The sequence below is a fragment of the Oryctolagus cuniculus genome, chromosome 21 (assembly GCF_964237555.1).
Source record: "Oryctolagus cuniculus chromosome 21, mOryCun1.1, whole genome shotgun sequence".
NCBI lineage: Eukaryota > Metazoa > Chordata > Mammalia > Lagomorpha > Leporidae > Oryctolagus > Oryctolagus cuniculus.
The window spans coordinates 24,359,363-24,498,935 of record NC_091452.1 but is presented as its reverse complement, the minus strand read 5'-3'; the positions used below and the strand labels follow the sequence as shown (position 1 = coordinate 24,498,935).

The 139,573-nt window shown below is 53.3% G+C and overlaps 3 protein-coding genes and 2 long non-coding RNA genes across 8 annotated transcripts in view; 2 read left to right on the top strand and 3 right to left on the bottom strand.

The window, feature by feature from the left end:
• PATZ1 (POZ/BTB and AT hook containing zinc finger 1) overlaps positions 1-13,927 on the top strand; it is a 17,228-nt gene extending 3,301 nt beyond the window's left edge. Inside the window, exons 3-5 of one of the 4 annotated variants that reach the window (XM_051826466.2) lie at positions 4,954-5,125; positions 10,881-10,953; positions 12,432-13,927. In XM_051826466.2, the coding sequence (XP_051682426.1) occupies positions 4,954-5,125; positions 10,881-10,953; positions 12,432-12,465 (279 nt within the window). In that variant the 3' untranslated portion in view covers positions 12,466-13,927. Of the gene's footprint in view, positions 1-489; positions 1,499-4,953; positions 5,126-10,815; positions 10,954-12,431 lie in introns of those variants that run through there. The other 3 variants (NM_001171351.1, XM_051826465.2, XM_051826467.2) reach the window with 3 other exon arrangements.
• Positions 13,928-50,735: 36,808 nt separating this feature from the next.
• LOC138847382 (uncharacterized) lies at positions 50,736-53,186 on the bottom strand. Its single transcript, XR_011385156.1, has 2 exons — positions 52,820-53,186; positions 50,736-51,037 (listed from the first exon to the last, which is right to left on the bottom strand). It is a non-coding gene; the product is annotated as an uncharacterized lncRNA (long non-coding RNA).
• PIK3IP1 (phosphoinositide-3-kinase interacting protein 1) lies at positions 53,130-65,369 on the top strand. The gene is made up of 6 exons (XM_002719702.5): positions 53,130-53,262; positions 54,205-54,321; positions 54,447-54,566; positions 55,351-55,542; positions 55,634-55,712; positions 63,638-65,369. Exons 1-6 carry the CDS (start codon positions 53,178-53,180, stop codon positions 63,840-63,842), a joined length of 798 nt encoding a protein of 265 aa, XP_002719748.2. The 5' UTR covers positions 53,130-53,177; the 3' UTR covers positions 63,843-65,369.
• Positions 55,913-63,315, bottom strand: LOC108178658 (uncharacterized). The gene is made up of 2 exons (XR_001795395.3): positions 59,446-63,315; positions 55,913-59,304 (listed from the first exon to the last, which is right to left on the bottom strand). It is a non-coding gene; the product is annotated as an uncharacterized lncRNA (long non-coding RNA).
• Positions 65,370-66,397: 1,028 nt separating the features above from the next.
• On the bottom strand, positions 66,398-134,449 carry LIMK2 (LIM domain kinase 2). Its single transcript, XM_008272149.4, has 16 exons — positions 134,235-134,449; positions 120,549-120,648; positions 84,903-85,038; positions 84,380-84,489; positions 83,248-83,436; positions 81,616-81,721; positions 81,097-81,293; positions 78,300-78,486; positions 77,416-77,502; positions 76,717-76,848; positions 76,430-76,486; positions 74,146-74,211; positions 73,207-73,381; positions 72,528-72,583; positions 71,495-71,652; positions 66,398-68,087 (listed from the first exon to the last, which is right to left on the bottom strand). Exons 1-16 carry the CDS (start codon positions 134,248-134,250, stop codon positions 67,943-67,945), a joined length of 1,917 nt encoding a protein of 638 aa, XP_008270371.1. The 5' UTR covers positions 134,251-134,449; the 3' UTR covers positions 66,398-67,942.
• Positions 134,450-139,573: the final 5,124 nt, after the last annotated feature.

The following is a 139,573-nucleotide window of genomic DNA, read 5'->3' as shown; positions in this document are numbered from 1 at the left end:
TCCGGGTACCTTGCCGGCCACCCAGAAATTTAAGTTTCCTCCCCTGGCTACTGGGCATTCCTTTTGGCGATCGATGGGAAACAGGCTTCTCTCTTCTCAATCTTTCCCTTCTTTCGTGCCAGGTTCTTGCCAGCTGAGGCCAAGACAGGGTTGTGGGGCGCTCACTACCGCTTCTGGTAGGGCAACGCCTGCTTCTCCTGACCCTGTTGACGGCAGGAGGGGAGGGTTGGGGCGAGCCTGTATGTGCTGGAGCCCCAGGGGTCGGGCTTGGACGCTGTTCACAGACTCCGGGCCAGGTGGCCTCCAGGGAGGGCCTGCTGGGCTCTGGCTTGCCTCGCTGCCTCTATCTGATTCTCTCATCACAGGGCTCGTTGTGACCCTCCCAGGTAGTTGCTGAGCAGTCCGGGCAGGCTAGGCGGAGCCCAGAGGGCAGTGGGGGCGCGCCCGGTGGCCTGGGAGGGTAACCTGCACTCTCTGCCCTTTTTCCAGGTGTGGGTTGGGAGCAGCAGCGGCCTGCCGCCCCTGGAACCTCTTCCTAGCGACCTGCCAGCATGGGACTTTGCCCAGCCAGCTTTGTGGAGGTCGTCCCATTCGGTTCCTGACACCGCCTTTCCCCTTTCTCTAAAAAAGTCATTCCCAGCCCTTGAAAACCTGGGCCCAGCACACTCCAGCAACGCCCTCTTCTGCCCAGCCCCGCCGGGATATCTGAGGCAGGGCTGGACCGCCCCAGAGGGCAACAGGGCCTTTGCTCAGTGGCCTGTAGGCTAGTCTGGGTCTCCTTGGAGAGGGTTTCTGGTGGCAGGGAACGGGACTGGGGCGTGGCCTGAGACCCCTGCTTTTGGGAGAGGCCAGCCATTAGGGTGGTTCCTGCCCACCATGCCCAGGTCCTCCTTGGGTGACTTGGGGTCTCCCCCAGCGCAGGGCCCCAGGATGGAAGGACCAAGAAGCTCTGTCTAGGTCCCACCCCCCAAAGCCTCCAAGTGTCTTTCTAGGCTCTCTGCCTCCCTCTGCCACTGCACCCCTTAACAGACCGTACCCCCGGGACGCCTGTCCTTGCCTGGGTGATCTGCGAGGTTGGTGCTTTCCTGGAGCTAAGCCACCAGCCTGTGTGCTCGCCTTCCCTCGCATGACTCCCCATAAAGCGTGGGGTGTCTGGAGTGGGGCCTGGCCACCCTTCCCCCGCTCTGCGTGTGACTTTGCCTCCAGAGAGCTCCCTGGCGCAGCCCCAGCTGGGGTCAGCCCGTGCTGCCCGCTCCCTTTCCCGCTCAGAACAGGTCTTGCTGTCCTTTCTGCCTAGTGAGTTACACTCCGGTGATTTGCAAGTTTTTATTGTTAGCAGGTGCGCTCAGGAACTAACCTACCCGGTAGCTTTGTACTGGGCTTTGGGGGCTGGTAAAACAGTTGTAGACCCCCTCCTCGGATCCCACTGGTGTGCCCCTTAGTCCCCACAGGCTCTGCGGGGAGAACAGGAGTGATGATAAAAGTTTTCATTCTAACATTTGAGGCTTTGTGTGTTTTGTCCTTGGTCTGTGTCATAACACTGACATTGTCCCCAGTGTCCAAGCCCACTCCTGTTCTGCCCTTCCCCACACTCTCACAGACTCTCTGGCCCGTAGCCGGAACACCCTCCTAACGGGCCCGGCGGGTGAAGGCGTGCCGGCGCTCAGGTTCCTGGTGGGCCAGCCAGGTGTGCTGAGCTGGGTTCCACAGCAGGGTGGCTGTCTGGCATGGTGTGGCGTGCGGAAAGCATCTGGGGTTGGCCAGATGGTGGCGAGCTCTGGAAGTGGGTTCCTTGGGCCCCTGGCTGGCTGGGCACGAGCCATCCTCGCAGCCGCTCCAGAGGGGCTGGTTCCCGAGACGGGTGCCACAACTGGGGTGCAGAGGCCTCCCCGAGTGTGGGGGAAGGAAGCATCAGGCTTGGCAGAGACGACTCTTCCTGGGGCTTGGCTTGAGTGCCCTGCACGGGCCCTGGACATGTCTGGATTTACCAGCTCCGTGGGCCGGGACATGGTCTCACGTGGGGCTCAGCCTGAGCCCAAGGGGCCGGAGCAGCTCAGGCCTCTCCCGGGGCCCTCCCTCTCTGGGGCTGTTAGACAAAGAGTTGAGGTGTGCAAAGGCTTAAGAAGCAGGGGGCCAGCCCGACTCCTGGGGCTGGACTTGCACACCCTGTCCATTTTCTTCTCCAGGGCTGTGGGAGGAGGCTGCCTGACTTCAAAGGCCCGAGGGTGGGGGTGTGGACTCGTGTCCTTGGTGCCCTCTGGGCCTCGTTCCCAAGTTGCTCAAGCCTTGGAAGGAAAAGCTGCAGGAAGTGTGGGGGGGAGGGTGCCTGGGTGCAGTGCTGAGTGAGGATGACCCAGGCTCGGGCAGCAGACCCTCTGCAGGCAGGGCAGCCGTTCTGAGCACCGTGGGCAGCCAGGGGGTCCTGCTGCTGGCTCCCCCTCTGTTTTCTCCAAGTGCGTTTCTCCCGTGTGGCCCCAGCCTGGGGGTTCTGGGTGTCCCCTTCTCTGAGATCGGGCTTTCCCTCTGGGCCCTTCCCTCTCTCATCGGGCGTGGGGCCAGGCTCTTTCCCGCTCTGTGCTGTCTGAATCTCCGGTTAGGCCGAGACTCCAACACAGTTTCCCCAGAAAGTCTGGGGGCCGCCGGCCACTGCGGGCCACTCCTGGCACGGGGAACTTAATAATCCCCACAGCCGGGCTTTGCAGCACAGCGAAGGAGCTGGTTGTGTTTGTGGCTTCTTCCCCCGCCCAGCGACAGGTTTCCAGCCCTGATTACTTTTGCTCAGGCTGAAGTCAGCTTTCATTCCTGGGGTGGTGATCCGCGGAGGGCGGGGCGGGGAGACCTGCCTGGTCTGGGATTTTCGTTTTGCTTAGCTAATCCCCAAATGGGTAATCCGCTCGGGGATCCTCGGGGGGCTGGCTGGCTGTCATCTCCACGTAGCAAAGTGTGACGGGCCAAGCCTCCAGGGGGCAGATCCCAAAAGGAGGCTGGCACGGGGAACAGGCGCCCCTTACACAGCCCCCTGGGGACTCTGCTGGGCCGCCTCGGGAGACCGGATCCTGAACGCGCGGGGGCCAAGTTGCTTCCTTTTCTGCAGCTTAGGGGACGCTCCCTCTCACCACTGGAGGGGTGGTCCGCGGGTCGCTGCCCGGCAGGCCAGCTCTCGCTCCGGGATCAGCCGGCAGGTATACCCCCCTCCCTCAGCCCTTGCTCTAGTTTACAGGTTGCTGGGCTGTGGGGGCAGATTCTGAGTGTTCCTCCTGTGGCCTCTCTTGGGTCCTGGGGGTCTGACCAACAGCCCCCACCCCTTGGCCGTGAGACCATGTATCTGTGAGCTTTAGGAATCCCCTAGCTGGTGGATTTTCCCTGTACAAAGCTTGCTGCCTGACAGGGGAGTCCTGGCTAACAAGTACACGGTGTTCCACAGTCAGCACCTGGATCTGGAAAGAGCCCAGGCTCAGGGCAGCCTCCTGTGTCCCGTCAGGGCCTCTGTTTGCCTAGCTGTAAATTGGGAAAGCTAAGAATACCTCCAGAAAGCGGGGAGATGGGTAGAAGACTTGGCCATACTGGCCGCGGCAGAGGGGCCTGTGTGTTCGGGTGTGGCTCTCCCTGGTAGCTGAGTCTGTTGTGCTCTGGGCCAGTTCACTTTCTAAAGTGAGCTTCCTCGTTTGGCAGGGAAATAAACCGCACATTGAGAACAGAAGCGGCGTTGCCATAGCGTAAGTGGCTCTGTTCGGCACTGTAGTGTTTACTTCAGAGGACAGTGAGTGGGAACAGCAAGGCCCGTGCTAACGCCTGGGTATCTGGGGTGGGCGCGGCCGGCAGTGGCTGGCCTACCTCCACCGCTTGCGTGTGTGTGATCCTCGCTGTGGCTGTGAAGTCAGGAGACGAGTGGGAGATGGCAGGTGGGCGACAGCAGGCAGACGCTCTCGGGATCTGCTCTGTGAGGTCGCAGGGGCGCAGGGCAGCTCCACGCGGCACATTTCTGGGGGGGGGGGTCCGCTTCATCGCAACACGCTTCAAGGTGAACGTTGCTTTCTCTTATGTTCTGAAAACAGTAAAAACGCATTCACATGCACAGAGAGAGAAAAGCAATGGGTCAAAGTTGACTAGACTGGTCAAAAACAGCTCGAGAGACGCCAGGTTCAACACGTCTCAGAGCTTTTCCAACATTCTGTGTCCCCCAGGCTGGGGGCCTTTGCCAGCCCCAGCGGAGATGTTGAGAGATACAGTCAGGTCCTCAGGTGACAGGAAACACCTGGGCACCTGGGGCCTCCCTCCCCGAGTCATCTGACTGCCTGAGAAGAGCCGCTGACGGGCCACGCGGGGTGGTGCCGTCATCCCGCTTAGTGCCAGCAGTTCCCCAGCCTCACATCTCACAGCTGCTCTCGGAGCCTCTGGCCCTTGCTCTCTGAATTCTCACATGAGCAGCATCGACCTGTCGTCGTGTGGAATACTTCTTAGATTCAAACTCGCAAAAATACAAAGAAGCGCTCTCTCGCTGCTTTCTTCTGTCATCTTTCCTTTCTGCTTTGCGTGGTCAAGACCAATGTCACTTTTGAATGAAACGAATAAACCGAGTTAGTGGGATGAAGCAACTAGAGGAAGCCCAGGGATGGAGAACAGGGAGACTCATGTACGTGCCAACAGCCCATCTGTAGATTCACTGGAAGCCGGTGCACCTCAAGCCGGTTCCTGACGTTCCCGGATGAATTAACATCTGGCTCTTTGTTTCATATAGGAGCACAGAACTAAGCTTGCTGTGTCCTGGACATGTCTTTGGTAGCCACCTAGAGCCAGTCATTCCAACTCAGATGTAGGAGCAGACTGAGCCACACTCACGTGGCCTTTACGCGGGTGGTGCACGCGGTGGCCAGGAACGCGGTGCCCTTGGTGGGGGGTCGGCGCGGGGTGCTGCCGACTTTCGCCTCACCCTGTTTTCCTTTCTGCCCTCAGACCTGCAATGCTTCTTTCGCCACCCGAGACCGTCTGCGCTCCCACCTGGCCTGCCACGAGGACAAGGTGCCCTGCCAGGTGTGTGGGAAGTACCTGCGGGCGGCCTACATGGCAGACCACCTGAAGAAGCACAGCGAGGGGCCCGGCAGCTTCTGCAGTATCTGTAACCGAGGTAATCCGCCCGCAGAGGACGGGCCTGGGCTTGCATGGGAGGCCCGGGGAGTCCGACCGCCCTGCCTCAGCCTCCACTCATCGCACGGCCCTGTCTTCCCACTGAGTGCAGCCAGCTGTTTGTCAGCCCTGCCTTCCCGAGGAGCTTGAGGTGCCCGGAATAGGAGGTCCCAGGAGACCCGCAGGCGGCAACACGAGGAGAGGCTGTTCCCGCGCTTGGTCCCGTAACACACCTGTTGCCCAGGTGGCAGGATGCGCGTGTTCTGCAGACACCTCTGAGCTCCGCGGTTGGTGAGGGGCTCAGTCGCTCCCGGCGTGGGGGTCGAGGGGACCTGCTTGGCAGCTTTTGCTGGCTGATTCACTGGCGCATGAAGTTCAGCCGAGGAAGGAGGTCAGGCCTGGAGATGAACAAGGGACAGGCACTGCTTAGCACAGTTGGAACTCAGGTGGATGGCGGCCTTGTGAGAGAGGAAGTGGACGGTGCTCGGAGCGAGGCAGTGTGCCTGAGGGCGAGGTCAGCCTGGCCGGTTGTCTTAGCTGTGGCAGTGGTGACGCGTTGGATGAACGCCAGGCCTGTCACCGACGTTCGGCCGGGCCTGGCTGGCTGTTGGAAGTGTTGGAGGTGTGTTGTTTTGCGAACGCAGCACCAGGGAAGGAGGCTCGTGTTGTGTCTGTGCGGAAGGAGGTCGGGGCAGCTGTGTGGCCGGGGGCGAGGACGCTTGTGCACGCCGCGCTTGCTTTGGCCAGCCGGGGACACTGCCGCGTTTCCTTATCTGCTGGGGCCCTCTTGGCCCGGTGCTTCTGGAAATCTCGGGTATGGCCCAGTGGGTCAGGAGACCCAGGGTTTAGTCTCTCTGTGACTCTGAGCTCTTCCTTTTCTAAGTCTCCATTTCTCCATCCCCCTTTCCCATCTCACAAGGTTGTCACAAAGATCCCCAGAGACACGGTGGGGGAATTCTTGGAACCGTGAGGCGCTGCACACTTCGGGGGTGGCATCCTTGCAATCTGTACCAACATTAGGAAGGAACCCATCTCTGGCACTCCTGTTCGGACCAGGCATAACACCCTTGCAGAGCGTGGCTGGAATTCTTGGGTGCCTGTGCGGTCTCCATGTCCCCGGCGGAGGGACACTGCTGAGGCGCTCAGAGTCCTTGGCGTTCTGGCCCCGGGTCTCTCTAGGATCGCACACCTGGGTTTCAGCTTGAAGGCCACTGGATGTCAATGTTTGTTCCGCCAGGAAATCCGTGAAAATGGCAAGGTGATGAATAGAACGGGTTAAGCCACGTGTCCCATGTCCCGTGTTGTGGCCACTCAGAGCTCCGCCGGGTGGCAAGCAGTGGGTGGGCTTTGGTGCAGGGGGAGTTAGCAGGACCATCTCGAGCAGCAGTGCCTCAGCCCTAGAAAAAGCTGGCTTCTAGCCTCGCTTCCCCCTGACCTGGCTTCCTGACAGCACCCCCAGCTGACGCCAGCTCGGCCGTGACCGTGCCACCAGGTCAAGTTTTCAGTGTTGGCGTTCAGGGATCCAGTTAGGAGACCACTGACGGGATGAAGCCAGCCACCCCCACGGCAGGATTCCCTCTCAGCTGAGGGCTGATAGAGAGGACTTGAGCCACAGGCTGTGGGACGGGAGACGGGGGCGGGGGGATCCGGAAGCGTAAAACCAAAGCCTGCCTCTTCTCAGAAAAGCTGAGGCAGTCCAAATCACAGGCTGAACACCAGAGTCCAAGCAGGGGGTCCCACTCCTCCAAGAAGACCAAAGAAAGCTGTGGGCAACCAGCCCGTGCTGGGGGCTCAGAAGGAAGACAAGTGCTGTCTTCCTGAGAGGAGCAGGAGCGGGTTCGCCTCTGGACTCGGCTCTGAGGCACAAACAGAAGAGACCAAAGCAGGCAGGGCAGAGGGGCGAGGAGGACGCAGGCGAAGGCAGTTTTCTCGGAACAGAATTAAGGTTTTTTCAGGGTGCCTAAGACGTTGAGGCCTCGGCGTCAGAATGCCGAGGCTCTGTGTCATCGTCTGCCCTGCTGAACACAGGGGGAATTGTGTGAATAAATGGGTGTTCTTATCCGTGCAAGGTTTCAAGCAAATACTGAATGTCAGCCATCTGCAGAGAGTGGGACTGGCGTTGCGGCGTAGCTGGTAAAGCCACCACTGTGATGCTGGCGTCTCATATGGGCACGGGTTTGAGTCCCGGGTGCGCCACTTCCAATCCAGTTCTCTGCTCATGGTGTGGGAAAGGCAACAGAGGACGGCCCAAGTGCTTGGGCCCCTGCCCTCACGTGGGAGACCGGGAAGAACCTTCTGGCTCCTGTCTTGGGCCTGGCCCAGCCCCGTCTGTTGGCGGCCATCTGGCGAGTGAACCAGCGGATGGAAGATCTCTCTCTGTAACTCTGACTTTCAGATAAGTAAATCTTACCAACGACAGAAAATATTTAGATTGGGTGAACCTATAGGTGCCTCTGAAATCCTTCAATCCTGATAGGTTTTTTAAAATTAATTTATTTTTTTGAAAGTCAAAGTTACAGAGAGAGGAGGGGAGAGAAAGAGAGAGGTCTTCTATCTGCTGGTACACTCCCCAGATGGCTGCAACAGCTAGGGCTGGGCCAGGCCAAAGCCAGGAGCCAGGAGCTTCATCCACGTCTCCCACGTGGGTGAAGGAGCCCAAGCACTTGGGCCATTCCTCCCCAGTTTTCCCGGTGCATTAGCAGGGAGCTGGCTTGGAAGAAGAGCAACCAAGACGTGCCAGGACGTGAACTGGCACCCATATGGGGTGCTGGCACCACAGGCGGCAGCTTCACCTGCTACACCACAACGCCAGCCCCCGGTTTTAGATTCCGTAGCAGGGCCTTACATATGCACATGTGCCCTGGAATGGGGAAGAGGGACAGCTTATTGGAAATCTGCCTCTGACAGAAGCAGTGGGGCTCAAACATCAGAGCTGAAAAGGTAGGGGAAGGTCTCTCCCCAGTCAGAGTTGAGTGTGTGAGTGGGGGGACACAGGCAGCCTGTGACACTCCCCCCCCACCCCCGCCCCGGGCTGACACACACCCAGCAGGGCTGGAGGTTTGGACCAGGAGAAAGCAGATCCTGATCCCTGCACGGATGGGAAACCTTCCCGAGGAGAATCGGCTCCTGGAACGCCAACTGCAGGTGCCCCAGGCAGGAAAACACAAGTGAGGGGCAAGGGCCTTTGTCTGCGGAGGGAGAGGGAGGCAGCTTATCACGCGTGGCGGCAGTCACGTGTGTGCTCAGCAACCCCGACACATGGATGCCTGGGTCACGCTGCCTGTTTGGCCCGTGGTAATCGGTGGTGAATGGCGGGGAGGTTTAGAATTCCGGCTGAATGCGTCTGGCTTCAAAGACGTGTCCTGCTCTGAAGCTCAGCATCTGTTTCATCCCGACACTTGGCTGCTGAGTTGCTCTGTGTTTAGATACGAGCTTTAAGTGGCAGCTGTGGATCCGATCCGCTCCTGCCATCCTGCCAAGTCGTTCTGCTATAGATGGTACGTTCTGCAGCTGGGCACGGTCGAGAGCGCCCAGCCACGTGTTCCTCAGACTGTTTTGCAGGAAAACGTGGCAAGTTTTTATTAAGCATCTTCTATGTTTTCCATTGGCATAGCACTCCCCTCAAGGAGTAAATACAGTAATTCCTGGTGTTCTCCCCTCCCTCCTGCCTCCTCTGATTGCAGTGGACCTGCGATGGCATGCCATGGGGAGGGCTTCACACTACTTTAGACTCCACAAGAGGTTAAACATGAAAGAAAAAAATCCTTTCTAAAGTGGCATCATTGTTTTATCAGAAAGTTCCGCTATCTGTGCTGGTTGCCAAGGGCCAGCATCCCTGGTTCTCCTTGGTATTTGGGGTCTTACAGCCCCACCCCAAAGGAGCAGTGCTGAGAGCCTTTTTCCCGTTCACCTCGTCCACTAAGTTCCTGAAGGTAGCCTCCCTCTTAGGATTGTTTATGCGGGGTCCTCTTAGGCCTCTCTGTGCCCCCCAGTCAGCTCCAGGCAGACCACTTTGGTCACAGCACAGGACAGCTCACTGTAGCGGGCAGGGCAGGACACTGGCATGTGGTGCTAGCTGCGCTGGGAAAGGAAGGGAAGTCGGCCTGATGCCATACTTCCCTCCAGAGTCCCGGCTGCCGCCATCAGGGGAGTGTCTGTGAAATACGTTTCCCACGGGCCAGCCCTCTGTCTGCCAGCAGCTGCCTTCCTAGCCCGCCAGGTACATGACAGAGGAATACATGAGTTGATGATAATGAAATCCAGGGGATGTTTCCAGGGCCCAGGGCCAAGACATAGATGCAATGGAAGAGTCCTCACCGTGGGTAAAGGGCCAAGTTTTGGTGGCACCTGGGTCCTGGGGTTGGAGTCCAGGCCCTGCTACCCAGTAGCTGCACACGTGACTGAAGTCACTAAAGCTTCATGTTTGTTCCTTCATCTATAAAACGGGTACAGTGATTCCCAACACACAGGGTGCCGGGGCATTCTGCAGAGCAGTACGTGCAGTGTGCTGGGCCCTAGCCCCCCCCCCCCCCCCCCCGTCAGTGCTTGCTAAAAGGGCAAACCTTTATTACAGCTTCCAGCGGCCTTCCAAACACCACGCTGATTCCAGCTTCTTAAAGCAAGGCACGTGCAGACACTGCGCGCTGCTTTCCTGCCTCTGGCCCTGGGACAGTGGATCTCACTGTCACCCTGTGTCATTTCGAGGGGGGAGCGAGAGGACCTGAGACCGCATGAACTCCATCTGGAGTGGATTAGGGCACTGGCACTGCACGTGGTTCCTGCTAAAGGCGCTTTCTCTTCCTTGACGGTGGAGGGGTTCAGTGGCGCACTCCCGCCCCGGGACACCCAGGGCACCAAAATCCTTGTACTGGCCTCCGCTTCCCTCATCCGTGGACTCCATGGCTGCTATGGAAGCTGCCCCAAGATCTGCTTTTCCCAGCCTGAGATCTCATGGCTCAAACTGAAGCAACCAGGGTGTTGGGGCTGGAGCAGCTCCAGGATGGCTGGCCTGCTGCTACCCCAAAGTAAAGACCGAGATCACCCTTGCTTCTTTTTCTCTAAGTGAACCTGGTGGACGTGTTCCAAAGTGAACGAAAAAGACCACCAGGAGTGAGGAATGTGCCACAACGCTTAACTTCCTATCTTTGCTGCTATTCTTCAAAAGGTCCAAATAGTCACTAAACCCAGTTATTCTGAAGGCGACAAAGTTAGCAACACAGAGCACATCCAAACAGGTGGAAGAAGGGAGACCCTGGAGGCACTGCTTGGGGAGTTGCCTTTCCTCTACCTGGTTTCACAAGGGCTAGGCGGGCAGTGTGCTTGTCTGACCACATTCCTGAGTGGTCCTGCGGCCGACCTGGGGCTGTGGAACACCCACTCAGACCACCTGTTACTAGCCCGAGGCCTTTGGCCTTTGGCCTCTGGCTAGCAGGAGCCAGGTGGCTGGCCTGGGCCTCTCACCACAGCTGTGCAGAGTGGGCTGTTCGGAGAAGCCGATTCGTGGACAGGGCCACCCTCCATCCTGGGCCACGTGGCTCCTGTGGTTGCAGTGGTGTTTGAGCCCAGGAGAGGGTCCCTTCTAGGTGCAGCTGACCTGGGATGCTAGCCAGAACGGCCAGAGGAGAGGCGTGGGGGAAGCAGAGAGGTACCTCTTGCTGGCCGCGGGATCTCATCTCCTTTTGTCTTGTTTAGGTTTCTCCTCTGCCTCCTACTTAAAGGTCCATGTTAAAACCCACCACGGTGTTCCCCTTCCCCAGGTCTCCAGGCACCAGGAGCCCATCCCGAATGGGGGAGCAGCGTTCCACTGCGCCAGGACCTATGGCAACAAAGGCAAGCGACCCCTTGCTCTGCACTTTGCTTCTCTGCGCAGACTGTGTTGTGGGGGCGCTGGGCCGGGCGTGGGGAGGGAAGGCTGTCAGCTTTCTGGCCGCCTTGAGGAGGCTCGGAGATCTGAGTGGCAGTGGCCTCCAGGGCCAGTCACAGTGGGTGTCTCACTCCAGTAGGGCAGAGAGCGAGGCTTCCGGGCACTGCTGAGATCTAGCCCCTGCCTCCTCTTCCCCAGCCTTTCTTCCTTCCTCCTGGCCAGCCCCCAGCGTCAGGAGCCCTGCAGGGACGCCCCAGGCCCAGGGCAAGAAGAGGAGTCCTGCATGACGCGTCCCTCGGGGCTGTCCGCTGCCTGTCACCCTGTAGGACAGTGTGCAGCTGCTGCTCGATGCTTTCTTCTCCTTGGACCCCGCGAGCGGTGGAAGCCAGTGGCTGGCTTCCCCTGCCGCAGGGCTGGTTGGTTGCTGTGAGCTGCCCGATCTTAGGAGCCTCTGGCTGCGTTTGTGAGATGCATGGCAATACATGAGCTACCTGACTGCCTCTGACTCGGAGTTGGTTTGCAGAGTCCTCCCAAGGCCCACCTTCACTTGCTGATTCGGGTTGTTCTCTGGTGTGTCTTGTTGTTGTTGCTGCCGCGGGGGTGAGGCCAGGGGTCAGCAGATGGTGGAGACGGCAGAGATGGCATGCTCCATGCTCCCATCACAGACCTCCCTTCCCGGCATGGCTGGCTGGACCCAGGCAGGAGGCTGCTGGGTGGCAGAGGACTCCAGTGTGGGCTGCGCAAGGCACAGTCATGAGGGTTGTCTCAGCCCAGCTTGTCCTGGGCCCTGGGTGGGGACACCCAGCTGACGAGTTGTTCAGAGTTGCTCTTAATCTCTGTTCTTTGGCTGCATGGCCCTGGATGGGTTTTGGCAGGAGGAAGGCAGTAATGGTAGGGCTTGTGTTTGGAAAAGGACAAGGACTGACTTCTGTCTGAGCCGCCAGTGGAGCCTTCCTGGGTCAAGGGCTTCACGGCTGATTCTGCCTACCTTGGTCTGGTACAGCTTGTCCGGTGCCAGGAGATGAGGCCACTGATGGGCCTGGTTGGGGTCATCAGAATAGCTGTTTTCACAAGCAGAGGCATGCAAGAGGCACCTAGGAGCTGTTCTAGGCAGAGGCAGTTGAGGTCTCCTCTCCATACCCCCTTCCTGAAGTAGGCCGAGATGATGGTGAGCGGTACACGTACACCTGCATGAAGAGTCCACGGCGAGGGAGGCTGGTGGCCCCCGGGCCCTGCTGTGTCACCCCCTGTAGGCCCTCCAGGCTCCCAGACTGACCAGCTGAACCTCCGTGGGTTCTGCCAGGGCAGTGGCCGGCCATCGGCTGCCCCCACAGGCCTGTGAGCTGGCCCCTCATGACCCCTCCAGGAGGGGGCACCTCCAGAACCTGACCTCATTCTCTCCTCTGTGTTTTGTTTTTTTTTTTGTTCCTTTTTGTTTCTGTAGAAGGCCAGAAATGCTCACATCAGGATCCGATTGAGAGTTCCGACTCCTACGGTGACCTCTCAGATGCCAGCGACCTGAAGACGCCAGAGAAGCAGAGCGCCAACGGCTCTTTCTCCTGTGACATGGCGGTCCCCAAAAACAAGATGGAGTCCGACGGGGAGAAGAAGTACCCGTGCCCCGAATGTGGGAGCTTCTTCCGCTCCAAATCCTACTTGAACAAACACATCCAGAAGGCGCACGTCCGAGCGCTCGGGGGCCCTCTGGGGGACCTGGGCCCTGCCCTCGGGTCGCCTTTCTCTCCACAGCAGAACATGTCTCTCCTCGAGTCCTTCGGGTTCCAGATCGTTCAGTCGGCGTTTGCGTCGTCCCTGGTAGATCCTGAGGTTGACCAGCAGCCCATGGGGCCGGAAGGGAAGTGAGGCAGGCGCTGCGTCCCCATGGAGACCGCCATCGGGGCCGGCTGAGAAATGCTGTGAATGCGGAGGGAAGCGATGTCTTTGAGTTCTGTAGCTGAGAGATTTTTCTTCGTTTTTACCCACCCACCCGGCCCCAGCCCCATTCCCTCTCTACCGCCCATTCCCCCAGTGGCCTTTAGAAATAGATTCTCATCTGATACTCGGCAGAAATGTCTGCAAGATCTGGTATGGGACAAGGGTGGACAACACTACACGTGCCTCCATGGCAACACCAGTCCCGCTTCCCGCTTTCTCTTAAGAGGTGGAAGCTGGAATTCCTGGTGCTCAGTTCTTAGCGACCCCAGTCCCAAACACAAACCCCATGGTATCCTGGGACCTCGGCGGTTTTGGTCTCTGCCTTCTTCTCTGACTCCTCATTCCCCTTTCCCATATCCTCCAAAAGAAACCACAGTAGGGTCTCCACCCATTTACACCTTGATGCCCAGCTGCTTTTAAGGAAGCCGGAAGCCTGCAGCATCCCACGGACCATGGGGTGAGCATCCTCTAAGAGCCCCTCTGAGCTCAGCCCTTGGCCTTGAGGGCCCAGACCCTCCTGAGCCCTGCTTGGTGGCCAACATTTTGCTGCTAGGACAAGCTCAGCTATTGAGGACACCCCACCCCAAATTCCAGTTCTCACATGATCTTAACCATTCAACTTGCTGTTGGGTTTGAATTCTCTAATTATTATTATTATTGTTATTATTTTTTAGGACCAGTTGTAGTGAATTGCTACTGAAAGCTATCACAGGTGATACAGAGCTCTTTGTAAACCGCAGTCACACGTTAGGGTTAGTATTCAACTTTGTTTAGATGTACCATAATTAACTTGGCTAGTTGATTGTTTGAAGTCTATGGAAGAAATAGTTTTATGCAGAATTTAAAAGAATGCCAGTCTGGTCAGGGAGATAAGGAATCTAGTGCTGTTGGAAGCCAGAAAGGCACTGGAGCCAGCAGGTAGGGACGTGGTGTAGCTGGGCTGTGTCAACACAAGAGTGATGTGCATTGATCTGATCAGACTGTATTAAAAGCGTTAGTACCTTACACCACCTGCTCCCCAGAGTCCCGTTTTTCGGCTTGGGGGGGGGTGCTTTGGGACCCGGGGGGGGGCAGGATTCCAGGAGACCTCTCTGGCGCTTCACTGAGCCAGTTCCACTGGGGCTGACGGTGTTCCCCCTGAATACCTGGCTGCTGGGATTCATACATTCCTTAAGAATATCCACGTCTTGTGTGCCAGGCACGGTCTCAGGCCCTGGGGTGCAGTGATGAGCAAAGTACCCTTGTTGCATGTTAACAGGAGGGACTGATTGGGCAAGGTGAGGGGGTAGTGACAACAGGAGGATAGACCGGAAGGTGTGAGGATGAGTTTGGGGGAAGATACCTGGAATTAAAAGGGACCCAACATAGCCAGCTGGTTAGGACCTAAGGAGGGCCACAGGCAGGGAGAAAACCCTCATGTCCCACAACTCTAAGAAGCTCTGCGACGTGAATATTTCCCTGTCCCCGTGTTACCTGCCTGACATAAAGGACTTGCCTAGTAGTGGAGAATGGATGGAGAAAAGGGGGAAGGAACAGCAAGCAGGAGACAAGGAGTAAGCACGAGGGGGAATTACGGGGAGCAAGACGGGCAGACCTGAGCACCCTGGGCACCTTGAGAAACCTCGCGGGAAAAGGAAATCTCTAAATGAAAAGAAGCAGTACTTCACCATCTAACAGTAAGAAAACAAGCGAAACAGAAAAGTAGACCAGCGGGAACAAAGCACAACATTATTTAGACCTACATTAATCTCAGTAATCACATCGTTCGGGGTTTAAAAGCAAAGACTCTCAACTAGATTTGGAAAAAGAAGGAACACTTCTTATGCCAGTTACACAAAATCTTGGATAAGGTGCTGGGCTCCGTGGAGAATGCGGAATGGAGGTGGAGCCATTCGTGTCTCACAGGGAGGGGTGGCCCCAGGACGCTGAGGCCTGTGGCCATGAGGTTTTGTAAGCACTGCAGGATCTGCCAGCCGGTCCTAGCTGTTAGAGAACCTGCCTGGAAACAAGGATACTATACAAATTTTTCATTTCTTTGAAAGAGAGGCAGACAGAGCTTCCATCTGCTAGTTCACTCCCCAAATGCCCACAACGCCGGAGCTGGACCAAGCTGAAGCCAAGAGCTTGGAACTCAGTCTGGGTCTCCCACGTGAGTGGCAGAGACCGAGCAACTACTTGAGGCCCGCCCTGCTACCTCCCAGGGTGTGCATCAGCAAGAAGCTGACATCAGGAACAGAGCTGGGACCTGAACCTAGACACTCTCACAGGGGATGCTGCGCCAAACACCCACCCCGAACCGAGGATTTGACTAGGCTGGCCCAAGCGCCTTCTGAAGGCATTGTCCTGCGCTGTGGAGACCCCTGGCTTTGGCTATGGACAGCTGGGGGACCACAGTTAGAAAGTAAGTTATGCGGCAGGAGGTGAACAAAATGCAAGCAGGCCACTGCTGTTTCCAAAGTAGTGCTCCCCTACTGACCCGAGCAGTGACTGCAGGTGACTTTGCCCCCCCACCCCCACCCCTCCCCGTCTCCTGTGTACACCCGTGTCCCTCAGGCCACAGGGAGAAAGGCTGTGCAGAATACGGGTGCGTAAAGGGATAAGGCGTGCACGTGCTACGGACTAAGGAATCTGAGCTTTGGCTCTTAAGCTTTGTCTGTTAGCTGCCAGCCCTGGGCCAGTCTGGGGTCCTGTTTCCTCATCAGTAAAGCAGACTGAAGGCAGGAGAAGAGATGGCCTGTGAGGTTGGCTCCTTTGCTGTCCCTGATGAGGAAACCAGTGCCAAGAGGCAGAGCCCTTCCCCAGGGTCACACAGAGTGGCAGAGCCACAAACTCAAGTTTGTCTTCATTCCACAGCTTTTTTAAAAAAAATTTCAGTTGTAATTTTAACTTTTTTGTGAGGTCTAATTTTTTTAAAAAAATATATTTATTTATTTATTTGAAAGGCAGTTACAGAAGTAGAGGAAGAGAGAGAGAGAGATCTTCCATCTGCTGGGTTACTCCCCAAATGGCCACAACAGCTGGAGCTGGGCCTATCTGAAGCCAGGAGCCTGGAGCCTCCTCTAGGTCTCCCAGGCAGGTGCAGGGGCCCAAGGACTTGTGCCATCTTCTACTGCTTTCTCAGGCCATAGCACAGAGCCAGATCGGATGTGGAACAGTGGCGCCCACATGGGATGCTGGTTTTACCTGCTATGCCGTAGCGCCAGCCCTGACTCCACAGCTTTTAACAAGCTCCCAGTGATGGTTCCTTTATGCACATGTCAGTACCGAGGGCCACAAGGCACAGAGGAGGCTCTGCTACTCTGCACATCCCCAGGATGAGGGCCAGCATAAAGCAACAGAATAAAGCCACTGAGGATCAATGGCAGGGCCCAGAGACCACATGTGGGCCCCCAAAACCCACCTTCCACGGCAGTTTGCCTCATTGGGATTTCTCAGGCTCCACACCCATGTTTCCACAACTCCACACTGGTGTTCTTATTTTTCTTGTATCAGGCATTTTGGGGGGAGGGGGAGTGTGGGGAGAAGTAGAGAGAGCACTCTGTTTGCTGGTTCACTCCCTAAATGCCTGCAACGTCTAGAAAGAAACTGGGCACTCAATCCAGGTTTCCCACGTGGGAAGCAGAGACTCAAGTACTTGAGCCAGCACCTGTTGCCTCTCAGGGTCTACATCAGCAGGAAGCTGGAATTAGGAGTAGAGGTAGGACTTGAACCCAGGAGCTCTGATATGGAATGTGGTATCTTTTTTTTTTTTTTTCTTAATTTGACAGGCAGAGTGGACAGTGAGAGAGAGAGACAGAGAGAAAGGTCTTCCTTTGCTGTTGGTTCACCCTCCAATGGCCGCCGTGGCCGGCGCACCACGCCTATCCGAAGGCAGGAGCCAGGTGCTTCTCCTGGTCTCCCATGCAGGTGCAGGGCCCAAGCACTTGGGCCATCCTCCACTGCACTCCCCGGGCCACAGCAGAGAGCTGGCCTGGAAGAGGAGCAACCGGGACAGAATCCGGTGCCCTGACCAGGACTAGAACCCGGTGTGTCGGCGCCGCAAGGCGGAGGATTAGCCTAGTGAGCCGCGGCGCCGGCCGGGAATGTGGTATCTTTAACTAGCATGTTTACTTCTAGGCCAAATGCCCGTCACTTATTTACTTATTTAATATTTATTTATGGGGCCGGTGCTGTGGCACAGCGGGTTAATGCCCTGGGCTGAAGCACTGGCTTCCCATATGGGCACCTGTTTGAGACCCGGCTTCTCCACTTATGATCCAGCTCTCTGCTGTGGCCTGGGAACACAGTAGAAGATGGCCCAAGTCCTTGGGCCCCTGCACCTGCATGGGAGACCTGGAAGAAGCTCCTGGCTCTTGGCTTTGGACTGGTGCAGCTCTGGCCATTGCTGCCAATTGGGGAGTGAGCTAGCTGATAGAAGACCTCTCTCTCTCTCTCCCTCTCTGTGTGTGTGTGTGTGTGTGTAACTCTTTCAAATAAATAAAATAAATCTTTAAAAATATTTATTTATGTAGATTTGAGAGGCAGAGTGAAATTGAGAAAAAGACTGTCTCCAATGGCCAGGACCCTGCAACTCAGATCTGGGTCTTCCTCTCGGGTGGCAGGAACTCAGCTGCCCGCGCGGTCACTGCCGCCTCCCACGGTCTGCGTTAGCAGAAGGCAGGAGTCAGGAGCCACAAGCAGATACTTAGCCCAGGCACTCTGATGTGGGACGTGAGTGTCTTCACTGGCGTCGTCGTAAGTGCTAGGCCAATTATCTGCCCCGTATCAGGCTTTTATACCACCCTTCAGTCACATCGTATCCCTGACGACAACCGAAACAATCACGACACATGTAGTAATCACCAAGTACCGAGCATCCTTCTCAACACTGCACGTGTCAATTCCGTTTTCCCAAAGAGGTAGTTGCTGTTTTTATAATTAAGCAACTTGCCCCAAACACAGGTGTGAGTAAGACCGGGAGGACCTGAGCCTCCAGTCTCTTACCGCCACCCTGCACTGGGGACTGCCATGGTTGGAGCTCTGGCGTTCAGCTCCTCCTCCTTAGCACAGAGCATTCGATTCCCAGGCCCTGCGTCTACCCACAGAGCATCCTCCACCTGGGAGGCTCTCCCTCCACATCTCTGTGCGTCTGAATCTTTATCCTCTCCTCTGACATTTTTTTTTTTTTTTTTTTTTTTTTTGGCAGGTAGAGTTATAGACAGAGAGAGACAGAGAGAAAGGTCGTCTTTCCGTTGGTTCACTCCCCAAATGGCTGCTATGGTTGGCGCTGCGCGCGATCTGAAGCCAGGAGCCAGGTGCTTCCTCCTGGTCTCCCATGCAGGTGCAGGGCCCAAGCACTTGGGCCATCCTCCACTGCCTTCCTGGGCCACTGCAGAGAGCTGGACTGGAAGAGGAGCAACCGGGACTAGAACCCAGCACCCATATGGGATGCCGGCACCGCAGGTGGAGGATCAACCAAGTGAGCCACGGCGCCAGCCCCTCCTCTGACATTCTGCAGCGTGGCCTGCCCCTTCTCTGGGTAACCATCACTGTCCTGGTGATGAGTGGTGCTTTCTAGAGAGATCCAGTCTGGGCACCACCACTTTCTAACTTGGCATGTGCATCTGTTCCCTTACATGGGAAACAAAGATAACAGCTCTTACTCACAGGTGAGGAATAAAAAGTTGATACCTGGGGCCGGCGCTGTGGCGCAGCAGGTTACAGCCCTGGCCTGCAGTGCCAGCATCCCATATGGGTGCCGGTTTGAGTCCTGGCTGCTCCACTTCCAATCCAGCTCTCTGCTATGGCCTGGGAAGGTAGTAGAGGATGGCCCAAGTCCTTGGGCCCCTGCACCTGCGTGGGAGACCTGGAAGAAGCTCCTGGCTCCTGACTCCTGGCTCCTAGCTTTGGATCAGCGCAGCTCCGGCCGTTGCAGCCATCTGGGGAGTGAACCAGCGGATAGAAGACCCCTCTCTCTTCTTTCTCTGCCTCTGCCTCTCACTGTGACTCTTTCAGTTGATACCTGTTGAAGCACATCCGGAAACACTCAAAAGCTCCATTTTAATTTACCTTCCTTGTCTCTCTCACTAGACCACACCCTCGTTCTTAAAGAAACAGTGAACCAGGGCAGGGGTCGGCGACGTTCTGGACAGAGGGCAAAAATTGTCTGTGTCACACCCCCAAACGGGTACAGCTGGGACAGGTGTTGTGCAACAGGTTAAGACACCACTCAGGACGCCCGTAGCCCATATCAGAGTGCTGGTTCCAGGCCTGCCACCTTTGCTTCCCATTCAGCTTCTTGCTGATACATCCTGCGAAAGCGACAGATGAGGGCTCTAGTACTTGGGCCCCTGACACCCACGTGGAAGACCTGGGCGGAGTTCCTGGCTCCTGGCTTCAGCCTGGCCCAGCCCTAGATGTGGGCACCTGAGAAGTGAACCAGCAGATTGAAGATCTGTCTCTCCCTCTGTCACTCTGCCTTTCAAGTAGGGAAAAATGAATAAATACCTAACACCGCCCCCCCCCCCACATACACAAATGGGGATGGCTGTGTTCTGATAAAATTTCTTTGATGCATACTGAAATTTGAGTTTCATATAATTTTACATGTTATAAAATATTAATCTTCAACCATTTAAGAACGTAAAATCCATTCTGAGCTCACAGGTTGTTTCAATGCATTTTGGCCTAGAGGCGCCATTTGCCAACCACAAGACCAGCGTCTCTTCCTGCCTCTAGGACTTCCCCTGCTTTGATCTCGGGTTCACAGTTGATGGGAGCTGCATCGATCTGACACCTACAGCTTGTGATTTCTTGGTCTGCCGATCAATCCATTGATCCACACACAGTGCAATGCTGTGTCTCCCGACTCCAAAATCTACACGAGGACGGGTCTAGTGCGCTCGGAAACAGAGCTGCCTGCCCAGTTCGTTCTCTGCTCTGTTTTCTGGTCATTTTGCTCCCATGCATGCCTCTTGTGGAGGGAGGGGCAGAGGAAGAGGAAGGCCAGAAGGGAGGGGACAGGCAAGGCGCTGGCAGAAGTGGAGGAGGACGTGAGGGAGTCGCCAGCTGCCGCCTGTGACTGTCTGCCCAGTTAGGGTTAGGCTTAGGGTTAGGGTTAGGGTTAGGCTTAGGGTTAGGGTTAGGGTTAGGGTTAGGGTTAGGCTTAGGGTTAGGGTTAGGGTTAGGGTTCTTCCCGGGTGCTCACCCACCTCTTTCTGAAAAGCTTGTTCTCCGAGGCCCCAGAGACAAGCGGGGGCTGCCCGTTTAGCCATAAATTCAGAGCTTCCCAGTTCCCTTGAGTGCCTCTGGCAGGCCCTCTCCTGTGGTCAGCGCTCGCCCTGAAGTTATCCGCAGAGTCCTGCAGATCCCCCCGGCCCTGGCAGGATTCCCTGCAGGGTATCTAATCATGCCTGGCATCCGAGCACCTGGCAGCTTGCCAGTCCTCATCCCTCTCCTCTCCCTTCTCTGTCTCCCATGGCACCCCTCCGAGAGGGCGGAGTGACAAATGCCTGGCTAGGCCTCTCTTGCTAAACTGCTATGAAAGGAAATGCCCCATATCATCTAAGAGAGTGTCCATCCTAACAAAATAAGTTTCCTTTGAAGACAGGGCAGTGAGGAGATGGGAGCCTCCAAATAAAGCTGTTCCGTACTTCTGTGGGTGGGCACACCGGGAAAATAATTTATTTTTCTTTCAGGGCAGAGTGTGCTGCCCTCCTGAATCAGGTGCCACTTGTGGCCAGTCTGTCCCAGACGGAGGTCACAGCCTGTGGCACTGCTCAAGAGGAGGAGCCTGATTCTTGACATCTCTCTCCTCCCTCAAGGGCGTTCTCGTTTTCTCCCTCTTGAGTCCAAGTCTGCACAGAGCCTGGACTTGAACCCTGAACTGTCTGATTCTGAGCCCAAGACTCCTCACTGTGTCCTCTGCCCACCTTCCATGTCCGCACATATTTCCACTTCTGCATCCTCTTTCTATGGACCTGTCTTCCCCTGAGACAAACGGGGTTCATCACCTCCATATTCCCACTACCTAGAGTAGTGCCTGGCACCTGTCAGACACTATGGTACTCAACAGATTTACTCCCGTTCTGTTGGCTGCTGTGTGCTAGGAATGACGTGATTCCTACCCTCAAGGAGCGTCAGCATTTGGCATCATACAGGACATGGGGCATACACACAGATGAACGTCCACGATACCAGAGAGGCAGTACGTGAGAGAGGGGGAAACACGCTCTGGTGATGTGGAGGAGATGAGATGCAAGCCAGCTCTGAGAAGGTGCCATCAGAGGAGGGCCCTGGGACATGTTGGGACTTGGACATGTAGGGAGGGTGGCAGAGGTTGTGTAGGGGCTCACAGAGGGGAGGACACGGGCAACTGTGCCTTTGAAGTCCAAAACCCAGCTGACGTCCGAACTGGTAAACCCCTCGTGTCACTGAGGGGGAAAGGGCCATTTCAGAGTGAGTAGGAGCTGCTGGGGAAAGCTGCCTGTGGTCAGAAGGGCTGGCCAAGACAGACCGTGCTCTGCTGTGGGGGCCAGTTTGAGGCCGAGCACCAGAATAAACACAGGATAAAATGACGTTAGCTGCCCTCAGTCGAGGTTGCATTTCATAAAAACACAACCCCACACCTCGGAGCCTCCTGGCAAACTGGGGGCCAGGGCCCGGGAGGAAAGCCCAAGGGAGATCACAGGGTAGACAGGTGGCTATGCCTCCTGCGTGCGAATCCTCCCAGGCTCACTCCACCCCGGGTCCTGAGGACACTGCTTATTTTTTTTTTATTATTTAGATTAAAAAATTGTTAAATTTACTTATTTATTGGAAAAGCAAAGTCTCTGTCACACACACACAGAGAGACAGAAAGACACAGAGAGAGAGAGCTTCTATCTGCTAGTTCACTCCCCAAATGCCCACAACAGCCAGAGTAGGGCCAGGTCAAGGCCAGGAGCTGGGAACTCTGTCTCCCACATGGGTGACGGGAACCCAAGGTCTTGAGCCATCAATATCTGCCTCCCAGGGTGCACATGAGCAGGAAGCAGACAAAACGCCCTGCCAGATACTGCAGTGGGGAACCAGGCATCCCAAGCACTGGTTTCCCTCGCTGCTCCGCAGCACTTGGCCCAGGTGTGCGGGCGCCTCCGTCTTTGCAGCGTTTAATGTGGCCGGGGCAGCTGCCCTGCAGCCTTCCACTGTGTGGAATCACTGTCTGGTGAATGCGGAAACCAGAGTGGCTTTGGCTCCACCCCACAAAGGGTGCGCAGCGTCTCCTCCAACCTCTGCGAGGAGCCTCAGGGGCCCTGATCGCTTTAGTGGAATTCTCACTCTTACTTAAAGATGGTTCTTCTTTCTCTCCACCGGTACCAGCCCAGACGTGGAACCAGGCCTTCCCCTCACTTTTTCCCCAAAGCAGTGTGCGCTCGGGTAGTTACTCAGACTTGGGGGAAACAGAGGGGTTTAAATCACAGCCGGCAGGGGATCCCACCACCACCATCTCCAGCTGAGGGGTTCCTCTGCAGCCCCGGCTGCCCGCAGGTGCTGTCTGTCACTCCCCGCGCTGTCCCTGCTCCCTCCCGCTCCCCCCAGTCCCTGTCCTGGGCTCACTCCCACCCCTGAGGCTGGGAAATCCTCTCACTGCATTTGCAGAGTATCTAGGCTCTCTCCTTTCTAACTCTGAACTGGAGGAGGAGCAAGGATGCACCTTCCCTTGCTTGTCAAAAGGAAGATTATTAGGCGCTTCCTGAACAAAGACAATTTCCAGGAGGAATTCTGCAGCCGGCTTTTGTGGTGACAGTCTTTGTCTTCTCACATTATAACCACGTGTACCGCCTACTGAGCGTGTATGCTGCTCCTCACCTGTTTCACAGGCATGAAAACTGAGGCTCTGGGGCAGGTTAACCACGTGGTATTTAAGACTCATTTTAAATATTTCCACACATAAAAATATTCATCTGAAAATGCCCAACCCAACTTCCTCTCCAAAGCTCTCGGGGTGCTCCCTCCCAGGGAAGCTAGAACTGGCCTTGGCCTGGGTGGGTTGAGTTGGGGGGAAGGGCGGTACATTCTGCCTACCGGTCCCCACCTGTCTCCCTCTACTGGTAGAGCTGGGGAGGCAGAATTCTTCCTACCTAATAGACTGGCCTCTGCAGGTAGCTGCTTTTCTTCAAGATGATTGGCTGCGGTGGGTCTTAAGCTTCTGCTTGGAGTGCCCCATCCCATATCAGAACACCTGGGTTCACATACTGCCTCCATGTTTTTAAAAATAAATCATTTCGGCCAGCGCCACGGCTCACTAGGCTAATCCTCCACCTGCGGCGCTGGTATCCTGGGTTCTAGTCCCGGTTGGGGCACCAGATTCTGTCCTGGTTGCTCCTCTTCCAGTCCAGCTCTCTGCTGTGGCCCGGGAGTGCAGTGGAGGATGGCCCAGGTGCTTGGACCCTGCACCCGCATGGGAGACCAGGAGGAAGCACCTGGCTCCTGGTTTCAGATTGGCACAGTGCGCCGGCCGTGGCAGCCGTTTGGGGGGTGAACCAACAGAAAAAGGAAGACCTTTTTCTCTCTCTCTCTCGCTGTCTAACTCTGCCTGTCAAAAAATAAAAAATAAAATAATAAATCATTTCTACTTTTTTTTTTAAAGAATTCACTTATGTATTTGAAAGAGGCGGAGGGGAGAGGGGAAAGAGAGATTTCTTTCATCTGTTTATTCATTCCCCAAATGGCCACAACTGTCAAGGCTGGTTCAGGACAAAGACTGGAGCTCCACTTGGGTGGCAGGGACCCAAATTCTTGGGCCATCTGCCTCTGTCTTCCCAGGTGTATTAGCAGGGAGCTGGATCTGAAGCACAGCAGGTAGGACTCAACTGGCTTAGAAAGCTTAGCTCATTGGGGCAGGCGCTGTGGTGTAGCAGGTAAAGCCGCAGCCTGCAGTGCCGGCATCCCATATGGGCACTGGTTCAAGTCTCAGCTGCTCCACTTCTGATCCAGCTCTCTGCTATGGCCTGGCACTCGCGTGGGAGGCCTGGAAGAAGTGCCTGGCTCTTGACTTTGGATCAGTGCAGCTCCGGCCATTGCGGCCAACTGGGGAGTGAACCATTGGACAGAGGACTTCTCTCTCTGCCTCTCCTCTCTCTGTGCAACTCTGACTTTCAAATAAACCTTTAGAAAGAAAGAAAGCTTAGCTCACTACACCACAGTGCTGGTCCCTGTACTTGTACTCACTCCCTTCCCCCAACCCTCTTTGATCTAGTTACCTGCAAATGTGTTTGGGAGCCAGCAGGTGATGGCCTGCAGGTACTTGGGTTCCTGCCACCTACAGAGAGGACCTGGACAGGGTTCCTGGCTCCTGGCTTTGGCCTGGCCCAGACCCAGCTGTGGCAGGTATTTGAGAAAGTGAACCAGAGATGGAAGATATCTCTCTCTCCCTCCCCAGCCCCATCACTCTGCCTTTCAAATAAATAACTGTTAAACAAACAAAGACTAATTGGCCGTTGTCCTTCTCCGTGTGGCTGCATCCAGTTACTGGTTCTCTTGGACAGAACCTTTCTGAATCTCCGCTTCCTTATCTGTAAAATAGAATACACACTACCTGATGTGAGTGGCGATGAAAACAGAAAACATGTGTGGGAATATTATCGTCTGTAAACCAATGTGTAACTTTATTATTCAATTCCTCCGGAGGAGCCCATTATTTGAAATGTCTGTTATTACTTGAAATAGATACCTCTGCTGGAGATCACTGTAAAAGTCCTCAACGGAGCTGGTGATTGTTCCTAAGACCGGCTCTTCTCCCAGTCTCTCCCACCTCAGAAAAGGATAACTCCATCCTCCTATGACAAAGGCCAAGAACTTTGGAGGTGGTTTTGGCCTTCTCCTCTCACATGTAACATCTGGTTTATCAGCAGACCTTGCTGGCTGTACCTCTAAACCATACTCGTATCCCCACCTGGACCATGTCTTCCTCTTTCACCACAGTCCCATCCAAGCCATCTCATCTCTTACCAACCACTGTCCTCCAACTGGCCTCCCTTCTCCACCCACGCCTCCTCCTAATTTGTCTTCACACTGCAGCCAGCCAGAGTAAGCCTTTTTGGATCTAAGTAGGCTCACATTTTTGAAAAAGATTTATTTATTTAATTTGAAAAGCAGAGTGACAGAGAGAGAGGGAGATAGAGATCTTGTCTTTATTGGTTAATTATCCAAATGGCTACAATGGTCAAGTCTGGGCCAGACCAAAGCTAGGAGACAGGATTTTCATTGGGATTGCCTTGATTTTTTTTAAAAAAGATTTATTTTATTTATTTGAAAGGCAGAGTTAGAGAGATTGATAGGTGAAGGTGGAGAGGAGATATCTTCCATATGCTGGTTTACTCCCCAGTGGCCACAATGGCCCAGCCTGGGCTAGGCTGAAGCTAGAAGCCTGGAACTCCAGGTCTCCTATGTGGTGGCTGGGGCCCAAACACTTGGGCCATTATCCACTGCTTTCCCAGACACATTAGCAGGGAGCCAGATTAGAAGTGGAGCAACCAGGATTCGAACCAGCAGGATTACTTTGATTCTAAAGTCAAGTTGGGAAGAACTGTCATCTTATAATACTGAGTCTTCCTATCCATGAACATGGAATATCTCTGTTTATTTAGTTCTTTGATTAAGTATTTCATTTTGGGGGTGCTATTGTACACGGTGTTTTAAATTTCAAATTCCAGGGCCAGCGTTGTGGTGCAGCAGGTTAAGCTGCTGCTGCAATGCCAGTGTCCCAACATGACCTCTGGTTCCGATCCCAGCTGCTCCACTAACAATCCTGGTTTCAACCTGGCCCAGCACTGGATGTTGAAGATCTTTCACTGCATCTCCCTCTCTATAATTACACCCTTCAAATAAGTAATAAATAAACTTAAAAACTCAAATTCCATTTATTCATTGTTGGTATATAAGAAAGCAATTTTGTGTCTTGCAACCTTGCTATACAATCACTCATTTTAAAATAATATTTATCACTGTGGTGATAAATATTATCACATGGCACTGTGGTGTAGCTGGTAAAGCCACCACCTGCAGTGCTGGCATCCCATATGGGTGCCAGTTCGAGTCCTGGCTGCTCCACATCTGATCTTGCTCTCTGCTATGGCCTGGGCAAACAGCAGAGGATGACTCAAGTCTTTGGGCCCCTGCACCCATGTCAGAGACCTGGAAGAATCTCCTGGCTCCTGGCTTTGGATTGGTGCAGCTCTGGCCATTTGACCATCTGGGGAGTGAGCCAGCAGATGGAATACCTCTCTCTCTCTCTCTCTCTCTCTCTCTCTGAAACCCTGCCTTTCAGGTGAATGTGTAAATCTTTAAAAATATATATATTCATCTATATGAGAGGCAGAGACAGAGGGAGAGGGGAAATGGAAGAGGGAGGGAGGGAGGGAGGAGAAAAAGTGAGCAAGGGCACACTCCCAGCTGCTCTTTCACTCCACAGAGATGCCTGCCATGGCTCCTGTAGGGCCCAAAGCCAGGAGCCAAGAACTCAAACAAGGTCTTCCACATAGGTAGCAGGAAGACCACTGCTGCTTCTCGGGATCTACATCAGCAGGAAGCTGGAATCAGGAGTGGAGTTTGGGACTCAAGCCCACCCTAATATGCAGGCATCCCAGCTGGTAGCTTCACCACTAGGGCAATGTTGCTCCCATAATCACTTGTAAGTTCCAATTTTTTTTTATCAGTTCTTTCCAATTTTCTGTGGAGATGGCCGTAGCATCTATGAATAAAGACAGTTTGGTTTTTAGTTTCTCACCATTAAGTATCATGTTAGTTGTAGGCTTTCAGAGATATTCCCAATCAAGTTGAGGAAGTTCTCCTTTACTCCTAGCTTATGGAGGATTTATTTCAATAGTAAATGAGTATTAGACGTTTCTCCATAACTGGCCATGGCACTGCTCAAATCCAAGGGCAATATTCATGTTGTAGGGTCCCTGTGGATCCAGGTCCCTTCCTTGTGCACTGGGCAATGTCGCATGCTTACCCCTCTGCCCTGTAGGGAAACAGAATCCTGTTCTCCATGTTCAGTTTTAAGTGGGATTGCCTGGCACTGAGGGTTTGAGACTGGAGAGAAGCAAGGGGTCTGCCCTTAGTGTCCCCACATTTTACCCACTTCCTGATGCCGGCAGCTGGCTGGAGTCTGCAGAAATTAATTCTGCCACAACCCCCTTTTGTGCTGTGGAAGAGACAAGTAAATGTAAACAACTGAGAAACGTGATCCAGGGTGTGGGTGGGTGTGGGGGAATTTATTGTTTTTACTGAGGGTTGAGGAAGAAGGTCCCAGCAGAAGCTCCACCCATGGCTGCACGGTTGTTAACCGTCTTACGAGCTGGGCGGTGGGGTCATGTATCCAACGTAGGGTCATCAACTCTGGGGACACTGCCATTTACAGTCACCACCATTCTTTCTGCAGTTTTCATAGAAGCCAAAAATAGAACTCTGCACTCACTCTGCCAGGTTGCTTTGTCTTCACAGCCCAAACTCATCCTCCACTGTGACCAGCTCACCTCGGGGCTCACAGGGTCTCAGTTCTCACAGTCTTGAAGAGCTGTAGACCTTCTCTGCCCCTGTACAGAAAGCTGGACTTCCCAGAACTGTTTTCAACAAACTGCTCTCTCCCACCCCAAACCTGCCTGGACTAGCTAGGGCACTCCACACAGTGTTCCACTTTCCTTTCTCACAACTTCATGCTGGCTCCAATCCAGCCAGGGACACCTGTACACAACTGGCCAGGAGAGACCAGCAGGGGGAGCCAGAAAAATTCACTCTTCTACTTAACGAAAAAAAAAGGGCCGATAAAAACTACTTTTCAAGGGGGCCAAGGTAATTTTTCCCCCTCATTTAAGATATACAGATATTGGGGCCAGCATTGCAGCGTAGCTGGTTAAGCCACTGCCTGCGATGCTGGCATCCCATACGGGCGCCGGTTGGAGTCCCTGCTGCTCCGCTTTCGATCAAGCTCCCTGCTAATGCACCTGGGAAAGTAGCATAAGATGGCCCAAGTGCTTGGGCCCCTGCACCCACATGGGAGAACCGGAAGACGCTCCTGACTCCTTGCTTTAGCCTGGCCCAGTACTGACTGTTGTGGCCATGTGGGGAGTGAACCAGTGGATGGAAGATTCTCTTTCTTTCTCTGCCTCTAGCTCTCCCTTGGTGACTCTGACTTTCAAATAAACAAAATAAATCTTTTTTAAAAAAGAAAGAAAATGTGGGATATATACACAGTGGAATATTATCCAGTCCATAAAAAGAACAAGATTATCATATCTGCATCATCATGGATAAAACTGGAAGACATGTTAAGTGAGGTGAGACAGGCACAGAAAGACAAAGACCGCATGTTCTTGCTTAAATGTGATAACTAAAGTAGATCTCAAAGAAGTAGAAAACAGAGACTAGGAAGGGTGTGAGGGCGGGAGGTGTGGAAAGAGGATGGTACTAAGTACAGGGTGCAGCTGAATAGGAGGAGTCACTTCCAGTGTTCAATAGCACAGTAGGATAAGAAGGTTGACGATAATTGACTATTTCAAAATAAGATAGGGGATTTTGAATGTTCCCAACACTAGGAAACGATGCACATAAAGCACGACAGGGAAATTAAATGGTGGCCTGACCATTCTCCATTGTGCACATGTATTAAATGCCGCACTGTTCCACATAATTACGTACAGTTTGTAAAATATGTTTTTTAAAAAACATGGCGTTTGAGTCCAGAAAAATACTGATTGTGTCAATAAAAAATTTTCAGAAAGAATGTTGAACACAATAAAACTGCTAAAAGCAATAAAACGGAGAGCATACATCCCACTAAGAGCAATAGTATTAAGAACAAGTGGAAGGTCGGCGCCGCGGCTCACTAGGCTAATCCTCCGCCTAGCGGTGCCGGCACACCGGGTTCTAGTCCCAGTCGGGGCGCCGGATTCTGTCCCGGTTGCCCCTCTTCCAGGCCAGCTCTCTGCTGTGGCCAGGGAGTGCAGTGGAGGATGGCCCAGGTGCTTGGGCCCTGCACCATGGGAGACCAGGAGAAGCACCTGGATTAGCATGATGTGCCAGTCGCAGCGCACCGGGCGTGGCGGCCATTGGAGGGTGAACCAACGGCAAAAAGGAAGACCTTTCTCTCTGTCTCTCTCTCTCTCACTGTCCACTCTGCCTGTCAAAAAAAAAAAAAAAAGAAAGAAAAAAAGAAAAGTAAAGAACAAGTGGAACCTGAAAACCTGATCACTAGCCTGAATTTGCTTCAAAATGATCCAGTGGGGAAACTGAGTGACTAGGGGCAGTGGGGGCAGACACGAAAGAAACCTGGCCGTAAGTTGGTGGTGCCACAAGCTGGGCGACGGGTGTTTAAAGATGCATTATATTATTCTCTCTACTTGTGCATTTGTCTTAAAACTCTCACAGGCGAAGCTAATATCTATTAACAACAGCTTGGCTAATAACCACTCTGAGCAAGTTTCACAGAGGATACCTTTCTTGCCAAGTGAGAAAACTCAGCACCTCTGCTCATCCAACATTCCGAAAGAGTCCAGCACACGCTGAAGCTGTGGGCATTTTCTCTCCTGTATCCTCTTGCACACAACTGTAGCTACAGCCTGCGACCCTGATGCTTCAGCAGGGGTGTGGAATCTGAGGGTTATTTGGACATTTATAACATCATTTGCAGGCTGCACAAAATTATCAACGTAACAATTAGTCTGCTATAGATTTATTGAATTTCGAGTCTTGCCTGCTGTAGCTTTGGCAGGGCCAGACCAAATGATTTTGTGGGCCCTACATGGCCTGCGGGCCGGATGTTCCCTGCCTTGCTGGAGAGTGGATGATGCATATGAAGTGATTTCATTGGGGTGCCTTTCCTTGCTGTTCACGAGGGCAGGGACTATGCCTGTTTCACCTTTGTCCACATAAAGTGCCTGGGAAGTAGCCAAGATTTAATAGGAGTTTGTTGAATGCATAACAAATATGTTGTAAATTTTAACAAGATGTGTGTATACAAAGTATGATGTGAGGCGGGTTATATTGTTTAAAGATATATTCCCTGCACCTTTACATACACGTTAGGATGGCTACTATTGAAAGAAAGAAAATAACAAATGTTGGTGAGGATGTGGAGAAAGTGGAGCCCCGGTGAACTGCTGGTAGCAATATAAAATGATGCAGCCATATGAGAAATGATACAGCAACTCCTCAAAAAATTAAAAACAGAATTACTACATGCTCTAGTAATTCCACTCCTGGTATTTATGCCCCCAAATTGAAAGCAGTCTTAAATAGGCACACCCATGTTCACAGCAACATTATTCACAATGGTCAAAAGGTGGAAGCAATCTAGTGTCTCCTGATGGATGAATAAAGAAATTCTGCACAGGAGAAGCCATTGCTTTTTTTTTTTTTTTTTTTTGACAGGCAGAGTGGACAGTGAGAGAGAGAGACAGAGAGAAAGGTCTTCCTTTGCCGTTGGTTCACCCTCCAATGGCCGCCGCGGCCGGCGCACTGCGCTGATCCGATGGCAGGAGCCAGGAGCCAGGTGCTTTTCCTGGTCTCCCATGGGGTGCAGGGCCCAAGCACTTGGGCCATCCTCCACTGCACTCCCAGGCCATAGCAGAGAGCTGGCCTGGAAGAGGGGCAACCGGGACAGAATCTGGCGCCCCGACCGGGACTAGAACCCGGTGTGCCGGCGCCGCTAGGCGGAGGATTAGCCTAGTGAGCCGCGGCGCCGGCCCGAGAAGCCATTGCTTTTGATGCCAGCATCCCATATCAGAGTGTTGGTTCAAGTCCCGGCTGCTCCGCTTCTGATCCAGCTCTCTGTTGATGGCATGGGAAAGCAGAGGATGGCCCATTTTAAGATTTTTTAAAATTTTATTTATTTATTTAATATTTATTTATTTGAAAGTCAGAGTTACACAGAGAGAGAAGGAGAGGCAGAGAGCGAGAAAGAGGTCTTCTATCTGCTGGTTCACTCCCCAATTGACCGCAATGGCTAGAGCTGCGCCGATCCTAAGCCAGGAGCCAGGAGCTTCTGCCAAGTCTTCTCACGTAGCTGCAGGGGCCCAAGGACTTGGACCATATTCTACTGCTTTCCTAGGCCATAACAGAGTTGGATCGGAAGTGGAGCAGCCGGGACTTGAACTGGGGCCTATATGGGATGCCAGCACTGCAGGCGGTGGCTTTACCTGCTACACCACAGCGCCAGCCTCTAATTTTATTTTTTCAATTTTTATTTAAAATATATAAAAATAAAATAATCACTTAAAATAAAAGAAAGAAATTGTGACATATGCTACAACATTAAAAACAAAAACAAACAAAAAAACCTTTAGGACATTATACTAAGTGAAATAAGCTAGCTACAAAAGGACAAATACTGTGATTTCACTTATGTGAAGTGTCTAGAGTAGTCAAATCCAGAATTAGAAAGTAGGGTGGTTGCAGGGTAGGGGTAGGTGGGAAGGGGGAATACTTGTTCCATTGGTATTCAATTTCAGGTTTGTAAGATGAAGGAGACCTGGAGGTAGGCTGCATAACATGAATGGACTTGACATTACTAAACTATACACTTAAGAACAGTTAAGGGGCCCGCACTGTGGCACCGTGTGTTAAGCCACTGCCTGTGTTGGCATCCCATATGGGTGCCAGTTCGAGTCCAGGCTACTCCACTTCCAATCCAGCTCCCTGAACATGCCTGGGAAAGCAGCAGAAAATGGCCCAAGTGCTTGGGTCCTTGCCACCCACGTGGGAGGCCTGGATGGAATTCCTGGTTCCTGGCTTTGAACTAGCCCAGTCCCAGATTTAAATACATCTTTTAAAAACAGTTAAGGCCGGTGCCACGGCTCACTAGGCTAATCCTCCAGCACACCAGGTTCTAGTCCCAGTCGGGGCGCCGGATTCTGTCCCGGTTGCCCCTCTTCTAGGCCAGCTCTCTGCTGTGGCCAGGGAGTGCAGTGGAGGATGGCCCAAGTGCTTGGGCCCTGCACCCCATGGGAGACCAGGAGAAGGACCTGGCTCCTGCCATCGGATCAGTGCGGTGTGCCGGCCACAGCGCACCGGCCGCGGAAGCCATTGGAGGGTGAACCAACGGCAAAAGGAAGACCTTTCTCTCTGTCTCTCTCTCTCTCTCCCTGTCCACTCTGCCTGTAAAAAAAAAAAAAAAAAAAAAAGTTAAGACAGTAAATTTTATGCTATGTGTACTTAACAATTTTAGCAAATATTCACTGCAATATTAAGGCACCAAGCATCTAGGGCTCCCTGCCTCTCCCCTCTCTTTTTTTTTTTTTTTTTTTTTTTTTTAAAGATTTATGTATTTGAAAAACAGTGTGACAGAGAGAGAGGGAGAAACAAAAACAAAGAGAAATCTTCCATCTGCCAGTTCATTACCCAAAGTCTGCAACAGGCAGGGATGGGCCAGGCTGAACCCAGGAGCTAGAAACTCCATCTGGTCTCCCACAAAATTAGCAGGAACCCAAGTACTTGGATCATCATCATCATGCATCTCCCAGGCCCATCAGCAGGAAGCTGGATCGGAAGTGTAGAGTAGCCAGGATTCCAACTAGCACTCTGACATGGGTGCCAGCCCTGTACGTGGAAGCTTAATCCACTGGGCCGCAATGCCTACCCCTGCCTCTCCCTTTTTTCAAAGATGTACGCATAATTTTCCTTAGCTGCATATGACTTGGTAGTGGTGAACCATGGAAATCGTGCTTTTAAATGTAGATTGACATCAATCTGAAACCATTTACTTTCAAGTCTCATTCATCATTTCATCTATAGAATGCACTATCCTTGTGCGAATGTAAGTTCATTTAGTACACAACAATTCTCAATAGACACAAACCTAGAGAGCTTTGCTATAAACACAATATCTTTTTTTTTTTTTTGACAGGCAGTTAGACAGTGAGAGAGAGAGACAGAGAGAAAGGTCTTCCTTCTGTTGGTTCACCCCCAAATGGCCGCCACGGCCGGCGTGCTGCACCGATCTGTAGCCAGAAGCCATGTGCTTCCTCTTGGTCTCCCATGCAGGTATAGGGCCCAAGGACTTGGGCCATTCTCTACTGCCTTCCCGGGCCACAGCAGAGAGCTGGGCAGGAAGAGGAGCAACCGGGCCTAGAACCTGGGGTGTTGGCGCCGCAGGTGGAGGATTAGCCTAATGAGCCGCGGTGCCGGACTATAAACACAATATCTACCAACGACTTCAGTGAAATGGGTACAGGACTTAGAGTAGAAAAGAAGAAAATCAAGCTGGTTTCTCAGAAGTGAAGGAGAAGCTCACAACGTCTCTTAGGGAAAATACTGAGGTGCCCATTCTTCTTGCTGTTGCCCAAGAGGGAGGGAGTGTTTGGAGGACGAGTTCTGCTCCTGGAAGCACTGTGAGGTTACCGGGTAACCTTGAACAAAGCCCACAGCCTCTGGGAGAGCTACGGACTGCCTCTGGAGGCAGCACTGATGAATGCTTGTGTTGGCTGCATGAGAGAGGTTCAAAAAGACAGGTTCCTTCCTGCGTGTCTCCTCGTCAGCGTGACATCTCAGGACTAGTGATTTACCACAAAGCACATGGCAGGTCCTAAGACTGGTGCCCGTCCTGACCTCTGGAGAGCTCTGGTTCAAGGAAGAGATTTTCTTAGTAGGCCTTCTGCCCCAGACGTTTAATCCACAGCTGGCAGGGAATACTGGCTCGGAGCTGAGGCAGATGGCAGTCGTCTGAGTTTCTGTGAGGATGAACTAAAAACAGCAGCCACCACTCCCTGACATCCAGGGCATGCGACCTGGTAGCTGATGAGGTCTGTGTCCAGAAGAAACGGCGTAAACAAGGCTTTTCACAACAGCAAAAGCCAACTGGAAAAGGAGATGAAAGAAAAGCCTGGCAAAACCAGTCGCAGCACAGCAAGGCAAATTACACAAACATTTCTTTTCTTTTTTTTAAAATTTATTTGACAGCTAGAGTTAGACAGTGAGAGAGACAGAGACAGAGAGAAAGGTCTTCTTTCCGTTGGTTCACTCCCTAAATGGCTGCCACGGCTGGAGCTACGCCAGGAGCCAGGTACTTCTTCTTGGTCTCCGACACGGGTGCAGGGCCCAAGCACCTGGGCCATCCTCCACTGCCCTCCTGGGCCACAGCAGAGAGCTGGACTGGAAGAGGAGCAACCGGGACAGAACCCGGCGCCCCAACTGGGACTAGAACCCGGGGTACCGGCGCCACAGGCGGAGGATTAGCCAAGTGAGCTATGGCGCCGGCCCACAAACACTTCTTAATTATTAAAAATGACAAGTATACTGATGATTCACAAAATACAGGCTCCAGAAAAATTAAAAGAAGAATATAGGGGACGGTGCTGTGGAGCAGAGGGTAAGGCTGCTGCCTATAGTGCTGGCATCCATATGGGCGCCAGTTCGAGACCCAGCTGCTCCACTCCCCCCCCTTTTTTTAAGATTTATTTTATTTATTTGAAAGACAGAGTTACAAAGAGAGGTAGAGACAGAGAGAGAGGTCTCCCATCCACTGGTTAACTCCCCACATGGCTGCAACAGCTGGAGCTGCACCAATCCTAAGCGGAGACAGGAGCTTCTTCCCGGTCTCCCACATGGGCGCAGGGGCCCAAGCACTTGGGCCATCTTGTACTGCTTTCCCAGGTGCGTTAGCAGGGAGCTGGATTGGAAGTGGAGCAGCCGGGACTAGAACCAGCACCTATTTGGGATGCCGGTGCTTCAGACCAGGGCTTTAACCCGCTGCGCCACAGCACCAGCCCCACTGCTCCACTTCCCATCCAGCTCTCTGCTATGGCCTGAGAAAGCAGTAGAAGATGGCCCAAGTCCTTGGGCCCCTGCACCCATGTGGGAGACCCAGAAGGAGCTCCTGACTCCTGGCTTTGGATCGGCTCAGCTCTGGCTGTTGCAGCCATTTGGGGAGTGAACCAGCGGGTGGAAGACCTCTCTCTCTTTGCCTCTTCTTCTCTCTGTGTAACTCTGACTTTCAAATCAATAAATAAATCTTTTAAAAAGAAAGAAAGAATATAAAATACTGGTCACAATACACAACTATACTAAAAATCAGAAGCAACACTTGGAGTAATAAAAGTAGAACATTCATAAAGCTAATACAATTAGAATAAAGCTAATATAACAACAAAAAAAAGGATAATACTGGCCTGGGATACATACACACACACACACACAAACACACACAAGTAAAATTTCAGTGAATAGAATTGAGAGTTGAGAATTAATTGTCAATTAATTTTCCAGAAGAGTATTAAGATCACTCAATGGGGAAAAGATAGATATTGAGACAACTGGATATCCACATGCAAAATGAGACACTAAAAAGACAAGCAGATTTTTAAAAAACCATAAATTTGAGTTAAACAAAATTTGAAACTTTTGTATATCATAGAACTATCAAGAAAGTGAGAGGTCAGTGTTGTGGCATAGTGGGTTAAGCCACCACATGCATTCCACCCAAACACTGGTGTGAGTCCTGGCTGCTCCACTTCTGATCCAGTTCCCTCCTAATGCACCTGGGCAAGCAGGAGATACCCCAAGTGCTTGGGCCCCTGCCACCCACCTGGGAGAATCAGATGGAGTTCCAGGCTCCAGGCTTTGGTCTGGCCTAGCCCTGATCACTACAGCTTTTGAAGAGTGAACCAGTGGAGAAAGAAAGAAAGAAAGAAAGAAAGAAAGAAAGAAAGAAAGAAAGAAAGAAAGAAAGAAAGAAAGAAAGAAAGAAAGGAAGGAAGGAAGGAAGGAAGGAAGGAAGGAAGGAAGGAAGGAAGGAAGGAAGGAAGGAAGGAAGGAAGGAAGGAAGGAGAAAGAAAGAAAGGAAGGAAGGAAGGAAGAAAGGAAGGAAGAAAGGAAGGAAGGAAGGAAGGAAGGAAGGAAGGAAGGAAGGAAGGAAGAAAGGAAGGAAGGAAGGAAGGAAGGAAGGAAGGAAGGAAGGAAGGAAGGAAGGAAGGAAGGAAGGAAGAAAGAAAGAAACCCAGCCAGCACTGTGGCATAGGAGGTTAAGCTTACACCTACAGTGCCGGCATCCCATATGGGTGCCAGTTTGAGTCCTGGCTGCTCCACTTCCGATCCAGCTCTCTGCTGTGGCCTGGGAAAGCAGTAGAAGATGGCCTAAGTGCTTGGATCCCGGCACACACATGGGAGACCTGGATGAAACTCCTGGCTTCTAGCTTCAGCCTGGCCCAGCCCTGGTCACTGTGGCCATTTGGGGAGTGAATAGCAGATGGAAGATCTCTCTCTCTCTTCCCTCCTCCCTCCCTTTCTCTGTAACTCTCCATTTCAAATAAATAAATATTTTTTAAGATTTATTTAATTTTACTTGAAAGTCAGAGTTACACAGAGAGAGAAGGAGAGGCAGAGAGAGAGAGAGAGAGGGAGAGAGAGAGAAAGTCTTCCATCTGCTGGTTCACTCCCCAGTTGGCCACAACGGCTGGAGCTGTGCCAATCCGAAGCCAGGAGCCAGGAGCTTCTTCCGGATCTCCCATGTGGGTGTAGGGGCCTGAGCACTTGGGCCATCTTCTACTGCTTTCCCAGGCCACAGCAGAGAGCTGGATGGGAAGTGGAGCAGCCAGGACTTGAACTGGTGCCCACATGGGATGCCGGCACTGCAGGCAGCGGCCTTACCCACTACGCCACAGCACCAGCCCCAATAAAATAAATCTTAAAAAGAAAAAAAAAAAAGACGAAGGCCAATCCATCTGAGTTTTGATAGTGATATATTTGACCCTGTGCTGGCTCCAGTCACAGGAACTCATGTTGTGGAGAGGGACTGACCTGTTGAGGAGGCATGCACATTAGTGAGGAAATACACAGCAGAGGGTGGCTGTCAGCCCTGGGTCTTGTTGAAGTCAGTCCTTGGTTGGCCAGTTCAGAGAAAGAGGCGAAGGCTACAGTGAGTCAGAAAACGGAAGTGACTGCTTCAAGTTTTAGTCAGGCAAGGGAAGGGGGGCACATGTCTATGATCAACTCCTTACTCCCAGTTCACCGAATGAATCAGAGAATTCGGGAGAAATTTTGCACTGACATGGTTCACAATGGGCATTCCAGAGTTGTGAGATATTTGAACAGATTAAATGGTTGTCTGGGTCAATACTGCCTTAATGAAAACACTGTACATTTTCACAGTTGTAAAATTCTCCACATTTTGATGACCAATAACATTGTAAATGTATGTGGGTTTCTATGTTAGAGTACTATGTTAATTTAAAGAGTCATAAACAGCATTTCTGACCTGGGTTAAAAAAAAGTTAGGGTGAGTGTTGTAGTCAGTGGACTGCAACAGTTGGACTCAGAGGGTTAATGCAGTTTGGGATCTCTGCATTTCATATTGGAGTGCTGGCTTGAGTTCCAGCTACTCCGCTTCTGATCCAGCTCCCTGCTGATACACCCAAGAAGCAGCAGGTGTTGGCTCAATCACTCAAGTCCCTGCTATCCATGAGGGAGATCTGGATGAAGTTCCTGGCTCCTGGCTCTGGCATGGGCCAGCCCTGGCTGTTGTAGCCATTTGGGGAGAGAGCCAGTGGATGGAAGATATGGATATATATATATATATATATATATATCTGTCTCTCTTTGGCTCTTGCTATATCGCTCTGCCTTTCAAATAAATACATCTTAAAAAAAAAAAAGTTAAACAGAATAACCTGTAATTCCATACCAAGCTATGTCCCCGAAAGAACTGAAAACAAGTGTCAAACAAAAACCTGTAATGTTTATACCAGCATTAGTCATAACAGCCAGAAGGTGAAAACAACACACATGTCTACCAAATGATGACTGGATAAACAAAATGTGGCTCTCATCCATACGCACAAATATGCAGCCATAAAAAGGAATGAATAATGATACATGATAAAACTTCGCTGAATCTTGAAAATATCATGCCTGGTATAAGAAACCCAACATGAAAGGTTATGATGCTATTTGTATGAAATGTTCAGAACAGGCAAATCCATAGAGACAGAAGGTGCATCAGTGCTACCAGAGGACGGGCAAAGGGGAATGGGAGGGGCTGCTAACGGATACTAGGTCAGATGAAAATACTCTGAAACAGGGCCGGTGCTCTGGTGTAATGGGTTAAACTGCCGCCTTCAATGCTGGTATCCCATATGCGTCCTGGTTCAAGCCCCGGCTGCTCCACTTTCAATCCAGATCCCTGCTAATGGCCTGGGAAAAGCAGTGGAAGAAGGCCCAAGTGTTTGGGCCTCTGCTACCTATGTGGCAGATCCAGAAGAAGCTCCTGGCTTTGGCCTTGCTCAATCCTGGCCATTGTGGCCACCTTGGGAGTGAACCAGTGGATGGATGATCTCTCTGCCTCCTTCTCTCTCTCTGTAACTCTGACTTTCAAATAGATAAATAAATAAATAAATAAATCTTTAAAAAATGTTCTGGAATTAGCAATGATGGCTGAACAACCTGTGAATATAATAAAAACCGCTGAATTATACACTGTAAAGTTGTGCATTTTATGGTATGTGAATTTTATCTCAATAAAAAGGAATTTTCAGGGTTGGTGCTGTGGTGTAGGGGGTAAAGCCGCTGCCTGCAGTGCTGGCATCCCATATGGGTGTTGGTTCCAGCCCTGGATGCTCCACTTTCCATCCAGCTCTCTGCTATGGCCTGGCCTGGGAAAGCAGTAAAAGCCATATGGCCCAGGTCCTTGGGCCCCTGCACCCACGTGGGAGACCTGAAAGAAGCTCCTGGTTCCTGGCTTTGGATTGACCCAGCTCCAGCCCTTGCAGCTAACCGGGGAGTGAACCATCGGATGGAAGACCTCTCTCTCTCTCTCTCTCTCTGCCTCTCCTTCTCTCTCTTTTGGAACTCTGACTTTCAAATACATGAATAAGGCTTAAAAAAAAAAAGAATTCTCATAGGCTTTTAAAAATTTACTTAAATTTATTGAATTTTTAAAAAGGCCTGTGTGCCCCTAGTCTGCTTTGCAGATGCATTTGTCACTACCCAGTTACCATATCACCCTCAATCCCCAACTGTGTACCAAACCTCAAACCTCCTCCAGGCTTTGGCACCCGTGTGAGCTGTTCCTTTGAGAAGAAATTTTTGTGGGCTATACTTCATCTAATCATATACCTATTGCCTTTTTTTTTTTTTTTTTTTTTTTTTTGACAGGCAGAGTTAGATAGTGAGAGAGAGAGACAGAGAGAAAGGTCTTCCTTTCATTGGTTCACTCCCTAAATGGCTGCTACGGCTGGCGTGCTGCGCCAATCTAAAGCCAGAATCCAGGTGCTTCCTCCTGGTCTCCCATGCGGGCGCAGGGCCCAAGCACTTGGGCCATCCTCCACTGCACTCCCGGGCCACAGCAGAGAGCTGGACTGGAAGAGGAGCAACCAGGACAGACTCCGGCACCCCAGCTGGGACTAGAACCCAGAGTGCTGGCACCACAGGTGGAGGATTAGCCTAGTGAGCCGCGGCACCAGCTTGTCCTTTTTTTTTTTTTTTTTTTTTTTTTAAAGATTTATTTATTTATTTGAAAGTCAGAGTTACACACAAAGAGAGGAGGGGCAGACAGGCAGAGAGAGTCTTCCATCCGCTGGTTCACTCCCCAATTGGCCGCAACAGCCGGAGCTGGGCCCATTTGAAGCCAGGAGCCAGGAGCTTCTTCCGGGTCTCACACATGGGTGCAGGTGCCCAAGGACTTGGGCATCTTTTACTGCTTTCCCAGGCCACAGCGGAGAGCTGGATCGAAAGTGGAGCAGCCAGGGCTGGAACCAGTGCCCATATGGGATGCCGGCGCTTCAGGCCAGGGTGTTAACCCGCTGTGCCACAGTGCCGGCCCTCCTGTTGCCTTTCAACGCATAACACTAATGTCACTAGCCTCTTGAAGCTTCTCCAACTTCTCTACCCCAAACCAGAAATGTTGCTTCTTCTATCCTATGTTCCTCTGCCGCAGCAGGTTAAAGAAATTGACACATAGTACTTGTGTATACTTTTGAGGCACAGTATGGTAACTCAATAGATGAATACAAATCGGAGTAATTAGCATTTCCTTCTCCTTCAGCATTAATTTCTATGTGCTGGGAACCTTCAGGCTCTGCTTTTTCAGTTATTTAAGACAAAATCACAGATTGTTGTAGACTACAGTTATCTCATTGTGCTATGAAACAATAGAACTAATTCCTCCTATTTAACTATATTTTGGTACCTGCTAGCTAATCTCTCTCTACCTCTCCCTCCTTTTCCTCTTCCTAGTCTCTGGTGACCAATGTGCTTCTCTCTCTCTCTCTCTCTCTCTCTCTCTCTCTCTCTCTCTCAATCTCTGTACTACTCTCTCCTAAGATCTTCCCTAAGACCTGCTTTTGCAGCTTCCACAAATAAGTGCAAACACGTGGTATCTGTCACAGAGGCACTTCCTGAACTATACATGATGATTTGGCCCCAGTTCTGTCATCTTCCCTCTTCAACCCAGACCAGGATCCCAGAAAGGCAGTTCTCTTATTACATCTTAAGCACCAGTATAATCCTTACAACTGAGTAGCAGGAGAAGAAACTAACATTTACGGTATGCCTAATAAGTACAGGGCACAAAACAATCTTCAAGACCATCCTGTCAAGTATATATTAACATCTCAATCAGAATTGAACTTCTGCTCCTCAAATCCAAGGTTCTGCATGTCAAAACTGAGGTTAACTAGCACAAGCCATGAGATCAGACTGCCTGGGTATACATCCCGGTTCTTCCACTTATTTTTGTAGCTTATTTTATAAAAGGATGATACTAACAGTGCCTACATATGGGGTTTCTTTTTTCTTAAGATTTATTTTATTTATTTGAAAGACAGAGTTATAGAGAGAGGTAGAGACAGAGAAAGAAGTCTTCCATCCACTGGTTCACTCTCCAGACTTTTTAAAGATTTATTTATTTATTTGAAAGTCAGAGCTACACACAGAGAGAGGAGAGGCAGAGAGAGAGAGAGAGAGAGGTCTTCCATCCGATGGTTCACTCCCCAGTTGGCTGCAACAGCTGGAAACCAGGAGCCAGGAGCTTCCTCCGGGTCTCCCACGCAGGTGCAGGGGCCCAAGGATTTGGACCATCTTCTACTGCTTTCCTAGGCCATGGCAGAGAGCTGGATCAGAAATGGAGCAGCCGGGACTTGAACCGGTGCCCGTATGGAATGCCAGCACTTCAGGCCAGGGCATTAACCTGCTGTGCCACAGAGCTGGCCCCCATATGGGGTTTCTATGAAGAAGAGATAGGCCGGCGCCATGGCTCAATAGGCTAATCCTCTGCCTTGCGGCGACAGCACTCCAGGTTCTAGCCCCAATCGGGGAGCTGGTTCTGTCCTGGTTGCCCCTCTTCCAGGCCAGCTGTCTGCTGTGGCCCAGGAGTGCAAGGAGGATGGCCCAAGTCCTTGGGCCCTGCAACCCATGGGAGACCAGGATAAGCACCTGGCTCCTGCCTTCGGATTGGAGGGTGAACCAATGAGAAAAAATTGAAATTCATGCATGTGAGGGTGGAAACCAAATATTTACAACACTATCACCTGATAAATTGGATTTTCTTAAACTCAGCATAACAAAGGCAAAATTGGAGATTCTGCTGAGTTCTGGGTCTTGATTCTAGCTATGGCGACAACGACAGTAGTATTAGTAACAACAGCAGAAGCTCTTGGTAAACCGGAGGCCGTCTTCTAAGTGCTTCCCGTTGGTTAACCACTGATCTTCACTCTGGATCCAGGGAAGCAGACGCTCAGAGCTGACTCCAGGCTGCAGGCCGATGGCAGGGCGGCTCATCGGGGTGGGGGAGGCTTTCTCACCCGAGGGATGACCCCCGAAGGTGACAGAAGCTGAGGCCACTCGGTGCTGGAGAGGACAAGATCCTAGAAAGTGGGAGTGCTCTGCCTGGCTACCGCGGGGCAGAGTTTCTATTTCTAACGTCAAGATAATAGGGGAGCGGCCGCCAATGCCGCGTAGAGATCAAGAACACTTAGCGGGAATGGCTGACTTCCAACGGAGCCATTAATGCAAGTGCAGAAGACAGCTCCAGGCAGAGAGATCCTGGGGAGCGCAGCGAGCACACTGAGTGCTTGAAGCTGGCACTCAACCCCCAGTTACCGAACGCAGCGTCTGCCGCACTGAGGCCAGCCCGAGTCCACTTCCCAGGCCTCCCGCAGGATGCGCACCTGCGTTCCCCGGGCCTCACGGAGGGCGAGGGGCAGCGATCTGACCTGACCGACGGACTGCACAGTGAGAAGATGTTGACTTCTCTTGTCCTTGCGTTTCTTGCCAGCCACAACCGCTCTGTGATCTCATTCGGGATTCTTCCTCTTCCTCTCTCTCCCCGTTTTACGGACTGTAATGAAATAGCCGCAGAGGCTCTCAATATGTCTAAGGCATCCGTGTGAAGAATACATACTGCTTATTCGTATTTCCTGACATCCAGATTCTTCACAGGACATCTATTGAGAAGAGTTGAGATAGAACCAGCGGTGAGGGGGAAAACAACAACAACAGGCAATGGAACCCTCAAAGAGAGCAGTCCACGTGACTGTGCCGAAGGTGAGAGGACGGCACAGAGAGGATAAAAGGAAAACCAGTCCCCGACACAGGTGGTGATCCAGAGCTGTGTGCTGACTGAAAGAATGCACAGTAGGACGAAGTATCAGGATCATGAAGGAAGGCAGAGATCTTTCTCCAGCTACCTTATTGTTCCCCCACCCCGGGACACATTTAATATATTGGCTGGTGCCGCGGCTCACTAGGCTAATCCTCCGCCTTGCGGCACCAGCACACCGGGTTCTAGTCCCAGTCGGGGCGCCGGATTCTGTCCCGGTTGCCCCTCTTCCAGGCCAGCTCTCTGCTGTGGCCAGGGAGGGCAGTGGAGGATGGCCCAAGTGCTTGGGCCCTGCACCCCATGGGAGACCAGGAGAAGCACCTGGCTCCTGGCTTCCAATCAGCGCGGTGTGCCGGCCGCAGCGGCCATTGGAGGGTGAACCAACAGCAAAGGAAGACCTTTCTCTCTGTCTCTCTCTCTCACTATCCACTCTGCCTGTCAAAAAAATTTTAAAAAAAATGCACATTTAATATATTAACATCGTATCATTTTCATAAATATCAATACTATCCACAACCGAGAATGATCAAGTAATTCATGCCAAGCCCTGCGGTCAGGGCCTGTGGGCCTGAAACACACAGCCGAACATCTGGACATTCCGAAGACACAGCAAGGATGGGGGCAGAAGCCCACCGCACCAGGTGACTTGCTAGACCAGGCCTGCATCTGGGCAAGGTCAGTGTCTCCGCCTGCAGCTCCAGGACCTTCCTCTTCCTTCTCCCTGAAGATTAGGACTCTGAGACTTCATCCCTGAACCGAGGAATCCTGTAAGTAGTCTCTAGGCTATCAAGTCTGGGGCTGAGGCCTGGCTTTTGACCTCTGCTTTGAGACCCATTCCGCAGCTTCAGCTCACACGCTGTCAATATGCTCATGAATTCCAAGGCTGGCCCTAAGGCTCCTTTGGGCCTCCCTGCCAGCCCACCTTTGTTCTGGCATGTCCTAGCCCATCCCTACTCAGCCAGTACTCTCACTTCTCTGCCTGTGCGCCCCTCCACGCATCTCACATCAAATTTCTTGCTGGGCATTTCTGCACGATCCTCTGTCAAGTTCAAAACCACCAAAGCCGAATCCATTACTTGTCTCCAAGTCAGCTCCCCTTCTTAACCTCCCTGGTATAACTACTGCCCAGTTAGAACAGATGTGTGACCCCTGGGTATGCCACAAGCAGTGGGCAAGTCAGTGTGTTGGGTCCAGTGTCAGCCCTGCCCACAACCCTTCCAGCCTCTAAACTTCTCGGAGGGGTTGTTTGTTCTTAGTCTTCTTTCATCATCTCCTTTTCCTTCCCTGATCTACACATTTTAGTCCTCAATTCCCCCACCAAAATTCCCCCTGACAAGGTCACCAATGGCTTCTTTCTAACCCTTATCTTAGCTGACCTCTGTGGCAGCATTTGACAATGCTGACCATTCTCTCCTTCCTGAAACACTCTCTCCTTAGCTTCTCTGACACCATATTCTCAGGGCTGCAATGCAACCACCTGTGGCTTTACCTGCTCAGTGTTCCCCAAACTTGCTTTTCCCCGTTTCTTACCTCAGTGAATGTCACCACCTTCCCCTGTGCTCCCAATCCTGTTTACTCCTAGCAAACATGTTCTCAGTTAGGGAGTCTGTTATTCTTCCTAGTTTGTCTCTCTCCAGTTTCATGCCTACATTTTGTGTGCCAGGCTGCTGTGTTCACAACAAACATAGAAAGTAAGTTTTACTATCACCTCCAACTTTCAGATTACAAAACAGAGGCACAGAGTGGCTAAGGGGCTTGCACGAAGAAGACCACAGAGCTACTAAGTGGCAGAGCCAGATTCAAACCCAGGTGACATGACTTGGCTTGGCTTTGGGTTCTCATCATGAATCATTCTCTCTCTCTCTCTTTTTTTTTTTTTTTTACAGGCAGAGTGGACAGTGAGAGAGAGAGACAGAGAGAAAGGTCTTCCTTTCCTTGGTTCACCCTCCAATGGCCGCCGCGGCCAGAGTGCTGTGGCCGGCGCACCACGCTGATCCGAAGCCAGGAGCCAGGTGCTTCTCCTGGTCTCCCATGGGGTGCAGGGCCCAAGCACTTGGACCATCCTCCACTGCACTCCCTGGCCACAGCAGAGAGCTGGCCTGGAAGAGGGGCAACCGGGACAGAATCCGGTGCCCCGACTGGGACTAGAACCCGGTGTGCCGGCGCCGCTAGGCGGAGGAGCCTAGTGAGCTGCGGCGCCGGCCCATGAATCATTCTCTTCTCAGCTACAGCTACCTTGTGGGTCTCCTGTCATGGCTTCCTCTAATCCTCCACTGATTTTCACTGACACCTGTTTGACTCTTGTCATTTTCTTGTGTAAAACTATTTATTTCAGGATAAATCAACACTCAAGAAAACAAAAACAAAAAATCAACACAACATGGCCATTCAGGACCCTCCATAACCTGTCCAGGAATCATTTAGCTCTTTGGCGTCATTTTAACCATGATACTGAATGCCCTGCTAGCCACAGTGATGGCCCACGCTTCAGTCTTCTGCATATTGGTTGATGTGCCAAAACCACTCATTCCTTCTCACTTTCAGATTTTGTGATAAGCCTTTCCAACCTCATATGGCTATGCCATATGACCCTGCCCCTCCTGTGAATTCCCAAAGACCCAAGTAAAGGTCTGTAGTAAATCCTTACGGTGGCCTTTATTTTACTGTATTGTTTATTAGTTATCTGTACCTAGTAGTAACTTCTATAAGACTGTGAGCTTCCTGAGAACAGAGACTGCCTAGAGTTCACCGTCCATCCTCAGTACTCAGCTCTGTGTCTGCATGGTGCACAGTAGACAATAGTCATTGAATGAATAAACCTTTATTTTCCATATCCCACTTTTTTATTTGAAAGAGTTATACAGAGAGAGAAGGAGAGGCAGAGAGAGATCTTCCATCTGCTGGTTCACTCCCCAATTGGCCGCAACAGCCAGAGCTGTGCCAATCTGAAGCCAGGAGCCAGGAGCTTCCTCTGGGTCTCCCACGTGGGTGCAGGTGCCCAAGGACTTGGGCCATCTTCTACTGCTTTCCCAGGCCACAGCAGAGAGCTGGATGGGAAGTGGAGCAGCCGGGACTCGAACTGGTGCTCATATGGGATGTCGGCACTGCAGGCAGTGGCTTTACCCACTACGCCACAGCGCCGGCCCCTATATCCCACTCTTTGACACCTACTCATATGATCTTTATAACCAAACTGTAAGTTTCCTGAAGATAAAAAATATAAGCAGCGTCCCCAAGTTGGAAGTTACTCACAGACCTGTAATAATAACAATAGCTAAGGGCTCAGTGAATGTCAAAAATCCAATGAAACTGCTAACATTTTTATCTCTCTTTCCCTGAAAATGAGGAAACTGAGTCAGAGAGTTTAGCAGCTTGCTTAACATGACGTGGCATGTAAGCAACAGAGCTGAGTTTTGAATCCTGACATTCGTGCCTATACTTTTTTAAAAAAATTAATTGGGCTGGCACTGTGCAGCAAGTTAAGCCACTGCCTGCCATGCTGGCATCCCATATGAGTGCCAGTTCGAGTCCTGGCTGCTCCCCTTCTGATCCAGCTCCCTAATAACCTGGGGAAGCGGCCGGCGCCGCAGCTCACCAGGCTAATCCTCCGCCTAGCGGCGCCGGCACACCAGGTTCTAGTCCCGGTCGGGGTGCCGGATTCTGTCCCGGTTGCCTCTCTTCCAGGCCAGCTCTCTGCTGTGGCCCAGGAGTGCAGTGGAGGATGGCCCAGGTGCTTGGGCCCTGCACCCCATGGGAGACAAGGAAAAGCACCTGGCTCCTGGCTCCTGCCATCGGATCAGCGCGGTGCGCCGGCCGCAGCGCGCCGGCCGCAGCGGCCATTGGAGGGTGAACCAACGGCAAAGGAAGACCTTTCTCTCTGTCTCTCTCTCTCACTGTCCACTCTGCCTGTCAAAAAAATAAAAATTAAAAAAAAAATAACCTGGGGAAGCAGCAGATGATAACCGAAATGCCTCAGCCCCTGCCACCCACATGGGAGACCTGGTTGGACTTCCAGGCTCCTGGCTTCAGCCTAGCCCAGCCCCAGCCACTGTGGTATTTGGAGAGTGAACCAGCTGGATGGAAGATCTCTCTGCCTCTTCTCTATGTAATTTTGCCTCTTAAATAAATAGATGCTTTTAAAAAGTGACTTTATATAACAGATTTATTTACTTATTAGAAGTCAGCATCTTCTGCTTTCCAGGCACATTAGCAGGGAGCTGGATTGGAAATAGAACAACCAGGACTTGAACCAGAGCCCATATGAGATATCAGTGTCACAGGTGGTGGCTTAGCCCACTTTGCTACAATGTTGGCCCCTAAAAATGAATTTTCAAAATTGTTTCTTTTTATTTTATTTGAAAGAGAGAGGGAGAGAGAGATAGAGAGGTCTTCTACCTGCTGGTTCTCTCTCCAAATGCCATAACAACCAGGAGTCTGGAACTCCATCCGGGTCTCCCACATGGAGGCAGGCACATGGGTACTTGCCTCCCAGGATGTGCATTGGCAGGATACTGGATGGGAAGTGGAGCACCTGGGACTTGAACCAGGCAGTCCAACGTGTGATGCCAGTGTCTCAAGTGGAACTTAACTGCTATGCCAAACACCTGCCCTGGTGCCTGTAGTCTTAACCACTGTAATAAATTCTAAGGAAATTGAAGGTTTACAGATGGCAATAACTTATGTAAGGTCACAGTGTAGTGCTGAGACGAGAACTCAGGTTTTTTTTTAAAGCCTATGCTCATAAATTGATAGACCACTTCTGCTTTAAAAGTCAGTGTTAAGCTCATTCTGGGTGTTGGCACTTTAAGATTTGAAAGGCAGAGTGATGGGGGCGGTAAGTGAGAGGGGGGCAGAGAGACAGCAAGTGACCTGTATTCTATCTACTGTTTCACTACAAATGGCCACCAACAGCCAGGTCTGGGTCTGAAGCCAAGAGTTCCAACCTGGTCTCCCACTCGGTTGGCAGGGGCTCAAGCACTTGTGACATCACCTGCTGCTTTCCCAGGAGCCTAAGCAGGGAGCTGGGCACGAAATGGAACAGCTGAGACTCCAACTGGCACTCTTTGGAGAATACCAGATCCCCTTCCGAGACAGTCAGAGCTACAACTCTTTTCTGGGCTAATTCACCCTAAATATGGACATTCCAGTCTTAGCAACCAATTAAGTGAGCACACTCAAGATTGTGCTTCATTGATGTGTACACTGTGTCTTCTACGGTTGCCTCTAACAAAAGCTACTTTCAAGAATTTATTCTTCCCTTCCTCCTCAAAGCCAGTGATGTGATCTTTCCAAGTTCTCCGCTTTTGTGGCTCCCCAGTGCCTAGTGTGGAATGTCTTGTGGCTGAAAGTCAACTGTCATCGACGAGCCTACTTGATTGTCCACTATCTTCCCTTAAAAAGGGAGGGCATTTGGCACACTGGTTAAGGACTAAGCCCCGTTGGGACGCCTGCATCCCATATTGGAGTGTCTGGGTTCAAGCCTGGTTTCACTCCTTTTTTTTTGACAGGCAGAGTGGACAGTGAGAGAGAGAAAGGTCTTCCTTTTTGCCGTTGGTTCACCCTCCAATGGCCACCACGGCCGGTGCATTGCGCTGATCTGAAGCCAGGAGCCAGGTGCTTCTCCTGGTCTCCCATGGGGTGCAGGGCCCAAGCCGCAAGGTGGAGGATTAGCCTGTTGAGCCACGGCGCCAGCCCTGGCTTCACTCCTGAGTCCACCTTTATGCTAATTCACACTCTGGGAGACCGCAGCTGAGAGCTCGAGTAGATGGTCATTGCCACCTACATGGGAGACTTTGGCTGGCTTTGGATTGGTCCTGTCCTGGCTTTTGCAGGCATTTGGGGAATAAACCAGCAGACAGATCTGTCTCTATGCCTTTCGAAAAAACAAATTATAATCTTTGTAGGTTTACTAGATGCTTTTTCGTTAAATGATACTTTTCCCCTTTATTTCAAACATTTATTAAAAGCTTAATTAAGGAGCTGGTGCTATAGCACAGCGGATAAAGCTGCTGCCTGCAGTGCTGGCATCCCCTATGGGCGCCGGTTCAAGTCCCAGCTGCTCCACTTCTGATCCAGCTCTCTGCTATGGCCTGGGAAAGCAGTAGAAGATGCCCAGGTCCTTGGGCCCTTGCAACTGCGTGGGAGACAAGGGAGAAGCTCCTGGCTCCTGGCTTTGGATTGGCATAGCTCTGGCCATTGCAGCCAATTGGGGAATGAACCAGCAGATGGAAGACCTCTCTCTCTCTGTTTCTCCTTCTCTCTCTGCATAACTATATATAACAAAAACAAAAACAAAAACAAACCTAAGTGCCTCACATTCACAAAATAGAAACTCATCAAAGGCCATATTTGAAAGACATGGCCTTGGAGTTTTGTTATTTTTTTATTTTATTTATTTATATGAGAGAGTTACAGACAGTGAGAGGGAGAGACAGAAGGGTCTTCCATCTGTTGGTTCACTCCCCAGGAGGCTGCAACAGCCAGAGCTGCACCAATCTGAAGCCAGGAGCCAGGTGCTTCTTCCCAGTCTCCCAGGTGGGTGCAGGGGCCCAAGGACTTGGCCCATCTTCTACTGCTTTCCCAGGCCATAGTAGAGAGCTGGATTGGAAGAGGAGCAGCCGGGACTAGAACCGGCGCCTATATGGGATGCTGGCGCTGCAGGCGGAGGATTAACCTACTGCGCCACAGTGCCGGCCCCTGGAGTTTTGTTATTTTAACATACCTCATAAAACCATCCCATTCTTAGTTTGCAATTATACACCAAAATATTTTTTTTTTTTATTTTTTTTTTTTTTATTTTTTTTTACAGGCAGAGTGGACAGGGAGAGAGAGAGAGACAGAGAGAAAGGTCTTCCTTTGCCCTTGGTTCACCCTTCAATGGCTGCCGCGGCTGGCACACTGTGGCCAGTGCACCGCGCTGATCTGAAGGCAGTAGCCAGGTGCTTCTCCTGGTCTCCCATGGGGTGCAGGGCCCAAGCACTTGGGCCATCCTCCACTGCCCTCCCGGGCCACAGCAGAGAGCTGGCCTGGAAGAGGGGCAACCGGGACAGAATCCGGCGCCCCGACCGGGACTAGAACCTGGTGTGCCGGTGCCGCAAGGTGGAGGATTAGCCTAGTGAGCGCGGCGCCGGCCCCAAAATATCTTTAATACAGCCTCAGTGTATTTTTTTTTTTAAAGATTTACTTGAAAGGCAAAGTTAGAAAGAGAAGACAGATCTTCCATCCACTGGTTCAGTCCTCAAAAAGCCACAACGCCCAGAGCTGGGCCAGGCCAAAGCCAGGAACCAGGAGCTTCTTCTGGGTCTACCTTGTGGGTTCAGGAGCCCAAGTACTTGGGCCCATTCTTCGCTGCTTTCCCAGGCCATCAGCAGGGAGCTGGATCAGAAGTGGAGCAACTGGGACTCAAACTGGCACCCATATGGGATGCCAGTGCATTAAGCCACAGCGCTGGTCCCTCAGTGGATACTTCTACAGCCCATTATCTAAAAATAGCTGGCGCCAACTCATCAGATCTCGCTCCAAAGATTTTTACCAACACCTTGGCCCTCTTTTGCGGCTTCTTAAGCCTTTTAACAGCTTTATGACTTCCTTCCTAGATATCCCCCGCTAATATTTCCCACTAGCTAAGTGAGCTGCCCATCCTTCTCGGGGAACCCTGGAGGATATTTCCTGATAGAACTGTAGGGTTTTGTGTCTAGAGTCACACTCATTTAATGGGAAACCAAAAGTCAAAACATCCCTGAAATAGTCAGTTAAATACAAGTATTATATTTCACCATGTTGTCTTTAGGGATATAAACAACCTAAAATAAGCACTTGAGTAGTGTTACTGCATTGTATTGCTATTGCAGTAATATTTTGGAAGAAAGCTGAAGTCTGGAGGAACAACAGGCCATTAACCACGGCCATATTGAACCAATACCTGGAGCAAAGTTCAAATCTGAATCATCAGAGAAAGATCAAAACATCAGCATGACGACAGGCACATCTCCGAACTGAGTCCGATTTCTTTGAGGAAGAAAGGTACTGAATCTATTATAATAGAATATGCCTTTGAAGGATTGAGAAACAAGCCCTTTATTGCTGAAAAAAATCAAATCATGCTGATAAATGTCTTGTTACAGAGGACAAAGAACAGAGATGACTAAGCTCAAAACCATCTCCTTCTGGCCTGTCAGATCTTTCCTAGGCAGTTCTGCTTCTGCTAAGACATGTCATGAAATATGGTTTTGGTATATATCAAGGTATGTAAGTTAGAGATGACAGCTGTTTTAACATTTTTTTAAAAAGATTTATTTGAAAGTCAGAGTTACACAAAGTGAGGAAGAGACAGAGACAGACAGACAGATCTTCCATTTGCTGGTTCACTCCCCAAATGGCTGCGATGGCCAGGGTGGGGCCAGACTGCAGCCAGGAGCCAGGAGCTTCTTCCTGATCTCCCACATGGTGGCAGGGGTCCAAGCACTTGGGCCATCTTCCCTTGCTTTTCCAGGCACATTGGCAGGGAGCTGGATCAGAACTGGAGCAGTGGGGTCTATATGGGATGTCAGTGTTGCAGGCGGCAGCTTCACCTGCGACAACACAATGCAGGCCCCCAAGAAAACAGGTTTTTAAAACAGAAAAACTAGGTAACAGCAACATGTTAGGAATCTTTGTGTTTCTGAGGTAAAACTACTGTATGGGTACAGGAGGTAATCTAAAGAGGCTTGTCATATCCTTTCATTATCAGTCATAGAACAGAGTATTGCAATGTACCGAAACAGCCCTTTAGAGGAGGCGACACATTTCACCAGACATCAGTAAGGAAGCACTCACCGAACACAAAGCCAACAGATTAGGTGCTAAGAGATCAGCCCCCCAAAGCCCCCTGCTGCTCAGAAAATTAAAAATTGTGCTCTGGTTTTCTCAAGCCTACTTATTTCGAGGGATGAAACACAATGTACACCAAGTATCTCTTGCAGTGGTGTTAAGAGTAAGCATGGGACCCACAAGGCAAACTGTGAAGAGAGCTTCCCCTTCAGCCTTGTGCCCATATAGATACCCTGCTGTTCTCTGGATAAAGTACGAACTTTCTTTAGCAAATGAAATCATCCCGTTGCGTTTGCCCTTATCCTGTTTCACTTTTTTTCTTAAGGCTTAAGACTACTTGACATTTTACCTATTTGTCAGCTGTTTCCCCATGATGGCCTAGACTTCAAATATTTTGTTCACAGATATACCCCCAGCATCTAAAACTGTATCCAGCGTGTAGTAGGTTATCAAAAATATTTGTAAAATTAATAAAAATGCTAAAAGGCTACGATGTCAGACCTGTTAAATTCTAACATCTTGTCCCATCTGTATCTATGTGTGTATATGTGAATAAATTTAGATTCTGGAGTGACAGCATAAACCAAGTCACGGAGTCAGAAGTTATGTGAGAAGAAGGTAGGAGAATGGCTGCAGAAACAAAGCAACGGAGCTTATTAAATGGATTAAAGCAATCGAACACTGCCTGCAAACTGCTTTAAGAATAAACCAAATGTACCTCTGAACCCTTCCTTGTCTGAAATCTGAGTGTGATGGATTCAAATCCGCGTTAGGCTACGTGGACTCACGGGAGCTTTCTTTCCTTGAGAAAGCTTTTCAAGTTTATTTAGTACTTTCCCCCTCCCTAAAGTACTGCCTGCAAAACTGAGAGTCTCCCATTACTATTTTGAGATTTGCCTGAGTCACAAGGTAGTCCTGGCGAACCACTCTGCTCTATCTCTCAGTTTCCTGAGGCTGCCTTTGAACTTGAACCGGCAGCCAAACAAGAACAGGGCTCTTCGGCCTCTCTCCAAAAGGCCCGAGTCATATGGATGTGGTGAGGCTTTATAAATCGCTGCAAATGGATTTCCCATGGGGTGGGGGTGGAGGGAAGCAAATATTTTACTTAACTTCCTCTATAACAACTCAGGGCTGGTAGAAAGGGCAGATGTGTATTACAACATGGCTGGGCAAATTTTCCAATGTTTGCCTAACATGTATTTTCAACTATAGATACCCCTTCTGTATTCCTACTAAATATGGACACTCCAAATCGCAAATGTAAGCAAAAAAAAAATGTGTTTGATCTGACCCTGGCAAAGTTACACTTAAAAAAAAAAAAAGTGTCACAGCTCATAAACATGTGTGACCCACAGAGGCCCTTTTCCAGGAAAGATGTAAAGAGTTACTTCTGCCCAGATACTCTTAGGTGCCCCCGCCGTGGTCTCTGAAATCCTTGTGTTGTGTAGTTAACACTTCCTCCCTCAGGTGTCTGTGCCTTAGTGCTTTTACCCTCCCCCCCCCCCCCGCCATGATGCCTCTTGACAGAATAATTCTGTACTTACACAAATGGAAACAGAAGAGATGCAAAGCCCCGGGGATGCAGCCGTGCAGGTCTCAAACTGATCCGCGGCTAAGCACAGCCTGAACCTTGCCGGCTTCTCTGCGCTTGGCTGAGCGCCTCTCTTGGCTCAGGGTTAGCGATCTTGCCTGGCATAGGAGGCTTAGGACCCAGGGGGCGCTTCATAGCTGAAAAACACCTCGCGCTGCAGCAAGCTGGCTGGGAAGCTCTCAGTTCTAAAGAGAGGCTGTTTACCAGAAGAGCCGTGGCAAGGGCAGGTCTCACTGCAAGGCTGGGACGGCGAGGCGGAGCCGCTGCCAAGGGGACCCCAGCTGGACACTGGCTGTCCGGTCACCTGCAGGATGGAGGAGGGGAGGATGCAGTTGGCCTGGGTACAAACGTTCGTCCTAAGCAACATGCTCCTTGCAGAAGCCTATGGATCTGGAGGTGAGAAAACAATCTTTCCTTTCTCCAGCAACTTAAGGACGCAGACCCCGGAGACTCTGTTTCCCAAACGGAGCCGGGAAGTGAGGCTTTTAGCTGGTCTTTGTTGTCCTGTGCAAGCTTTTTTCCTTTTCTCTTCCTTGCCTGGTCAGGGGCTTGCAGCTCCATCTTTGCCATTAAGAACAAAGGCAAGTGGCCACTTTCTCTTTCCTTTTGCTTGCTCAAGAGTGGACGGAGCTTGGCAGGGGGGAGGTGGCATCTCCCCGACTCCCCAACTCCTGCCCTTTCGAAGCGCTGGGCACACTGTGGCCAGGGCACAGGCCTTCCCGCCCCAGCCTCTTCCTGGGGCTCTCTCGCCACGGGGAGTGGGAGTCTGGAGTCACATCCAGGCAGGACCCCCACCCCGCCTCCCGTAGGAAGCTCTTGAACCCTTGCCTGACTGAATCCAGGCTTTCGTAGACTTCTGTTGGGGCTGAACGTTGCCTCTTAAAAAAACTGGCAGGCGGTGGCTGTACCCCGGAGGAGGGAACACCAGTTTATGTAACACGGACATGACAACAGGGGGCTGATTATCAAGTGTGGCAGCCCCCTGCCCCCCCGATCCCAAAGCGCCACCACCTCCTCCACAAAGGGACCCGAAGTCTCTCCCCTTCCCCACCAAAGTGGTCACCAGTTCAAGAGTTGACAGTGCCCTGCACTTGACCGCTGCCCGATACCGCCTAGGGGCTTTTCAAGCTCTTTGCCATCACTTAGGGCCTCACAGCCTCCCTTCGAGGCGAAGTTTCCCACGCAAGGACCCGGAGGTCCCTGTCACGGGGCCCAGGGACCTCCAGCCGGCTAAGGGGCGCAGCCGGGGTGGCGTCCCGGCTGCCCTGCCCGTCAGGTTGGGCGCCTTCCGCGGGCTGTCCGCCACTCAGGAACCGGGGCGGGGGTCCTGCTTCACAGGCTGCTTCTGGGACAACGGTCACCTGTACCGGGAGGACCAGCCCTCGCCAGCGCCGGGCCTCCACTGCCTCAACTGGCTGGACGCGCAGGGCGCCCTGGCGTCTGGCCCCGAGTCGGGTGAGTGGCCGCTGGGCCGACGGGCGGGGCTCGCTGGCTGGCTGGAGGGCGGGCGGAGGCCGCGGGCCTGGCCGCGGTCCTGACCCCGGCCCCCCCAGGCCAATGGCGCCTTCTCTCCCCGTCAGGCGCTGGTAACCACAACTACTGCCGGAACCCCGACCACGACCCTCGCGGGCCTTGGTGCTACGTTAGCGGCCAGACGGGCGCCCCTGAGAAACGGCCGTGCGAGGATCTGCGCTGCCCAGGTAGCGGCTCTGATAGTCGCCGGGACCCGCGACCCTCCGCGCCGCCCGCCCGCTGACTGGGAGCGGCGGCTACACCCGCCGCGCACGTGTGGTCGCGAGACGCCGGCCGGCCCTGCCCCGCCCCCGCGCCGCGCGATTGGCCAGGGCTGTCTCCAGGCCGCGAGGCTCAAAGCCGATTGGCCGCCGCCGCCGCTCGGAGTGACCTCATCCTCCGCGAGCGCTTGTAAACAACCTTGCGAGGCGAGCCCGCGCGCGGCGCCGCGCAGTGCGCCAGGAGGGTGTCTCCGGGGCGAGCGTCTCTGGTGCTAGGGATGTTGGGGGGCCTCGGAGAAGTTCTGCGACTCACCGTGGGCAGTGTCAGGGTGCTTATATGAATCCGGATTTTTTAGGCTTGCTGCTCCCGCGGCAAGGGTTAAGCGTGATCATCACGGTGAAGCATTTAGCGTTGGGGTTGGCACAAAGCATGTGGTCAGTGATGAGTGTGAGAGGCTTGGAGGAGTCAAGTTAGTTTTCCTAATGGGGAGGTGGCGGAACCCGCTGGGGAAGATAACATGGATTTGAAAAGAGGAAGGCATGGGGGGCAAGAGAGAGACCCTTCCCCGCTCATTTGCTTTGCCCCCGCGATGGTGCAGCTCCGGGGAGGAGGGTTGACTTCAGGGTGTGTAGGGCGGTGGTATTCTAAGGTGGACCCTCCTTCTGCGCCCCCTGCACTTTGGTCCAGGATCAGCTGTGCAGTTCACGCAGGGCAGTCTTTGATGAGAGCTATTTCCCACCTCACCTCCAGAGACCACCTCCCTGGGCCCGCCAGCCTCCACGGTGGAAATGGCCGAGGCCCCGGATGACGACGAAGCGCAGGCGTTCCCGCCTGCCAAGGCCCTGCCGGCCCGGAGCGAGGCGGCAGCCGTGCAGCCCGCGGTGGGGATCGGCCAGCGGGTGCGGATGAACTCCAAGGAGAAGAAGGACCTGGGGACTCTGGGTATGAGTGCCCCACCCCCCGCTCGTTTTGGGAGGCGTTTGCTGACTGGCTGGTGCGTGGCTAATGGGGCCTTGTGTCCTGTCTCCCGCAGGCTACGTGCTGGGCATCACCATGATGGTGATCATCATCGCCATCGGGACTGGCATCATCTTGGGCTACACCTACAAGAGGTCAGTAGGTTCTCTCTTAGAGGAGGGGGTTAAGTCAAGTGAGCTTCCTCTGGGGCTTTCTGACCTAAAAGGCAGTGAGGTGTTGAAAGAATGGAAACCAGCTTACGATGGAGAAACTTGGCTCTGGTCTCTACCAGGTGACCCTGGGTAGACCCTTTCGTTTGGTGCTGTCACTTTGCACTCAAACACCTTGCGAGGCAGGGATTCTTTGTCAGAGAGGAGAACTGACTGCCTGAGGTCACACTGCCTGGAGTGGCAGGACCTGGATGCAAAAGTTCCGACTCCGCTCTCCCTATCCCTATCCCTATCCCTATCCCTATCCCTATCCCTATCCCTATCCCTATCCCTATCTAAAGGCAGAGAGTGAGGGAGAGGGACAGACATCTTTTATGCCTTGGTTCACTTCCCAAATGCCCACAACAGCCAGGGCTGAGCTGGGCCAGGTTGAAGCCAGGAGCCAGTCCTGGTCTCCCACCAGGTGGCAGGGACCCAACTATTTGTCACCTGCTGCCTCCCGGGGTGCACATTAGCAGGAAGCTAGAATGGAGAAAGAAGCCAGAACTTGAACTCAGGCACTTGGATATGAGATGCTGGCGTCCCGAGCAGGAGCTTAACCGCTGTGCCAGAGGTCACCCCCCCCCCCCCCCGCAACCTCTCTTTTCATACCAAATGCCCTGCTGTCTCATCCAACCTGCCTGGCATGGGGAGTGGGTGGCGCTGTAGAAATTAAGCTGGGTACTCATTGCAGGGGCCCAGAGACTGAATTATTTCTGTGGGTTATAAAATTCCGCTACAGACACAGTTTTTGTTGTTGGAATGTACATTTCCTAGTCCATATGCAGTGAGGTCTCCTCTAGGGTAGGAGGAAAAAAGTGAGCTGGCGGATAGCCTGTTAGCTGTTCCTTCTCATACGTGAAATCCAGAGAGGCTGCCTGTGGGCTGACGATGTGGTGCAGCAGGTTAAGCCACTGCCTGCAACGCTGGCATTCCATGTCAGAGTGCCTGATTCGAGTCCTGGCTACTCTATTTCTGACCCAGCTCCTTGCTAGATCAGATCAGAAAAGTGGGAAAGTGGAAGATGGTCCAAGTACCTGGGCTCCTGCCACCCATGTGGGAGACATGAATGGAGTTACTGGCTCCTGACTTCAGCTTAGCCCAGCCCCGGCTTTTGTGGCCATTTGGGGAGCGAACTAGCAGATGGAAGACACCCCCTTCTCTGGTCACTCTGCCTTTCAAATAAATAAATAGATCTTAAGAAAACAAACAATGAACAAACAGGAAAAAAAAAAAAAAAAAAAAAAAAACCCAGAGGCTAACTTAGGGACATGATTTGTGGCTGGGACAGCAGGAGGCGGAATGCTAATTTTGGAAGGTCCCCTGGGATGCCATTTGGAAAAGGTTCTCCAAGTCAGAAATGGGTGCATGATAATAAGCGGAGTTTAATTCAATTCTACAGCAGTGCCTTGCTCTGGGAAATTATTTACTGCTTTTTGGCAAAGATCAGGGGATTTGACTTCCAGCTGAGTGTCTGTGATACATCTTCTCTATGGGCTACGTCTTCCTGTAGGGAGGTGACAGTGAGACGGTGACCTGCATTTTCCAGGGTTGAGAGCCATGCCTGAGCCACAGCCCCAGTAGATTTATTATATAACCTAGGGTTCTTCAGAAATGCTGTAGCTTACCTCTTCATTAAAAAAATTTATTTGAAAGTCAAAGTCATACAGAGAGAGGAAGAGAGAGAGACACAGAGAGAGACAGATAGAGATAGCTTCCATCCACTGGTTCACTCCCCAAATGGTTGCAATGGCCAGGGCTCTGCCAGGACAAAGCCAGGGGCCAGTAGCTTCTTGCAGGTTTCCCTCATGGATACAGGGGCTCAAGCACTTGGACTGTCTTCCGCTGCTTTCCCAGGCGCATTAGCCAGGAGCTGGATCAGAAGTAGAGCAGCCAGGCCTGGAACTGGTGTCCATATGGGCCGCCGGTGTCACAGGCAGGCAGCACTGCTGTGCCACGATGCCGGCCCGTGAGCTCTTCATTTTATAGGCGAAAGGGTACCTAGGTGATAATAACAGCAGCAATAGCAAACATTGACCAGATATGTGCTTCAAGCACTTTGCCTGCTTTAATGTGCTTCTCACAATCACCCTTATAAGGGAAATGCTGTTATTATCCCTAGTCTGCAGATGAGGAGACTGAGGCGAGAGGGGAGGAGTATCCGCCTGAGGTTACATACCTAGCAGTTGGTAGAGGAAGTCCTAGCCCTGGTACTAACTGGCTGTCTGCGTGAGTCTGCGAAGGTTGTGCCCGTATCCTAGCAGCAGCATTGCTGTGGGGGCTAAGGCACGCACCTGCTTAGCTCAGTGAGGGCACAGGGTGAGTGGCAGTAAACAGCTGGTCTTTATTTTTCTGGGAAATGGGGGTAGTGCATTGATGCCCTCCAAACCCCCTTCCATCTCTTGATTTTTTTTTTTAAAGATTGATTTATTTCTTTCAAAGGAGGAGTAACAGAGAGGGAGAGATGGAGAGGGAAAGAGGTCTTCCATCCGCTGGTTCATTCCCCAGATGGCTGCAACGGCCAGGGCTGGGCCAGGCTGAAGTCAGGAGCCAGGAGCTTCATCTGAGTGGCAGGGACCCAGGCATTTGGGCCATCCTCTGCTGCTTTCCCACGCACGTTAGCAGGGAACTGGATTGGAAGTGGAGCAGCCAGGACCCTAACAGACGCCCATGTGGGATGGTGGCCTTGCGGGTGGTGGCGTAACCTGCCGTGCCACAGTGCCAACCTCTTTTCTGTGATTCAGGAACAGGTTGTGGCCCACAGTGGGATGGCAGGTGCAGGGACGCCTGCGTGTTCCTTTCGGAGAGGAACATGTCCTCACAGCCCTGGCCTCCCTGTCCACTGTCAGACCCAAAGCACGCTGGTTCACTTTAGCCCTGCTTCCTGATTCACTGGACAGCAGTTGGCTCTCCTCCAATCTGGTGACGGTTTCCAGGCCTTCCTAATCCCGAGCCCAGTTCTGGTGCCCAGTGGGGAAGCCAGGCTCTTTTTTCTGAAGATTTCTCCCCCAGGCTGTCAAGGATCCTCCCTTTACTTTTCCTGTAAACTCAGGGCAGGGCAGCACGTCACGTGACTCGCCGTCACCCACCACGTGTCCACTCTTTTCCTCAATAAAACTGCTCGGAGAACAGACTGTACAACAGGAAACCACATGTGGGCTGGAGACAAGCTCTCAGCTGCCATCTCTGCCCAAAGGCGGAGACCAGGGTGTTCTGGAAAGAGCTGTAGGCTGAGGGGGCCTCTCAGCCCCAGCATTCTGTCTGTTCAGTAGCGATGCAGCCCCTCCCCACATCCGCCCAGGCAAGCTGAGCACAGACAGGTATTGCGTGGAAGCGGGAGGCAGCCATAGGCAGTCACCGTGATAGCAGCCAGCGTTTGTTTTGTGCTTTTTCAGTAAGGAAGGCCCGTGACATGCTCTCACCCAAGCCTCAAAACACAGACGCACTTTTGACTCCACTTGCAGTGAGCAGCGGTCCAAGCGCCGCAGCTAGCGGGGTTTGTCTCACCATGAGCAGCACCTCCACCAAGGCCCAGTAGCTGCAAAGGACAGTAGGCAAAATAAACTTTCAAAAAAAAAATAAATAAAAATAAAAAGGCTGGGTTTAGAAGTCAGAAGACCCAGGGTCTAGTTCTAGAACTGGCACCCATTCAGGATGTGACATTGGGCAAGCTATTTACCTTCCCCCGGCCTCAGTCTGTAAAACAGTGCGGGGGCCGGGGTGACAGATGATAACCCTCCAGGCTCTGCTAGTTCCTCCAAAGACGGTCCTGACCCGCGGTCATACGTGGCTCGAATCCCAGCTCTGCAGCTGGCTTGAACAGATGAGTTCACCCCGTGGATCCGTCTTCCCATCTTGAAGACGGAGATCACAGGCGACACCTGTGACAGAGAGAGGTGTTGTAGGGGTGGAATCAGACGTTGTAGATGGAGGCTGCAGAATCCATAGCTTCCTGGGCCAACTTTCCCCAGCAGCGGGGTGACACAGCACTCCCTGTGTTACCCGAGGAGGTCCAGGTGTTTCCCTTAGCCCGGGAGAGGACGCCAGAGGCACCTGTGCTCTCTGACCAGCCCAGTCCTGCACGGCCGGCCCTGCAGCTCTCAGGGTCCTCCCTGCAAGCCTTGAACCCTGCCAGAGGCCATCAGGCTGGGCTAATGCGATGGCGCTTTCCCCTGGCTCGGCTGGGTCTTTGTCCTGGTTGTCCGGGCCACGGGGTTCAGGTGGCCGGTCTACTACTGAGCAGCTCCCTGTGCCTGTCCAAGTGTGCTGTCTGCACTAGGCCCCGGGGGAGCTCTTATGTTCTGATAGGGGGAAAAAAAAAAGTAAGTCAACACCGCCCCACCCGCTTAGCAGAGGAGCTGAGTCAGAGAATGAACCTTTTGTTCTTTCTTGGCTGCTAGACAGCAGCCAGGCTGGGCCTCCGCCCCTCCAGGCAGGGAGAGGGGGCTGGGCCGCCTGATGGTGAGCGCAGCAGGCCTGGTGGCCTCTCTCAACGCCTCCCGAGGGAGCAGGGGCAGCCATTGCATCTCTGAGACCTACAGGCACCATTAACAGCAGGCACGTGGGGTTGGGCGTGCTGCTGGGCTTCTAAGTGGATGAGCCGAACCCAGAGCAGTCCCGGCACCTGCCTCTTTCACCCTTGGCTGCTCTGCTAGCCCTGCCCTGCCCCCGTAATGCGCATTGATTTTTCCCTCCTGAAGACTTAAGTATGTTCGGCCTGACACTGTCAGCAGCTCAGCTGGCCACAGCTCATAAATCTCTCAGTAAAGGAGGTGGCTGAGGAGAGCAGGGCTCTGGCGTGCCTCCAACGCCTCAGTTTCTGCATCTATAAAAAGGGCTTGGAAATTAAAAGCATGGCGCGAACACAGAAGGTGTGGCACCCACGAGGCGCACGGTAGCTCAGCCTGGATAACAGAAGGCCCACTTCCTGGTCCCTTAGCAGGCACTCAGAAGTTACAAGTGCTGGCTTTCCTTTTCCCTCCAGGCCCTTGTGTTTTGAAATTCAGGCCTTGGCAAAAGACACCTGGCCGGTGCCATGGCTCACTTGGCTGGTCCTCCGCCTGCGGCGCCGGCACCCCAGGTTCTAGTCCCGGTTGCCCCTCTTCCTTTCCAGCTCTCTGCTGTGGCCCAGGAGGGCAGTGGAGGCTGGCCCAAGTGCTTGGGCCCTGTACCCGCATGGGAGACCAGGAGGAAGCAGTGCACCGGCCGTAGCGGCCACTTTGGGGGTGAACCAACAGCAAAGGAAGACCTTTCTCTCTGTCTCTCTCATTGTCTAACTCTGCCTGGAAAAAAACAAAAAACAAACAAACAAAAAAACCACCCTAGACCTTCCAGGTTTTTCCCTATATGGAAAAATCTGGCTTTTTTTTTTTTTCTTCATTATGTGTCGTGGCCGCTGTACATGATGACCGGGGCCCAAGGGCAGTGTGAATCTCAGCACAAGTGGGAGGGCAGTTGACCCAGATGACCCTAACCCCGTGAGCAGTGTCCCTTCATTGGCTCTCTGGGTGCCCTGGGAGTTTCTCTGTGGTGTCCAGTAGTGAGACTAATGAGGAAGAGGAGGCAGGCACCCGAGGCTGGGACGGTCAGACTGTCACCCCCTCGGAGCCACTCAGGGTAATGAGCTCACACCTCTGCCTCCTGTGATCTCACAGAACTAGGAAATCAGAACAGCAGGGCCCTGGAGTCTAAGTCCAACTCCTTGCTTTAGGGAAGATGGATTAAGGCCCAGAGGAGGGGATTACAGCGGTCGCACAAACAGCCTGCCTTGGCTGGTCAGCAGGAGAGATTCCTTGGGAAACTAAATTAAAATAACATTGCTGGGTGAGTCGTCCTAGTCACGTCCCAGGAGCTTTTACAGCAGCTGTACTGTGTGCAAAACGCTTTCACATTCATTGTCTTCTTCGGAGGCAGAAGAGGAAAACAAGGCTCAGAGAGGTCTTTACCAAGCATCGCACAGCTAAAGCTGAGCTGGCACAGGAACACACGCGGAAAGGACGGGATGGGGGCAGGCGTTTGGCATAGCAGGTACTGGGGACCGACTCCCAGATCCGATTTGGGATCCCTGCATCTCTCCTGACTTCCCGATTCCAGCTTCCTGCTAACGCACCCCCTGGGAGGCAGCAGGCGATGGCTCAAGTCGCTGCATCCCTACCACCCACGTGGGAGACACAGATTTGAGTTTCCAGCTCCTGGCTTCAGCCTGGCCCAACCTCACCAGCTGTGGGCATTTGGGGAGGGAACTGGCAGATGGGGACTCTTTTCCCCCCTGCTGTTCCAAAAAACAGATGCAAAACAACCACACACGTGCGCGCGCACGCAACACCCTGGATGATCTAGACAGTTCTGAGACACCATGCAAACTCTTCTTCTCTCGCCTGCCCCTCCTGCTGTCCCGTTTCCCAGTCGTCTTCTCTGGTATCTGGAAGCCTCTGTCAGTGCGCATCCCATCACTGTCCCCGAGGACGCGACACGCCAGGCAGGGCTGCAGTGCTTCACCACGTCACACGGCAGCCGCTGTCCAAGGCTCTCTCCGGGAAGATTTCCTCTGTGGCTGAGCCCAGGTGGCTAGCTGCTGGCCTCAGAGGAAGCGGACTTGGGTTCTGGGTGCTGGTTTTGGTGTGCAATGTGCCACGCACTCACCAAGCCCTCCGGTTGGCAGTGGGGACTGGGTTTGAGTCCCTGCCGCACTTTTCTTTTCTTTTCTTTTTTTAGATTTATTTATTTGAAAGTCAGAGTTACACAGAGAGGAGAGGCAGAGAGAGAGAGAGAGAGGTCTTCCGTCCGCTGGGTCACTCCCCAGATGGCCACAACGGCCGGAGCTGCACTGATCCGAAGCCAGGAGTCAGGAGCTTCTTCCGGGTCTCCCACTTGAGTGTAGGGGCCCAAGGACTTGGGCCATCTTCTACTGCTTTCCCAGGCCATAGCAGAGAGCTGGATCGGAAGTGGAGCACCTGGGACTTGAACCTGCGCCCATACGGGCTGCCAGTGCTTTAGGCCAGGGCGTTAACCGCTGTGCCACAGCGCCGGCCCTGCCACACGTTTCTTGTAGGGCAACATCACTCAGGTCAACATTTCTCTGATCATCAGCCAGAGTCCAGCAGTCTTGGGTTTGAGCCCATCACATCCTTGGGGAGTTCTTGTAACTTCTCTGGGCCCTTTCCTCGTCTTCAAAACAATTAAGACCTGATTCTTAGGACTGGGCTGAGAAGGAAGTGACGTAACATGTACCAAGTCCTTAGCACGCAGTGGGCTCTCCCCAGAAGGGAGCAGCACCGTGAGAATTCAGAGCATGTGGAAACCCTGAGAGCTCTGATGGTCACTCTCGTCTCCCGCGGACCTGAGAGTCCTTTTCGCTCCCGGCATGGGTCGGGACGGTCCATTTCCAGCCTGGGCTCACACCCTCTGGGACTTTTGAATAAGAAGGTTGTCCTGGAATGCGATGACGATGGCCAGGTCGGTCTTCTGTACAGCTTTATGGGTTAGGGCCAAAGCTGAGGTAGTTTTCTGGGTCTCATGTAGACCTGGGCTGAAAGAGCAAAATCCTACCTTGCCCACCACCACCACCACCAAAAAAAAAAAATCCTACCTTGCTTGAAGAGCCTCTTCCCCCCACGCGGTCTCCATTGAGCCCCACTGCAGAAACACGAGGCCCCACTGCTGCTGCCCCCATCACACATCTGCGGAAGCACAGACGGGAGGCGCAGGAGCTCCTGGTTAAGACCATCTTGAAGAACAGAAACCCGGTGTCTGGGACCTGGGTCCTCCTGGACCAGCCGCCGAGAGCCCCTGCTCCTGCCCGGGCCTCCCGGCTGCTACGGAGCAAAGCCACGCAGAGGCCCCACCTGAACGTCTCCCTCTCTTCTTGCCAGGGGGAAGGACCTGAAAGCCCAGCACGAGCAGAAAGCGTGCGAGAGGGAGATGCAGCGAATCACCCTGCCCCTGTCTGCCTTCACCAACCCCACCTGTGAGATTGTGGACGAGAAGACCATCGTGGTCCACGCCAGCCAGACCCCGGTGGATCTTCAGGAGGGCAGCACTCCCCTCATGGGCCAGGCCGGCACTCCTGGGGCCTGAGCCCCGCCGGAGGGCAGGAGCCCATGCAGACGCTGGCGCAGGGGAGCCCCGATTCCTACAGCTGGGAGTCTACACTCTGCGGTTCAAACCCTACCCCTACTTTTTTCTTTTTGGTGAATTCCAAAGCCAGAAGCATGTGGCGCTGTAGGCCGAGGCGAGGCTGGGTAGGGGCCTACCGATGCTCCTTCTCCATCGCTTGGAGAGGATTTGTGCCTGTGGACGGGGATCGTGGCAGCTCCCACGGCGGGGCTGCCGACAAGGGCTTCCAAACGGCCTGCACCCTGGAAGCGAGCCAGGGACGAGGCGGGGAGAGCTTCCCCAGGCTCCCTGTGCTCTCCTAAGACGGCCTCGGTCTCCGCCTTCCCATTTGTTTTCCACGGGTTCAGTGGCGTACACTGTTATTCATAGTTAAGGTCAGGCAGGCCAAGAGGCAGTGGCACTGAAAAAAATATATTTAGTCTTGAAAATATTCAGGATGGAACTCCCTGCTGACCTCTGAGAACCGGAAACGGGTCTGTACAGAAGTCAGAGCTTGTGGGCTGAGGACAGGATCTGGGCTGGGGGCTGTTGGGTGTGCTCCAGCTTGCTAGCAGTGATGTGCCTTGACAACTGTGGGCCGGGCCTGGGCCCAGGGACCCTTCCTTGTTTCCTAAGGGAAGGAAGGGAAGAATTGCACTAAACATTCCACTTAGGAAGAAGGCAGAGAAGGGTCTGCTCCTGCCATAGGCCACAGGGGCAGAGGTGGACCTGAGGTGCCCAGACAGCGTCCCGGCAGGGTTGGGCAGTGACCTCATTTTGTACGGGTAAGAGAGCAGCCAGCTAACCCATGAGAATCGCACTGTGGGCCCTGTGACCCGCTTCTGAGAAGTAAACTTGGAGAGCAAGGTTAACAAAGCATTTCCGGGCTTGCTGTGCAGTGGGCCCGAGTTTGGAGGTGGCCCTGTGGCCTCCAGGCCAGTGCCTTCCTATGGGGCAGTGGGGCTAGGGTCAGATCCCCTAACCTGCAGAACAACTGTGGAGCCATCGGAAAGGACCGTAGGGTTCTTCAAGCCTTTTGGACACAGGGAGGGAGGAGCGACTCGCCCAAGGTCAGAGAGCAGGCTCCTGGCACGGCCGAGAGGGGAGCCCGGCTGCCTGACCGAGCGCCAACATTTCTCCAATGCACTGTGCTGCACTGTGCTAGGGGCTCGGCGGGCCCTCCAAGTCCTGACGTCACACTTGGAGGCCCTGGCCGTGCTCCCTAGCCACAGGGCTTCCTTCCCAGAGCCCTTCTACTGCCCGAAGTGGAGAGGGGGGTGAGTGGAGCCCCCCCAGCAGACTGTTCCCGGGAACCATCTGCTGAGGGGGCCTAGACCTCAGGGGGTCCCCTGGTGTTCATGATGCTGGAGTAGAGAACATTACTGGTTTCTACTTTTCTATAACAGCGTTTCTCTGTACACGTTTTATATACCTCATACTGACACCTGCGTATAAAGTACGAGAAGTTGCTCTGCATCGGACTTATATTAAAAACAAACAAAAACACAACATTGTTGGGTTTTTTTTGAGTGCCACAAGCACTCCCCCTGTAAGTTAGGAAGCTTCAGGTCACCTCATCAAAGCCTGTGCGGCAAGCGCTGGCCTGCTCTTTGCTCACCCTAGACCAGAAACTGGAAGGCTCTCGAACCCGAGGGCGGCAGCCGTTGATAGACTCTGCTTCCTGGTCGCCGCTCTCAGCAGGAATCTCCCAGGTCGGAAGCACGAGTGGGTGGGCCACAGGAAGCACGAGTGGGTGGGCATCCCAAGACGGCGAGCGGTCATCGCCAAGCTCTCCCCGAGGGGGAGTGAGGTCACAGCCCGTGTCAGGGCTGGGGTCGGGGACGGTACCGCAGCAGCCAGGGGCTGAGGGAGGTCCCCGCAGGCCGATTCCCAGGGCTCCAGGACAGTTGGTTCTGAGCCGCCAGGAATCCGCAGGGTGACCTGTGCCTGTGCCCAGCCATCGCTCTATAGTTCCACCACTACCCCCAGATCATCAGGATTTTCAGGAACCAAGTTCTGCTCTTGTCCTGGATCCCTCAAGCCCCGGGAGTGCTTGAGAGGAATTACCTTTAGGTTTATGGGTTCATATTGTGCCCACGACCCCCAGCTAGGCAGACGGCATCATCCCGCCCAGTGGTCACTCCGCGTCCTGCTGTACGCAGAAGGCACGAGCAGCGGGGCTTCTCCACGCCCACCCTTGGGGTGGGCTGACCTGCATTCATTTCTCCCCACTGCAAGGGTGAACCCAGCCCTGTGGAGAGAGAGCCAGGAGGCCCGGGCTGGAGAAGTGCTCCTGTGTCAGAGGTCAGAGTGCAGGGCTGAGAGGAAGGACCCAGCCCGAGACAGAACAAGGAAGAGCAGCCTGGCCACGAGGAGGGCAGACCTGCTGCCTCAGCCGGATCCCACATTTTCTGGCGTGGGCTGGTGTGTGGCACGAGGAGGAGGGGAGGACACTGGGTGCCCGAGCACTGCCTGTGGTGGGCAGCTGTGTGGCCTGGGCCACCTCCGAGTCACCTTTTCACTCTCAGGCTCGTCACTCAGGTAACCGCTTGATTTATTTAGTCTGCTCAGCGGCCCAGCTCAGGCCCACCCGGCCCGTGCTTGCTGCCACACGAGGCCGAGCCAGGCTGCTGCTGCTGCGAGTCCCGGGCTCGACCCGCCGCGAGCTTGCGAGCTGCACACGCAAGGGCAGTCTGCATCGCCAGAGATGACACCTGATCCCACCACTCATCAGGTCTATGTACAACATTTCACATCTCACCCACCAGATGGAACGACAAGGGAATATTAACAGCAACCACTCTCCAGGGCCACACCCCCTCCCCACAGTACAACCACCCCAAACCACTCCCGATTTGTTAAATATGGTGCAAGCTCACAGCCACTTAGGAGGCAAATCCAAGTCATGCTGAAGAATGCCCGGAGCTCTGGGAGCCCAGGTGGGGGACCTCAGGCTGTCCAGTGCCCTTGGTCCTGCAGGGTGGCTCAGGGGGCTGTGGCCAGCGGCTAGTGAGTTGGGCCAGCCAACAAAGGAGGTAGAAGGCCCAGTCAGGGAGCTGTCTCCCAGCATCTCAGCTCTGGGGCTCTGCCTCTCCCTCTTCACAACTCAAGCTGCTACCTGGACCAGGCACACAGAAGGGTGACACTGCCGACGCCCACTCCCCAGCCTCAGACTCCAGGCCTGTGGCAAGCCAGGCTGTCCTCCGGAAACCATCCAGCTCCAGCCAGTGTGTCTTAGGGGTCTGCCTGAGGAGCCCACCAAGGCCTGAGTGACAGGAGCTAGGACATGGGCTTTTGAGGAGGCAGGGCCTCTTTCTTCCCGGCCCCCAGCCTCTTCCTGTGCTCGTGGGTGACTTGCTTGGTGCAGACAGAAAGGATGTCACCCAGAAACTTCTCAGCCAGCCTCCAGCAGTAGAGTTTGGTTCCTGGCCTGTGGGAGCCCCACTCTCCCCCCACTTTGATACGGTCCCAGAGCTGGCGCGAGCCACCCCCTGGCAGGTGAGCAGACACCAGCCCTCCTATCCTTGCCTCCTGGCCACTGGACTAAGGGACTCTTCAAGGCCTGCTCCCTTCCCCTCTGCCCCAGGGAGGGCAGGACCTGAAGGGCACACGGGGAGCACCACTGTCATCTCACGCTCTTCCAGTGCCACCGGCCATCAGTCTTTCGTCCACACGCCCGCTTGAAGTCCTCCTGCACCCCGGGACACTGCCCAGCAGGTCCAGGTCATGCCGATTAGTGTAAGCAGGAGCCTCCCGGGATCCCAGGGCCAGGGAGTCCCCGAGTGGTCCCAAGTAACACATTCCTCCTGGCACACGGTCCAGGCTCGTGTCTCTTCTTCACAGCTTTGAGGTGAGTGTTGGATTGAGCGACAGTGACCACCAGGCTCCGGAACCTGTGGAGGTGCACGTCCCTGGCGCTGCACCTGCTTGCCTCCTGGGGAGGTAGTAGGGATGGCTTGTTCTGCTTCTAGACAAGCCGCCAATCCACAGGAAGCCAGGACGGCCCTGCTCACCGCAGGGGTCGGGCGCAGAGGGGGCAAGGCGGGCTGGGGCACGCCCCCCTGCAGGGGGCTGGCCCGGGGCTAGGGAGGCGAGTCCCGGGTCAGGCCGTACTGCACGCTCACAGTGTGGTCCAGCTCCTCCAGCTCTGCCGGCAGCGGAATGCCCAGCTCCCCCAGGTAGAGGGAGAGGGCCTCGAAGGAGTCCTCCAGCTTTGAGAAGGCCGGCCTAGAAAGAAGGGGAGGAGATGAGAGGCAGGGCCGTGGGCTGGAGTGGGAGGGAGCCAGGCTCACGGCTCACTCACTTCCTGGTCCTATGACCTCCTGCAAACCCCGTAACTTCCTCGTGCCTCCCTGGGAAGTGGGAGTAACATAGGGCTACTGCTGACTCCCAGGGCTGCTGTGAAGACTAAAGGCAACGCTGGGAGGAGTCTGGCCTGGCTGGAGGGAGAACTTAACAAAAAGCAGGCCCCTCCCTCATCTCAGAAAACAAATGGTCCAAGGTGGGAGTGGAAGAGTCCCTTTGTGGAGGTCCCTTTCCAGGCCCCAGGCTTGTTGTTTCCACACCAGCTGAGCTGCCCCGTGTGAGGGACGTTTTATGGATGTGGCAGCTCTTTGAGAAGAGAATGAAAACACCAGGTTCCTGGGGCCGGCGCTGTGGCGTAGAGGGTAAAGCTGCCGCCTGCAGTGCATGTTTCCCATATGGGCGCCAGTTCAAGTCCCGGCTGTTCCACTTCCCATCCAGTTCTCTGCTGTGGCCTGGGAAAGCAGTAGAGGATGGCCCAAGTCCTTGGGTCCCTGCACCCGTGTGGGAGACCTGGAAGAAACTCCTGGCTCCTGGCTTCGGATCAGTGCAGCTCCAGCCGTTGTGGCCATCTGGGGAATGACCCAGCGGATGGAAGACCTCTCTCTCTGCCTCTCCTCTCTGTGTAATTCTGACTTTCAAATAAATAAAATAAATATTTTTAAAGAAAAAGAACGAAAACATCAGGTTCCTAATGCTGTGACCCTGGCATGGCTGCCCTGGAACCGAACACATCCCAGGCTTCGTCTCGCTCTTCGTTCCCTTCCTTCACATTTTCGCTTAAACATGGCGCCATCTGGGTGAGAACCACTCCGACCTCCCCAGTCACCACCTGGACCCTGAGCGAGCCTCTCTCCTCGGCTGGGCGTTCACAGCCTCGGTCGCCTTCTAGTGCTCACTACGGTTTACTTAGTCCACTGTTGATCGTGTCTGCTTGCCCCGGCGTGAGCTCGCGAAGGCAGGCACCTCTGCTTTTTGTTCACGGCTGTAACCCAAGCGCTGGGAAAAGCACCTGACACACAGCTGGCACTCAGTGCATTTTTAACAAGCGAGTTAAAGGCACACATTTCGAATGCCTGTGAAGGGATGTCAGCACACAAGTACTGTGCGGTCTCCCGATTTTTCCACTAGTGCTTACCCCGCGGTCACTGAGGGACCACAAAGCACAGAGATGGAGCTTCTTCTACCACCGAACTGCAACTCTCACGTGGGCCTTTGGAAATCACTTTTAAATAAAGATCAGGCGCCAAATGCTCACCCCAGGAGAGTGGAGTGCGCGTGAGAATATCGGGGCGCATACCGGCAGCGGAGATTATAGGAGACCTGTATTTCCTGTGCCATATGCTTTACTAATGTTTGAATTTCCCTTCTTTTTCCCTCTTTTTTTTTTAATTTAATTTAATTTTTTGACAGGCAGAGCGGACAGTGAGAGAGAGAGACAGAGAGAAAGGTCTTCCTTTGCCGTTGGTTCACCCTCCAATGGCTGCCGCGGCCGGCGCACTGCGCTGATCTGATGGCAGGAGCCAGGTACTTATCCTGGTCTCCCATGGGGTGCAGGGCCCAAGTACTTGGGCCATCCTCCACTGCACTCCCTGGCCACAGCAGAGAGCTGGCCTGGAAGAGGGGCAACAGGGACAGAATCTGGCGCCCTGACCGGGACTAGAACCCAGTGTGCCGGCGCCGCAAGGCAGAGGATTAGCCTAGTGAGCCGCAGCACCGGCCTCTTTTTCCCTCTTAAGATATTATTTATTTGAAAGGCAGAGTTAGAGAGAGAAACAGAGAGAGACAGAGAGAGAGATGTTCCATCTGCTTGTTCACTTCCCAAATAGCTAACAATGGCCACGGCTGGACCAGGCAGAAGCCAGGAGCCTGGAACTCCATCCGGGTCTCCCACGTGGGTGCAGGGGCCCAAACAGGCCATCTTCTGCTGCCTTCTTAGGCACTTCTGCATCAGAAGCGGAACAGCTGGGACCTTGAACTGCTGCGCCACAAGCCTTTTTACAAGAACTATTATTTTTCATTGTAGAAAAAAACCCACAATGATCCTATTTTTCTAATGCACAAACTTGAAAAGACCCGAGTAACTGGCGTGAATGAAAGCCACTGCCTGAGAAAAACAAAAAAACACTTTTTTAAAAGAAATGAACTCAATGCTAAAGCTGCTCAGTGCAGTTAACGCTGAAACTGTAAAACCTGATGATCCGTATCAGCTACCGCACTTGGCCAGTCTCGAGAGGACCTCACGATGTCAGCGCCGGATGATAAACCACGAGACTGGGCGGTACAGCGGGAAACGCAGGGCAGAATAAAAACCTTGGAGCTATTTCCCATGAAGAAAACCTATGTGCGTGCACACGGACGGAGGGATGTGGAAAGATGAAGACAGGCACTGTGAGAACGGTGGGTGGAGGCGCACGTTGGGTTTAGCTGACACCAGCATCTTAGCACACTGGAGGACTTGGGTTCGAGTCCCAGCTCTGCTCCTGACTCCAGCTTCCTGCCACTGCCCGTTCTGGGAGGCAGCAGGTAATGGCTCAAGGAATGGGGGCCCATGTACGAGACCCAGATTGGGTCCCCAGCTCCCAGCTTTGGCCTGCTAGCCCTGGGCACTGTGGGTATTTGGGGAGTGACTCAGTGGATGGGAGCACTGTCTCTCACCTAAGTAATTTTTAAAATAGTAGGGAGAATGCTTTGAGTGAGTCGTCTTCTTTTGAAACTTCTTTTTCTTTTTAAAATTTGAGAGGTTGAGAGGTGGTGGGGAGGAAGTGGGGGGGGAGGGAGAGGGGGGAGGGGGAGGGGGAGGGGGAGGGGGAGAGAGAGAGAGTGTGCACGAAGGAGAGCGCGAGCTTCCCTGCACTGGTTCACTCCCCCAGTGCCTGCAGGGCTGGGTCAGGCAGAAGCCTGGAACCAGGAACTTAACCCAGGTCTCCCACGTGGGTCGCAGAAACTCAACGACTTGCGCCATCACTGCTGCCTCCCAGGGTCTGCAATGCCAGAAAGCTGGAATCGGGAGCTCTAGCCAAGTATTGAACCCAGGCATCCTGATATGGGATGTGGGGGTCTTAAGCCCTAGGCCAAATGTACTGCACCCCCAACTTTCTTTCAAAGGCTGTGCCTCTGTGTCCTGTCTACCCAGCTCGCCTGCTGCTAACCCCTCATTTCCCTCCCTTAACCACCTGGCATGGCAGAGCTGTCAGATGGCCCCAGTGACTGCCAGCGACATCCCTAAGCTCAAGGCTTCTGTCACCCCCACGCCCGAGAAGGGTTCAGGGAAGGCCCGGGTGGGGCAGGCATCCCAACACTCTGAGCTAAAAGGAAGGCATGGCACCAACCTGCTCTCGGGCTCCAGTTTGCAGCAGGTGGCAGCCAGGGGGAAGAAGGCTGGGGGGCAGTCTGTGGGGACAAATTTCTCCCAGAAAAGCTTTACGTTGAGGCCGAAGTCCAGTGTGCGGGGCAGGCAGTCGGGATCCGCATACACCTGCCCGATGATCTGTAGGGCGAGAAGACGCTGGTCAGAAAAGACCCTGGCTGGATGGCACAGAAGACAGAAACAGGCAGGAAAAGGGATGTTGGTGTGTGGACAGGAAGGATGTGTGGAAGGGGGGGGGGGGGTCTGCCCTATCTGTTAAGATGCCCGCTCCAACGGGCTGGCACTGTGGTGTAGTGGGTAAAGCCGCCACCTGCAGTGCCGGCATCCCATATGGGTGCTGGTTCAAGACCTGGCTGCTCCACTTCTGATCCAGCTCTCTGCTGTGGCCTGGGAAAGCAGCAGAAGATGGCCCAAGTCCTTGGGCCCCTGTACCAGTGTGGGAGACCCAGAAGAAGCTCCTGGCTCCTGGCTTTGGATTGGCACAGCTACAGCTGTTGTGGACAATTGGGGAATGAACCAATGGAAGACTGCCCCCCCCCCCACCTCCCACCTCTGCCTCTCTGTAGCTCTTTCAAATAAATACATAAATCTTAAAAAAAAAAAAAAAAAAAAAAAGATTTATTTCAGCTGGGTCTCAAACCAGACTCCACAGGATGCCGGCACTGCAGGAGGGGGACTAACCTGTTGTGTCACATAGTTGGCCCCCTGGGAAGGGCCATCTGACCCGGGGGCTAGGTGGACAGCCACATGAACAGTCTTTCCTATTGGAATTCTGAGGCTCATCTCCGCCTGATCGGCCACGAGACTAGGAGCAAGCCACTAGCCCTTGGGCGTCTCACTTGCCTCACCTGAACAAACACACCTGCTCGTCTTTCTCAGGGGAGCAATGAGACCCGAGATGTGTCACGGATCCCAAAACTCTACAGCTGACTTCACGGCAAGCCCTTCAGCCCTGGGAGGGAGGGAGGGAGTCCCGGTGTCTGCTAGGAGCTCACCTCACAGAGAACGATTCCAAAAGAAAAGACGTCCACCGTCTCGTCGTAGCTCTTTCCTGGGGAAACAGAGGAGCGAGCAGGCTGTTACATTATGTCCCTCACCTGCCTGGAGCAGCCAGGACCAAGGCCAGGCTCGGTCCCGTGTGCATGCCCAGGTCAGGCTTCACCCGAGAACCATCCTTCCTCGGCCCTGGGTGGCCTGTCTCGGAGGGACCTTGCAAGTATAAGCCAACAGTGCCCAAGATGAAACCGCAAGGCAAAGCACTAGCGGCGACCCACAGCAGGGTCCACGCTCCTCCACGCCGTGTGCTGCAAACCAATGAACTCTGGATCGGACTCCCGAAAGGGGCCCATCAGACCGCTTCTGAGGCCTCACAACCCTGTTTCCGGAATCCAAATCAGTACCTCTGGCCTGGCTTGAGCCTTATCCACCAGGGGGCAGCACACGTCAGTTCTCAGCACGGACAGAGACGGGAAAGCTAAAGCCACAGTGAGAAACAGCCTCTGTTCTCTGGGCTGCCCCTGGGGGCTCAAGAGCCCCAGCCAGACTCACCCAGGATGGGATACTGACCAGTTCCCAGGCCTGAGCTCAGAGGGCAGAGTTTCTGAGGCCTGGTCTGGCAGAGGGTAACACCCACCCAGCCCCCAGCTCTGGGTGCCTGGCCCTCCCAGGGCTCACCGTTCAGCATCTCGGGGGCCATCCAGTAGGGGTTTCCCACCACCGTGTAGCGCTTCTTGCGGTCATTCTTGCGCAAGGTCCGTTTCTTGGAGGTGGCCTTCTCCACTGGGGGCCTTTTCCTCTCTTCCACGATCAGCCGGGACAGCCCAAAGTCTGCCACCACCACGGTCTTGTCCTGGAAGGACAAGGGCCAGGTCATGACCTGCGGGGGACTCTCAAACCCAGCTTGGGGGTGCAGGGACAGGCGAGAGAAGCACCCAGAGAAGGGGAGAAAATGTGCGTAGGGAGGCCCGTCCGGTGGGTGTGGATGCAGTGGCACGTGGATTCCTGTGTGTGTGTGTGTGTGTGTGTTCCTCCCCCTCCTGCCTTATTCCGCAAAAGACGATGCATTCGCTAGAACCAAGATAAGAGAGAAAAAGAAGGTGGAGGCGGTCAGTGGGGGTGGGTGGGGACCTGGGAGAAACTCTTTAACAGCTAGGGGGCTGTCATGGGGAAAGGGATTAAGATGTGAGGTGTGGGTCCAGAGGGCAGAGCCAGGCCCAGCTGGTGGACACCCGGGACGCAGGAGGAGACAGCATTGTTAACAAGCACTGTGGCCTTGGGCTCAGGCGACACTGCTGTGAGATGGGGTCAGCAGTGAGCTGCTCTGATCTGTGGACGTGCTCTGTGGCAGGGCACAACCAGGCAAAGCCACAGGACTCTGGAGAGTTCAGGAGTCCCTCCCCCCGGGTGATCACCGCGTGGCTGCCGACAGGTGGCCTGCGTCCGGGAAGCCACAGCAGTGAGAGAGCTATTGGAAGCAGCCGGAAGGGCAAGAGAGGAATCCCTGGGCAACACCGCTGGCCTGGAGCCAGAGGGATGGTCAGCCTTCTCTGTGACAAGGAAGTCGGAGGGCTGGCTGCAGGGAGGGTCAGGCCAGGCCCAGAGCGGGGGACATACCAACTTGATGAGGCAATTGTGCGAGTTCAGATCCCGGTGGATGATGCACATGGAATGCAAATAGGCCTGCAACACAAACACGAGCCAAGGGGGCCGGTAAGCCCACCAGACCCCGAAGCCGGAACTGGGGGCCACGGGACCTGTTCTTGCTCCAGCTTCACCCCCTCCACCCCAGTCACCGTATTTCCTCCTCCTCCCACCCCCGCCCCGCTGCCATCTCCTGCCCACCCACCATACACCCCGGGTGGCTGGTCTACACCCTCACTGCTCTCTCTCTCTCTCTGCAAGTCTCCCACTCCACTGGGTCCTGGCCCTTGCAGGCCCCCTCAGCTCTGGGCAGCTGATTTAGATCCGGGCCGTGTGCGGTGAGCATCCTCAGAGGTACTGCTCCCTCCCCCCGCCCCCGGCCCTCTGGTCTCAGCCCCCAGGAGCCGCTCCTCCTGGAACTCTGCCAACCCATTCTCTGCCTACCCTTCAGCCTTTCCCTCTTCCAACCCGAACGGTTCCGACAGGTTTCTCCTCGCTTTCCCCTCTCCAGGCCTCCACCTGGCTCCTGTCACTCTCGGGAGCCACTTCCTGTCTCCTCGCTTCCCCTCCTAGGTGCTGGTGGTGCTGCTCGCCCACCGGGAGCTCTGCCTGCAAGGCTGCAGCCCCCTCCCCCGCGGCCGTCCACGCTTCTCCCGTGTTCCCACTCCGGAGACTGCTGTGTGCTGGTTTCCCTTCTAGTCCCGGTGTCAGCCATCTCAAAGCCATCCTCTCATCACGCGCCAACCCCCTGCGCACCCCAGCCCCAGCTGCCCCTTCTCTGCGGATGACGAGGCAACCAGCAGCCTCTGCCCAAGCTTCAGCCTCGAGGGGCCAGCCTCCTACCCCGCAGATGCCGGGAAGCTATGCTAGCACTTCGGTTTCTTTCTTTTTTTCTTTCTTTCTCCCTTTCTCTCTTTCTTTCCTTTTCCTTTTCTCTTTCTTTCTTTCTTTTTTTAGATTTATTTGAAAGAGTTACAGAGAGAGGTAGAGACAGAAAAAGGTCTTTCATCCTCTGGTTCACTCCCCAGATGGCCACAATGGCTGGAGCTGGGCCGATCCAAAGCCAGGAGCCAGGGGCTTCCTCCGGGTCTCCCATGCAGGTGCAGGGGCCCAAGCACCTGGGCCATCTTCTACTGCTTTCCCACGCATTAGCAGGGAGCTGGATTGGAAGTGGAGCAGCTGGGACTCGGTGCTACAGGCTGGGGCTTTAACCTGTTGGCCCCAGCACCTCACTTTCGGCAGGCACCAAACCTGTCTCCCCAACTGTCACTGTCTCCCCCACAGTGTCTGCTAAGTGACACTGCCATTCTTCTAGGCCTCTCAAGCCACCGGACACCTCCTCAGCTCCTGTTCCCTCGCTGACAGCCGGGTTCTCCCTCTGATCCACCTACCTTGAGGAGCTGGAACTGTTCCAGCAGCCCTCTCCCCAGCACTCCCCGCCTGAGGCGCTCCCGGCTCCACCCCGACACACCTACCGTGCCAGACTCCTATGCAAACAAACCACAGCTCTGGTCACAAAGCCCTCTTGCTTAGAAATCTCCGACATCTGTCTTTCTGCTTCCTAAATACACTCCAGACTCCTTAACGTGTGACACAGGAACTAAATTTAACCCCAGTGTCCTGCAGACCAACAGTGTCTGGATGGACCCCATGTGAGAAGCAGCGCTCAGACGGCAGGCTCGGGGGTCTCAGGACCTGCCCTGGACCCCAGCCCTGTCTCTGTCCAGCCCCAGCTTCTCGCCTGGACACCAGGGCTGTTGCAGGGATTAAACAGGCTCAGCGCCTGGCATGGGGAAAGCGTTCCGCTGGCTGTTAGGTTTGAGATCATTTGTTTCCTGGGCAACACAAACTATGTCGTCCTCTCTTCTCCTAAGTCACGGCTGTTGTCAGCTCAAGCCCGGGGCCGCTCTGCCCAGGAACTTGGATCTAGTTCCCACCCATCCTCCAGAGCTCAATGGAACTCACTTCCCCTCTCTGAGGCCCGAGGCCGTGAAGTGGTCCGCTCGTGCCACGGGCCCTCAGCACCTGGACACCTTTGTGCCAGCAAGGCGAGGCTGCTCACGCTTCCAGCTGCCCTCTCCAGTCCATGCCCTGTTTAACCCTTTGAGAACAGTCAGCCGGGGGTGAGGTCACTGTCACAGGCAGCGACTCCAGCAGCAGCTGCTGAACAACCCAGCGCACGCCAGGTGAGGCACCCGGGTGGTGGGGGGGTGGGCTGTGCCCTGGAGGGGGTCTCTGCCCTGCCGGTGGGACTCACCATTCCGGAGGCGATGCCTTTGGCAAATCTGACTTTCTGCTGCCAGGGGAATGGGTCCTGCAGGGTGGAGAATGACTGTCAGAGGCGGCTGGGCCCCGTCCCACACGTGGGCCAGGCCCCACGAATCAGCGTGGTCTGACAGTGAAGCCTCCCCCCCCCCCCCCCATGCAGTCCCTCTCACCCAGCATGGTCCTGGAGGGACAAAGCAGGGTCCCTCTGGCTTACAAGGCTGCAGGGAGTGCTGGCATAGGTGTCCCACCGACCACCCCCAGGCTCTGTGGGCTCACCACGCTGCGCAGGAAGTCCTTCAGGGTGCCGCCCTCGATGTACTCCGTGAGCAGGTTCAGCTTCTTGTCCTTGTACAGCACGCCGATGAACTTGAGCACGTTGGGGTGGTCCAGGCTGCGCATCACTTTCACCTGGGGGGGAGAAGCCAAGCGGGGCCGGTCGGGGTTAACTTCTCCCCATGTCTTCCTCAGTCTCCTGCCCTGGGAAGTTGGCTTCACCAGTGGCCCTCCTAACCCTCCTAGCCATGTGATGCGGCCAACACTAAGCTCAGGGGGAGGAGAGACCACCACCCATACGGCTGGCCTTTCTAGGGACAGCACTGGGGGCCAGTGGAGAGGGAGGGCCCAGGGCAGGCAGCCCCTGGACTGCTGCTGCTCCATGGTGCAATCTGGGAGTGGCAGCACCAGGCGGTGTTCAGGCGGTGACGGTGACACCCCCGGGCTGTCTCCACAGCCACCACCCCCAGATCTGAAAGCTCCCCTGAGCCGCAGCTTGTCTGAGCGGCTCGTGCTGTCTCGAGTGTTCACTGAACAGGGTAATTAGGCTGTGACTTAGAGGGTGTGGGGATGTTCCTCCAGCACTCTCTTCTGCTTTGTCGTGCAGGCAGTGAGTCCAAACTAAGTTTTCTCCCGAAACCATTATTTGTGGGGGCCTCCCTCTTCCCACGACCACACCGGGTTCCCACCCCACCTCCCTACCTCGGTCAGGAACGTCTTCTGTGTCTCCTCATCACACCGAATCAACTCCTTCATGACCATCACTTTGCCTGTGGCTTTGTGTGTGACCTACAGGGAGGGCTGCGGTTAGCGACACAGAGACGGGAGGCGGCTCTGGAGAACTGTGACGAAGCCTATGCCATCCCCGCCCTGGGAGGACACGCTGAGCCGGAGAAGGAAGAGGACAGAGATGGTGAGTAGAGGACACAGCACAGGGCAGCAGGGGGCTCAGAGGAAGGCACACCCTCCTCCTGGAGAGCTGGGCATGCACGGGGAGGGGCGAGAACCCACGGAAGGGATGTGGGGGGAGGAGCCGGGAGGGGACACTGCCAAGCCAAGCAGGGCTCTGGTCATTTGGCACAGGAGTGAGTCCCTTGGGTGAACAGAAGTCTGGGGGCAAGGAGGGTCCGTGCCACAGACATGCACCAGGGAGCTGGGTGGGTCGGGGGTGAATTCCCCAGCCCCACTGCTTACCTGTCCCCCCCTCCCAGCTCTCAGCACAGGAGGAGGAGGAGGAGGAGAGAAAGAGAGAGAAGTTAGTCCCGGAGACTGTTCTCCAGGGAGGCAGGAGCCACTCCCCTGTGTGCTCCCAGCACTGAGGCCTGCACCTCACACCCACTGCAGGGTGGCAGGAGGGCTCACCCCAACCTGGGTCTCAAGGGCCACAAGCTCCATGTAGCAGTGCTGCTGCCCCTAGGTGGCCTGGGTGTAGGGTCGGGGAACACCCCTCACGCCATCACCCAGGAAGGAGGTCTGGGGTCCCACAGGGCATGGGGTGAGGCCATACGATGAGAGCTCTCCGAAAGAAGGTGAGAGAGGGGTGGGGGTGGGGGGCAGAAGAGGACGCAGCTGCTGCCTGAGCTCACCTTGATGGCCTGCCCAAAGAAGCCCTTCCCCAGGACCTCCCCGTGGATCAGGTCACACGGCCGGAAGATCTGCTGGGAGCAGCTGCTGGAGCAGCGGAGGGACTCGGAGCGGCTGATGTCTCGGCTGAGCAGCAGGGGCTCCTTTGGGGAGCTGGGGCCAGGGGACTTGGAGATGCTGTTACTGCGCCTGAGGAGGAAGAGAGTGACTGAGAATCGGGGGTCCTCAGAGACCATCCAGGAACCCTGAAGGCAGGTGCCTCGGGGCACCGATGCGTTCCAGCGTCTGCGGTTCAAATGCCATTACGGGGAGGGTCTTAAATCTGACCCCCGTGCTTTTGGGGTTGCAGACAACAGCAGTTTATCTACACTATATAAAAACACATTAAAATGGGAACTTGGGGTGTTTCCCACCAGGAGCAATTAACTACCTAGATGCTACCACCAGCCTACAGTGCTCAGTGCATGACAGCCCTGGTGATGGGGAACCTCCACCTCTCCATCTCTCTGTATCACACTCTAACTGGGTAACAGTGACAGCGCACAATCATCCAGAAAGGCGCAGGCGCAGGTGTTCAGCCCAGCGAAGATGCCTGCGTCTCACTGCGGCGCCTGGGTTTGAGTCCTGGCTCCAGCTTCCCGCTGACGCAGACCCTGGGGGGCAGTGGTGATGGCCCAAGTCACCAGGGTCCTGCCTCCCATGTGAGAGACCTGGATTGAGTTCCTGTTTCCCAGCTTTGGTCCTAGTCCAGACCTGGCTGTTGGAGGCTTGTCGGGGGGCATGAACCAACAGATGAAAGCTCTCTGTCTCTCTCTTTCTCTCAAATAAATAAATCAAAGGGCTGGCCCTGTGGCATAGTAGACTAAGCCTCTGCCTGTGGCACCAGTATCCCATACGGGTGCCAGTTCGTGTCCTGGCTGCTCCTCTTCCGATCCAGCTCTCTGCTGTGGCCTGGGAAAACAGTAGAAGATGGCCCAGGTCCTTGGGCCTCTGCACCCATGTGGGAGACCAGAAGGAATTTCCTGGCTCGTGGCTTCAGATCGGCTCAGCTCCAACTGTTGCGGCCATTTGGGGAGTGAACCAGCTGATGGAAGACCTTTCTTTCTGTCTCTCCTCTCTGTAACTCTACCTCTCAAACAAAATCTTTAAAAAAATAGTAAGTTAAAAGCAAATTTTTTAAAGGAGCAAAAGAGATTTTGGATAAAATTTTGCACATCTTTGTGCCTCCTCCTATTTCCTGAATTTTAAGATAAGCATTTATTATTTCTATAGCAATAAAGCCACTGCATCCACATTTTCAAAAGCAGCCAGTAACAGTAAACGGTTGATGACGTGTGACTTGGGCTTAGGGAAGACAGGAAGAGTGTGCGTGAGGACCACCATGCTGTCGGGGACGGCGACCCTGCCGGCGCCTGTCTGTGCTACGCTTCTGCTTTACTTGCGTCAGCGGAAACCAGATGGCTCTGGGTCTGACCTGCCCTGCAGGCTCTGCCACCACAGCACACAGGATGAGCTGTCCCCTCTCCTGCACGATGGGCCTGCAGATATCTGAGCAGTGCCCTGGCCACTCCCACACGGTCCCTTTCCCAGGCCATACATCTCTGGGCCTTCTCTGCTCTCTCGCATCCTGCCTCTGCTCACTGAATCCACTGACCAAGACCAAGAGGCAGCCAGCCAGGAGTGACACGACCTTCCCATGGAGAAGGCTGTTTCAAACAGACGCCAGCCAAAGGGCCCTGACTGACCCCATGTTGGGCTGGGAGGGTGGCTACGGAACTTGACTCGCGGTGATGCTAAGACACTCGCAGCTACCGAGTGTGAGCCTATCTGCGCAGGCAGGCAGAGCTTTGTCTTCCTTTCCACGTGTGATACTTAGTATCTGGTGGAAGCCACCTCGATCTTGCAACCCCACCTCACTGATGCAGAAGAAGACACTCAGAGGTGATTTGTGAAGGGCAAACATCAGCCTAGGGGCCGGCGCCGTGGCACGGTAGCTTCATCCTCCACCTGCGGCACTGGCATCCCATATGGGAGCTAGTTCTAGTCCCGGCTGCTCCTCTTCCAGTCCAGCTCTCTGCTATGGCCTGGGAAAGCAGTGGAGGATGGCCCAAGTCCTTGGGCCCTGCACCCACGTGGGAGACTGGGAAGAAGCACCTGGCTCCTGGCTTCGGACTGTTGCAGCTCGGGCTGTAGTGGCCATGTGGGGAGTGAACCAACGGAAGGAAGACCTTTCTCTCTGTCTCTCCCTCTCACCGTCTGTAACTCTACCTCTCAAATAAATAAATAAAATCTTTAAAAAAAAAAAAAAAAGTCAGCATAAAGCTCCAGAATTGGTATCTGTGCCCCCAGGGTCAGCACTCCTGGGCGTGTCCCTATTTGGGGCTTAAGCTCATGGCGACTGCTCCCTCCCTGGGCCTGGCAGACATGAAGTTTGCTGGTCTCTCAGGTCTATGATAAAATAAGAGACAAACGAAGAGCTGAACAGAGGAGTCGAAGTCCTTATGCAGACTTCCTCCATCCCATCTGGGCCCCGGCTCCTGGCTCTGAGTTCCATTCCTCCTCCCCAGGCCATCACTGCCTCCTGTCCGATCAGCAGCTCAGCGGACCCAGCCTGACTCGCCCCGCCCCCACCCCCCACCCCGGGTTTCTAAGGTGCTTGTACACAACCGGGTCTGCACAATTCTCACAGCCCGCCCTGGCCAGCCCCTTCCCTCCCGACGCTGCTGGCTTCCGAAAGCCAGCTCTGCCTCATCTGAGCCACAGACATGGGATACAACAGAGCCGGGGTAGAGCTGGCACCTCAGGGAGCGTCTCCTCAGCGTCCCCTCCAGGTTCTCCTTGGTGTCCAGGGTGCTGAGTGTGTGCGAGTGTCCAGCATTCTGCATGTGCGGGGAGAGCCGGGCATCCAGTCGCAGCTGGTCCAGGCGCTGGGAGACGGGGTCATGTTCAATCAATAGCTGAAGCGTCTGGCTCGTCTGGCTAATCGCATCCTCCACCTGCGGCCGAGAGCAGGGTAAGGCTGGCTCCCGCAGGCTGCCCTGTCCCAGGGCACTCGGTGCCACCCCGCGATCCAAGTGCAACTCGGCTCATGGTGGCATTCAGCTGCCAGCAGCCTCACAGTGCCCTCTGCCTCGCATTTGTCACCTCCCCCTCTGTCAGGCTGTCCCAGGAAGGTCACCAGCAGTCACAGGCTCAGTGCCAAGATGAAGAGATGGCAGGAGGTGGGGAGGTTGGGAAAAGGTAAAGGCCACAGACTGACTTCCCTGAGGGCCCGTTCCATGCCCTCTCCCCACAAGACAGACTGGACGTGCGTTCTACCTCGTTCACGTGCAGAGTGCGGACAGGGGTCCCGTTGATCTCCAGGATGCGGTCCCCGGGATGGATGGCGTTGCGGTTGTTGGGGCTGATGTTCATCCGGTTGACCCTGCACCAGACAAGAGTTGAGGCGTGGCAAAGGCACCCTAAAAATCGGCCTGATCAACTCTGCTTGTGCAGGGAAGGCTCACCAGGCCCCAAGCCCCCGCTGGCCCACAGAGCCCAGGCCAGCCGCACAGGGAGGCAGCCCCCTTCCCGGGATGCTCTAGGTGGAGGGCACCACCCCTTACACAGTGGTCCAAGCCAGAAACTCGGGACATCAACTGCCCCACGTGGAGTCCCCTCATTCCCCCCCTCCCCCCACCCCCACCCATCTCTGAGAACCCTGCCTTTTCTCCATCACCATAGTTACCAAGATCTTGTACCACAATTGCCTTCTAACTGGCCTCTACGCTCTAGGGCTGTCCCTTCTGCCATCGAACCCCCACACCTGTGATCCTTCCAAAACACCTGACCTGGTTGTGTTACCTCACCACCTAAACCCCTCCACGGACCTGTTGAGGTCCTCACAATCCAGGCCCTCCGTGCTTAATGGCCCCTTCTCTGGCTACTCCCAGCCACCCAACCCGTACTAGACACAACCACAGACTCCCACCTCTGGAGACGTGTTTGCTCTTTCTGCCCTGAACACAGACTCCTTACCTCTTCACCTAACCCCACCTCCTGACTTCCCGGACCCTGGGACCTGTCACCCAGGGGGCAAGCAGCAGCCCAGGACTCAGCACAAGCACTAGTCACAGGGGCGTCAGACAGACACACACTCTTTCTCCTACTACCTCTGCTGTGGACTTAGAAGGGGATCTGAGCTCCTCCTGGGCCGAGGCCCCTGTTCCTCCTTGTGTGCAGCCACAGGCAGTCACTCCCTTTGTTTACACTTAAACATATGAATGGAGACTTCCCTGGCACAGACAATTGGGCTAGGGAGATTCCGGGAAGAGGCAGGAAGAACCTAAACCTCTCACAAGAGATAATATAGATAATCAGTCACACCTGAAACCTGCATTTATCACCTAAGTGTTTCATTGTAACCTTAAAAGCCTTTTTGATATGGAAATCTTTTGTGCTCCTCCTTGTAAACAACTGGTCATGTTTAAATACTATTGGATTTATTCAATAAATGAGCCTTGATCAGGACTTGTCTTGGCTCCATTCTTTGCGTCCTTGTCCCCACATTCCCACTCTCTGTTTCAGGAGGACCCAGTTCATTGTGCCGCAGGCCGGCACACTCCTCTCTTCTCCATTCACTCAGCCAACACAACAGAACCATAACCAGTGAGGCCAACTACTGCCAGGTGCTGTGCCAGGCTCTGGGCATGCCATACCGAACAAGACAGACTAATGCACAGAATCCAGCCAGATCGTTTCAGAGAGCAAACGTGAGCTGAAGCCTGACTCCGGAGATGCAAGCGACCCTGGCCTTAAGCAGGGGGCAGCCTAGGCGGAGGGGAGGGTCAAGTGGCCAGGCCCAGGCTGGGCTCTGTGAGGAAGCCGTGAGGGAGCTCTGTGCAAGACTTCGTGGTCCCAAGCCCTCTGAGGCCCGTCTGCGGACGGCACTCCAGCCCTCTCCATACTCACTCTTTCACTTGCACCGTGGTGGCGTAGTCGGAGCAGGCACTCTCCACGGACACGGAGAAGCCCCTCTTGCCCTCGGTGGTGGCCGGCATGGAGATAAGCGTGACGGAGTAGGGCAGCTGGTCCTGCACGGATTCCGTGGACAGCCTCTCAAACATGGGGGCCAGCACCACCTCATTGTGGCACTTCCCGCTGAGGAGGGGACAGAGCGGGGCTGAGACTCTGCATTCCCCCCAGAAGGCCCCCAGCAACCATGGCACCGGGCCGCTCCCACTAACAGTACTGGCCAGCTGCTCAGAATGAGCACCAGGGTTCTCTGGGGCGGGCTGCAGCCAGCCAGGGTGAGCTGGATCTGCAGTAAGCGGTGGACTGGGAAGAACCTGTCTCTTTACTCTGCCTTAGATTCACAGGGAGAACTCTGCTGCCCCAGCCCCCATGCCCTCCCTGGGCCCCAGGCTGCCTCTGTCAGCCAGGGTAGTTGCATGGGGCAGGCTGGGTGAGCACTAAGGAGTCTTCGCCTTGAATGCTCTGGGGTCTCCTCAGAGAGAGACTTCCCAGCCAGGCCCTCCCTCTGGGAGGATCACAGGGCATGGCGAGTTATTCTCATGGTAGGTAAAGACAGAGGATGGAGGGGCCAGCGCTGTGGCATAGTGGGTAAGGCCACTGCCTGCAGTGCTGGCATCCTGTGTGGGCACCAGTTTTGGTCCTGGCTGCTCCACTTCCAATCCAGCTCTCTGCTGTGGCCTGGGAAAGCAGCAGAAGATGGCCCAAGTGCTTGGGCCCCTGTGCCCACATGGGAGACCCGGAAGAAGCTCCTGGCTTCAGATAGGCCCAGTTCCAGCCGCTGTTGCCATTTGGGGAATGAACCAGTGGATGGAAGACCTCTCTCTCTCTCTCCTGCCCCTCTGCATTTCAAATAAATAAATAAATCTTTTTGTTTTTTTTTTTTTTTAAAAAAGAGGACAGAGAAACACTAACTGTGCAGCTTATGGTTATAGAGCTGGCTAAGAGAAAGAGCATTTCTGTGACAGGAATCCAGAGCTCTGATGACGGTCTTTCCACCCAGTTCACCTGCTGCCCCCGGCCCTCTGCTGGCCGCCGCGGAGGGGAAGGACAGACACAGGACCACCCTTACCAGTAGAGGGTGGCATGCTGCACCAGAGCGTACGCGTCCCCATCCTCGATGATCACCTTGCAGCTCATGCACGCAAAGCACTCTGGGTGGTACTTGAACTCTCCGGCCACCTGTGAGCAGGAGGGGAGAAGGGTACACAGGGGCAAGGAAGTGAGTTATTGCTGTTGCTGGAGTGAGGAGAGGTGGGGGCGAACGACCTCTCGTCCAGGATCTATTTCTGTCAAGGCCCGCCCCCTTCCCCGGGGGTTCCACTCAGTCATGAGAAGGCTGACAGCTCCTCCACTGCAGGGTTGGGAACTTGTGATTATGCCTGAAGTGCTTTGTCCAGGGCGTGTACAGGAAGCAGAACCCCTCTGCAAGCCCACTCCGGGGTCTCCCTTTCAGATTCTGAACACCCCGTAAGGTCCCCTCCCAACGCTGGACTGGCAGAATGAGTAACTAAAGGGAGAGGCCTTGGCGGATGGCCGTGGGGAAGCAGAGGCGCGGTCAGTGGCCAGCACGGGCAGGTGCAGGCCTCACTCACCATGACAGGCCCTGTCATCAGCAGGGAGCACCCGTGGCAGAACTCCCCGAACTTCCCCCAGTAGTCCTTGTGGCAGTACAGCTTCCCATCCTTCTCATAGTACCAGTTGGTGAGGGGGTCTTGGCACTCGGAGCACCTGCAAGGCACGACACAGATGGGACCTTCCTGCATGCCTGAAGCCAGACCACAGGGCCGACCGCTGCCTCCCAGGTCTGACCACGAAACCAACAGCACCGCTGGGAAGGCCAGGATGGGGGCAAAGTTACAGCTTAGTGCTCTTTTGCCCACGGAAGTCGGCTCAGCATGAGTGGGGCCCCAGAAACCAGCTCTGTGCTGCTGCCTCTGTAGACACACCACTGTCTCTTAATCTCTGGGCCTTGGAGCCCTTTGAGAACCTAAGTAACAGCCTCCCCAGAAGTGCACACCTAAGGAAAAACCGCGCATCTAATTTGGGCACGGGGAACGTGTAGCATCCCAGGTCCTCTGAAACACAGTCCGAGTTCCCCCCTTAGAGGACCTCCAGGTCAGACACTTGACTCCAAGAGCCAACGCACTCAATCACATCCACCCTTCACTACTGAGGGGGCAGGGCGTTCTTGCCAAAAACAGGTTAAGCACGAAGAAACTTGTCGGGCAAATCCAGGATGTGGTCACACTCTGTGCGATAACTGTTCCAGAGTCTTCCACAAAGTTAAAGTCATGGGGGGGAGAGAGGAGCATAGATTTTAAAAGGCCTGGAGACAACTAAATGATGCATACACCTTGTAGTTTTGGGTTGAAAAAGGAAACAGCCACAAGTGGTACTATGTTTTTTGGAACTAGAAAATCTGTATTTGAATGACTTATAGGTCTTATATTTATAATAATATATTTCTTATATATTTATAATATTTTTATATATTTAAATATTACTTGAACTATATATATTTTATATATAACTATATATTATTTGAACTATATATATATTACTTTGAAATGATTGCCGATTTTCTTAAATCTGATCATGATATTTTATTTAGAATCCTTAGGAGAAACATATTAAAGTATTTCAAGATTAAAGTCAAGAGGCCTACAACTGACTTTTCTAAAGAGTTCAGCAAATATAAATAAGGGGGGGGCATAAAGTTAATGAAATGATGAATTTAGGTGAAGGGTACATGGGGGTACCTTGAGCTACTCTTGCAACTTTCCTATATACGTGTTTCAAAATGAAACATTGGGAGAGAAACCCAGGTCTCCGTTAGCACCCTGCAAGACCTACGTGTTGGATGCGCAGCCCCCTTCTAGCTCACCACCTGTCCGCACAGGTGCACCTCCCAGCCGGGCCAGCCCTGTTCTCGGGCCATCTGCGCATACCCCTCCTCCTTCCTTTGGGGCCTCCCAGCATGCAGAGCCACGGCCCCGGAGCCCTGGCTGCCATGTTCCTTCTAGTTAAGGCTCCCCCTCTTGTCGTCACAGCCTCGCGCCACTCACGTTGCCCACGTCCCCGCTTCTGAGAGGCAGGGTGGGGCTGGCCTCTTGGCTTGAATCCTGATCCTGCCACTTTGGAATTACGTCACCTTTTTGGCGAGGTCCTTCATTCCTTTGACCCCGTTTCCTCACCTGTTAAATGGTCTGTTGTGAAAATTAAATGAAATAATATGTATTAAAAGTACAGACGGCCTATATAACAGTAGAGAGTTAGTATGGTAGGAACTCAATGAATGGTAATGACAATGCTAACATAATGGTAGCTCATGTTACTGTGCAGCTTTGGACAATTTCTTTCAGTAGCTCTCCTTGACAAACTGTAACTAACAGTGTCGGACGACAAAGAACCAGTGTGAGAACTAAGTCCGTGGATGAGAAAGTCTCCTGCAGGCAAGTGTATTATTATAATAACTCGCTTTGCAATGCAGATGGAAGACAGGAACACAAGGTGCCCTACCCCATCTTTTAAGAGCTTATAAAGAGTCGAGGAAGACAAAAGTCTAAACGAAACAAGGCAAGATGAGAGGCCAGGATGAGTGTGTCACTTCTGAGCACGGCAGAGGCACAGCAGGGAGACAGGACTGAGCTGAAGCAGCTGAGCTGGAAGGTCTGGAGAGGCAGGACCCTGGGAGTCCATTTATCTTTCGGGAGCGGCTTTTCCTGCTTGTCCTACGGCCTTGAGAGCTGGGGATGGTGTGAAGGGTGTGGACCTGAAGTGCCTAGCACCGTGAGGGAGGGTGGAGGCAGAGAAGACCCTGTTCCAGGGACATGGTTCAAATCCTTCGCCATGTAAGATGCACGTTGGATGAAGCCTACGTTGAGAGACAGACGTGGCTTCAAGTTCTTGGGTGCTGCGTGTGCTTGCACAAGCCCTTTTCCCCTTCTGGGTTCAGCTGCCCCACCTGCAAAATGAGGGGGACAGACTGCACACTGCACCCCAGGATCCCTCAATTCTATCTCTGTTTTTCTCTAGTCGATCCCAGGTACAAATTACAGCACCACACTCTTACTACCGGAGTGGTCCTGGGCCAGCCACCCTCGTCTTCTCGTTCGTGACATGGCAGTAAGGGCTGTAGGGTGCCTAGCAGAGGGCCAGCACTGGAGCCAGGGGCCTGCTTCCTACCTTCTGATGCACACCTCCTGGGTGGGCACCTGCCTCCCTCACTACACTGAGAGCTCCCGGAGGACAGAGCCGGTATCCCATTTACGCCTGGTGGACTCAGCACCTAGCAAGGGACCTGGCAGAGTAGGCCCTTGACAAATGTTTCCAGATGGAAAACCAGAGAACAGGCAAGCCTGGGTGGGAAAACAAGGGTTCTGTGGCTCACGCTCACCAGACCCTGCCTTTCTCCTGTGTGCCGTGGAGGAAAGTTGGTGCAAGACGTCTGCACCCAACTGCAGGCCTGGGCTCTGTTACGCCTTCACAATGGTATGTGCGCTGCAGGGCATGGGAGCACCAGAACACACCCTCCCTTCTATTGCCAATATCCTGCTTTTGTTCACTGCAAGTAGCCCAGGCCAGGCCCATGTTGGGGAGCAGGGAGAGAAGCGAGTGCAGGCACGCAGGACACGGCCGAGCCGGCCTGCTGGGGAGCCACCCCGTCGACGCACGGATCTGTGTCAAGGAATGCCTTTGAGCGGCCCGGCCAGCTGTATGGCCAAAGCTGCAGCCATAGATGCCTTTGAGGAACAGGAGGGAGGGCTGTGGGTCCTTAAGCTCTGTTTCGTCACAGAACACAACCGGGTTCTGAGCTCACTGGAGACGTTGCCGAGGCAGACTTTGGAGTTGTAACCATATCCCCAGGTACTGTATGAGTTGCCTTAGACTATCTTTGACCCTGAATGCTAGTACGCTCATTCTGGTTTTACAGACCAGAAAGACTGAAAAGCAGAGTCGACGTTAACGTCACCCAAACCCAAGTGATGGAGACAGAATCTGAACCCAAGTGTACTTGGCGAGGGAGCCTTGTCCCCATCACTCGAGGGACACAGCACCTCTCGTGGCTTCTCATCTGTGAAGATAAGGACGCGGGGAGCCCTGATGGCTCCAGTCGAGTTCCTTCAGGTGTCACCACTGAGCAGTGTTTCTCCTTTAGCTCAAAGAGCATTAAATGGCACAATTAATGCTCCCCTTGCTCACAGTATTCTGTTCCCCCACAGTCTGTTCTTTGAAGAAAAGGACCCAGAACACACTGGATCCTTCGTGCAAGTGGAAGGGGCTATTCAACAGCATCCTGCCTCGGATTCTCCGAGCCCACGGTCACCGAATGTTCTTCCCCCCCAAGTGAAGGCACCCTCCTCCCACCCAGCTGTCAATTTTTGAAAATTTCAAGTAAAAGTCAAAATCTGCTCCATCTGCAGGCCTAAGGGCGGGCTGCTGGGAGGCAGGAGAGCCGACGCCAGGGCTGAGACACTGGCCACCGCCCTCTCCTGATGAGCCCAGGTGTACAGAGCTGAAATCTTCAAACGAGGGACGAGCATGGGGAAGCCACTGAGGCTGTGCCTAAAGACCCCCTCCCGGGTTCCTCTTCCCGAACAGTACCAAGGGCCTGGGCCGAGTGAACAGAAAGAACCCTGGTGGCCGGCGCAGATCACACGGAGAGGTCCTCTGAGTTAGCAGAGATTGGTTCATCCCCTGAGACTTTCACAGACAACTTTCATTTTCTACTTGTCCCACCTGAGTCCAGTTACCCTGTGACTCTGAGCCTCGGCTTCCTTGTCTGTACATGGACGATTGACAAAGTCTAACGGAGTTGTAAGAATTAAATTACATACACATGCTTCAGATGATGGCTGGCTCCCAGCAGGAGTCCAGTGGGAGTTCATTTGCTTTCCTCCCTAATCTGGAACACCATGGGGGAAATGTAGACAGAGCCCTTTCCCTTCCATGCCCATGCGATACAGCCCTGTTGTGTGGTGCAGAACCCAACAGCGTTCTGTAAATAGAGAAGCAAGGTCCTAAAATGATTTGTTTACCCAATCAATTAGAAGTCCATCAGTTCTAACCCATTCCTATCAATTAAGGTACAGGCTGTGCAGCTGGCATGGGTGAGAACAAGCAGGTGGCTGGGAGAAGCCAGGTGAGATAAGACACAGACCCAGCCCGACCAAAAATGTTGATGGGTAAATCTGAATCCGCCCCCTCCCCAGGCCAGGGGAAGAGGCCATTGTTACCGTGGATTTACCCACCTTAAAGAACAAGCCCCCCAGGCCCCAGGTTAGATGCTTACCCTCAACCTGGCCTGGTGAGCAGCCAGTAGTGGGGAAGCTCCTACCAGCCTCTGAGCTCTGCCTGGGCTCACGGGGAGAAGGGGCAGCTTGCTCCTCTATAGCCTGCGTGCACCGGCTCTGGGGATGCCAGCTCTCCCCGCCCTGGGCCCTGAGGGTGGCTCCGACAGGGGCGGGGAGGACTCTGGCCACCAAAGCCCAGCCTCTTACCACCAAAGGTCCCTGGAATTACTCCTTCCTGCAGCTCCTACAGACTGAAACAGTCTGTCAATCAAGCAGTAACCATTACAGAATATGTTGTTATCCTACTCAAAAAAAATTAAACACATAATGAGCCTCTGATCAGCAAGAAATAAGCGTTCCCAGAGCGTGCTGACTCGGTTCCAACCAAAAGCCAGGAAACCCTGAGTTTCAAGCAATTCGGTGCAGTCATGCTACAGTTAAAGATACGGCCTCCGTTCTTTAGGGGGAAAAAAATGGAGAAGAGCTTCAGTGCCTCTGAGGAGCCACACGAGTTGCGGGGTGGAGAATCGAGTCCTTCGTGACTCGGACGAGGAGAAAAAGCGTCCCAGGGGACGTAAGGCCGCTGCCAAGGGCCACTGCTAAGCTGGGCAGCGCTAAGAATAATTTTCCCCTTTAAACATGGGTTGTTTTAGAACACAAAGGTGCACTTGTTTTCCTCCAGAGATAATGTGTAAACCAAGCTCGTTAAATACACTGGTGGACAGGCAGGGAAACCCGAAAAAGAAAAATCCTTTAAAGACATAGGACAAAAGTCATTTTTTTGTGTGTGAATTTCAGCCTGAGGTGTTTTCTCACTTGGAAGTGCACCTGCAGCCACAACTCACCCCACGTGCTAATGGCATGGGCGGGGAAGGCGGGGCAGAGGGACCCTGTGTGGGGCCCAAAAATTACCTTCTTCACTCCCTGCTCCCTCTTCCCTCCCTCACACGGTCACGCCTGATCATGTCCCCGTGGAATCTGGTTGCGTCACTTTCCCTGCAACCACAGCCCCAGAACTCCTGTGGACTTTCCACTCTCCCAGAGGCCTGAGGGTCCAGGACTTAATTTGTTCCACAGAAATCTGGCAAGGGCCCCTGTCCAGTAGCCACCCCACCCCCCCCCATTCTCCAGAGGAGGTCCCTGGGCGGGCACCTGGTCAGCCAGGGGCACGTCCTATCCTAAAGGAGGGGCTGAGAGAGGAAGCAGCTTTCTGAGCAGGCAGGGACTCACACCCACACCTGGAGACCAGGGGTCTGGGTGGTCCCTCCCCTGAGGCACTGAGGCCCTATGGCTATCTCTTCAGAACTGGCTGCAGGAATGTGGCCTCTCACTTGGGGGAGGGGAGAAGCCCAGAGTCAGTCAGTAACCCCCCCCCCAACTCCAGGTGGGCAAGGGGAACTGGGGGGGCGTGGTGAGTTCACCAGGCTCCCCAGAGGGGCTGGGCAGAACAAGATGACAAAGGACAGCAGGGTCTGAGTGGCTGCACTGGGAGCCCAGCCCTCCGAAGCCCAGGTGGAGGCTTTCAGTCTCTGCTGTAGCTCCAGCCCCCCCACCCCCTCCAGGTCCTGTGTTCCTGAAAACTAAAAGGTGACAGTGTTCCTCCTGGCTCCTGAAGGGACAACCCTGCCCACAAGCTGCCTCTCTCAGGATTAAGAAAAAGCATTAATGAGGACCTGGGCTGGGGGCTGCTCCCACACCCAGCATCTTGACCACCTCCCTCCTATGCTCAAGGTCAATGCCCACGGGCCTTCAACATGTCCGGTCACCTGTCCCCTTTCTCTGCTCTCAGCTGGGAGAGGAGAGCAAACCTGAGAGTGGCGGGGGATGGGTGTACAGCCCCACCCCCCCAAAGGATGAGGGGAAACTCAGACAGCCAGAAAAAGCCAGCCAGGGAGACCCCACGTGTTCACTCTGTTGAAACCAGTTGCCTCATCTGTAAAACGAGAGATTAAGGGATAAAGTGCCTGGTGGAGTCAGCACCCGCCGCTCACCAGGGTGCAGCGATTCTGGGAAGCCACCCAGGGGATCCTGCTTTGCTGCCCAGGGCCCGGCCACCTGACTGGCACCCCAGCGGCGAGGCGTTGAGCGCCAGGAGCTGGGCTGGGGGAAGCCAGAAGCAGAAGTCAACCATGACCACGGGTGCGGGGGAGGCAGCCCTTGGGACAACAGACTGCTCCCGAAGAATAACAACAAGCCCCACCCCAGGCAGGAACCGGCTGGCTCCATTCCGCAAGGGACCCAGAGGGCCAGAAACCCCCTGGGGAGTTTCTACTACTGAAGGTGGGCAGTGAGCAAAGAAAGCCTGCAGAGGTGCTGGGGCCTGGGGGAGCGCCTGCCCTGGCTCTTCCCCCGCAACCAGGCTCACCTGGGAGCCCAGAAGCCCTTCAGCGCCAGGGGCAAGAGTGCCTGCCATTAAGAGAACAAACATTTACATGGGGGCCTACTGTGTCCCGGGCTACCCACACCCAGGTCTTCCACACTTTGGCAGAACCTGCCCGTCCTGCTTGTTGGGACAAATTCCTGGGCAGGCAGCATGGCCCGCAGGTAAGACAGGCAGAGCTGGGAGAGCTGCGCCTTCCTTGCGCTCGGTCCCCGGAAGCAGTGACACCAGGAACACGCTCGCTGAGCGGCGCCTTCTGGAGGGTCCCCAGCTGTGTCTAAGAAGGAAGGGGAGCCACTCACACCCCGCGCCTCACCACTGCCAGCACCCCATCGGGAAGCCTGGGCCAGGACAGCTCTGCCTGACAGCAGCGATGGCTGAGGGAGAGAGGCAGATGCACAGAGACAGCAGTGGGAGAAGGACTCAGACCCACTCACCGAAACGGGTCCCTGGAGGTGAAGTACGCTGGGACGGACAAGTAACTCCCCATCTTCTTCCCACAGCAGACAAACAGGCTCAGCTGCAAACCCGGCTGGCAGGGCCTCAGGCCGGCTGCAGCCGGCCACCATGACAGGCCCAGGGCTCTCGGCACCTCTGGCTGGCGGGGCGGGCTGCCCGGCGCTCACCTCTCCCTCCGGAGCCGGAGGGGCGAGAGGACTCCAGGCCACTCGCTCCCCGGCAGATTCCCACGGGGGCTCATGGCTGGCCCGGCTCCTCCCCGGTTCTCGGCAGCTCCGGTGGCCCCGGCAGCCCCTGGGGACTGCGGGAGACCCACCTCTCTGCCTGAGGCTACAGGCTACACACACACAGGCGTTCCTGGGCTGGGGCCGGTGACTAGCTAAGAAAGAGGCGCTGCTGTCAAGTTAGCCTTCTTCTCCAGCCCCTCCCCTGAATGAGGGAGGGAGGAGGGAGGGAGGAAGAGGAGGGGCTCCTCGGCAAACCGAGGTGTGTGGTTGGAGCAGCTGTTAGGAAACAGACCTTGCAGGCAAGGGGTGGAGCTGGGCTGGAGCGAGGCTGCAGGCAGGCGCCACAGACAATAACTGGGGCCGGCTGCATGTCCATCCCCGGGCTGGGCTCTGGGCAGGCGAGAGGGCCAGCGTGTCTGACTCCAAACGTCCCCAGCCCGAGGAGCTGCCTAAAGGACATAACTCTGCTCAGAGGTAAAGGGAAGCCCAGGATGCCAGCTCCAGGCAGAGCCCCGCCCCCCAAGGGTGGGGGCGGGGCAGGTCCAGAGATCCATCCCCAGATGCCGGTGGCATCTGCTCTGTCCAGGCACCAGGGCCTCCATTCATCCCCTCCCTCTGCCCCAAGAGTTGGCCATTAGTAGCTGCCACTACATTCTGCAGGGCAGGGCGGGGCGGGGCGGGGCAGGGCAGGGCAGGGCAGGGCAGGGCTGCAGATGATGGGAAGCTTAGAAAAATGTACCAGACGACTGACGCGTCTCCGTACTGTGCGCATGCTTGTATTTCCTCAAGACAGGAGTTACCACCACTTTATAAACAAGCAAAGTGAGGTACAGGGCGATCCCTGAAGGTCAAAAAGCTGCTCCGTGGCAGGGCCAGAGTTTGCTTAATAGTAATTAATTAAATTTCATTTTATTAGAGAAAGAGAGATCTTCCATCTGCTGGCTCACTCCCCGAATGCCAGCAATAGCTGAGGTTGGGCCAGGTTGAAGCCAGAAGCCAGGAACTCCATCTGGGTCTCCCCCATGGTGAGCAGGGACTCGATTACTCCAGCTATCACCAGCTGCCTCCTAGGACGTACATCCGCAGGAAGCCGGACTGGAAGTGGAGGTGCTGGGACTTGAACCAGGCACTCTGATATGGGATGCTGGGGTCCCAAGGACACCAGACACCTTCCCCTAGGGCTGGAGTTTAAACACAGGCTCAAGTGACTTCAGGGCTATATTTTCATTCTGCCTCTTAAGGAGAAACACCTCTTTCAAAATCCTCAGCAAAGGGGCTGGCGCTGCCGTGTAGAGGGTAAAGCTACTGCCTGCAGTGCCGGCATCCCATATGGGTGCCAGTTCGAGTCCCGGCTGCTCCACTTCCTAATCCAGCTCTGTGCTATGGCATAGGAAAGTAGAAGCAGAGGAAGATGGCCCACGTGCTTGGGCCTCTGCACCCATGCAGGAGACTGGAAAGAGGCTCCTAGCTTCAGATGGGCCCAGATCTGACCATTGCAGCCATCTGGGGAGTGAACCAGCAGATGGAGGACCTTTTCCTCTCTCTGTCTAATTCTGCTTTTCAAATAAATAAATTAAAAAAAAAAAAAAACAGAAAACAGGGTCGGCGCCATGGCTCACTTGGTTAATCCTCCGCCTGCGGTGCCAGCACCCCATATGGGCTCCGGGTTCTAGTCCCGGTTGCTCCTCTTCCAGTCCAGCTCTCTGCTGTGGCCCGGGAGGGTAGTGGAGGATGGCCCAAGTGCTTGGGCGCCTGCACCCACGTGGGAGACCAGGAGGAAGCACCTGGCTCCTGGCTTCGGATCGGTGTAGCTCCAGCTGTAGCAGCCATTTGGGTGGTGAACCAAGGGAAGGAAGACCTTTCTCTCTGTCTCTCACTGTCTGACTCTATCTGTCAAATAAATTAAAAAAAAAAAAAAAAAAACCACACACACACACACACACCCTCAGTAAGTAGACTGGAGCCCAGCCAGATCACCAGTCGCCCTCTCTCCTTCAATCACTCTTAAAAATACCATCCACTGGCCTCAGTAGGCAGCAGTGGTAACCATGCTTCTCAAACTGAAAAATGGGGCCTGGTGGAAGAGAGGGCCTGGGATGCACAGTGGGATGATGGGCCTAGGGATCTGGAACGGAAGCCCACTCACAGAGCCCCGGCGGCGAGGATGACCAAACCAGAGCCTACGATCAGGAAAAGCCCCTCACCCCATGCCTGCAGAGCTGTGAGGTTTGAAAAAGCAAGGCTGCTGCAGGAGGCTGGGGAACACCAGTGACACCGGCTCTCTCCAAACAGGCACACAACCCTCTCCCCTGCACAGAGTCCGAAGTCACCTTGCAGCTTCTGTCTCTCGCTGCGAACCACGGCAGGAATGCCTGTGACAAAGGTGGTGGCTGAGTGACAAGGGAGCCTTTTCCCAGTCTTCCACCTGGGCACAGGGACATCAGCAAATGTGCTAAGCTTGTTAATAAGCTACCATTCATTTAGTGCTTAATCCGTGCTAGGCCCTGTGCTAAGTGCTCTTTAGTATCTTTCTTTTTTCTTTATTTTCACTTTACCTGAAAGGCAGAGATCTTCCATCCGCCGGTTTGTTGTCCAAATGCCTGCTATAGCCAGGGCTGGGTCAGGCCAAAGCCAGGAGTCCAGAACTTAATCTGAGTCTCCCACATGGGTGGCAGGGACCCAAGCACCTGAGCCATCAGTGGCTGTCTCCCTGAGTGTGTGTTGGCAGGAAACTGGGTCCGAAGTGGAGAAGCCGAGTCTTAAGCCATATGGGAATGGGAGTGCCCCGACCACCGTGCCAAATGCCCACTCCTATGTGTCATATTTAAATGGCCCCTGTGTGGGGTGGAAGTCATCATCCCCATTTAACAGAGGAGGAAACTGAGGCTCTGAGCGAGTGATGTCACTAGCCTGAAGACAGGCAGCTGGCTTCCAGGGCCTGAGCAAAGCCGACTCTGGAGCAGGGGTCATGGCAATCTGCCTGTGAAGGGCCACGGAACAAAAATATTTTAGGTTCTGCAGGCCACACAGACTCTGCTGCCTGGACAGCACTGTGTCCAGCTGTGCCTGGACAGTGCAAAATCATACAACACAAACGCACGTGGCTGTGTTCTGCTAAAACTTTATTTATGGACACTGACATGTAAACGTCGTGTAACTTCCACTCGTCACCAGATGGTCTTTGGTGTCCCCCCTCCCCCTCACAATCACTGAAAAACGGAAAAATCACAAGTTGTGTAAAGATAGGCAGCGGGCCACGGCCTGCCCACCACCTCTGAGTTCTAGAGCCACAGAGCGCCGTGGCCCTGCCCACCACCTCTGAGTTCTAGAGCCACAGAGCGCCGCGGCCCTGCCCACCGAGTCTGACAGAGAAGAGCGGCGTCCCTGCAGAACTCTGCCGTCTTATCACGGGCAGCTGCGGCGGGGCCAAGCCCTGCCTTTAACCCACACTACTCACAGCTGAAGGACCACAAGCACAGAGAGGCTGATCACTTGCCCGAGGTCACCCAGCTGTGCAAGTCAGAAGTGGACTGAGGCCCTGAACCCTGACTGCACAGTGTAGACTGAGCTCTACCAGGCTGCACTAGAGCTCGGCCTGGGCCCACGGCCAGACTGTCTGGGTTTGCATGCGACACTGCGCTGCACGTAAGCCCTTGGCACAGAGTCTGGAACACATTAAGGGCTGATAAATGTTAGCTGTTAATATCATTAAGACTATTGTTACCACTACCATAGGCTGCTACGAGGTCGTTAGCAAGTCCCTGCCTCCGTCTGGGCCTTCGTTAGGTGTTTAAATAGCTTCCAGCTTCAACATTTTCCAGCCCTAGGAAGCTGCGAGGGACCCCGGTTTGCCTGGAGTCTCAAGCTGAGTTTACGCCTCTTGAAGTCAGCCTTGAGGGGGTCAGGATCCTGGCCTGGGAGCCCCAAGGAGGAGGTGGAACGGATTGGAGGGGTGGAAGAAGGGAGGAGGACAATGCACAGGACTCGGAACCGGCTGCCCAGTTGCAGACCCGTGCGCTCTCTTTCTTACAGCCACAGAGCCGACTATTTCTCACCGAAAAATCTGTTACGTTCTCCTGCAATTTGATCAGGCAAGAAGGGGCCCCCAGATGAAGACTGGAACTAGCAAATTATCTTCTAATTGCACCCTCTGATTTCCATCTGATGAACCAAGTGCAGATGGAAGAAAACGCAAGCCACAGAGCGACCAGGGCCAGGGGGCCCGTGAGCATAACTCCTCTTGACATTTCACACAGCTCTGCTGTTCCAGTGGCGGCGGCGCCGTGAGTCGGTGTCTAGGAATGCGAGCAGGAGGCTCAGGCGTTCTGCTCTCCCCCCACTCCCTTTCACAAAGGACTCGGTGGGTGGGTGGCTGCGGGGATAGTGAGAAGACATCTCAGTGCCATGAAAACTGCCTCCCCCTGGAAGAGGGGCAGCCGTCTCCCCCCACCCCCACCCCGCGGCCTGGGCTGGAGCGGAAGCCCCGCCCAGGCGGAATCCATTTGACCCCTGTAAATCCAGACTTCAGGAGGAACCTCTTGAAAGATGGATCACCAGATGTGCTAAGCCGCTGGCTGCTTAGACCCGCGCGTGTGGTTCCTCGGGGCCAACTTCAAAGGGCCCCAGCCACCCAGAACTGGGAGGTGAGAAGTCACAGGCGAGAGGGTGCGTGTCCCCCTCCTGCCCTTGGAAATGGGTCCCGGGTGGAGACCTGCTCTTCCAGGTCCCCAAGCCTCAGAGGACTCAGCAGCTACGGCTGCCAGAGGCGACCGCGGGGATCCTTGCTTAAAATGGCAGGAAAGGAGCTAATCTCCTGCACGTTTCAGGCGGGGAGCCTAGCAAACGGACTCAACCAGCAGAGACAGGGGGCTTCCAGGCGACTGCATCTGACAGGCTGCAGAACAATGGCCCCAAAGCCGGCAGTCCCCAGGGGAGGGCTCCTGCAGGGGTGAGGGGTGGCGAATGAATGAATCACCCCGCCTCTCCTCTCCTGCGACGGCGGCTCTGGTCACATCACTCAGGGAGCTGCCTGTGTTCACTGGAGGCCCTCTGTTGGCAGGGAGGACTCCAGGCAGGGAAGGGACTCTGCTGCCTAGGTGAGCCAATCTCCTGTCGCTCGCTCTCCTGCCTCTGCTGCTCCCCTCCCACTCTCCACACAGCAGCAGCACTTTCACTGCTGGGGACTTTGCCTAGGGAAATACCCCGACAAATGTGCAGACACCTGTTCAGTGTAGCATGGTTTCACACAAAAGCATCAGGAATGACCCATGTATCTGTTGATGGAGGCAGGCCAAAAATAACAACACAGCTACACAACAGAATACAATGCAGCTGTTAAAAATAATGAGGTAGGTATGGGGCTGGTGCTGTGGCGTAGCGGGTAAAGCCACCGCCTGCAGTGCCGGCATCCCATATGGGCACCGGTTCGAGTCCCGGATGCTGCACTTCTGATCCAGCTCTCTGCTGTGGCCTGGGAAAGCAGTAGAAGATGACCCAAGTCCTTGGGTCCCTGCACCCATGTGGGAGACCCGGAAGAAGCTCCTGGCTCCTGGCTTCGGATTGGTGCAGCTCCGTCCACTGAGGCCATCTGGGGAGTGAACCAGCAGATGGAAGACCGACTCTCTCTCTCTCTCTCTCTCTGCCTCTTTGTAACTCTGCCTTTCAAATACATAAATAAATAAATCTTTAAAAAAGAATGAGGTAGATCCTAGGTACCGAAACACAAACTGTCCAGGGTAAGATGTCAGGTGAAAAGTTCATGCGTCAGGGGCAGGTGCAGCAGCTGTCACTTAGGACACTTCTGTTCCATATGGCAGTGCCTGGGTTCTGGCTCTGCCTCTCTTCCAATTCGAGCCTCCTGCTAATACTGCACCGTGGAAGGCAGTAGGTGACGGTTTAAGTACTTGGGTCCCTGCCAGCAAGTGGATTGAGTTCCCAGCTACAAGCTTCAGCCTGGCCCAGCCAGAATGACTCAGTGGATAGAAGATTTCTCTGCCTTTCAAAAAACTATTATTTACTTATTTTTAAAGGTTTATTTTATTATTTGAAAGGCAGAGTGATATATAGAGAGTTCTTCCATCCACTGGTTTATGCCCCGAATGGCCTCAGTGGTTGGGGCTGGGTTAGGCCATAGCCAGGAGCCAAGAACTCCATCTGGGTCTCCTACATGGGTTCAGGGGCCCAAATACTGGGCCATCGTCTGCCGCTTTTCCAGGCATATTAGCAAGAAGTTGGATCGGAACCAGAACATGCTGGCATCTTAAGCTGTGGCTTAACCCACTGTGCCCATAGCACCAGCGCCAAACAAATAATTGTTTCAAAAAAGCAGGACTTCAATATTTGAAAAAAACATCAATAGTATCCAAATGGTAGGAAACGGGTGCTGTTTCATCCTGGCTTTATGTCTCACTGCTTTTAAGCAGCAGCTGAAAGCCACGTGGCAGTCTTCTAGGATTATATATAAGGATTATATGCAGACATTTTAGGCAAGATTATACTGTACACTCTCTGAAGCTTGGATTTTTAAAAAATATATTTTATTTTATTTTATTTTATTTATTTGAAAGGCTGAGTTACACAGAGAAAGGGTGAGACAGAGAAAGAGAGCTCTTTCATCTACTGGTTCACTCTCCAAATGGCTACAATGGCTGGGGCTGGACCAGTCCGAAGCCAGCAGCTGGGAAGTCTATCTGGGTCTCCCATAAGGGTAGCAGGGGCCCAGGTATTCAGGTCATCACCAGCTGTCTCCCAGGGTGTACATTAGCAGGAAGCTGCTGGATTCAGGGGTGGAGCTGCGACTTGAACCTGGGGTACTCCACAATGGAAAGCGAGTGTGTCAAGCAAACGTCTTAACTACACATAGCCACCGCTGAAGTGCTTTTTTTTTTTTTAATTAATTTATTTATTTGAAAGGCAAAGTTATAGAGAGGCAGAGGCAGAGAGAGAGAGAGGTCTTCCATCCGCTGGGTCACTCCCAGTTGGCAGCTGGTGCTGCGCTGATCTGAAGCCAGGAGCCAGGAGCTTCTTCCGGGTCTCTCACATGGGTGCAGGGGCCCAAGGACTTGAGCTATCTTCTACTGCTTTTCCAGGCCACAGCACAGAGCTGGATGGGAATTGGAGCAGCTGGGACTGAACCAGTGCCCATATGAGATGCTGGCACTGCAGGCATCGGCTTAACCCACCGGTCCCCTGTGGAGCTGCTTTTTAAAATGATAAACGAACAACAAAAGAAGTCCCATGTCTTAGAGTAAACAACACCTCACACTTTGTCCAACAGCAAGAACTACCAGGCGCACTGACTCAGACCCCAGGGTTGTCACTTCAGCTTCCCAAGTGCTCCGGCCACCTCCTGCCCCGCTCCATTTCCTGACTTTGCCACACAAAGTTCTCCCCAGTGGCACCCCAAACCTCTGCTCTCGTGGTTACTCCACAGCCTCCTAGGTCTCCAGTTGTGGCTTTTTTGTCATTCTTACTGCAGCCCCAGCTCCAACAGAGCACTCATTCTCAGCGGGATTCCCTTGATGTGACCCCAGGTGCACAGCACACAGCAAAGGCTCTGTGCCCACGTCTGCCTCCTGTCCAATCAAACTGTGTAGGTAGGTGCCCACGGATGCCTGGTAAATAAACACACGATTCAAGACGTCCATTATGAAGGACACTACAGTACTAGAAGAGTGATGACAACAGGTGTTTAGAAAGCATTTTCAGTTTACAAAAAGCTTTTATAGTCATCATCTGGTTTAGTGCCTGTAACAACCTCTCAAGAGTACCTACAGCACAGGCAGGGCACGGGAAGCCCCGGGATATTAATCCAAGTTGACTTGGCAGAGAGGAGCAGGATCAAGGTCAAGAGCAGGCTCTAGCCGGCGCCGCGGCTCACTAGGCTAATCCTCCGCCTTGCGGCGCCGGCACACCGGGTTCTAGTCCCAGTCGGGGTGCCGGATTCTGTCCCGGTTGCCCCTCTTCCAGGCCAGCTCTCTGCTGTGGCCCAGGAGTGCAGTGGAGGATAGCCCAAGTGCTTGGGCCCTGCACCCCATGGAAGACCAGAAGTACCTGGCTCCTGCCTTCGGATCAGCGTGGTGTGCCGGCCGCAGCACGCCGGCAGCCATTGGAGGGTTGGAGGGTGAACCAATGGCAAAGGAAGACCTTTCTCTCTCTCTCTCTCCCACTATCCACTCTGCCTGTCAAAAAAAAAAAAAAAAAAAGAGCAGGCTCTGCTGACCTCAGATCCCATGCCCTTCATGCCCTTCTTCACATGGTCCTTATCAAGGCATTCGAGAATCTTCCTGGGTATGTTGAGCTCTTGCATCTGATTTTCCTGGATTTCCTGCCTGCATTCTTGCTGTCAGGATATTATGAAAGAGCTTAGCAAATGACTTGTAGAGATACAAGAGAGGGCCTCATGATGAGTAACCTAGTGAAAACGTGGAGTCAAGTCCACTTAGCCATTACTAATTCTCTGCAGCTGGGTCCCAGTGATCACCGAGTCTTCTAAGTCCAACCGTTCCATTATCTGCCCCGAACTTTCCAAAAGGAGTCAGATCAACAGGATCAGAGGTTTACTTTTCCCAGGATCTCTTTTTCCTCCTGTTTGAAAACAGGGCTATTTCCACTTTTGTTTTACTAACAGATTCTCAGAGCCAGGTACGTGGTAGGTTTGGCACTAATAGTCATTGTACTTTTGGGGTATCGCCCCATTCTTCACAGTTTCTCCAAAGTTGCTAACAGCAGTTCCAACATGGGGATGATATTTATTTTTATTCCTTTTTTCAGTACGCTGGGATATAATCTCCCTGGTCTGAGAGTCGGAACACACTGCATGTAACTGGGAACCCTCATACATTTGGACTGCCCGTTCTCCATGCCGACTTTAAAGGTTAAAGAGCAGTAGGTGGCGCCGCGGCTCACTAGGCTAATCTTCCACCTTACGGCGCCGGCACACCAGGTTCTAGTCCCGGTCGGGGCGCCGGATTCTGTCCCGGTTGCCCCTCTTCCAGGCCAGCTCTCTGCTGTGGCCAGGGAGTGCAGTGGAGGATGGCCCAAGTGCTTGGGCCCTGCACCCCATGGGAGACCAGGAGAAGCACCTGGCTCCTGGCTCCTGCCATCGGATCAGCGCGGTGCGCCGGCCGCAGCGGCCATTGGAGTGTGAACCAACAGCGAAAGGAAGACCTTTCTCCCTGTCTCTCTCTCTCACTGTCCACTCTGCCTGTCAAAAAAAAATAAAAGGCAGTAGGGGCTGGTGCTGCGGCACGGTGAGTAAAGCTGCCAACTGCAGCGCTGGCATCCCATATAGGCACTGGTTCAAATCCTGGGTGCTCCACTTCTGATCCTGTGAATGTGCCTGGGAAAGCAGTGGAGGATGGCTCAAGTGCTCGGGCCCCTGTACCCATGTGGGAGACCTGGACGATTTTATTATTTTTTTAAATAAATCTTAAAGTAAAAGTTCATAATCTTTAAAAATGGCGGGGGGAGAGGGATTGGGCTAAATCTCTACAGTTCTATCCAATGCCAAATTCTGTTCTTTTCTCTTTCCTTTTTACCTGATTAAGATGGATACAGGGCCCAGCGCTGTGGAACAGTAGGTTAATCCTCTGCTTGTTGCACCAGCATCCCATATGGGTCCCGGTTCTACTCCTGGCTGCTCCTCTTCCAACTCAGCTCTCTGCTATTGCCTAGAAAAGCAGTAGAAGATGGCCCAAGTCCTTGGGCCCCTACACCGGTGTGGGAGACCCGGAAGAAGCTCCTGGCTCCTGGCTTCAATTGGCCCAACTCCAGCCATTGCAGCCATTTGGGGAGTGAATCAGCAGATGGAAGACCTTTCTGTCTCTCTCACTGTCTGTAACTCTACCTGTCAAATAAATAAATAAAATCATTAAAAAAAAAAGATGGATACCAAGGGGGCCGACACTGGGCATAAGGGGTAACACCACTGCCATCCCATATGGGTGCCAGTTTATATCCTGGTTATTCCACTTCCGCTCCAGGTCCCCAGCCTGAGGAGAGCAGTGGAAGATGGCCCAAGTACTTGGGTTCCTGCTACCAATGTGGGAGACCCAGGTGAAGCTCCTGGCTCCTGACTTTGGCCCTGCCCAGCCCTAGCCATTATGGCCCTCTGGGAGGTGAAGCAGCAGATGGAAGACTTCTCTCTCTTTCCCCTCCATAACTCATTGAATAAACAAATAAATCTTAAAAAAAAAAAAAAAAAAAAAAGAGAGATGGATGCCAAGTATTATCTTTAGCCTGGGACTTATTAACATGACATGATGTTCTAGAAGTAGTAGACACTTCAGCTCTCACTGAGTTCCGTGAACTAAGTACTGAGGTGGGCAGGCTTATATGTGGTCTCATTCAATTCTCATAATCCTGTGAGGCTGGGGTTGTCATCTCCTTCTAACATATGAAGGAGCCAGCCAGCGCCGCGGCTCACTAGGCTAATCCTCCACCTTGCGGCGCTGGCACACCGCGTTCTAATCCCGGTCGGGGCACCGGATTCTGTCCCGGTTGCCCCTCTTCCAGGCCAGCTCTCTGCTGTGGCCCGGGAGTGCAGTGGAGGATGGCCCAAGTGCTTGGGCCCTGCACCCCATGGGAGACCAAGATAAGTACCTGGCTCCTGCCATCAGATCAGCCGCAGCAGCCATTGGAGGGTGAACCAACAGCAAAGGAAGACCTTTCTCTCTGTCTCTCTCTCTCTCTCACTGTCCACTCTGCCTGTCAAAAAAATAAAAAATTAAAAAAAAAAGAACATATGAAGGAGCCAGGGGTTAACACAGAAGGTTATTTATCGTTCAAGGTCACAGGTCTAGGAATTGGCAGAGCTGAGATTTAACCGAAGTCTTTGGACTCGAGGTCCAGAACACTAAAACGGCCTCAAATAACTACACTTGCTATTTGATTTACTGCAGTATCTCTGAAAGTGTGGCCAAAGGAACAGAAGCACTGGACTCCTCTGGGCTGCCTGTTGAAGGGGCAGAATCCCAGACGCCACTGCTGCAGGCAGAACAGCGTCAGAGTGACTGAGAGCAGGGCTAGCAACGAGCACGCTACGGAACAGGCGTTTGGTGCAGTGGGGAAGATGCCCGCTGGGACGCAGCGTCCCAGAGCAGAGCTCCTGGCTTCAAGTCTCGGCTCTGCTTCTGCTTCCTGGGAGGCAGTGGGCAGCAGCTCAAGTGGCTGGGTCACTTGCCACCCAGGGGGAGGGGGCCCGGATTGAGTTCCTGGCCCCCAGAAAAGTGGGGAGTAAGCCAGTGGTTCAGAGCTCTGTTTGTTCATCTCCTAAGTAAAATAAATTTTAAAATATTAAAAAAAACCAATTTGCATTGTAAGCAAGCTCCAGTGTTTCTGATGCAGACTGAAGCTGCAAACCACTACTTTATTCCTTCCTAAGTGCCTCTCTACTTTATTTCATTTTACTCTCATAGTCACCCTGGGAGGTAGGCAGGGCCGATCACCAGTATGGCCTGCTATAACTGAGGAAATGAAGGCAAAGACAGGCTGTTCACCTTTTAATTTGGAAAGCAGCTTACTAAGCAGTGTTTGGTGACTGACAATTTGTGAATGAGCCTTGGCTCACTGGACGTGCGCCTCCCCATGTCATTCTTGCTTGTGGTAACTCCACAGTACCTGCCTGTCGCTCCTCAGTGACACTGGCGTGGCGTTCAAGCTGTGGTTCTAGAAGACAGGGCCGTTCTATTGAGAGACTACCTCTGGAAGGAAAAGAGTCTACAACAAACCAACGTGAGGGATGACATCAGCCAGCTTCAAGCACAGCTGCGGGTTCTGTGCTACCCAAGGGAGCAGAGCAGCTGATCAAAACCGTGGCCAGGCACCGCCAGGAGGTGTGACCAGAAGATGACTGATACACAGAAGCAAACGACCCTCACTCAAGTCTGGCACGAGGCGCTCAGGGTTCTCTGGGTCACGGTGGGCGGCGTGGAGGAAGACAACTGGTTGAATGTTCTGTCCCAGGGGAGAAGGGACTCTAGACTTTTGTAGGGGCAAGGAGAAAGAACAAGGCACAGTATTACAGAGTGGGCTCCCGCAGTTGCAGAAGGCCATTCACTGAGGCTTTGGCTTTACTGACTTAAGACTCAGGAGTTGGGGCTGGTACGGTGTCGCAGAGGGTTAATGCCCAGGCCTGAAGTGCCGGCATCCCATACGGGCGCTGGTTCTAGTCCCAGCTGCTCCACTTCCAATCCAGCACTCTGCTATGGCCTGGAAAAGTGGTAGAAGATAGCCCAAGGCCTTGGGCCCCTGCACCCATGTGGGAGACCCAGAAGAAGCTCCTGGTTCCTGGCTTCGGATTGGCGCAGCTCTGGCCGTTGCAGCCAACTATGGAGTAAACCAGTGGGTGGAAGACTCTCTCTGTGTGTAACTTTGACTTTCAAATAAATAAATAAATATTAAAAAAAAAAAGCCTCAGAAATGCTGGAGGTCTAATAAATCTTGCTTGTAAACCTTAAAAAAAAAAAAGACTCGGGGTGACAATTAGAGACTGAGATTCTACTCCACCGCTCACCTCCGAAGGAACGGTCTTGCCTGGAAGAGGACCACAGAGCAGAGAGATGGTGATGGGGCATACGGAAGGCCAGAGAGCTACATCAGCCAGCAAACACCCTGGCTGCTTGCTGTACTCCGGGCACTCTGCTAAGCTCTGGGCAACAAAGACGAACCAGATCAGGCTCTACCTTCAGAGAACTTCTGCTTGTTGGGCCCGGCGCCGTGGCTCACTAGGCTAATCCTCCGCCTGCGGCACCGGCATCCCATATGGGCACCAGGTTATAGTCCAGTTGCTCCTTTTCCAGTCCGGCTCTCTGCTGTGGCCTGGGAAGGCAGTGGCAGTAGAGGATGGCCCAAGTGCTTGGGCCCTGCACCTGCATGGGAGACCAGGAGGAGGCACCTGGCTCCTGGCTTCAGATCGGCACAGCGCCAGCCACAAAGGCCATTTGGGGGATGAACCAACGGAAGGAAGACCTTTCTCTCTGTCCCTCTCACTCACTGTCTGTAACTCTACCTGTCAAATAAATAAATAAATAAATAAAATCTTAAAAAAAAAAAAAAGAACTTCAAGCCGGCGCCGTGGCTCAATAGGCTAATCCTCCACCTTGCGGCGCCGGCACACCGGGTTCTAGTCCCGGTTGGGGCGCCGGATTCTGTCCCGGTCGCCCCTCTTCCAGGCCAGCTCTCTGCTATGGCCAGGGAAGTGCAGTGGAGGATGGCCCAGGTGCTTGGGCCCTGCACCCCATGGGAGACCAGGAAAAGCACCTGGCTCCTGGCTCCTGCCAGGATCAGCGCGGTGCGCCGGCTGCAGCGGCGGCCATTGGAGGGTGAACCAACGGCAAAGGAAGACCTTTCTCTCTCTGTCTCTCTCTCTCACTGTCCACTCTGCCTGTCAAAAAAAAAAAAAAAAAAAAAAAAAAAAAAAGAACTTCTGCTTGTAGATGTGTACCCCAAGAGTGCTGCCACATGTGCCTAACAGATACTGCCAGGTCATAACTGAGGCATGCGTGGCTGGCACTGTGGCACAGCGAGTAAAGCCGCTGCCTGCAGTGCTGGCATCCCTTATAGGCACCAGTTTAAGTCCTGGCTGCTCCACTTCCAATCCAGCTCTCTGCTATGGCCTGGGAAAGCAGTAGAAGATGGCCCAAGTCCTTGGGCCCCTGCACCCACATGGGAGACCCGGAAGAAACTCCTGGCTGCTGGCTTTGGATTGGCCCAGCTCTGGCCATTGCGGCCATTTGGGAAGTGAACCAGAGGATGGAAGACCTCTCTCTCTATGTAACTCTGACTTTCAAATAAATACATAAATCTTTAAAAACAAAATAACTGAGGCATGAGGAGAACACCACAGAGAGAGAGGTCTCCTCTGATTGCTGGGGAGGGGTGAGGGGGATCTGGAGGGGCTCGTCCACAGGGATGGGAGTGTTGGCTGACTCCAGCAGGCTGCACGCCAGGCACACAGGAGACACTCCAGCCTGAAGGAACAACATGTGCAAATGCACTGGGGCGTGAAAGAGCCCGGTGTGCTCACAGAACACTGAGCAGGTCTGTCAGCTACAGGCAGGGCACACACGGGCAGCGAGCAGAGAAGCCTGCAATGCTGGGAGCCAGCAGGTGTGACTCACAAAAGACCAAGTCTGCCAGGCCAAAGAGGTACCCATGGGCAGCAAGGAGCTACCAGAGGTGTTTAAGCAAGCAGAGGTCCCCAGAAAAAACAGAACACAAACACGAAGAACACAGAGAGGATGCTGATCCTTAGCTGCCAGTTCGGCTCCCTGGATGGGCACCTGCACCTCAAGTCTACGGCTGGCTGTTGTCTATGTTCATGTGGAGTTTGCTGGCCAAGTAATGTTTCCACCCAGCGGCTGTGCCTTTGTCCTGGGGCCACATCTCTACTGACTTGCTCATCTGACTTTGAGATTTATTATTTACGGGGCTGGCACTATGCAGTAGCGAATAAAGCCACCGCCTGCAGTGCCAGCATCCCACATGGGCACTGGTTCGAGTCCTGGCTGCTCCACTTCTGATCCAGCTCTCTGCTGTGACCTGGGAAAGCAGAAGATGGCCCAAGTCCTTGGGCCCCTGCACCCACGTGGGAGACCCAGAAGAAGCTCCTGGTTCCTGGCTTCGGATTGGCACAGCTCCAGCCATTGCGGCCATCTGGGGAGTGAACCAGCAGATGGAAGACCTCTCTCTCTCTCTCTCTCTCTCTCTGCCTCTCTGTAACTCTGCCTTTCAAATAAATAAATAAATCTTTTTTTTTTAAAGGTAGAGCAACTCAGACAGAGGGAAAGATGGAGAGCGAGCGAGAGAGAGAGAGGTCTTCCATCTGCTGGTTCACTCCCCAGATGACCCCAACAGCCAGGTCTGTGCCAAGCTAAAGTCAGGCTGAAGCCAGAAGCCACCCGGGGATGCCACTTGAGCGGCAGGGGCCAGTACTCGGGCCACCTTCTGCTGCCTTCCCAGGTGTATTAGCAAGGAAGCTGAATCAGAAGCAAAGCAGCCGACACGAACTGACACTCCAATATGGAATGTGGGCATCACAGGCAGCAGCTTGACCCACTGTGCCACCGTGCCTTGCTCTGACTTCTTCATTTTAACAGCCAAGGTTTGTATGGGCTCTGAGCAATAAGGGTGTGACTGCAACGTCTGGTGTCCAGTCATCACTACTGCTCCGTGACACCGACACAGAATGGACACCCAACTTTCAGCACCAAATGCTGCCGTCACACGGATGCTTCTCTGGCTGCTCTGGAAGAAATCCTTTGCTGTCTCTCTCCTTCAGCTGCCTAAAATGCTGGAAGACTCCTGCTGTCACGAAGCAGCAGCAGGCCCACAAGGCAGTACCTCGTGCTTGAGGAAAAGCCTAAGGACTCCGACACGGCACAGGACATCTACCCAAAGGGCCTCGCTCACTGTCAAACGGCCCTGCTGCCTCGGCTGCCGTGGGCACGGGGTACCCTCACTAAGTGGCTGAAAGTGCCTGCCACGGTTCACCAGGTCACCCAGGCCTTGTACCACCAGCCATTCAACTCTGCTTCAGTTGGCCCACAAGAACACACCAGAGAGAAGGCACGAGGAGTGGGGTTGCTTGGCTGAGAAGAGAGTTGTTGGCAAAAAGGATTTTTCTAGATCGCGTGTCTTCTGAGCAGGGGTCAATGCTGTTAGCACCTTGGTGAATAAGGCTCACTGGCTGTGACTGACATGATGTGAATCCCAGCGAGCTGGCTGGCTTCCTCCCTGCCCTGTGTCGTAAGACGGGGGCTCCCCACTGCAGTAGCTCAGGGAAAGCCAGCCTGGGACACCTAGGCTCTGGGAAGACCTGTTGCCTTCACACAGGCTAACTCGGAATACAAGGGAGCTCCGGCTAAGCTGGTGGAAGCTACCAGGGCCGACCACAGTGGCAGGTACGATGCGATCCACTGTCACTAAGGAACGAGGTCTTGGGTCCGAATTCTGGCTCTCATTGTCAAGCTGGAAAAGGCAAAGCCGAAGGAACTCACCACTGAACTGGGGTTTAAATGTACAGCATTCAGGGTTCCATACATAAAAATAGTAATTCTTCCCCAGCCAGTGTTTGTTGGGGAAAAACAAAACAAAACCCTGAAGGCAATGCCAGAAAAGAAGCCCTGGCCTGGCAGAAACCTGAAAACCTGCCCTCATCCACAATAAAGTTGCTGTGTGATCTTAGGCAGCCATTATACCTCTCTGGGCTTCTATTAAAAACAACAACAAAACCACACCTGGTAGGTCAATGCTGCAAGAAACAAGGAGGAAGAGGGTGTGGACAGAGAAAGACTCCTGGCAAACCACCCAGAGACCTCTGCAGGGCTGGCGCCAAGGTGGATGTTCCTCATCTGGGCCTGATTTTTTTGGTCTTCTCGTCCAGAAAGAGATCCTCGCGATATCTACAGAGGTACAGACACGCTGTGATGATTCTGGACTAAGCACTTACCAGCCCACACGTCTATTTATCAGCCGGCAACTGAGATCAGAAGTCCTACAGCCCATATCTAGGGATGTATTTCTTTCCTTCAGAAAGTATCTCTGGGAGCATGGACTTAAAGGAAAGGCAAACGAGCAGCCACGGAGAGAAACCTCATGCTGGCAGTGGGCAGTCAGCCAAGCTAGTCCTGCCACAACAAAGACACACACCCTCCATGACCAAAGCCAAATTCAGCCCCTCCAGGGGGACGTGCCCTTCGTTCTGCCTCACTGACATTTCACATTGTGTTTTGCTGGTGACCACTCTTTGTTTATTATGTTGGCTTTCTAACCAATTTTTAATTGAAAAGAAAAAAATTACTCCTTTAGACAAGTGGGACCATCAGCGATGCCTCCGTAACTCAGCCCCGGGAGACATGTGCCTCTCTGGCAGCTAGCAACAAGTGGCTGACACTTCGCAGGGTCCCACTCCCAGGGCTGCCCATGGCTTCACCCATTTCCCTCTCGCACAGCACTAGCAGGTGGGTGCTAAGTTGGTGCCTCCACTGTACAGAGAGGAGATAAAACACAGAAGGGATAAGTAACTCGCCCGAGGCACTCAGCCAACAACTGACAGAACCAGAACTTGAACCCAACCAGTCTGGTTTTCTTCTAGACGCTCAGCTACTGCATGGTACTCTCTCACTGCAGGTTAACCCTAATCACTTTAACCCACAGAAGACAGACTTCACTTCCAAGTTCTTGAGGGAACCCAATCTGTCCACTGCCTTTCGCACTAGAAATCACCTACAAGTCTAAGACACCAGGCAGCTATTCCACTTTGTCCACTCCAGACTTAGTGGGCATCTTTAGCTAATGCTATCTTTCAGAGATAAAATTTCTTAGTAACCCAAACAAAAATGCTAACGACAGGGACCGAGATTTTTCAATCTGCAGAACAACTGTAGATCAGCGAGGGCCAGAGGAAGAGGAGAAGCCACAGGGAGAACTTCACATCCTGGCGGGGGTGAAGTTTGTGCCATAGTGGCTGAACTCACGCTTCCCCGACTGCCTCTCTCCAGGGGTACCCAGGCCCCGGGACTTGTCCCCGCCTGGACTGTACTTACAGAGAAGTGCAGGTCAAGACCTGCTGCCAGAGAGGACTCCTGCGCCCGCTTCCCTGGCTTCTCCTTGTGGCACAGGATACAGCTCTGCCTTCTTACCTCCTGAACAACCCAACCGATGTCTGAAACTCATTCCTCTTTTCCATTTACAGTAACTGCAGCCGCGGGGGCCACTAGGGGGAGGATGTGGGAGGGGGAGGGGAAGGCAGGGAAAGGCCCTGCTTACATCATATCTCTTGGCCATCTCTGGCAATTCAATCAGCAAACGCCCCTCTGATGCTGACGATGCGCTGCTCAGTGGTGACATCATAGGGGACGGCCCTCACCAAGTTGTGTCATTCAGGAGATGGTCACATGCACAGGCTAAGATTAAAACGGCAGAAAAAGTTTCAGAGGAAAGGTCTATGAAAGCATACAACGGGGAACCTGACTTGTGCTCCGAGGGGGAGGGGTGACTGGTTTCCTGAGCCATGCCGGTCAAGATCTGCTGGGTGAGCAGGAGTTGATGAGGCAAACGGAGTGGGAGGCACGCTAGGTAGAGGGAGCAGGGTGAACAAGCAGGGTGTTCTGAAGGAAAGCGGGTGTGTTCTGAGCCCTGGGAAGAAGAGCAGGTGGCTCTAAAGACACGAGTAGAGGCCAGACGACGTGGGGCTCTCCCACAGGCCACATGAACAACCCTGGTCTTCATCCAAGGACCCTGGAAAGCCTGGGCAGTGTTTCAGTTTTTGCTTTTAAAGCTCGCTCACTCCAGCTGCTCTGCAGGTAACAGATTTGAGCAGTGCATTACGTGTGTGGGAGGCAGTGGGGAAACGCAGGTTCTTGGAGCTGTACAGGTCAGAGGTGACGGTAGTTTGGAACAGGGTGGTGGAGGGGAGAAATGGAAGGGAATGAATGTACTCGAAACATAATCCCGAGAGAAAACTGATCTGCTTGGCTCTGGAGGATGAGAAAGAAGTGGTACCAAAGACTCCTGGGTTTCAGAGTTGGGGGGGGGGGGGTGGAGGGGTATTCAACGAGATAGGTCGTGATGGAGGAGCGGCCAGCCTGGGGGGTCAGGGGATGCAGATAAAGTCCAGCTGAGTCTGAGGTGCTTGGAAGACATTCACATGGCATGCCAGACTGACGGTGGCTAGACGGAACTAGAGCTCGGGGAATGGTCAGGGCTGAGATACTGATTTTTGGGGTTATCAGTGGGTAGAAGACAATGGAAGCAGAGGTGTGCACAAATTGCCCACGGAGAAAAAAAAAAAAAAAAGAGTGTGCACCTGGAGGAAAGATAACATCTCCGAGCTGGTCAGGGGAGGATAGGCAAACCGGAAATACCAGTGACTAGGTGGGGCGCGTGGAATGTCATAGAAGCCAACAGGTGACAGACACTAATCACAAGTGCTAACATCTAAAGAGCCCTAGCCATGGCCAGTGCTCAGTACCGTGAACACGCGATCCACTTTAATCCACGTAACAGCCTTCCGAGGGGGGAGCCGCTGCCCCTTGTGTAGATGAGGTTGCGTGGCTGACTGCAGGAGACAGCTGGCCAGTGAAGCTGGGTTGTGAGCCCCCGCAGCCTGAATCCAAACTCTGATTTGCTTTACTACTCTAAGTTTCAGGGTCTCTTGTCCGAAATGCTTGAGGCCAGAGTGTTTCAGGTTTCAGATATTTGGGGATTTTAGAACATTTGCATATGAAATATATTAGGAATCAGACCCAAATCTAAACCGAAATTTGTTTCATATACATCTAATATACACAGCCTAAAGGTGATTTTTACATAATATACTTTTTCAAAATTAAAAAAAAATTTTTTACTTACTTGAAAGGCAAAGAGACAGTGGGAGAAACAGGAAGAGATTCACCACCCCTATCTGGTTCATTCCCCAAATGCCTGCAACAGCAGGCCAAAACCAGGAGTCAGAAACTCAGCCTGGATTTCCCACAGGGATGGCAGGGGCCCAACTACTTGAGCCATCACCACTGCCTCCCAGGGTGCACAGCAGCAGGAAGCTGGAACGGAGAGTGGGGCCAGGACTCAAACCCAGGCCCTCCAATATGGGACGTAGTGCCAAGTGCTCACTTGGCTTTATACAATATGCTCAATGTATCTTTCTTTTAACTGCAACTCATCTCATGAGGTTCAGTGTGAAATTTCCTATTGTGGTGTCACACTGGCACTCAAAATAATTTCAGTGTTTGGAGCATTTTGGATTTCAGATTTTTGGGGTCAGGGCTGCTCAGCCTGTATCTCTAGTGCAATTGGGGAGGTCATATAAGATGAAGGCTGACGAGTGGCTAGCGAACAGACGACATCTGGAACATCACTAAGGGAATACGTGGCTCCCAGGGAGAGACAGGGGAAGTCCGAGTGGAGGCCACTGTTAAGAACGTTTCATTTTACTGCTTGTTTCCAGCTGTCTGAAGGAGCCTAGGAGGGGACCAGGCCAGTGTGTCAGCTCTGGATCCCCAACAGTGCTTAACTCAGACGATGCCTGAAATTATGATGTGGATAGTTAGTGTGAGACGTGCAATGCCATCGTTGGCTGCTACTAATCTTTCCCATGACACCACTCTCGTGCCTTCAGAGTGCGCTCCCAACCCACTACCTTCTCAGTCCTCACACCTGTTTCCTGAGGTGGATTCCTTTGCCCCATTTTACAGATAAGAAACTGGGGCTCCCAGGAGCTGAGGAGCTTGCCCACAGGCTCAGCTAAGACTCAAGTCTGCTTTTCTGGCTCCAAGTCTACTGCTCTTCCCCGGAAGAAAGAAGACCCTCTTGGAAGCCAGAGAGATCTCAGTTCCGACGTCAGCTGTGTGGCCCTAGACAAGTCACTCTGCTTTTTTGGAACTTCTTTCTTAGTATAAAATGGGGGCTCAGGAGCCGGCACTGCGGCAAGCAGCGGGTTAAGCTATGGCTTGCAATGCCCATATCCCATATCAGATGCCACTCACGTGGGAGACCAGATTGTGGCCCATGACTGATTGTTACGACCATTTGAGGAATGAACCAGCAGATGAAAGATCTGTCTCCTTTCTCTGTTGCTCTGCCTTTCAAAAAAATAAATAGGGATTACAGGATCCTTGTAAAAATTGAATCAGATAATCTAAATGAAGCTCTTAATACAATGCTCAATGAATAGCAGTTGTCTATCCCTGGGCCTCAGCAGGTGCAGAGCTGTGGGGTCCTAGTTCTGTCTTCTCAAAGAAAAGAGCACAATTAGAATACACTGGAGGGGGCTGGCACTGTGGCATGGCGGGTAGAGCTGCTGCCTGCGGTGCTGGCATCCCATATGGGCGCCAGTTCGAGTCTCAGCTCCTCTACTTCCGATCTAGCTCTCTGCTATGGCCTGGGATAGCAGTGGATTGGGCCCCTGCACCTGCATGGGAAACCTGGAAGAAGCTCCTGGCTCCTGGCTTCAGAATGGCCCAGCTCTGGCCGTTGTGGCCAACTGGGGAGTGAACCAGTGGATGGAAGACCTCTCTCTCTCTCTCTGTGTAACTGTGACTTTCAAGTAAAATAAATAAACCTTAAAAAAAAAAAAAAAGAATATACTGGAGGTTATATGCTGCGGCCACACACCAGGGTTAGGGTCTAAGAGTCTCTGCATTAGGGCTGGAGTCCCTAGGATTCTGTCCTTCCTTCCTCTGTCTGGCAGGTCCCAGCCCTGTGTCCAAGGGCCAGCTTTAGTGACCTGCTGGCAGGCTGTTTCCTTAGAGATAAACTAGACAAACAAACAAACACCTTCCGGACAGGGCCACAGCCAGCATCACAGGCCTGGGGCCAACGCGTGCAGCAGCAACACCAACAGCAGATGGCGGGGTTGCTCTCTGATGGCTACATCGGGAGCCGGAGACCCAGCGTGCTGCTGCCGCTTCAGAGTTTGAACCGACAGCCCTCAACGTTATCTGACACCACCAGTGTGTGGGAGGCAGCAGGGGGGTTTGGACCCACATGCTATAGGAGAGGAGACAGCCTCAAGGGCATATTTGAGGATGCCTAGAAACTTGTAACCGAGGAGTCAGAATGCCTCGGTTCAACACCCGGCTATGTTGACTGACTACCTCTACGACATTAAGCAAGTAACCCCCACTTCCCTATTTTTAAAGGAGGTGAGAGCAGCACTTAATTTACTGGGTTGGTGTAAGGACGCAATGAGACGATGCGCATAAAATTCTTGCCATGCTGTCTCACCCGGGGCATTCAATAAATGGGACCTATTACTGTAATTCTGATTCTACTACACTTGTTTACACGGGGGTGATGGCGGGGAAAACGTGACTTACGGCATCACAGAAAGTACCCTATCTTCAGCCAGCCTATTACGCCACAGTCTCTGGTTGCTACGTGTGTCATTTCTTCACCGGCCTTCCTGAGGCATGAATTTAGCGGAAATCTCCGTTGCCTGACGATGTGACCACAGTCTTCTGCCTGCATTTGCCTTCTTCCAGAATACCGGTCAGAGAAAGCCTTCTCCAAAGAGAGAGCTGAGGCTCACAATCCTGAGAAGGGAAGCCCTAAGAGTGCCTTAAAGACAGTAAATGTCCCTGCAGATAATGCTGCTATGAACCAGGTCAAGCAGCAGAGATCCAAGTTGGGGCCAAAAAAATTACTAAGGGCTAAGGCAGGGGCTGCGGTGCAGTGGCTTAAGCTGCTGCTTGTAACTCCTGCATCCCCTATCAGAGGGCCCGGGTTCAAGTCCTGGCACATCTGCTTGCTACCCGATTTCCTGCTAATGCATCTCGGGAGGCAGCAGATGACGGCTCCGGTGCTTGGGCCCTTGCCACCCACGTGGGAGACCTGCTTGGAGTTCCAGGCTCCTGGCTTCAGCCTGGCTCAGCCTTGGCTGTTGCAGGTATTTGGGGAGTGAACTAGCAAAAGGATGATCTCTCTCTCACTCTCTCTCGCTCTCGCTTTCTGGCTCTCTCAATCACTCTGCCTTTCAAGTAGATGTAAATAAATAAATTAACATTTTTTAAAGCACCCTTGAGGTTTAAGTCCTTTAAAAAAATTAATAGGGGCAACTTTCCCTCCTCCTAGGATCTGTCCTCCTTGGCCAAACATCTGTGACGAGGGTGAAAGGACAATCGTTAGGAAATCTGGCAAGGTTCTTTGGTGTGCCAACATGCCAAGAGGCCAGGTCACCACTCAGAGCTCCACACCTTAACCTCAGCTACAAGGGACGTGTTCTCTGGCTGCTCGCCCGGCCTCCTCTAAGAAGAGGGGGCCGGTTCCAGAGAACATTGGAGACAGCCCCAGAACTAGAATCAATGTCACTGCTCAAGAAAAGGGGGAACCAGAGGTACCCAGAGTTTACACAGGTCTGATAGGGAGGCTGCAGAGAAGAGGCAAGGGGCCGGTCGGCCGTGGGGCTGCAGATCCGAAGGATCCTGGCCAGGTGCCCAACTGCACCCGCACAAATACAGCCAGGGCTGCTTCCAGGAGGCTTGTCAGCTGCCCTCCACGGCCCAGGCCCAGATGCCAGCCTTAATGGCTTCCTACCGTCCTGGGCACCTGAGAATCTGGTGGAAGGCTGTCAGAGGCAGGACTGCGGATGCGGCTGCAGCCAGGGGATGAGGTGGTAAGGGGGAGTTTGGGCCAAACTCCAGTCATGTCTCCATTCAATATTTAGCTCCACCCTGTGATTAGGAAAACAAAGGTGTTGGGGGCCGGGGCGGGGGTGGGAAGGGGAGAAGAAAAGTCATTTCCTTTATTGTAAGTGCAGCCAGCTGGGTAAGAGCAAACTGGAAGAGATCCAAGAACGCAATTCTAGCGCAGGCATTTAGCTTAGAGGCTAGGACACCCACTGGCACAGCTGCATCCCATGTTGCAGTGCCTGGGGTTTGGGTCTCCCAGCTCCACCCAATTCCAGTTTCCTGCTGCTGTGCACCCTGGGAGGCAGCAGCGATGGCTTAAGTAGTTGGGCCCCTGCCGCCCATGTGGGAGACCCTGATTGAGTTCCCAGCGCCTGGCTTAAAACCTAGATGACCCCTAGCCATTGTGGGATGGTGGGATATCATCTGTCGGTCTCTAAGCCTTTCAAGTAAACACAATGAACTGGGAGGAAGGAAAAAAAAAGGAATGAATTTCTCTGAGTAGAACAGAGGGAGGTCCTGCTTCAAGGGGATTATAGGTAAGCTGGGGTGAGATGATCTATTTTTTCTTAAAGATCTATTTATTTATTTGAAAGGCAGAGCTAAGGAGAGGCAGAGGCAGAGAGAGAGAGAGAGAGGTCTTCCATCCGTTGGTTCAGTCCCCAAATGGCTGCAATGGCCAGAGCTGAGCTGAAGCCAGGAACCAGGAGCTTCCTCCAGGTCTCCTATGTGGGTGCACGGGTCCAAGGACTTGGGCCATCTTCTACTGCTTTTATAGGCCATAGCAGAGAGCTGGATCTGAAGTGGAGCAGCCAGGACTTGAACTGGTGCCCATATGGGACGCTGGCACCATAGGCGGTGGCTTTACCCACTATGCTACAGCGCCGGCCCCAGGATGATCTTAAAAGACCATTAAGGAGGCTGGCGCCGCAGCTCAATAGGCTAATACTCTGCCTGCGGCACTGGCACACCAGGTTCTAGTCCCGGTCAGGGCGCTGGATTCTGTCCCGGTTGCTCCTCTTCCAGGCCAGCTCTCTGCTGTGGCCAGGGAGTGCAGTGGAGGATGGCCCAAGTGCTTGGGCCCTGCACCCACATGGGAGACCAGGAGAAGCACCTGGCTCCTGGCTACGGATCGGCGCGGTACGTTGGCCGCAGTGCGCCAGCCGCAGCGGCCACTGGGGGGGTGAACCAACGGAAAAAGGAAGACCTTTCTCTCTCTCTCTCTCTCACTGTAAAAAAAAAAAAAAAAAAAAAAAAAAAAAAAAAAAAAAAGACCATTAAGGAGGCAGGCATTGTGGTATAGTGTGTAAAGCCACCGTATGTAGTGCCTGCAGTGCTGGCATCCCATATGGGCGCCCGTTGGAGTCCCAGCTGCTCCATTTTCAATCCAGCTCCCTGATAATGCACCTGGGAAAGCAGCACAAGCTAGCCCAAATGCTTCAGGCCCTGCACCCACATGGGAGACCCGACTGAGGCTCCTGGCTTTTGGCTTTGGTCTGGCCCAGCCCTGGCTGTTGCAGCCATTTGTGGAGTGAACCAACAGATGAAAGATCTCTCTCTTTCTCTTGTTCCCCCAACCCCTGTAACTCTGCCTTTCAAAAAAATACAATAAATCTTAAAAAAAAAAAAAATTCAGCCTGATGCTCCAAGCTTCTCATAACCCAGATTACCTCTAGGGTCAGACACAGTCCTTCCCAACTCTGAAGGTCTTCCTCCAATTTGGCCAAAAGCCCAACCAGCTCCAGAAGATAGCCTATCCCTCTGGGGCAAAGACCAGGTGCCATCTGAGGGCCCCACGTCATCCAGTTCGAATTTACCATGGGAAAGCACTGGAGTCAGGAGACACGCTCCGTCACTAAAGCCGCATCAGAGGAAAGCAGCTGCAACCAGGACACAGCTCTGCTTCTCCCACAGGTACCATCGTTGGCTTGACTTGTGCCGAGAAGATCAAAGCTGCCCTTAATCCCCATGGCCAACTCCGATGACCAATGAATGTGCAATAAGGGAAATAAATGATACACGGAGTTGTGTACCGACACCGTCACAACATGAGATAAAGCGATAGCTAGTCATTATTAAGAGTTTTCTATGCACTGGGTGCTGTGCTGGGCACTTTTTATAGGCTATCACAGTTAATCCCATCTAACGACCGTGTGGGATGAATGAGACTCTTATCCCCGTTTTATAGATGAGTGCTCAGAGCTCAGGGAAGTCACATAAGGGCAGTTAATAAAGCACTGCATTTAAGACCAGACAAGTCTCATACCGCCTGTACTCCTATCCACCACGCGAACATGCCTTACTTCTCTACGTACATGTATTTGCGTGTGTGTGTGTGTGTGTGTGTACGTCTCTAACAAGACAGCAACTGACCAGACCTACAAATGACCCAAAACCTCAATTGGAAGGCCAGCTCTGGTCATCTCTGGCCTGTCTGAGTGACCCTGAGCAGGACCTCTGGGATTCAAGCCTCTCATCGGTGATGTGCAGGGTTGTACCATACACTCATTCGTTAGCTCTAGCAGAATACAGAAATTCCAAAGAGTAGCTCGTTTGATCCTGTCCTGCTTATTTTGGATAGAAAATATTTATAAAGATAGGAAAGAAGCAGGAATAAATCCAAACACATGGGTTAGACGCCAAGACAGGACCTGGGAATTCTTTAGGTTCTCTTGCTGGTCTTGGCCTCAGCTATGAAACGAAAGGGCCTGCTAAAGGCTTTGTCCATAAGGTCTCGTATAGTCTCTGTTCCTACCATACGAAACAGCACAAAAAGATACAATCAGGGGCTGGTGATGTGGTGTTGTGGGTGGGGCCACTGCCTGCGATGCCAGCATCCCATGTAGGCATGGGTTCAAGACCTGGCTGCTCCACTTCTAATCCAGCTCCGTGCTAATGAGCCTTGGAAATCAGCGGAAGATGGCCCAAGTCCTTGGGGTCCTACACCCACGTTGGAGACCCAGAGGAAGCTCCAGGAACCTGGCTTTTACAGCCATTTGGGGAGTGAACCAGTGGATGGAGGATCTCTCTCTCTCTTCCTCTCTCTCTGTAACTCTTTCAAATAAATAATTAAAAAATGCAATCAACTTCCTGAGGAGTGAAAGAGGAAGAAGAACAGAGGCAGTCAGGATCACAGAGCCCCGCGCTCTGAGTTAAGAGTTGAGAGGGCAGGAAAATGCTGGTTTCCCTCCAACTCTTCCACATCTCTCCAAGCCCGTCCCCTACATGGTTCCCACAAGTGCTTACAGGCCGACTCAGTTGCTGATATCAGCACAGGGCACGCTTCATAAGAACCGTGTGTGGGGGATATGCTGGGTGTCCACCGTTTGTCTCATTCCTGGGACACAAGCACAGACCAGGGGGACCAGAGCGTGCCCACCCAGCCTCCAGAGTGGACAGCCGCTCACGCGGCCGATGTGCGGTGACTATGGACCAAGCACTGTTTCGTGTTCTGGAGAATACGGAGACAAGCTCCCACCCTTGGAGAGTCCGACCTCCCAGGACAAAGGGATACTCATTCAGTGAGTACCAACCAGGTGCTGGGTGCTTCGCATATATTATTTCATTCAATTTCAACAACTTGATGAGGTAGATTATTAACACCCCTGTTTCCCAAATGAGGAAATGGAATCCCAGACAGAGGGAACAGATCTGACATTAAGGGCTGTATAATTTGCAAGAAACTGAGCTGCCTCCAAACAATAATAAAGCGAACAACAAAAAGCAGGAACCCAGGGAGGCATCCTGTAGGAGGAAGAGCAGGCTCTGCCAAGTGCAGTGCCGACAGCCCTTGTGGCCCCTGCAAACACCAGCAGCGGGTGAAGAGTGACTTTACTGCTCCTCTGGCCTCAGTCTCCCCATCCATTGACTGGGGGTGCCGGGAAACCCAAAGACGGCCTCCTCCCATCCCCTGAATCCAGCCGCACTGGGCTCACTTGGGGCTTCTCCACTGTAACCTGGCTTCAGGCAGCCTCACCTGAGACCTGGTCACGGCTCCTGCTTGCCACATTCCTCTCATCACCTCTCCACTGCCAATGTCTTTGGAACAGAAATGCTCAAGGGGCTGGTGCTATGGCGCAGGTTAAGCCTCCACTTGTGGTGCTGGCATCCTGTAAGGTGCCGGTTAGAGTCCTAGCTGCTCCACTTCCAATCCAGCTCCCTGCTAACGAGCCTGGGAAAACATCAGAAGATGGCCCAAGTGCCTGGGGCCCTGCACCCATGTGGGAGACCCAGAAGAAGCTCTGGGCTCCTGGTTTCAGAGCGGCCCAGCTCCATTGAGGGAGTGAACCAGCAGAAGGAAGTTTTTTTCTCTCTCTCTCTCTCTCTCTCTCTTCCCTTCTGTGTACCTCTGCCTTTTAAATAAAGAAAACCTTAAAAAAAATTCTCAAGTCAGAAGCTTGCTCCTGTTCTTCTGGAACATGAAATGGTGCTTGGTCCCTATACACTGGTCAGAACAGCACAGAGGTGGGAGTCTGGTGTAGCGGGCAAGACCCTGGCATCCCATATTGGGTTTGCTTGAGTCTCAGCTCCAGTTCCTGATCCCAGCTTCCTGGGAGGCAGCGCATACCGGCTCAAGTAGCTGAGTCCCTCACGGGACACCCAGGCTGAGTTCCCGATTACAGGCATTTGGGAAGTGAATCAGTGGATAGCAGCTCTCTCTCTCTGTCCATCTGTCTCTGCTTCCCGCCCTCTGCCCCTACCCTCTTCCCCCACAGTAAGAGAAAAGAATGAACAGGAGGACACATCCACTTACCGGAAGCAAGAGCTGTGCCAGGCTTCGTTGACGGTCCTGTACAACCTCTGGCTTGGAGCAACGTGGTCCCCACAGCCCCGGCATCTCCAGGCGTCTTCACCTGCACACAGAACAGAGAGCATCGGAAGCCTGCAGCAGCAGGGGGCCAGGGGTGGGATTCCTAGCACGCAGGAGCTGACCGAGTTAAGAGACTCTCAGATGGGCAGGGTAGGCCACCTCAAAAATGGTCCTGGCTGTTCCCCTTCTACTCAAACAAAACTGGCTTTCTCCTCGGACTTTCAGTTTTTGCTTATAGCTCTGAGTAGAAGAGATGAACAGGGTTTCCCTCTTCCTACGACTGCCCCCAGCTATAGCGCCCAGAGACTTCTCCTCTCTGGGTTAAACATGTTACTGCCTCTTCCTAGTCTTCAAAAGCCCTGTTCTGTTTCTCAGACTTTGCCCATCAACTAATTGCAAAGCTCAATCATTCAAAACACGTCACTGATGCTCTCTACACACAGCTGGGAGCTGCTGGACACTGCTGGTCATGGAGCAATTCCACTGGAAAAAGAAACACTTCTTGGAGGGCTGGCACCATGGCATAGTGGGTAAAACTGCTGCCTGCAGTGCTGGCATCCCATATGGGTGCCAGTTTGAGTCCCAGCTGCCCCTCTTCCGAAGCAGTAGAAGATGGCCCAAGTCCTTGGGCCTCTGCACCACGTGGGAGACCCAGAAGAAGCTCCTGGCTCCTGGCTCCAGAGTGATGCAGCTCCAGCCATTGCAGGCAACTGGGGAGTGAACCAGCAGATGGAAGACCTCTCTCTCTCTCTCTCTCTGCCTCTCCTTCTCTCTCTGGTAACTCTTTCAAATAAATAAAGCTTAAAAAAAAAAAAAAAAGCAAGCAACACTTCTCCACATGGTCAGTTTTCACTTGGATGTCAGTTCACAGGTAGATGCAGAGTGCTGTTACAGTTCCGAGAAAGCAGTTATGGGTCTAAAAGGGAAGAACATTTAATAAATGCCTCCTACATGCCAAGAAGTACACCAGTGCTCTCACAGACCTAATCTCATTTAACTCTCAAAGCAATCCTGTTAGACAGGTATTACTGTACTCATTCAATGGATGAGAGAACTGGAACTCGGGGCCAGAGCAGGGACAAAGGGGTCAAGTGGCCGATCTAGCATTCAAACTGACATCTGGCTTTTTTGTTTTTTAAGATTTATTTTACTTATTTGAAAGAGTGACAGAGAGAGAGAGAGAAGAAGAGACAGAGAGAGAGGTCTTCCATCGTTGTTTCACTCCCTAAATGGCTGCAATGGCCAGGGCTGGGCCAGGCCAAAGCCAGGAGCTTCTTCTGGGTCACCCACATGGGTGCAGGGGCCCAAGCACTTAGGCCATCCTCCGCTGCTTTCCCAGGCACATTTTCAGGGAGCTGGGTTGGAAGTGGAGCAGCTGGGACTCGATCTGGCACCCATATGGGATGTCTGTGTTGCAGGTGGTAGTTTTACGTGCTGTGCCACAGCGCAGGCCCAGGTCTGGCTCATTCTAAAGCCTAGACCTTCCCTATTCCTCCATGTAACATTTTTTTTTAAAACGGGATTTATTTATTTACTTGAAAGGCAGAGTTAGAGATAGGAAGAGAGGAGAGAGAGAGAGAGAGAGAACCTTTTTTTCTTTTAAAGATTTTATCTATTTATTTGAGAGGCAGAGTTAAAGACAGAGAGAGGGAGAGACAAAGAGAAAGTTCTTCCATTCGCTGGTTCATTCCCCAAATGGCTCAATGGTGGAGCTGAGCGAGCAGATCCGAAGCCAGGAGCCAGAAGCTTCTGGGTCTCCCACATGGGTGCAGGGGCCCAAGCACTTGGGCCATCTTCCACTGCTTTCCCAGACCATACAGAGAGCTAGATCAGAAGAGGAGCAGCTGGGGCAGGAACCAGCATCCATATGGGATGCCAGTGCCACAGGTGGAGGTTTAGCCTCCCATGCCAGAACGCTAGCCCTCCGATCGATCTTCCATTTGCTGGTTCACCCCCCAAATAGCTGCAATAACCGACGCTGGGTCAGGCCAAAGTCAGAAGCGTGGAACTCCATCTGGTCTCCAACATGGGTGGCGGGGACCCAAATACTAGGGCCATCTCCCACTGCCTCCCCAGGCACATTAGCAGGGAGCTGGATGGGAAGTGGGGCAGCTGGCACCCATGTGGGATGCCGGTGTCTCAGGCTGCAGCTTAACCCGCTGGGCTACATCAGCCCCAGCATGCTGACTCTCACTCATCCCAAGGAGGGTGCCGGGAATGTCTGCAGAGAAAGCTGACGTGTGGGCTGAGCCTCGAGAGATGGAAAGGACTGCCCAAAGGCTGAGAACGGATGGGGAAGGCCGTGCGGGCTGAGAGATGGGTATGGACAAAGGCCCCCGGTCGGCCCGTGTCCCTCCCAAAGGAAAGTGCCCCAAACAAACACGATACGCTCAGCTCGGTGTTAGCTCAGATGCCACCTTCTTGAAATAAAGAGGACAACTGAGGTCAAGCCGTGGTAACTGACTCGGCCCTGGAAAACGGGACAAGGCTGCTACAAGACGCCCTTGTGTGCTCCCTGCGTGCGGCTTTGTTCTCTCTGGGTAACTCCAGACTGCCACAGGCAGGGCGACAGCCACTGAGCCCCGTTTCACAGGCCCCCGCGCCGTGAATGGACAAAGCATGGCTGCTCAGCCCCATTCGAAGGCAGCCAGCGCTCTGACCACGGTCTTCCTCGCACCCCAGAGCAGAGCGGAAGACGTCAGAACACACAAGACCCACCCGCTCCTCTCCCACCACGTCCTCAGCGGCAGGACACAGAAGTGCCTGCCGCTCACTCTGCCTGGATTTAAGATTCTTAGACTCTCAACAGGCACTGCTTTGCCTTTTGGATGGCAGTGGCCACGGAGTACAACACCAGGTTCACACACTCCAAGGCAGAAGGCCTGAGCGTCTCACGGGAACCAGGTCCACGTCAGGTTCCAGACGATGGGTTAGTGAGAGGGGTGGGTTTTAATGAACACAGACATCCAGATGGATCTCCTAAACTCAGAAATACCTGTGTGAAACATTTCTGGAATTCTTACACAGAAAGGGCTTTCAGGGTCAGTTTCTGACTACTGCGCCGCTGCCCCACCCCCACTCCCCAGCAAATCTCATTATCTTCACACCACACCTTGTTTCTTGTCTGCACTTTTGAATCCAAAAGGAACAGTCTCTAACCCGACCACCCACTAACTCAACAATGACTCCAAAATGACTTCTGGCTGTTCCCCAAATTCAAAGAGGCCCAGGGCTTTCCGCTATGAGGCTGTCTGGGGTAACCTGTTACTGCCTCACTCTCAGGGCCTGTCCTGCTTTCTCCAGTCTCGAGAAACTCAAAGCCACTCAATCAACACGTATTTTTGCACCTGTTCCGTGTAAAGTTCTCATGAGAGATACAAAACCAAGAGCTCCTACTCCCTTCTCCCATATACACCTGCTTCCACCTTCCCAATGTCTCTCTAGTCCCGCCTTGTCCTCTGCACAGACCCTAGTCCAGGTCTTGAGCTTCTCTTCCCTGTCTGCTGCACGATCTTGGCTTGCTGACCCAGACTCCCAGCTATGTCAGCTGCAGGCCTGTGTCCCCAGGGCTGGGCTACAGGTTAGTGGGGCTCCTTGTTCTGCATCCTGATCTACCCCACCTCGAAGACGTGCAGTCTCAGCTGCTTCTACCCCACCCCCTTCTGCTCCTCCTCGTTATTATATGAGCTATATCAAGCCCTGCCCGACAGAAAACCTCTGGATCCGGGCTTCTCCTCCGCCACCCTTGCTCTCCTCTTCACGGCCACACGTGAACAAGTTGTCTACACATCACTGCTCTCACTTCCTCACTTCCCACTTACTGCATGACCCACTGCAATCTGGCTTCCACCCCCACCATTTCTCCGAAACTGTCTCACCAAGGTCAACAGTAACTGCTTATTGCTAAATTCAATGGGCGCGCTTCAGTCATTCTTTCAACAAATATTTACTGCATGCCAACTATGCATCCAGCACTGTGTTGGGAGAGAGCAGCAAACAAGAGAGAGACTAAACACCGAGCAAGGATTAAACAATAACAGGATTATAACTGGGGCAAGTGGTATGGAGGAGACATGAAGTTCATAACTAAGAAAACAAGGAGGCCAAAGGGATAGTTTGCAAGGAAGTCATTTCCAAGCTGGGCTCTAAAAAAAAAAAAAATCAATATAACTTAATCAGGGAAAAAAAAAGGAGGGGAGAGGGAAGGATAACACTGGAGACAAAGCTGGGGGGAACATGTGCAAAGGCCCTGAGGCTGGGACAAGACCTCCTAACACATTGCTAAACTAAGCTAAGAGAAGTAAGGCTGGCCACCAGCCTCCTACTGTCCCTCGCTAAACATTCACTAAAGCAGTGTACAGCCCTCGCAAAGTGGCCCCAAAGAACCTTTACCTCTCGCCACCCTGTGCAAGGGGATGCTCTGTCTGGTATTCCCATCACACACATTCATGTTCTTACATCCTGACATCCACACCCCAAGCTATTCTCTATATCTGGGATACTCGGTCTTTTCCCGTAGTCAAACTTCTATCTTTCCGTGATGGTCCCCTAACGTCTGGCAGTGTAGATTGTTTCATTTTGTTTACACCTGTTTTATGTCATGTATTCTTGTTTTTTTTTTTTTAGTTTTTTTTTTTTTTTATTTGAAAGGCAGATTACAGAGAGGGAGAGAGACAGAGGCAGAGAGAGAAATATCTTCCATCACTGGTTCATTCCCCGAAATGGCCACAATGGCCAGGGCTGGGTCAGGCCAAAGTCAGGAGTTTCATTTGGGTGTCCCATGCAGGTGCAGGAGCCCAAGCACTTGGGCCATCTACCACTGCTTTCCCAGGTGCATAGGCAGGGAGCTGGATTGGAAGTGGAGCAGCCAGGACTCTAACCGGCACCTGTATGGGATGCCGGTGCTGCAGGTGGTGGCTTAACCTGCTACGCCGCCACAGCGATGGCCCCTATCATTTACAATTACAATTCACTGTGTGTGTTTGTTTCCTTCAGCCCCTCTGCTTTCCCGTCTCTCCTAGCTCCACGGGGCAAAAATTGCATCGTGATCTTCTTTAAGGCCAAGCTTGGAGCAGAATAGACACTCCTTTATGAGGCGAATCCAACTCAAAAGTTGGATCCAACTGCCAGCTCTAAAGGTCATTTCCAAAGATAAGCTCCAAAGGGCAGCAGGGATGACCCCACCGGAGTCCAGAGTTCTGGTTCCCAGAGCCACCACCTGAAGGTAAACTCTCCGGTGGGTAAAGCTGACCTCAGTTTACCTGTTGTGCATGCGCACTGCTTTTCTGTTAGAAAGCACCTGGACAAAGATATCCACCCAGAGCTCTCAGCCTGCCAAGCCCAGACCCTCAAGAGAACACTTGGCCTCCTTAGCTCCCGCACAATCCTGAAAGCCAGGGATCTTGGTTCTTTTACAACCTTTATTCTAGGAAATGTAAGAGATATATAACAGTGTGAAGTCAGGGATTTCTGGGAACCCAGTGGAGGGCCAGTCCAGGTTTCAGTCTACTTAGAAGTTCTTTCTCTAGGGGCCAGCATGATAAGTGGGTTAAGCTGCTGCCTGCAGCTCCGGCATCCCATATGGATGCCAGTTCGAGTCTGGCTGCTCTACTTCTGATCCAGCTCCCTGCTAATGTGCCTGGGAAAGCAGCAGAGGATGAGCCAAGTGCTCGGGCCTCTGCATCTATGTGGAAGACCCAGAAGAAGCTCCTGGTTCCTGGCTTCAGATCGGCTCAACTCCAGCCGTTGTGGCTATTTGGGGAGTGAACCAGCAGATGGAAGATTCTCCACCCCTTAACTCTGCCTTTCAAATAAATAAATCTTTTTTTTTTTTTTTTTTTTTTTTTTTTTTTTTTTGACAGGCAGAGTGGACAGTGAGAGAGAGAGACAGAGAGAGAAAGGTCTTCCTTTCCCGTTGGTTCACCCTCCAATGGCCGCCGCTGCAGCCGGCGCACCGCGCTGATCCGATGACAGGAGCCAGGATCCAGGTGCTTTCCCTGGTCTCCCATGGGGTGCAGGGCCCAAGCACTTGGGCCATCCTCCACTGCACTCCCGGGCCACAGCAGAGAGCTGGCCTGGAAGAGGGGCAACCGGGACAGAATCTGGCGCCCTGACCGGGACTAGAACCCGGTGTGCCGGCGCCGCAAGGTGGAGGATTAGCCTAGTGAGCCGCGGCGCCGGCCCTCAAATAAATAAATCTTAAAAAAAAAAAAAAAAAGGTCCTTCCTCGAGGAAAACACCTCATTGCACCAGGCTGCTCACCTTCTCCCTCTGCAGTGTTTACCTCTCCTATCTGCAGACTTATCAACAGTGGCTACTGATTGTCACAGCCCAGGAGGGAGCTTAATTAAGTAAATGTCCACAGCAGCCTCAAACAGTAAGGAGGACTTATTAAGTCTTTAATAAATAGAAAACTGTGCCTTCAGTTGTTGGAACTTATTAAGAAGTGGTAAAACAAGCCGAGAATTGTAACAAATGGCTCATAACCCACAGGAACTTCGGAATTTTGTCACAACATATATTTTCTTTGTATATGCTTCTCCTTTCCAACTTATTAATTGCCCTTGTGACTCTCAAACAAATGGTGACTCTGCTGGGGCAGGCACCAGGAAGACAGGATGGTGAAGCTGGAAAGAGCCTTCAACACCAGCTCATCTCATCTCATCATTCTGAACGAGAACTGGGTTTGGAGGAGAGCTACCTGACCATCACAAAGCTAGTGAAAGACAGTCCTGCGTGGACTGAAGCTGCCCCAGGAGTGCTGGGCCAGTTGGGTCTGTATTGTTCCGTGTAGCCCCAGACACGCTGAGACTCGCTCAAGACCACACAGCTATTTGGTGCAAGGGCTCAGCCTGGTGCCCCCACCGGGAGCCAGCGCACTTCCCGCAACGCTCACCTTAACGTGGTCTTAAGAGCTGGCTTTTTGCAACTGAAGTCCCTTTCAGGCTTCAAAGTGCTGAGAAATGCCCTAGCACCGAGAGCTCCTGGGACCTTGACGCCCAGCCTGAACCGACATGTACAGATCCTATTCTTTCACTTGAGAAAAAAAAAAATCTTTGAAGCTTCTCGTGTTCCACTAGACAATGAGAAGCAGGAACACAACCCAGCCAATTCAGCGTAGCATAAAACAAGCATGGTAACCACTAGGCCCCCTGGGAGCTGGCAGGTCAGGCATATAAACTGGGACAAAGCAGGAGGCAGAAGGGCAGGGCAGGCGCTGGTGGGGAGCAGCCAGGAGAAAAAAAAAAACACATTTTAAAGAAGTGACTACCAACAATGATTAACGTTCCTCCTGATACACTCCCCTGGATCCCAAAGGGTTTTCTTCCTCACCAGCTTACCAAATATTACCAAAGGGAGTGTCTCAGGAAGAAAGATTACATGGTTTCTCAAGGCACTTCTGAACTTCTCTGGATTGTACATTATTCTTTTCTTTTCAAAGATTTATTTATTTATTTGAAAGGCAGAGTTACAGAGATGCAGAAATAGACAGAGAGAGGTCTCCCATCCAATGGCTCACTCCCCAGATGGCCACAATAGCCAGAGCTATGCTGATCCGAAGCCAGAAGCCAGGAGCTTCTTCCAGGTCTCCCACGTGGGTGCAGGGGCCCAAGGACTTGGGCATCTTCTACTGCTTTCCCAGGCCATAGCAGAGACTGGATCAGAAGTGGAGCAGCTGGGACTTGAACCGGCACCCAGATGGGATGCTGGCGCTGCAGGCAGCAGCTTTATGCGCTATGCCACATTGTTGGGCCTGTATGTAAATTACTCTTTTCTAAAAGTGGGGATCAAGCTCTGAGCGTCTGTGACAGCGAATCAGGGGGCTCAGGCATGGAAGCACAAGGCGTCTCAGTGAGCTCCATTCTTGCTGTTGTTCTCTGCTTTCCTTCTTTGTTTATCAGGAAGAATTTATAAGAGGTCAAGCGAAAGAACTCGAGTTAAGACCTCGGTTTGAAACCTGCTTCTGCCGGTGTTTGATTCTGTGTCCTTGGGCAAATTATTTAACCTCTCTGAGCTTGGCTCCTAATCTTTAAAAAGAGGCCAACAGCACCTACCTTACAGGATTATCACGAGGATTAAAAGAAAGAACAGCGTGGATGTGAAAATACCTCCCGCAGCGTCTGGCACTTGGCTGGACTGATGTGGGCAGTTCCTTCTCTTTCTTTCTGTGTGTGTGTGTGTTTAGGAGGTTGGCCAGAAAAAGTGGAGCTGAACAGATTTATTTCTAAAATCTGAAGGGAGCGTTTTCAAAATAAATTCAAAAACTTCTTCTATGTGCCCATGGGCGAGGCACAGACGAGGCCGGGAACTAGTGAGATCCCTGGCGAGCACTCAGGGTGTGTGTGTGAAGGACAGGGAGACGTACGGAAAGAACAGGTCAGAAGGGACAAAAACCAGGTGCCGGGGGGGCAGGAGCTCAGCGTGGTAATGGGAGATGGCCGAGAGGGAAAAATGAGACCATTCCTGCGGCTTGTGGGCTGCCCAGGTTCTCACTTCCAACTTTAAGCTGATTTCCCTGTGAGTGAGTCGGCATTTTCTTATCTGAGAGAAAGCCTGGAACAGGTTAACCAAATCATATTTTCCTATAGCACTTCTCTACTTGTCAAAGACGGAAAAACAAAACAAAACAAAACAAAATCTAAACCTCTTTTAAGTCCATATTTTATGCCAGGGAGTGTCCTGTATGAACTAGTTGAATACAAAGATTTCATAAGATAAGAATGGACACGGATGGATTATTATCATTATTGTGTATTTACTGATGAGGAAACGGAAATACTCACCTAATGTTAAGTATTGGTGCTAAGCTTAGGCCACAGGGCTGCTGGGCTCCAATGGCTGTGTCTTTAACTACATTTTAGACTTGGACACGCAAATTACAAACACAGAGGCGGGTCATCATTTGTGGTGCCGGCATCCCAAATGCACTCCGGTTCAAGTCCTGGCTGCTCCACTTCAGATCCAGCTCCCTGCTAATGTGCCCGGGAAAGCATTGGAGGATGGCCCAAGTGCTTGGGCCCCTGTACCCATGTGGAGACCTGGATGGAGCTCTGGGTTTCTGGCTTCAGCCTGGCCCAGCCCTGGTCAATGTGGCCATTTGGGGAGTGAACCAGAGGATAGAAGATCTCTCTCTCTCTGTCTCTTCTTCCTCTCTCATTGTAACTCTACCTTTCACATAAATATATAAATCTTTAAAAAAAAATTACAGACAAAACAGAGCTGACAAAATAGAACCCCAGGGCAGGTATGTGGTCTATTGGTTAAGATGCCTGCATCTGGGGCCGGCGCTGTGGCGCAGTAGTTAAGCCTCCGCCTGAGGCGCCAGCATCCCAAAGGGGCACAGGTTTGAGTCCTGGCTGCTCCACTTCTGAGCCAGCTGATGGCCTGGGAAAGCAGTGGAAGATGACTCAAGTCCCTGGGCTCCTGCATCCGGGTGGGAGATGCAGAAGAAGCTCCTGGCTCCTGGCTTCAGATCGGTGCAGCTCCAGCTATTGTGGACATTTGGGGAGTGAACCAGCGAATGGAAGACCTCTTTCTCTGTCTCTCCCTCTCAAGTAAATAAATAAATCTTAAAAAAAAAAAAAAAAGTGTTTGCATCTCATATCAGAATGCCTGGGTTCAATTCCCATCTCCAAATTCCTGCTGATGGCGACCCTGGGAGGCAGCAGGTGCCGGTTCAGGTAGTTGAGTCCCACCCTTCCCACAGGAGACCTGGATTAAATTCCCTGCTCTTGACTTCGGCCTGGTCCCGTCCTGTCCACTGTGGGTATCTGGGATTGAGTCACTGCATGAGAACTCTGTTTTTAAAAAACAAAAACAGAATCCCAAGATGAACTTTCAAGAAATACTCTTATGAACCAAGCAACAGTTTCATGTTCTAGCTACTACCGGACGGACGGCAGTTAACAGGTAAGAGTCTAATTTTTGCTACTGTGTAAAGAAAAGGTCAAGCAAGGGTGAGAAAGAAAAAGCCACAGCTTTCGGTCCTCTCACTGAAATGCCAAAGTGACACCTGCAGATGCACCCCTCCCTAGGACGCCCCTGAGCCCCAGGGCCCTCCAGGTTGCTTCCAGAACGTGCAGAAAACCCACCATGAATGTAGAAAGGCTAATACAGCTCCCTTGAATGTGACAGCTTTTATTTAGCTTTAAAACCTGCAGGCCTCTTGACTCTCTCCACTCCGCATCTACGGCCATTCAAGCCAGCCTGCCCTGCCCGCGTCAGCAGGCACCTGCTACCAGTCAGCGCCACTCCCAGCACTGACGCCTCATCTCAGGGCCGTTGGACACCCACCTCCAGATCGGGGTCCTGTGACCGCATTATGGCCCTTGCAGTCTTTAAAAGCTATGGTTCCTCTCTCAGATTGGAAATTCCACAGTCCTCATCCTCGGCCTGGCATCAGATCCTTCACAGCCTGGCCTCGCCAGCCCTCTCGGCATCACCTTCTGCTGCCTTCGGCTCCTCACCCGTCAGTCCTTGCTCCTGCCACACTCACCAATTGGCCATCCTTGATGAAGACCCTGTAAGTTGCCTACCTTTGCATTCTACTCCCAAAGTTTCTTCTCTACTAAGACGTCATTCCCCCAGTACCTTTACAAACCCTAACATTTCTGGCCGGCACCACGGCTCACTAGGCTAATCCTCCGCCTGCGGCGCCGGCACCCCGGGTTCTAGTCCCGGTTGGGGCACCTGATTCTGTCCCGGTTGCCCCTCTTCCAGGCCAGCTCTCTGCTGTGGCCCGGGAGTGCAGTGGAGGATGGCCCAAGTGCTTGGGTCCCTGCACCCACATGGGAGACCAGGAGGAAGCACCTGGCTCCTGGCTTCAGATCGGTGCAGCGTGCCAGCTGTAGGAGCCATTTGGGGAGTGAACCAACTGATGGAAGAACTTTCTCTCTGTCTCTCTCTCTCACTGTCTAACTCTGTCAAAAAAAATAAAATTAAATTAAACCCTAACATTTCTAAAATCTGACCTCCTCCAAGAAGTAGTCCCCAAAATAACAACAAAAAGGAAGAAGCCGCTGGCCAAAACTGGCAGCTCGCTGGGCATCTTGATAGTCTTCAAGGACACCAAGCACATTCCTTGCCTCCCCTTTAATCTACTTCATTTCTCATCCATGTCTTTGTCCCTGACTATGGCATTCATATATTTACTTACTATTTATTTCTCCCCACCAGAGCATACAGCCCTTGAGGGAAAGGATTTGGTCCACTCTGTTTCCTACTATCCCCTTAGGACTGAAAGTGCTTGGCACATAATATGAAGTTAAGATGCATTTGTGGAATAAATCTGTGAACAGAATTCACCCATGGAGCTCTGAGATTCCATAGTGTTACTACACACAAGCCTCACAACACCTTGTCTTGATGGTTCTGTATTTTTTTTTTAAATTACCCCAATTAGTCAATTTCCCAAAGGCACAAACCACGCAAGATTTATTCCCACAAACATTTATTGAGGGCTTATTATGTGCCAGACTCTGCTACTCTCTGAGTGACCCTGACAGCCCAATTTTCCCTCCCCAAGCTTCAGTTTCTTCATCCGTGAACCAAGGAAACTGCACGTTATCTCAAGTCTCTCTGGGCTCCGGCGTCTGTTAACATTTTATTGTGAGAGGTAGAACCCGGCCCCGCCCAGCGCCACAGACATCACGGGCACTCAGTAAATATTTGATCGCGTGGTGGCTGATTCTCCTGTTACACGGTGGAATCTGAGGTGTCTTGGAACGCGGTTGGGCGGAATAACAAATAAAAGTTCAAGTCCTATTTCCTCCTCTGCCTCTCCGGGCAACCTGGCTCTATTGTCTGTGACAGGGCGAGGATGAAGCACTCAACCTGAAGTAGGAAAACATGAACTCTGACCGCACCACTCACGAGGTTCTGGAACCCTGAACCAGTCATTTCTGAGCCTTCATCTGCTCTCTCTCTGTCTCTCTCTCTCTCTCACACACACACACACACACACACACACACACGCCATCTTGGCTTTATCTCAGTCAGAAGCTCCTGGATGCCTTTCTACCCCAAGGCCTTTAATAGGCTGCTCCCTCTGCCTGGAATGTTCTTTGCCCCTCCTCTGCCAGGGGTCCTCAGGGGTCAGCACAAACTGAATTCTCAATGGAAAGTATTTCCTGTTGACACCGCTATGCCCTGATGCCCTCCTGCGCCATTCGTCGCCATTGTTAGCTCAACTATTTATTGTCTAGAGCTGTAAGTGCCGCACAAGCAAGGACTGTGTTCCTTTGGCTCACCACGGTACCCCTTGGCACTGGGCGAACCGCACAGCACAGCGGCATCCAACACGTAGTCCTTGAATGAATGAAACCAACGCACCCCGAAGCTTTACCGTCCAGGAGTCCTGAGTCACTCCAAGAGGATCCGGTAAAAATGCGTGCACTATAAAACCTTGCACGAGGTTCTAGGAATCAAGGTTCAAAACAGGGGACCCTCTATTACACAGCACGGCCATCATCCAAGCTGAAGATGCCTGGATGCTACAGAAAAGATTTAAAAGGACAGGGACAGGAGGCACTGGCACTCCTAGCTCTCCTTCCCCAGACGCGTATTATCAACAGCGAGGAGAAAATCCCATGCTCCTAGGGTGAGGAAGTGACCCACGGGTGGCCTGGTCCTTGTATTCAGGATGGAGGAAGTGACTGTCCACAGGCCCAAAGCCAGGAAGCGGGGGCAGATACACAGCCTCTCCCCCCACGCCCGCCTCTCCTGCCACCTCTACAAAGCTTCTGGGAGCTGACCACCGTGGGGTCGCAGAGGCTGCGTCTCCCACCCAAGTGGCCGGCACATGGGGCAAGGGCAGGATCCTGGTTTGGGGGGACAGGCGGGGAAGGCAGGAGGCTGATGTGGGGGCGTGCCTCGGAGCAGCCCACAGGCCTGAAGCTGCCCCGCCTTCCAGGAGGTGTTTGGCCACCTCCTCTGCTCTCAGAGAAGCCAAAGGGAGGACCCCGCTCCCCCTCCCCGGGGGAGGACCCCTCTCCCCTGCGGGCCGGGGGCAAGCGCCCCAATCTCTCCTTACCCCTAGTCCTGTGACGTGAACCCCAAGCGCTTCCACGTACCCCTACTTCTTGCAAAGACCCTCAACACCCAAGGGATGGAGGCCCCCCAACCCCCGCGAGCGGCCGCGGGTGCTGGCGGGGTTCTCATACCTTTCTCCATTTTCCACAGGAAACTCCGACGGCGTGGGGTCACCCTGCATCTCCCTAAGTGGCCCGCACCCTGGAGGACCCTGCATTCTCCATACTCCACGGAGCCCCCTCCCCAAGGGAACCCCAGGCCCCTCCCCTTCCCTGGACGGGGGTTTAGTTTGGGGACCTGGGTTCGCCGGGTCTTCCCCAAAAGCCGGACTCCTGGCAAAGCCCGAATTCCTACTTTCCGGGGATCTCAACTCGAAGGAAGCCGCCTACCCCGCCTGCCGCCCAGAGCCCACTCTCCCGGATGCCCTGCCCCCCAATTCCCGGAGTCTCCCGGGAGCGCCGTGCCTCCCCGACGCCCCTCAAGTCCTCGCCAGGAGCTCAGAACCACGAGGATCCAACCTGCCCGAAACTTTCGAGAGGCTGCCGGTTCCCCTCAGCCGCACGGGGTCGGGTTTCAGGGATAACGGCAGCTTCTCCTTACCCGCCAACGCGGCCATGGTCCCGGGACGCGGAAACGAAGAGGAGGAGGAGGAGGAGGAGGAGGAGGAGGCAGGGGCCACAGCTGCTCCCCTCAGCTCCCGCCGCCGCCGCCTCAGGCGAGAGAGGTCCTCAGCCCCCGGGCGCTACAGGGATGCGCCGCCTACGGCGCCCGGGGAGGACCAAACCGCACCTGGCACCAGGGGCCCGCCTGCCGAAGCCCCGCCCCTGGCATCCCGTCTCCGCCCCTGATGCCGGCCCCGCCCCCGGGACGCGGCCCCGCCCCCGGGACGCGGACTCTGAGGCAGCGCTAGCGCCCCCTGGCGTGAGCGGCGTCCTCTCTGGGCGCTGTGGCTGACAAGGGAGATCCAGGTAGAAAATGCCAATGCGTAGAGGACCCTTGGGACTCCTCTGTCCCGTCTCCTCATTTTTTTTAAAAGAATTATTTATTTATTTATTTATTTATTTATTTATTTCAAAGTCAGTTACAGAGAGAAAGAGAGAGAGAGGTTTTCCATCCGCTGGTTCACTCCCCAAATGGATGCAAAGGCTGGAGCTGCACCGATCCGAAGCCAGGAGCCAGGAGCTTCTTCCAGGTCTCCTATGTGGGTGCAGGGGCCCAGCGCTTGGGCCATCCTCTACTGCTTTCCCAGGCTATGGCAGAGAGATGGATCGGAAGTGGAGCCGCCGGGAGTGGAAATGGCACAAACATGGGATGCTGGTGCCCGGGGTGGAGGCTTAGCCCACTATGCCACAGTTCCCTCATTTTACAGTTGGGGGAAAAAATGAAGATAAGTTCGACTAAATTAAAACGGCTCCCTGAGAGGAAGGGAGGGAGAGAGGGAGGGAGAGAATATCATTATGTTCTTAGCAGCTACAAACCATATTCAATCTGTTAAAAACTAGTTTAAAATTTAAAAAATAATAAATTAAAAAAAAGCCAGCTCCCCTCATTAGAAGCAGAGTTGGGATGGGACTCAGTGGAAAGCTCTTTCTGGTGATATTTGGCATTAGAAATATGTGGCATAGTAGGTAAAGCTGCCACCTGTAGTGCCGGCATCCCATATGGGTGCCGATTCAAGTCCCGGCTGCTGCACTTCCAATGCAGCTCCCTGCTGATGCGCCTGGGACAGCAGCGGAAGATGGCCCAAGCCCTTGGGCCCCTGCACACACATAGGAGACCCAGAAGAAGCTCCTGGCTCCTGATTGACCCAGCTCTGGCCGTTGCAGCCATTTGGAGAGTGAACCAGCGAAGGAAGCGCTCTCTCTCGCTCTCTCTCTCTCTCTGTGTCTTCTCTATAACTTTTCCTTTCAAATAAATAAATATTTTTTAAAAAGAGAAATATTGAAAAAAAAAAGTACAGGGGCAGGTGCTGTGGTGCAGTGGGTTAATGCCCTGGCCTGAAGCGCCGGCATCCCATATGGGCATCAGTTTGAGTCCCGGTTGTTCCTCTTCCGATCCAGCTCTCTGCTATGGCCTGGGAAAGCAGTAGATGATGACCCAAGTGCTTGGGCCCGTGCACCCACATGAGAGACCCGGAGGAAGCTCCTGGTTCCTGGCTTCGGATCGGCGCAGCTCTGGCCATTAGGGCCAATTGGGGAATGAACCAGCGGATGGAAGACCTCTATCTCTACCTCTCTCTGCAACTCAAATAAATAACATAAATCTTAAAAAAAAAAAAAAGTACAAATATGGAGAAGCCAGGTCTACCCCACAACAGCTTCTTAGAAGCTTCCAGCTCAGGGAAACCACTTCTCTGCACCACTCTGTAGATAATCTCTAGGTCAAAGAGAGCTGGAGGGGAAGTGGAGCAGCCGGGATATGAACTGGCGCCCATACAGGATGCTGGCACTGCAGGCGGCGGCTTTCCCCTCTATGCCACAGTGTCGGCCCCTCAAATATTTCTGATCCACAGTTGTGGAATCCAGGGATACTGAAGGCCGGCCCATCCTATGTAAATAAACCCAGCACACTGGAGCATATTCATGCACACACACACACACACACACACACACCATTGGAGTGAAGTCTCCTTTTAAAATATTGGTAGCATTCAAAAAAACTTTCACACACTCTGCAAAACAGGTGCGGACTAGATCTGCCCTGCAGGGTGCCGGTTTAGAATCTTCTATGTTGACGACAGGGCACCAGATAAACTAGGACGACAGAACGGCTTGCGGCACCTGCTAGTTGGCTAAGAGGCTTTGCCGACGACTTCCCCTCCCTGGGTTTGGGAGCAGATAGGGGTCTTCTGTGTGAGCAGGGGCCAGCCACCATCGTCTCATGCTGGATCTTTTGCGACAGCCATCTCCCTGGATCAGAGTTAGGCTGTGGGCAGAGTGTCCAAATGACTAGGAGGAGGCAGGGACGGGGCCCAGGAATCGGATTCTGCCTTCCCTGGGCCTCTGGTGCCGGCCCTCCAGCGAGCAGAGGCAAGCTCAATTCTCTTTCTGCCTATTCGGATCAAACTGGGTGCCGGTCAGATTTTTCTCCTCTGGGGGTGGCAGGTGGCTCCTGGTATTCTCGGGGTACACAAGGTGCTGGGGAGGAGGGGCTGCACCTGACACCCGTGGCTTCCTGGGAACCCCTCTTCGGCAGTCACTTTTATAACTTTGGAAGAAATCTCGAATTATAGTAAACACAAGACAGATTATGGAATTCAAGTGGCCGGAATCCAGGGGACTCCATGGCCAGCAAAAAGAGGACAAAGGATTTAACTCATCCTGCCTATGAAAAGAGATTACACTGCATTTTCCCAGACGCGAAGGCATTGGCAGTGTTGGAACCAAGACCTCTCTCCCTCCTTCTACCCTCCACTCCCCAGTCAGCACCAGGCCTGTCTCTTCCCCTGCCTCTCTCTCTCTCTCTCTGCTTCCGTCCTGTCTCAGGCCTCAAGATCTTCACCATCAGGGAATGGGGGGACTCCCCCAAGTTCCTCCCAGGGAAATTCAGGTAACTCCGAGAAATGCGAGTTGAAAAGCAGTCTGCAGAAATGTTATAACCAAGAGATGTCGTCTCAGTGTGCATCTAAAGAACACTGAAAAAAAAAAAAAATCAAGGCCCAATGAGGCCTTTGTGAGCCAGCTCACAAAGTCTACTCTTCCTGAAGGGATCCTGCTTTTTTCTGTGCCCCGGGGCCATCTTCCCATTGCTTCCCCAGGCACACTCACAGGGAGCTGGATTGGAAGCGGAGCAGCCAGGACTTGAATCAGCACTCTTATGGGATGCTGCTGTCACAGGTGGCGGCTTAACCTTCTGCACTGCAACGCCGGCCCCACGCCATCCCTGCCATTCCTACAACCATCTCCTTCCATGTTCCTGGCAATGCTGTTGTCCAACCTTGCCCAGAAGTGTAGGCTTGTTTTTCAACTTTTTTTTAATGATTTTTTCAACTGCTGTGAATTCATCTAAATCTGCACTGTCCTATATGATAACCACACGTGGCAACTTTAACACAGAATTTAAGGTTCAGTTCCTCGGTCTGCCAATCATATCGCATGTGATTGACAGCTACACATGGCGAGCGGCTGCTGTGTTGGACTGGACAGGATCAACACAGAGCATCACCAGCACTGCAGAAAGTTCTACTGGACAGGCTCTCGTGGCTGCTGATACACCAGTGGGGCCTACCCAACGTCACGTGTCTCCTGGTGAGATGTAACAAGTATATACGATCACTTATAATGGATTTTTAAAAAAAGATTTATTTATTTATCTGAAAGGCAGTTAGAGAGAGGGAGGAGGAGAGAACCAGTGTCCATAGGGGATGCTGGCCCTAAGAGAGCAGCTTTACTGGCTATGCCACAGTGCCAGCCCCTATAAATGGTATTTCCATCATTTAAAAAAATCCTCATCTGGGGCTAGCGCTGCGGTGCAGTGGGTAAAGCCACAGCCTGCAGTGCCAGCATCCCATATGGGCACCGGTTCAAGTCCCAGCTGCTCCACTTCCGACCCAACTCTCTGCTATGGCCTGGGAAAGCAGTAGAAGATGGCTTAAGTCCTTGGGCCCCTGCAACCATGTGGGAGACCCAGAAGAAGCACCTGGCTCTTGACTTCAGATTGGCACAGCTCCGGCCATTGCGGTCAATTGGGGAGTGAACCAGTGGATGGAAGACCTCTCTATGTAACTCTGACTTTCAAATATATATTTTTTTAAGATTTATTTATTTGAAAGTCAGAGTTACACAGAGAGAGGAGAAGCAGAGAGGGAGGGAGAGGTCTTCCATCCGATGGTTCATTCCTCAACTGGCCTCAATGGCCGGAGCTGCACCGATCCAAAGGCAGGAGCCAGGAGCCTCCTCCAGGTCTCCCACGTGGGTGCAGGGGCCCAAGCACTTGGGCCATCCTCTACTGCTTTCCCAGGCCAAGGCAGAGAGCTGGATGGGAAGTGAAGCAGCTGGGTTTCAAACCAGCGCCCATAAGGGATGCCGGAGCCTCAGGCCAGGGGGTTAACCCGCTGTGCCACAGCGCTGGCCCTCAAATAAATAATTCTAAAAAAAAAAAAAAAAAAAAACCCTCTCTGGGACTAGCATTGCAGTGCAGTGGGTTTGGATGCCGCTTATGAGGTTGGCATCCTATCCTTTATTGGCGTGCTGGTTTAGAGTCCAATCCAGCTTCCTGCTGAGGCACCTAGGAAGGCAGATGATGACCCAAGTGCTTGGGCCCCTGCCAACCATGTGGAAGGCCCAGATGGAATTCCTGGTTTCTGGCTTCAGACTGGCCTAGCCCCAGCTGTCGCAGCCATTTGTGGAGTGAACCAGTGCATCAGAGCTGTCACTCTGCTTTCCAAATATTTTTTAAAAAGAACAGCACAGATAGGTAAGCCAATCATTCTGTAACTTGATGACAATAAAGGATTTAAAAAATACCTCATTTCCAATGGGTGGCTGACACTGGCACAGTGGTTAAGATGCTGCTTGGGATGGCCATCGCCCTCGCCGGCGTACCCAGGCGGGCGTCCTGGCTCTGCTCTGATTCCAATGCTAATGTGCACTCCAGGAGACAGCAGGTGAGATAGCTCAAGCAGTCCCTGCTGCTCACTTGGGAGACCTAGACTGAGTTACCGGGTCCTGACTTCAGCCTAGCCCAGCCCAGCCCGACTCTGGGGGTGTTTGAGGAATGACCCAAGCAAGAGTGATCTCCTTTCTCTTTCACATGAATTTAAAAATTCCTCATCTTTGAGATGCTCAGTGAAACACTTAACAGATGACGCAGGGACTGGGATTGGCTTCACATAATCCAGGCAGGGGGAGAAGGAGCTGCATGCAGATGCAACAGGCCTGGACCGGAGTTGATGGCTACTGGGGCCGGGTGATTGCTACATAGAGGTTTTACTGTTCTTT

What these genes read in the sequence shown, in the direction of transcription:
- PIK3IP1 (XM_002719702.5), top strand. Translation starts at nt 53,178, where the DNA reads ATGGAGGAGGGGAGGATGCAGTTGGCCTGGGTACAAACGTTCGTCCTA. An exon ending in GAAGGACCTGGGGACTCTGG is followed by an intron (nt 55,543 to 55,633) that starts GTATGAGTGCCC and finishes TGTCTCCCGCAG; the next exon opens with GCTACGTGCTGGGCATCACC. An exon ending in TTGGGCTACACCTACAAGAG is followed by an intron (nt 55,713 to 63,637) that starts GTCAGTAGGTTC and finishes TCTTCTTGCCAG; the next exon opens with GGGGAAGGACCTGAAAGCCC.
- LIMK2 (XM_008272149.4), bottom strand. An exon ending in CTGAGGAGACGCTCCCTGAG is followed by an intron (nt 78,487 to 81,096) that starts GTGCCAGCTCTA and finishes CTTCCTCCTCAG; the next exon opens with GCGCAGTAACAGCATCTCCA. An exon ending in ACAATTGCCTCATCAAGTTG is followed by an intron (nt 73,382 to 74,145) that starts GTATGTCCCCCG and finishes TTGTCCTTCCAG; the next exon opens with GACAAGACCGTGGTGGTGGC.